Raw genomic sequence first — 144,179 nt, forward strand, 5'->3', positions numbered from 1 at the left:
ACTCATATACATTTAGTTCACAATTTATAGTTTAAGTCCATCTTCAAACAAAATAGTGGCTTATAGTTATAGGCGTTATTTCCTGCCATTTTAATGTGTTTTGGTTGGAGCATAAAATGGGCATTTATGACTATGATGAGGTCCACGAGCCTTTAGAACATAACTCTTTTTCTACCTCAATTCATGGAAGCAGTAATAGCTAATGTGTAATGTGACCCTCCTCCCTCAATCTTATTCCTACAGGAAGCACCACACTTCCCAAAACATAATCTTCATCTATGCAGAGGTCACTTAACAGCTAAATTCACAAAGCAGGTTCAAAAGAAATCAAGACAAATAAAATAAATGGTGATTCTCATCTACGAAAACTATACTTGCTGATTCCAAACTATCAAGGTTACGTTGTATTCAGAAAAAAAAATTATTTAAGGTAATAAAGTATCTAATATACTTTAGAAATATTTCTATACAAAACAATTAGTGTTTAAAAAGGTATGCTTTTGTTAGCTGAATGATTTCCTCATAGGTCTTGCTGAGTCTCATTCTTAGGAGCACAGAATAAGCCGCTTCTACAGAAAATGCAGAAACACAAATAACTTTAATGATTTATGGTAAATAAAAAGGAAGTTTGAATCTATGATTGAAAAATGAAAATAATTACAAGTATATTAATGCAGAAAATACAAGTTTCAAGAGCTTAACATCAATCAACTGCTGTCAAAATAAATATTTAAAGAAACCAAAAATAAAACTGCTTAATAGTAGGAGAAAAATACCACAGAGAAGAGGTGGATAGACCAAGAAAGGGAATAAAGAAAAGTGAGCAACAATCCCAAACGCGTTTTTATAAACAGGAATGTGCAACAGAAGAGGAGACACAAACCTGTCTAGGATTGTGACCAATGAGCTCACAGAAAGAGATGAAAAGTTAGTTATAAATCAAAAATGACTACCCAAATCCCAGAGAGTCTTAAATTCTTTCATCCAGACATTATCTAACCCCTCAGATTTGTTTGGTGCTATAGTGCTCATCATTCTCCATTAGAATGAAATGTGGGACAAACACATTACTGGTTGGCGAGAGTGTTTCAGAGCTAATTCGCCCTGAAGGTCAGGGTCAGCAGTATATCACTATGTTCACATAACAGATTTCTTGATATGGAAAAGTAACATGTCAAAGAAGAAATTAAAGTAAAATTTATTTTGAAATAATCATCAGAATCTCAAATTTTCAAATAAATGCATCTTAAAATGTGCATTAAATTCAGACTCTCAGTATTCTAGTACAGTGGTTATCAAACTGTTCTCTTTGGCCCATGAAGGACCAAAGGGGCAGATCTCACAGTGTCTTCCTTCCAAGTCTTTAATATTATAATAACATTCCATTTCTAGGCATTTATGAAAGAATGTGGCTTCTTAAAAAAATGTTTTAAAATGATGTAATCAACCTTGTCGATCACAAACAAGGACACACTCAGACTAGAGCAACCTCCCCAGGACTGCCCATTCTCAGGGGGTGTCCTGTCCACCACTGTGAAGCCTTGACCGTCTTGTTGTTGTAAGTCCTTCCTGCTCCTACCTCTAGATTGATTGTTATGGCCTTTTGTATCATCGGGATAAAATATATTCTATAATCTCCAACTTTTGCCTCCACAGCAATCTAAAAAATTAAAAAAAAAAAAAAAAAACCTTTATGAAGGAAGAAATTAAGATCCTAAAAAATTATTTTAGCAACACGTAGCAAAGTCTACCAGAAAAAGACTGCCTCCTAATTTAATTTATTAACATTTAATTGACAATTTGCTAGTCTGGTGAGACCTTCTAAGAAATAGTGACAATAAAATGTGTTAGAGAAAATGCTCGAATTATGTATACATATTTGTAGATAAATACAGTAACAATAAATTGTACAGTAACAAGCAAATTGACAGTTAACAATAAGCAAGTGTATACAATTAAAATATGTTGAATAAGCCCAATGTTGATTTTCACCAGCAAAGAACAATAATGTTAGGGTTCAAATCATGATTCTCTAATGAACAGACAAGATAAAAATAAGGGATAAAAATGTAGGTACAGACAGCCAAGTTAATTATAAGAAACTAAATAAACGCAATGAAAGATGAAAACGACTGTAGATGGGAGAAAAATTTAACACCTATGGTGACACATGTAGACCAGGTACTCTATTTTCATTAAGATAAAGCCAGAATAAATTATTTGACAATATACTTTGTTTACTAAAAGAGGACAACTATTTCTGTTGGTGGCAGGTGTGGCGTTTTCATTAAAGAACAGTGAAAGGATGAGACAGTAATGATAGCACTTGTATATTAATTAACAGTTCTGAGACCTTCTCATTAATCTTTGATAAACTGATAAATTTAAGTAGAAAGACATGATGAATCAAAATGTATGCCAGTCTTAAAAAGAAAATCCTTCAAAAAGTCTCAACATTTAAATGGTAAACACACAATAAACTCCTAATCTGGGATAAGATTTTTTTAATTCAAGGAAAAAAATGTGAATGAGTTTACCTATTTATAAAAATGTGAATGATCAACAGCTCAATGGCTGGGTTCTCACACTGTCTAATGTCTAAGTTCAATCTTAAATGTTCATCTGGTATAGTATTCAGCTGTCAAGAGGAAGCAACTCAAAGGACACCACACAATCTATAAACCAGCTAGAAGGAGCCATCCAGACTTTGCCCTGCCGAACCCTCTCTGGGCGATGATTAGACAAGTCCTCATAGATGATATACTGTGTACAGAAGCGCTGATCAGAATCTGGCTTGGCATGGTACGCGACTGTATTAATGGTTTGAGTCACGTCACTGTCTGGCTTGGGCTTTCTACTGAGGATCTGGCCCCCAGCTGCGGTGACGAGCTTAATAAGGTTGTCCTTTGGATGGTGTTTGAAGGCTCCCCCAAAATAGAAGTAGCATCCATCAAACAGCTTTGGCAACTGAAATAAGCAAAAACAAAAACAAAAAAACTTGTTAAAAGCAAAACAAAATATTTTAAAACGCTCTAAATAAATGAGAATAAAAACTAATAGTCACGAGCAGTTAAGCAGTTACTCAAGGAGGTGCTGGGACAAGCTGTATTTCAAGTAAACTCTCTGGGTCATGAAAATAATCATGCATTTATAGGTTTCCTATTTACAATTTTTTCCCCTAAGATCAGTCACCATCTCAGATAATTTTTACTCTCCTCAGATTTCAGGTAAATTTTGTAAAAAACCAAAAATGCAAACAAAAACTGTTCATTAAGCTTCCTTTATCAGAGAGTTTATTCATATTTTGTGGAACTTAATGACCCAAAAATTCCATAGGTATATGAAATACGCATCAGTGATACTGGGCTAAGCTTAATTGTAAGAGTAACATCTTATCTATGGAGTTTTATCCAATTCTGCCCATCCATATTCAGGTCCCTATATTACCAACCTAAGGTTTCCAGGGCAGCCACAGTGCTCCGGGGTGTGGCCCACAGGGTTCCAGGGATGTATTCCCTGGGGCACAAAAGATTATAAAGCCATGGCTAGGGATCCATTAGCTATGAAACGTACTTTTTATAAAGCGTACTTCTGTGTGCTTTAGAAAAAAAAAAAAGAAAAATAGTTTCACAATGCCCTTCTCTGAACATTTTTCTTCATCATTTCTAATATACTTACCTATATAGCAATAGGATAATGGAATATCATCCATTAAAACTGCAGGACACAGCAATAAAGACTTATGTAACTAAATCTGAGCAGCACCTGTAGGTTTTCTTTCAAGTTACTTCCTGTATCTGTGACTTACCTCAGGTTCTGAAAGGTTTATGGGAATGTTTAAGATGCCAAAAACCCATTAACGGTATGAAATTATTACCTTCTGGATTTTACTGCTCACCGTGACCATCTCTCAGAATCAAGTGCTTGAAATAAGTACAATTAAAATTTTAATCAGTCACCTGTACTTGTTGAAAGGACAGGAAAAGTTTTTCCTGATGGTGATAATAATATTCAGTTATAATAAGAACAATGAAAGTAGTAGCAAAAGAAAAATACCAGCTGTTCTCTGTTGAGTCTGCTTCTCTGTGGTCCTTCAGGAATTTCATATTTTTCTTCCTGTTCATATTCTTTTCTTTGTAGACATGCTTTCACCCCTGACAGAAAAAAAAAAAAAGGATAAAAGCAAAATAAATACCAACTGAACATTATTTCTTTCTCATTGAAATTAAACAATTTACCTAAGTGGGTTTTCTTCGTGATTTTGTTTCAAAATAGAAATCGAAGTTTTACTTATGCCAAAACAAAATGTAATAAAACTGGCTTTCATATAAAGAAAATATAAGAAATCTCTCCTTCAGAGGACTGAGCAATGAAGTAGTACTGAACACTAACAAATGTTAGTTTTCTTTCTGAAACACCTAAATCAATACACTATTTCATACACAAAAAAATAAAAATCTAATGTTATTTATAGCAATTATCAAAACGAAGGTGAATAAAAAGTCCCTCATTCAGTTCAGCCTACAACGATCTGAACATGAGTGCTCATCATTCCCACTGCTCATTTTCAGACATGTCTACTCTCCTGTTAGACTGTAAGTGATCTGACATTAAGGAAATTGGTTTACCACCTAGCTCAGCTGGCCACATAACAGAGACTCCACAGTAGTTGTTAAAATAAACAGTGCACAGAGACTAAGACAAGTCTGGAATTTGACAGGTACACACTGATGTCACCATTCTAGAGATGACTTACTGAATATTTCCAATGCTTTAGAGCTACTTCAATTGAAATGTTTGAAAATGCTACTTAACTTATAAAAGTCAGAAGATTTTAACAACTCAATGTTCCATCTCTTCAAAAACAGAGCTGTGTTGAAACTAAATGTTTTCTTAACTCGGGACTATCAATGCATATTCAAACTCAACACTCGATCTTGGGCTACCTATAATTCCCTATCACGTGATTCTTAATTTGTTAGTTTTGCTTGTGCTCTCCTCTCTCTTTCCCCAGTGTTTTTAATATAAAAATCATATTCAGCCAAGATTGCTACATTGAATTTCTAAATCCCACTCTTCTTACTAATTAATTGTAAATATCGTGGTTTTGCAAAATTTGTTTGCTTTCTGAATGTAATAAATTATATTTATAAATACTATAATTAATACTCAGTGAGTAAAAAACTATCTAATGAAACTAGTATTAAAACATTAACCTTACTGTGTTATTGAAAATTAGTTTCAAAATAAAATTTTTGCCTAGGTCAAAGTATCATACCAAAAACACTACCAGTGTGCCTGCTGGCTACATCATATATGTTTCCATGTGAAACACCAACCCCCACCAAAACATCAGCAGTCTAACTAAATCAGTGACTTATCTCAAACTCATTATTTTACATGTAAACTATTACTTTTACTTTTTATCTTTTAAGCAAGTAGTCCTCTTCCTAAATCTCCTTTCCTAATGATATTTGCAGAGCATTCAGGCCAGAATCTTTAGATAAATGATTATGATAGCCTGTAAATCCAAGGACTTAACACTGAATACTCCTATGAAATCTACTGTAACAAGTGAATGGCTAATGTCAATTACAGAAATAAAAAAATGGGCTTTGTCTATACTGGCTGATTATCCATTTTATGAGTTTATTTACTGCCAAAAAAACATATTAAAATGGTATCTATTGATCCTGGCAATGTGCTGATGTTAGCTAATCAACAGAGCTAAGCCTTAAAAGATACCAGAATGAGATAAACATGGCATCAAGAGAAATGAGATGGCAGACATCAAGAAGGTAGCACGGCACTTCCGCAGGAAGATGCTAGTGCTTTTATAGTATAAATACACCTCAAGTCATAAAACTTTCAGGTTTATAGCTATTGTTATAGCTACTGTAAAGTAAGGCAGAAAAATCCATGCTCTAATAACAATTACTGAGCTGAATGAAGAATACATTCCCTTGGATATTCTCCTAGTCCAAGTAACAATGTGCTAACTTTCTGTCACATAATAACAACTAAAGAAGAAGGAAAATACAGTGTTTTGTACCACTCCTCTCCCTCCCCACACACAAACTAAGGAACAGTTTCCAGGTCTATAACATGCTTGAATGGTGACAAAGTGTTCTGTTAGAGTTGCAGTCATAGCATAGAAACTATCAATTTTTTGAAAGACAGGAGTGACATCTAGTCAAAGGGTTGCAACTCGAATGCCTACGAAGGCCAGTGGATTACATAAACATGTGAGGAACCTGGTGTTAACTGGTAGAAAGTTGTGGAGAAAATGCACATTATACTTAAAAACACAAAAATTAAATGCTTATGCTGGACATAACCACATAAACTGTATCTGCTGTGCCCCTCTAACTGCCAATTTAAAATCCTGATGCTTCATCTAATCAACCTCTTCCTTTCACAGAGAAGGAAACTTTTAAGTCCTAAGATATTTAAGCAGTTTTCCCAGTGACATAACTGAAATAAGAACTGATATATCTTCCAGTTCCTAGATTAGTTCAAAATCTTTATTCTTCTTTAATCTTTATTTTATTTTTAAAAAGCATCTCAGAAAACTCCAGGCATTCTCTATTCAGATTTAATATATTGTACTTCTTTTGGCAATAAATCACATAAACAGTTAATAAATGAATAATAGGAGGATCATTCTTTTTAAAAGCTGGCCAAAGGGTATACGAATGGCAAAAACTGCTGACTACCTTGGACGTGTGGGGAGAACAATGCATCCAGCTTTGTCTTTAGCGAATCAATGAGTTTCATTAATCTCACTGCTGCCAAAGGTGCCGCTCTAATTTGTACCTTATGAGTTTCAGAATAAAGATGTACTTTTCGGTACATTTAAAATAATTACAAATTCATATTAACTTACTGGTGAACATTTTAGATAAAATGTACTGATTTACTAAAGAAGAAACAAGAATGAAATACTTTAAAATAAACTTTCAGTGATTTAAATGGTGCTACATTAACATCATCAAGGAAGTAGGAGCATCTTCCAGCCGTAACATTACCTAATTAACAAGCAAGCCTAAATAATAGATTTTTTAAAATATGAATAAAGGCATACCTCCCTTTATTGTGCTTCACTTTATAGTGCTTTGCAGATACTGTATTTTTTACTTATTTATTTTTCAATTACAGTTGACAATCAATATTATTTTATATTAGTTTCAGGTATACAGCACAGTGGTTAGACATTTATATAATTTACAAAGTGATCCCACCTGGCACCATATATAGTTCTTGCAATATTACTGAGTATATTCCTTTCGCTGTACTTTACATCCTTGTGACCAATATGAAACTACCAATCTGTAGTTTTTAATCCCTTCGCCTTTTTCACTCAGCCTTCCAACTGTCTCTACCATTTGGAAACCACTTTGTTCTCTATATAATAGATGATATGTTAAGGTTTTATTTACTCCGTAAAAGTTAAACTGCAACAAGAATTCTTAAGCCTATTTTCCGTGTTAAAAATATCAGACCGTTCACAACATTCCTAGACATAAACTCATTTAAAGTATGATATATACTGTAACACACAGTAAGATTTTAAAATAGGCCCTTGCTCACCAATTTAAAGATACTTCTTAAAATTTAACCAAAATATATTTTATATTTGTAATAATGTACTTAATAAAGTCTGTATTATTCTATCATCTGCCACTACATAGTTTAGCAGAAAGATGAACTCCTATTCTTTCAAAGAAGCATATACAAGATCACTTGTTAGCTTTCTAAGCTAATAATTTTCAGACTCAAATAACTTTACATGAGAGTCATTATTTATATAAACAGATTTCTACATATTCCAGAATGATACTTTAAAATATGTCAAGATGCTATATCCTTCTAAAAGATATGCTTTATATCCTCTTTTTTACTTTTTACATGTTTTATTATATTTTAAGATTTTGACTGAAGCTATCATTTTACAGAAATACAGGCATGAACTTCTTATCTTATTAAAACTAAGAGATTCTTTCAGTCTAGATGTATTCTTGATCACGTCTACTATTTCAAGTAAGCTTTCCTTTGGACTGGGTCATATTACTTTTTTTATATACAGGTAAGAAACCCAATTCCCAAAGTCCTGCCTAATTCAAAGTCATTAACTCCAAGTCATTAAGGTTGCTCTGGCTACCTTAGCAAAGCCTGGAATCTTTGCATACTAATGCAGCTTATGAATTCTGGGCCACAGTAATTTTTTTAAAAAAGAATCTTGTACTCTACAGAAGGTACTCCTTTATTCTAAATTTAGTAACCACTCTTACTTCCTACCTCATCAAAGAATATATATCAATAAATGTGGATTTTCATTTTAGCTGCATGAACCACTGATGATGTTCATGGATCTCTATTAAACTTAGTCACTTCCTGTCATTTTAGAAGGAAAAAAAAAAGGATCACAGAAATGAAAGGGGATAGGGAAAAAGGGGTTCCTAAATTCACAGCTACACATAAATAATTACAGAATAGAATCAACGAAGACAGAATAAAACTTCAGTATGGCGATCTGTTAAACAGCCCTCCACAGAAGGCCACAGAATTTGCTCACTCTCTTCAAAAGTTTGAGCAGTAAATAAACCCATATTTTAAAAAGTTGTTACGCTTCTGGAGCTACTGTCAAAACTAAAAGTACTAAATGCCCCACTCATGCCATCAAAAAACATCTAGATCTGTAACTGCAATAGCACTGAAAATCGGATTAAATATCACTCAGTCACCACCAAATGTCCAGAAAAAAAAATACCATCAAATATCATTTTATGTCAAAACCAAAAGTCCTAATAAATGTCATTACATCTAAACCAGGCACTTAAGTAACTCAAGATAACAGCATTATTAGCAAAATAAACATTGAAGAATTTCCCTTCTCATTCTATTAAAAATTAACACCCAGGCTGTAAAAACATAAGAATTTATTTTTAAAATGCTTTTCTATTAGGCTTTTTAGTCAAATAGGCTAAGATATTACTTTACAAAAAAAGAAAATCAATCACATGAGGAAACCTTTTAAAACAATGACAAACAAATGAAAAATCAACTTATATTCTCACTGCAATTTTTGAAAAACTGGGTGGCAAGAAAAAGAAGACATAATCCCAATATTATGAAAGTCCATAAAGATTGAAAGAACAATGAAATGAAGGCTGAAAAGGTAAAATAAAAGCTAAATGCTCCACTGATGCCATTCTAAACATTTACATTTGGGATATCATAGAAAATACTGTCATGGGTCATTAGATTTTGTGATTCCATGTAAATACCATTTAACAGCTGGTTATTTCTGGCTAGTTTATAAGCTGGTACTCTTAATTACACACATACTTACTCATACTCTCTTTTACTTAATGCATACCAAGAATCAGGTCAATTCTGTCACAAAAATATATTACCATATCATAAAATTTTCTTGGGCAAAATTTGAATATCAATTTAAAACTTCGTATTACAAATTATAATATTAAAATGATTCTCTTTATAAATATGGTTAAAGACCAAACTCAGTCTAATATTCCAAAATTTTCTTAATAATTTAAAAACTCATATGTGTTCTTTTTTAGTCATATATTTAAAGTACAAATATTGATCTAAGAATTTGTTTTGATTAAGATGATCGCCATATCAAAATGTATTTGCTTGGTCTGCATAACGGGTATAAAAGGTCTGGTGTATCAAACTAGAGAAATATAGACATAAAGGTTCTAATTTCTCTGATTAAAACTGAGGCCCTTATCCATCCAATTACTCTTTAGAAAAGACTAAAGGAAGATATACTTTCTAACTGCTATCAGAACTGAGAAGTTGAATTTCTTCCTGGAGAACTTAAATTTCATTTAACAGACACATTGTTTTTAAAACTGTTATAAACAAACAGGCCTCACTAACTTACCTACCACTGGTTTCTTTTTATGTCTCTTTGCTATATGCATTTACATATTTACATATTGTTGAAAGTAAAGATACAGCTGTTCTATGCTTTTTAAAGTTGAAAATCTTGTTTTTCATAATACGTCAGTCTTAATAATTATATAAAGATGTGATTTTCTTCAGAGAATATTTTTCAGCATTCCAGAATTCTCTTAATTCTCTCATACATAGGTTATTCTCCCTACGTTTTGCTATTAGAAATAACAATGCAAATAGTTTTATTCTTTCATCTGTATTACTTGCCGAGAGTTAATTCTCTTAAGTGAAACTATTACATCAAGGATGTTCATTTTAATTTTTTTATTCTTATAAAAGATTTCTGCAAGCATAAAGTTGCCTAATCAATCTTAGTTTATCAAAAGCTTTGACATGTTAATTTTATAATAATTAACAAAGTCTGAAATATAAAAAAATACATTTATTTTTTAAATTCCACAGCACTCTCAAGAGCCGTTTGAAGAAACAAATTTTAATAGAAAAGTATAAGCATGTTAATCTGATCATGAGGTCATTTATAAAATGATGATGTAATGATTGTCTTTTAGGTTCCATCCTCCTCAACTAAAACAAAAACCACCCTATCTGGCCCTTCCTCACCTCACAGACACAAGTCCAACGCCAAGTGTTTGGCACATTCCCACAGCAATTCCCTTAGGTGTTGAGGACTTTCAAAACTTCTACAGCAATAATTTTATTTAAACTTAGATGAGAGTGGGGAAAAAGAAGAGATTATTAAAGAAAAGATGACAGCCATCTGCTCTCCTCTTCACAATGAGATGAAAAATGAAGAGGCAGAATTCAATTTTTTATAAAAAGGTTAGGCTAGAGGAAATTCTGAAAGCAGTATACTAAAAGAACAGGTCAATAAAAGATATTTTCTCTTATTGAAGGCTAGTTTATATCTTTAGGATGCAGTTCCACCTTATTCACACTCTAAGAGCTGAATAAAATGACTTATTTGTGCATCTTCTATTTTTTCATTACCAAAGTTCAGCCTTACGCATAGATAGTTATAAATTGCCTATGAGGAATTAGCATCAAAACTAGGACTAAAACAGAACTTCAGCCACAATTTAATCTTGAAGAAAGAAATTTTCCTCTCTCTATCTCTCATTTCTGTAAAATATCTGTAAAATAAATATGATGAGACAGAATGGCTGGTATAATAGTAAAATTATGGCCTATTTTAAAAATCTTCATGCCAAGTCCATTAACTGTAACGCTGTAATACACTTTACATATACAATGTAATGAGATACTAACCAATTAAGACCAAACATTTAAACAAAAAACTTCAATAGTTAAATTTGGATAATTATCCTTTTTGTTAACTTAAATTTCTTTAACTTGTTAAATAAGTCAATTATCTATAGAGAATGTTTAGATAAAATTTCCTCTTGAATCTACGTAGTTTATGGAAAACCCCATAAAAAGATATATTAACCTATTTCCTGTTTAGGAAAAAAAAGTGCAGCTTGCTGCCAGCATTAATTTAATATCAGCCTCTTTGAGGCTGAAGCAAATCTAAATTGTCTTCAATGTGAAATTAAATATAAAAACTGTTCTTGGCGTTACTTCTAAACAGAACTTTCTTCTAATCCTAATGTAACAGAAATGTCTATGATGATCAGTGTTTAAAAACTTTTGTGTGTGCGTGGTAAATTTAAAAGTATGGAACAACACACAGCAGAATATCTATGATTTGACATTTTCAGCGATCGAGAATTACTATATTTTGTAAATGGAAATACCACTGGCAAAAACAGAATGCTATAGATAGAATGATGTCATTTATTTCCAAAGACTATCAATATACTAGAGCGATGTGAAAATAACAAAAGCAAGATATTTTGTGGCAAACTTTGGCGGTATGGTTAGGACCATCATCTGTGTGTTATCTTGGGGCAAACGCTGCAGACGCAAGCACTGCCAGTGAGTATTCTCGAGTCAAACGGGAAACGGATTAAAGTTTCTATATAGTTAAGCCAGGATATCCTCAAACATAAGATTTAGTTTTAATAAGTCATAAGTCTTTACAATTAATTTTGAAAGCTTTGGTCTACCTCATCTTTCTTTAATATAGATGGTTTTCAGATAGTTTTGAATAGCTCTGAACCTTTTTTTAAAAATCAAACTATATCTAACATGAAGAACAATATAGAAACTGTAAGACATATATATCTATATGGAAAGAAGGTATTTGAGAGTTCTTGCCTTCTTTTTATAAACCCAGTGACTATTTAAAGTAATTGTCTCAAACCTATTTCTCTTTGGATTCTGTATTAGAAAATATGAGGATATGAACTTCATAAGAGATTCTATCCATCTTTATCTTAAAAGAACTACTAAAATTAGAATATGTTATTCACTACTGTTGAGAATCACCAAAGAGCACACTATTATGTCAGCTTGAGTACATCAGTGATTTTATATAAAGATGACATGGCCAAGCCATTAAATTGACAAAAACTTCCAATTCTTAAAGAAGGCAGATTTTATGGACATGAATCATGCAGCTTACGCACGTAACCAGATGCAAGTTCGGCAAATTCACAAGAACTATACACTCAAAGTAAGTGGTAAATGCCTTAACATTACCAACTTCTCATGGATTCTTATTACCGATACCTTATTATTATGAAAATCTATTTCTTCCTATAACCACTGGCAAGATTTCTGGCACATATTCAGTACAAAAGGATCTATAATCATAGAAACATTGTAAATCAATTTTTAAACACTGAGGCCTAGTAAGACTCACCATAGATTTGAAAGAAAAAAAAAAAGGTTCAAAAATGGGAATGAAACAGAAAGAGAAACTTTACTATGTAAATGGTCAGTCCAATTGCTTATCCTACTTCTTAAACTGATTGTAACTGAGAGAGACTAGTAACACTCACTGATGGGAACAGACAGAGTGGCATTACTAGTCATAGCCACTTAGCTGGATCAGACCTTATCAGTCTAGACTAGCATCACAACAAAAGTGGTAGCTGCATAAAGGACATGCATACCAACTGCTAAAACGAAACCATTTTACACACCAAATCAACTTCAAACATATTAAATTAATAATTAAGATCTAATAAATCAAGCACTGCACTCTACCAAAAAGCTTCAAAGCACAAAACCATAAAAGTTTTTAAAACTAATTCTGATGCATCTTTAAAAAAAAGTTTCATCAAAAATACACACTATTCTTTCTTAACTTTTTAATTTTAAATAATTATAGATTCATAAGAAGTTGCAAAGAAATGTACAGGAAAGTCCCATGCACCTTCGTCCAGTGTCCAAGGTTAACATCTTACACAACTACAGCACAATATCAAAAGCAAGACTTTGACATTGATACAATCCATACAGCTTATTCAGATTTCATCAGTTATACAGCACTCGTGATGTGTTGTGTTCATGTATAAAGATCTATATTATTTAATCGCATGTGTAGCCTTATGGAAGGTAACCACCAGTAGGATCAAGAGACTCAAATGCATGATCACGGGACTCCTCCTATAACCCCTGGCTGCCACTATTCTTTCTAAACAATTAGTTAACCAAAAAGGTCAATCCATTGTCCTATTTTAGCCACTGTATCCAAAGTAGATACTTTAGCTATTAAAGAGTAGAAATAACTCTGTATGAGCTTCTTTCTTTATTTAGTTTTAAGTCCTAAGCAAAGCCAAGGCTAAGAAAGGCAAACAAGTAAGACAGGGAAGGGGAAAGGCAGCTCTCACGGTGGTGGTGTTGACCACTAACGTGTGGGTAACGGGAATACATTTTCAGCAGAGGTTTAGATAATAGCTGGTATAACTGCCCCAAATCAGGTAGTATAAGGCAGTCCGAATTGCCCAGCAGCTTCCTAAAATATACTGGATTAGTTAAGAAAGCAAAACGGTGTTTTGCATGCAAGTTTATAGAAATCATAGAGGGATAGCAATAAATCACTTACATTTCATAGCATTATATTTAAAACATACATTTATTAAGTTAAATATACTATTTAATAGTAATATGGATTGCTTGGACTTTAACATCAATGACATAATCTGTTTACTCTTTATTAAAATAGTTGGTATAGTAGGAAAAAAGAAGACTTTAAAACCAGAACATATTTGTAGACATTTACCAAGAACACTAAATGATACTATTAATATGAGAAGATTTTATAAAACGCAGTAACTAATCAGAGGTAAGAAAATTAACATAAGGTGCTTAAATAATTATTGGCAATAGTGCGATATGAAAAATGAAATTCAGTCTACTTAATTCATTTTTAAATTCTCCCAAATCCAACACTTACATTCAAACTTTAGGATCCAGCATCCACTGAGAATCCCGAGCATACATTTCAGGGTACTTTGAACTTTATCACCAGGAACAATGACATGAGTTACTACAAAGAAAAAGCAGTATGAGAAACAGAAATATAAACCAAAATAATTCTTTAACTAGTCTGCTTTTTATAACTAGTTAGTCTACATTTTATAAACTTTAATCTGAATTTTCTTCAAAGGCAACCAACATGAAAATCAGATCATAAACCACATATCTTAAAGCCACATTAGCAAATATAATTTTCCTTTTATTTTCAAATTAAAATTGAAGAAGTAAAGTATCATATGCACTATAATTTATCAGTCATTAAAAAACCCATAAATTTGCTCTTCTGATATACTGTTCTGTCCTAAACTAACGACAAAGTTTTAAACTTTGTCGTTAGTTTAGGACAGAACAGTATATTTCTTAAACAAATTCAGTTTATAAGTAGTTTACAACTATAAAAATATTTTAGATTTATTATGAGATTCAAAGTATATAGCCATATCTCAATGGAGTCACACAAAGGAATTACTTACTTAAATTTTTTTCTACCAAAAATAAATAAATAATCCTCACCTGTACTGTCAAACTCAGTGCATTTTTTAGCCTTGAGAATTGCTGCAAGTTCACTGAGCATTTTCTGTTGTTCTGAAGAAAGCCCACTGCCTATAAGTACAAGAGGCCCATCTCTACGCTGACCAGTGTGCATCTGTTAATGAAAAGGGAGATGCCACAGTGTTAAAAACATTTAAAGACTAGAAAAGAATTAAACTGATCTTCTCTTGGTTTAAGCTTGAAATTTCACTACTTAGCTCACTCTACCTGGTCATTCCCAATGATTTCTGAATCATCACTCAAAACCTCAATACATTTGAACAATTATTTTTCTATTTATTTTCCCAATAAAAGTCAAACATAATACTGTAATTTACAAATACAAGACATGGGGTCCTCTTACATATGTGAATGTATATGTACAGTAGACATCTGGGCTCTCAAAGGTCCAAAGAACATGAGTGAAACACTGACGGTATGATCACAGGTATAGCTCAGAAACTAGATTAGAGAAAACTGGTATTTAAATATTCACTTCACATATTGAAGTGATCATTTATCCAGTCTGATGCCCTACAAAATTACACCTAAATTCCTGGCAATACCTATGAACAGATCAATCTTAATAATTCACTCACTTGAAATACATTAAATAAGTCTATGATGTGTTAAGTATGTAAACAAAACATTTTTTAAAAGACTTTCATAAAAAGTCTTTTTAAATGGTAATATTCAGCACTTAAAAGTTTAGCTTCCTGAATTACTTATTCCTCTCAGGCTCAACTTGCAAAGTTTATTTTTACTTGACATGTCATGCACATCACACGCATATTTACATCACATTTCTGACTATGTATCTTTTTTATTCACTAAATTATAAGATCATGTAACCATTTCTATCCTAAACATTGTAAACACTCCATAACATAAAAACAGTTCAGTGTACTTTATGTATTGTTCAATTACTATATGATAGTAATATTAAGAAAACAGTATTTCAAAATTCTTGTCAGTTATACGCGCGAGTGCCATAAAATAGCTCTCAATGGAACACCTTACGTTCTAATTTATGTAATCCACTTCAGCTAAATTAGTTCTGTACACAAAATACAAGAATGAAAAGATATCAATTCTAAATATAGGATATGATACTATTTCTACCAACACAAGGAAAGAACCAAAGTGGGTCATTTTCCCATCAAAGTTTTTAAAATTGAATAAAAAATAGAAACTAGCACTAATTTCTCATAGTTAAGGAATGCTATTAAAAAAAAAAACATAAAGCAAACAGCTGCTAAAGCCACATGTCTGACTAAAGGGTCAGGGGGTTGGGGGGGTGTGCTGAGAGTGAGTGTGTGCAGGGGTGGGGTGGGGTGCATTTGCTTTAAATAACCAGAGGTCTCAAACCATGAGATTCAAAAGACATTCAAAAAACATCCCAAGGGTTCAATATCCTGATTTTATAGAATTAGATATTATGTACATTAGCATTAAACAAACTTATTTAAAGAATAATTTGATATGAAACGTTTTCTTAGATAAACCAGTTATTCTTAATTAATGAGTTTTTCAAAAATAAGGTTTAAAAAATTATGTAAAGAAAAAGGATAAACATGCTGCTCAGACAGATCATGGGCAGAGAAATCACAAAATGAATATGGCAAGCAGCTTTTTAAGACTTTAAGCTTAGAGATTGCATCTTAAATTTAAAGAAGTGCTTTCCAACAGCCATTCATCTTTACCTGAAACAAAACTTCTAAATGAGAAGTAGAACCCCACCCCTTCCCTTCTGCATGATGATCCTTGAAAGCAGCTTCCAGAATAACTTAGAAATCACTGATATGAAGGATTTTAGACTCAGATACCCAAGCACTTGTGCTTGTGTTTCAGGGGCAAGCATATAACATGACTGGTCCTCTATATTCATTCATGCATTCCATACACACTTATTAAGCACCCGCTATTTGCCAGACACTGTTCTCAGTGCTGGGGCTACTATAGTAAACAAAAGAGGCAAATGCCTGCCCTCACATACTTTATATTCTAGTTGAGGGAGAAAAATCAATACAATAATGTCAGGTGATAAAGCAGGATCGGGGGGTAAGAATGCATTGGCAGGTTGCTATCTAATATACAGCAGTCCAGAGAGCTCTGGTAGGAAGATGCTGGAGTCGGGTCTGAAGGGAGTAAGAAGCACGCCATATGGGCACCTGGTTCCCTACATTTGTTCCTTGCAAAGACAAGAGCTAGTGCTAAGGATCTGAAATGGGACATGTTTGGTGGATTCAGAAAACAGCAGGATGGCCCAAGTAGCTGAAAAAGAATGAGGAAAAGGGAATCTAGTAGTAGCTGGAGGAAGGCAAATCCCAGAGCTGAGATTTTAAGGATTGCACATAAAGAAAAATCCCTTTCAGTTTTGGACTTGTTGTCATCATCTTTTCCTTAGCCAAGTATCTACGATTAAGATAGTAAATAATTATATTTACAGGCCATGTCCATGTGACATGAAGAAAGTATAGGTTTCCTACATTTAATGAAAACACAACAGTAACTGGATAGTTGAATTGAGAGGATAATCACTTTCCTCTTTTCTGAAGGGAATTGCTATCCTCAGACTCCAAGAATACCATAAGGATATCTTTATTTTTGACACATTTAAAATAGTCTTTCTCCAGCTTTTACATAAAAGGAACATTGGCAAATGACAACTTAGTTATGCTATGTTCTGCCAGGAGAGCTCAAGTTCAAATGAATAAAATAAGTGCCAATTTATAGTTGTTAAGTATGTTGAGACTGAATGCCTGCTGACCTAAGATTTAAATAACGTGTGTTCTAACTGATCCATTCAAAAACAATTTTTTATGGCTGGTTAACCCTGGGCAAATCACAACCTTTCTAAGTCTCAATTTTCTCATTTGTAAAATGAGGAAATTAACCTGATTTCTAGGTTCTCTTCCAGTTCATTCTCTTCCACTTCTGCCCTTACTAGAAAAGTCGTCTCTGAACGATCCTAGATGTCAACATATCCCGTTCTCTTATCTTCCTCCATCTGAGTAGTTGCTAAATATAGCGAGTCTACCATCCATCTCTCTCTAAACTCCTCTTATTCTCTCCATCCCACATCGCTACATACCACCTGCAGTTCCAGTCCTGTCCATTTCACGCGTGGACTCTACGACAACAGCCTCTTACCCAGTCTTCAGTCTTGTCCCACTGCCACACATGGAAGCTGCCCCATTAACTAGAGAAATAAAATCTGAACCCCTTTTCAGGGAATTCAAGGCCTTTCACAATATGATCCCAACCTGGCTCTTTACCTTCAATATCTCTAACACACCTTATGCCTCTCACACAAAGCTCAATTTTCTCAGATTTCTAAGGTCCTTTATGATAGCTTCCTTGTCTCTGAGCAGCTGATCCTTACATTGGGACTGCCATCCTTACTTTGTATACCTGACTGCAGTGAGCAATGTTGGTTGTCCACTCAAAATCTATTCCTCACTACCTACATGTAAAAGGAATGCAATTTTGTTCAGATACCACTCTGCAAGGAATGACCCTATCCTTCAACCATGAAGTATGTCAAAACCAACTGTGTACCAGTTCTGACCAATGAGACATAAAGGAAGTCCACTAGAAGGCTCTGGGGAAGGTTTTAGTCTTTCTTTTTAATGCTGGACCCTGTCACACCTGGAATTGTGGCAATCATCTGATAACCACTACAGGGGAGATTAGTGAGGACAAAGCCACCAAGCTGAGAATGGCAAAGGAGACAGACAGTGAGAATTTCAGTCACTGGTGCAGCCACTTAACTGCTGAACTAACCAAGTGGAAAGCTATCCTACATTGGGATAATCTTTATATAATACACTGTCTTTAAGCATTTGGAAGTTTTGTTATTTGAAGCTAATAACATTATTTTTTTAATCAAGATATAATTGACATATAACATTATTAGTTTCAGGTTTACATAATTGGACGTTTTGTATGTATTACAAAATGATCACCACAATAAGTCTAATTAACATCCATCACCATATACAGTTGCAAATTTTTTTCCTGTGATGAGAACTTTTAAGATCTATTCCCTCAGCAACTTTCAAATATACAATACAGTACTGTTAACTACAATAACCATGTCATACATTATATCCCGTGATTTATTTCATAGCTGGAAGTTGGTACTTTTTAACCCCCTTCACCCGTTTCGCACTGCCCCTCCATTTCAAACCCCCTCCCAGCACCCACCCTCTGGCAACCATCAATCTGTTCTCTATCCCTGAGCTCACGTTTTTTGGGAGTTTTGTTTGTTTTTAGATTCCATTATAAGTGGGATCATAGAATATTTGTCATTTTCTAACTTATTCACTTAGCATAATGCCATCAAGGGCCATCCATGTTGTCACAAATGGCAAATTTCCTGTTTTTATAGCTAAAAAATTATTCCACTGTATGTATGTACGCGTGTGTGTGTATATGTACACACACACAATGATGAGTCAGGGTACCACATTTTCTTTATCCATTCATCCATCAACAGATATTTATGTTCCTTCCATATCTTGGCTGTCATATATAATGCTGTAATGAGCAGGGCGGGGAGAGGGTGGTACATATATCTTTCTGAGTTAGTGTTTTCGTTTTCTTCAGATAAATACCCAGAAGTGAAACTGCTGGGTCATAAGGTAGCTCTATTTTTAATTTTTTGAGGAATCACCATACTGGCTTTCATAGAGGCCATATTAATTTACATTCCCAGCCAACAGTGCATAAGGGATTCCTTTTTCTCTACATCTTCATCAAAATTTGTTATTTCTTGTCCTTTTGATAACAGTCGTTCTAACAGGTGTGATTCTCGTTGTAGTTTTTATTTGCATATCCCCAATGATTATTGATGGTGAGCATCTTTTCATGTGCCTATTGGCCATGCGTATATCTTCTCTAGAAAAATGTCTGCTCAGATTCTCTGCCCATTTTTTAATTTGTTTTTTTTTTTTTTGCTATTGAGCTATAGTTTATACCAATAGCACTCTATTGAATCCCTCACTAAAGCTTTTACCTTTAAAAGCTTATATGTTTTTCGTCACCTTCTTTGTGAAGCTCTCCCTGATCCCTCCGATGTTAGATTCTTCCTTCTATATGATTCTACTGTACATTTTTATGGCTTTCATTATAAGTTTATGACATGTGCAATACATTTTTTACATCTATATTCTCCATAAACTACAAGTTCCTAAGAAACAGGCACTATCCCCTTTATCTCAAGCTTGTACTTCTCTCCTAAGCGACAGACTCACATATTCAACTGTCTATTCAATATCTCCATTTGATGTCTTACAAAATTGGCAATTTCCCTCTACATGACAGCAAATGGTACTACCATCTATCTACTCCACTGCTACAGTCATAGTGCTACTCTTTCCCCACACCTCATCGATATTCCAACAGAAAATTCTGTTAGCATTAACTCAAAAATATATATTAAATCCCATTACTTCTCATAATCTCCACTGCTATTACCTTAATCCATGTCATAATGGTCTCTCTATTCTGTCAAAATGAAACAGACCCAAGTAATCTCCCTACTTCTACTCTTGCCCCTACCCTACAGCCTCTTTATTACGGAGCAGCTGGAGTAGTAAACTTTCTAAAGCATAAATTAAATCACGTCATTCTCTTGCTTTAAATTCTTTCAATGTTTCCCAGTACTCTTAGACACTCACTAGTCACTACCAATAATGATCTAACCTTCGAGTATGACAAGCTCATCCACTGAGGGGCTTATACACTTGCTGTTCCTTCTGCTTGGAACACCTGTCTTCCAGATATCCACCTGACTACCTCCTCTCACCATTCAGGTTTCAAATCAAGTATCAGTTCTTTAAATGCTGTCCTCAGTGAACCAGCTAAAGCAGTGCCTCTTCTGGAGCCCATCACCCTCCATTTGATTACATTCTACAAAATCTGCATCAAAGCACTCATTTATAAGTTCCTGGAATTGTTTTAGTTATATTAGTTTACATATTTACAGTTGGTTTCTTGCCCGTCTTTCACTAAATGTAAGCTCCTTGAGAATGAGAGTCTCGTCAGTCAAATTTATTGTGCACAAATACCACCTAAAGTATGGGGGAGGGTCAATAAATATTTGTTGATACATTTTTTCTGATTATGTCTTCAAATTCACAAAACCTAATACACAGGAAGTGCTCAATAATTGTTTAGCGAATGAAAGCAATTTGCTAACTGGAAAATTTTCCATTATGCTCCTTTCATAACCAATTTCAATGAGAAATATAAATTCCCCAAAGCTAAATTCATACTTACTACTGAGCAATGGCTAGTTGATGATGATTCATTCTTCTCTGGTAGCAGCAATAGTGATTTCATATTTTCACTGTCTGTACAATCCACAGGTCGCAGACCAAATATGTTACTGGTAAAATAAGTACAGATGGGTGTAAGTAAATAAAATGTGTGACTCGATTCTTAACTAAATGGATGCACTAGCAAAACATTTTTTTTTTAATTCTTTAATAATACACAATTTTTACTAAAACAAATGACTCAATTCACACAAACCAAAAGGATCAAGTATCACAAGCTGCTGAATTCAATGGAAAAAAAAGAGGTAGAATTTTAATTTGAAACCAGACTGTGTAACCAGGGGGACATTTAGTTGAATATATTGATACCTACACATGAATTTTTTCACAACTCTGTACGCTTCTGTATTCACATTCGTATATTAAAATATAGCTTCATAATTATTAATCACTACGTGTGAGGTGCTTTCAAATGCAAATAAAAATCATTTACTGTAGCAATTATAGGCTCTATCATTTATATAAACAGATACAAAAATTAGATAAAATTCACAGGATAGGCATTTAGATCCACTGGAAGGAAAACTAATGCCACATGACAAACAATTTAATAAAGTAGTGATCAGGGCAATTTTAAATTAATTTTAATATGTATGTACACTATAATCTATCATAGTCACAGTCATCACACAGCAGTTCGGAGAACAAGTTGATGCAGATTTCTCGCCATGCACTAATTCACAAGACAGAATATTACACAGAAACTTTAGAGACACAGTATCACTCTGTTATTTCCTAGATGGGAAAACAGACAGAAAGGTTCCAATGACTAGATTTAATGTCATGTTTTCTTTGTTCGTTACAGTAATATTCAATATTGCCTATTATTACTCTTTTAATTATAAATTGCTAAAACCATACAACTTTTGCTAACAATTCTACTTCTTTGCATGTGGTTTCAAAATGATTTTAATATACTGTATTATGGCACAAAGTTTTCTAAAATGAGCATTCCTTTTACAGTTTCTAAGATTATGGTATATTTATATAATTAATGGCCATTAAAGTTTTAGTGAAAATGCAAGGTGTTAAACAGGATATAAAATTTTAGGTAAACATGGTATATTACCAGTTTTTCAAATTGTATGTATAGAAAAATATCTGGAAAAAAACCTAGTGAAACACTGGGGAAGAGAAAGGAGGAAGGGACCAACTCAGTCTTATGCTCAATGAAGGGCACAGAGATAAGAGACACATAGATGAGAGATAGAAGCACCTAATGAGTTTAGAGATAAGGTTATTAATAACCTTGGAGAAGGCTGTTTTGATGACATAGTAAGAAAAGAAAGCTAGCAGATTAAGAAAATAAATGAAACACAGCAAATGTTTCTCTAAATGACCGATTTTACTACTATCAGGTTCAGGCACTCTTTCTTCTTGAGACAGTGCTGGGTAAACACTGATAAACTTGCATTCCCAGATATCCCTTTATGCCCAGGTCCGATAATGTATAACTTTCCCCTGGCAACAGTCTTTCTCCAGCCCAGGTATAATTATAACCAATTATATTTCAGCTTCCTGATTTACAACAAAGTGACACAAGTCATTGTGCTGGAATTTAGATCTTGCCAAATTCCCATATATTTAAAGCAAACAATTTCAGCTTATTTCAAAAGGTAGCTGACCTCATCAATATACTTAATATTTCTTCATTTCATTCTCTAAATTATTATGCCCACGTAAAAATACACAATCTCCTCAAACGTACTCTATAAGTATGAAAATCAAAAAAACGAATGAGTTAAAGAACCAAAATTCTAAGCCTTAAACCACCAAATGCAAAATAAACAGCAAAAAAAAATGTCACAATGTACGTCATCAAAGATCACTGCACACATAAGGACTTTTTAACAAAGACTAACGTAGATTTTTACACTTCAAAGAAATAAAATTTAAGGGCTCAATTGCATGCACTTTAAGGCACAGTAACTGTAGCATACTTATTTTACACAAATAAAGTCCACTATAACATGACAAAAATAGTAATGAAAGTACCATGCCCATCAGCTAGTGAGGACTTTAAACCAAAAAATAATAAGACAATGGTCTTGTAAGATGTTTTTACTTTCTAAAGAACTACATCATAAAACGATTAGTAGGATTCTAATTTACATTTAAAGTCTTTATTACACAAAGCTTACTATCTCATATGGTCTTTAAACATGTGGTTTCTCCACTTAGAATAGAGACAGCTTCTGCTTATACGCAATTCACTAAACCCTTAGTCCTCCTGCATTGCTAATGAACTGGAGAATGGCACATAACTAATGCTAGGTTGAAAGATAATCAGTTAAACCTCAGCCCGGCATCAAGGGAGATGGAGCCTATTAAATCCTGTCATTTAAATTCGCTTTGTCATGGACCACCGAAATTAAGAATTATATACAAGACTGTATGTGACTTCTTCGGAAAAATATAGCAAGAGAAGATAGGGTATGTAAGATTTCTTCTTTATTATGAGAGCACAAAAAAGTCATATAACTATTTTTCCCATAATGATATATTTGAATGGACTAACAATTTGCTTACAGACCTTATGTAAAAAATCAGTTTAAATGCACGTAATTAGATTCTTTTTTTAAAAAATAGGGAATATATGGAAGAAAGTCACATGTTGTCACATGCATAAAGGACTATCATTTATTAACTGAAGAACTGATAAATCGGTTATTCTCTATCACTACACAGGGAAATAGTTTTTTTTTTTTTTAGAATAACCAACACCACGGACTCAGGATAAACATAAATAATTTCATTCTCTACTTTATTAGAATGAGTTACCAAGGGAACTTATAGAATGATTTTTTTCTAAATGTTTTTAAATATAGCACATATTGTTATTTTCTGACATACTTTAACCTAAAGTCTTAACACTTACACTAGGTATTTTGTAGAGATATGTAAGACTTCGAAAATATTATCCTTGCCTATAATCTTACCGAGGACAAATACTCAATGGATAAGTATAAAACTGATGAAATATAAACCAAAGCACAAAATAATGAGGTGAAATGGGAGATGGAGTCCAAACAAAGTAAAGGATACACAATAGCAAACAAAATAACCTTGAACCCAGGATTAGAAACCAGAATTTGGCAAATGAGTGTGAAAGGTCTGTGGAGGGAATAAAAAACATGATTGTTGAAATGGGTGTTAATAATGGAAGAAAGCCTTCTAGCAAGGCTGAAGAGTCTAATCACTGTATGCTCAGGTGTAGGAGCCAAATACAATATGGAAAATTAATGAAGTAAGCAGGCATAAAGCAAAGGATGTTAGAGACAAAGTATGTAGCTGTGAAAATGGAAAGGCACAAGTGTCTACCAGTTAAACTACATAGGTTAATTTAACACCAATATAACTAAGGCTATTTTCAGAATGCAGAAAAACATTAACATTGTCACTGAATTTACATGTAGCGTCTGATAGGATATTAATACCTTTCATATATACCACTTTTGACAGTTCAGTTCTCTTAATGTCCTATTGAAAAAGTCTCTTGTAATTCAGTGAATTTCAAATGATCACATATAGATAACATTTTATACTAAATCCTAAAAACAGTATTTTTCTGATTATTAAAACATTTTACATGATCACTAACCAATAAGATACCTTTTTGATTCTAAAAGTTATTTTCTGTTCCTTCACAACATAGTATATCGGCAAATTTTACCAGTATTTTCCCTCTCTTATTACTGCTCTATTCCTTTAGTTGTGATTTTAAATCATAATTTTTGAAAATATGTTTCATATAAAACTTTTAATGATATGACTGAAGATTTTAAGTTAACTTTAAAACCTTGACAGGATCTAAGTGTTCATAAGTTAATGCATTTTCACCATTGAAAGCTATTAAGAAATGCTTGGAAAATCACTGCAAAATAGATTTTGTGTAAAAATAGATGTATGCATTAATATACATTTATGTAACATACATACACCAGAACTAGCAATAATCATTTAATTTTTATTTAACACACAGAATGAGTACATGTGTATATACATGTCGAGGGAAGTTACAAACATTATTTGGTAATCGGCTTGGCAAAAATTCATTCAACAAGTACCTCTAAGAACCCTTTTAGTTACTGAAGAACAAATGAGATAAAAGGTAGTTTCTGTTCTCACAGAACTCAGTGGGACAAAGCAGAGGGAAACAAATAGGAAGGACTTAAGTCTAGTAAAACTTTCCAGATGTGAAAGGAGAAGGAAAAGAAGGGGTACAGAGGTAGAATAAGGGTCTCTCAGAGAGAGGAGAGGATGTGCAAAGGCCTTGGAGCAAGCTAGTGTGGCAAATTAGAATCACCAAAAAAAAAAAAAATCAAAGAAAGAGAAGAGCAAGAAAGAAACAGGGAAAAAGAGGGAGGGTGGGAAGGAGAGAGAGGGAGGGAGCGGGAATGTGGAGGGGAAGGGGAGAGAGGGAGAAACAGAGAGAAGGAGGGGAGGGAGAGAGAAGGCACAGGAATGTAGGCTGTGGCCAGATCACGTATGAACAAAAGGGTGGTGTTAAAGAGTTGGACTTTATTCTAAGGATGAGAACCTTGAACAGCCAGCTCCCTGAATGGTTGTAAGCAGGAGAGATGGCACCAATATACCAATGGTAATTAAGAGCTGGAGTTACAGAATCAAACTGCCTAAATTTAGATTCCAGCTCTGCCACTCAATAGTTGTGCGGCTTTAGAAGATCTACTTAACCTCTTGAGCCTGTTTCTTCATCTGTAAAATAGAGATAACAATACAACTATTAACATTCTTAGATTCGCATTTTTGAAAGAGAGATACAGAATGAAAACAAGGGAACATAAGTTACATCTGTAATATTAACCTTTACGTTTATTTCCCCCAATTTTATCATATATTTCATGCATGTTTACTAAGAAAAATTATAGAAGCCTGTTTTCTTAACGACATTAAAATAGGAAGAAATTTTCATTTTCCTGTATGGTACAATCTAAAGATAAAGAAGACTCTAAAAATCCTTTTCCTCACTAGGATTCTTTTTGATCACTAAGATTGATGAAAGTAAGTACTTATTGAATAGTCAAACTACAGTAGTTAACATTTCAGCATCAGGCAGAGTTCAGAAAACAGTGTAATCCATTAATGCCCTTTTCTCCTTAAGAATGATATAATAGACACCTGCCTACAAATGTGCCTGTGATGAGTTGCACCACTATTGAAAGAGAGTAGGAGAGACGGGAAAATTTAAACTTATACTTGCATAGACAGATCACTCAATCTCGAACACATGAGCAAAAGGCATTTTTACTAATGCTAAACTTATCACGACTGACAGGAGACAGTCCATGAATGAAATCCTTTATGAACAACCATGAAATTGCAGAATATAGATTTTAATTTTTCAAGTCATTTGGCTTGCTGTGAAGCAGGAAAGCACAGAAATTCAAGAGCAACTTGTTTTTTTTTTAAGTGATAAAACACAAATTAGCTCTGTTGTAGGAGATTAATTCTTTTAAAAAATTAAGTAGGGCAACAGGGCAATTAATAGGTCCAACGGTCTATACGATATTTTCTAATTTAGAATTCTACATCCTACCAAGAAAACTTGTCAATAGCAGACCTAGTACCAAATCCTAAACTCTATATACGTTAAAAAAAAAAAAAAAGCATATGATTTTCTCCCATACACTCAAAATAAAATGGTTATAATATAACTGGAAGAGCTTTTCTTAAGTCCACGCTGGGGTGTACAAAAGGCAGTGGGGAAGAAGGACCGCCAATGAAGTTTTGAACAGCTATCAACACAAATATTCTCAGGCAACAAGGAAGTATAGAAGATATAAACCTTATTCTCATTATCTGAAGTTAAAATAGAACTAATTTTCCCTCTTGGATCATGGACTCTTATTTGAGCTCACTAGAGGTAAATCCTCATGCAAAACACAAATCAAAGTTAAATGAATTAAAACTATATTCAAATGCAAGATGCACTTAAAAAATGCCAGTTTGCACAGCAAAGTTCAAAGAACATAATAAAGTATTCGAAGTAAAATGTGACTTGAAAAAAACCGGGAAGGCATTAGAATGTTAAAATTACACCAAAATAAAAGATAAATTCTCAAGTAGATATATGACTCTCTAGTGTATGCATATTCCCTCCATAATCATAAACATTTAGGGTCCAAACCCCATGCGGCAGAGAAATTCATCACTGTAGATGACATATAGATTCTATGGGAAAAAGCAGAGTTAGAAGACTTCACTGATGAACCTATGAAAGGTCCCTATGTTTTTTAAACTAAATAATGAAGATGGCAAATAAAGAGTATCACTATTTCAAATTAGTACTGTTTGTGGTTAATTCCTAGTTATCATGCCTTGCCTTATAAGGTTTCAAGATTTCTCTCCACGGGTATTCAATTAGATGTTTTTAAATTCACTTGGCTTTGCAATAGATAATATTCCATTCTTTCCTTTCCTTTCACACACCTAGTCTTCCATAATCATTCAATGCCTAATTAGGTTACTGAGTCGTTGACCTTCCCTACTCCCTGGGCTACAAAATGGCTCTCCGTTATCTTTACACTTTATAAATTATTACTGAAAAGATAGTTCTTGAGCCTTCTCTCTAATATTTTAAGTTATGTGGTCTTAGCAACATTCATGACATCTTAATAACAAAACATATCTGAATACAGAACTTTCAACGTGGATCCCTTAGCCTTCATTTACATGCTTTCCTCTCTTCTAAAGACATCCAAGAATAACTCAAAGGATGTATTTTCTTTGTCCCAGGTTTTCTTCTCTCATCCGAGGCTAAGTTACAAAAATCTTTATTCCTATCTGTAAGTTTGCTTTACCCCCAATTAACATAATTCAAACTAAAATTCTACAGTAGCAGAAGAAGTGTAAAGTCAATCAAAATATATCAAATGTTGAGTGAGGAGAATGTCTTACATTTCACATGAGGACATAGATCTTTCATCAAACACAGTTTAATAGGAACTCCATTAACCATCACTTCCTTATACTACAGTACAACTAAAATCAATTGATATGATGCTGGCCTACAGGACTACTTTAGCTTAGGAGCCCTGAAGCATGTGGAAACAGAGTATTTTTTAGCATTCAATACAAAGAAACTATCATAACATTTAACTAAAAAATATATATGTATATTTTTAACAACAACAACAACAACAATATATATACGTATATACATATATATATATAAAGGAAGGCCTGAAGCTTTATGCATTTAAGATACTCTGACACACATGTGGACAATATGCTAGGAACGGTGTTTCCTCACAGACCCTGCCCCACTGGTGCGCCCTATGCTAAGCAGCGGTGAGCGGATCTTCCTGCGCATCCTCCTAAAACTCACAGCCTCAGATAAAACTGCAAAACAGATACACTGTTTCTATAGTCCATAGGGGCTATGTAAGAATAAACTTAATGACATAACAAAAAGTCCCCCCAGCTCTTAGAACATGTATTCTACTATTAATACATTAGTATTTCCGAATGCTAACTACTATTAACAAAATTGAAGAGATCACCAAATATTTAATATGCAACTATCAAAACAGATCAATGTTCTACCAGGTGAGGGGGAGATGTTTATTTCTGAAAGATAGATACTCCATTTGTGTTCCAGGACCAGAGAAGGTGGAAAGTATCCTGATTACCTTAAAAAAGCTATGAGTATAATTTTAATATCAAAATCCGAGGGCAAAAAATTAAAGATAAAACCACATTCTAACTCTAACATAATTATAGCTGCAAAAGTCTTAAATAGAGTTCTAGTAAGCTAATGTAAAGTATTCCTTTTAAGAATAACATACTACACGAAGTCAGGTCCACCCTAGGAATGCAATAAGGTTTGGTATTTAAAAATTCATCAGTGACATCAACAGGCAAAAAGTTTAAGATCATCTCAGTATAAAATGAAAATCATTAATAAAAGAAAATATAGTCTTGTTATAAAATAGTAAAATAACTGGGAGAAAGATCTTTATTTTTAACATTGATTTTAATATTAACTGTAGGTTTACAGTCAATGAGAATAAATAATGAGAATAAAACAAACATGCCAACTATCACCATTAATTTATAATATTGTTCTGGAAAGTATGACAAATGCAGTAATAAATGATAATTAGATCCTCAGAATTAGGGGTTGGCTAGATACAAGAGATATGTACTAAAATTAACAGATTTCCTATACATCAAGAATAACAAGTTGTATTTATGAACAGAACATCCAGTTCATCCGGACAAAACAAGAATCACTTGCCTAAAATAACCTCAGTAAATAGTCTGGTGCATGTATATACACATATATAAAATAGATTTAAAACTATACTAAGCTATATAACAGGACTTAATGGAGAAACATACCATGGTCCTTAGTGAGAAATCAATTTTATTAATCCACTACAACCTATACACTTACCGATTTCAATTGAAACTCTAACAAGATATTTTTGAAACTTAACAAAGTAAATCAAACTTCATGTGAAGAAATAAATTGATAAAAACAGCTAATTCCCCTCTCTACACACCACTGCTATGTTACTACTTTAATTCAGACTCTCATTCTTCCCCTTGATTATTGGACACACCTGTTCACAGAGCTCCCTGCCCGGGATGGAGGAGGAAGTTTACAATTTAAAATTTGAACACAAGGTCTTTCGCTGTCTCTGCCTACCTTCTCTGGCCTTATCTCATCATCCTCCTCCCTTTCATTCCAGGTTTATATCACTAACAAAAGCTCCTAGAACTGAATGAACAAGCAGTCTGGCCTTAGTGTACCTTAGTACCCATCATCATCTCTTTCTGTAAAGCCCATCCTTTCCTCCTACCCTTCTTCAAAATTCAGCTTGAGTGTGTCTTCTTCCAGAAAGCCTTTCATGACCTCCTCTAGTCGTAATTATAGCCCCTACTCTAAACTTCCACAGAATCTTGGGCACTGAACTATGAAAGCATATATCACCCTGTTCTATCATCAGTAATATAACTGGCTGTTCACTCCTACCAAAATATAAGCAGCAGATAAAACAACTGGGGAGATAATGAAGTAAAGGGAGTAATGGAATGTAGAGATTATGAGAAAACATAACAGGATTTTATTGGAGACCAGAAAAGGAAGGCATCTACGTTAAAAAAAAAAAAAAAAAAAAAAAAAAAGGACCTCAACCTTGAAGTGATAAAGAAGGGTGCCAAAATGTCTGTTCTAGAGCTAAAGGACACCATTCAGAAGCAGAACAAGCAAAAGGACCCTACTTATCTACAACTTCAATTAGTCAAAGTACCAAGCCCTAAAGAAGGAAAGACAATAAGTTTTGCCCTTTCTGGTTCTTACCTTCTTCTAGGGATGGGAAGAATCTAGTCCTGGTTAGTGAGAAGAGTTCCATCAAAAGTAAAAGAGATATAATAAGCAGAGAAAAAAAGAAAGAAAAAAATATGCTTGCCAACTCAGATTCCAGAGCCTGATATATTAATGGCTTAAAAAAAAAAAAATTTTTCAGGCAAAAAAAGAATAGTAAGAACCCCATGTAGTCCCCACACTCCGCTTCCCATGCTTCCCTTAAGAAATGGAGGAAGGCACAGGAATGAATTTTATCTACTCTCACCTCTCAGTACTTCTCTCTAGAAAGACAATATATAGAACAATGGCAGAAAGACGGTAAAAGTGTCAAGGCTCTAGGAATTACTTTGAGTAGCCACGATCCCACAGAAGGTAACATACTATGGATGATCAATTGGGCAAGAGACTAAATTTTGCCAGGGAGCACACGTCATTTACTCTCACATCTACCAGGAGCCAGTTCTACCACCTTAGAAAACGTGCCACTTACGGACACTTGGTTTTAGACATTCTCTTCACACCTACAACGAGACTGGGAGTACAAGAAACAAATTCCTATTTTCATCTCATCTGACCCTTTATCAAAAAAGAGGAAAAAAATGAACCATCCTTCCATGCACTCAAACACCTACTAATTCACTCTACAAATGAAATGTGGGCACAGACTGTTAGGCACGTGGCAGGGCCTAGGAGAGCAGGCGTGATCCCTGGTACATAGGCTGTACAATCGAATGAGAAGATAATAAGAAACAGAAATACTACTACTTAAGTTCTGTGATTGGGAGGAAGCACCAACTACACACAAAGGAATCAGGACAGGTCGCCAAAAGGAAATGGTATCGAAGATAAAACTTCAAAAATGAGAAACTGGCCACCAAAAATGAGTATGGAAATAAAAATTGAGAAAGGCTGGTGCAAAAGATGTGTGAAGGAAAGGCAGACAACAAGAACTGTGGAAAGACAAGGCTGAAGAGGTAAGTAGAGCCAGACTGTTCAGAGCCTACAAATCATGTTTTGAAATTTGACTTTTATTTTCAAAACCTTAAGAGATGCCAATGAAGTGTTTTAAGCAAATAAGTGCTCTGGCCAGACTTGTAATTTTTGAAAGCCCTTGGGCTGCAACATGAAAAGTAACCTGAAAAGAAGACCAGTTAGGAAATGGTGAAGCCAATCAGGTGAACGAACAACTATTATAAAAGAAAACAGAAAGCAAAAGATACAGAAAATACTTAAGCATCATGACCAATAGTCTGGAAAAGGAATAACGATGTTTAAAATTAAAAACACAATTATACCCTAGATTAAATCAACCCCTGCCATTGCCCTGTAATTGCCTTACTATCCTTTATCCAACATCATTCCCAACTTCTTAACCAAATAAACCCTCCTTCCCCACTGTTCTAACTATATCAACCAGCTGTCCAGAATGGTAGCCACCTGACATATACGGTTATTTAAAGTAAAATAAAATATATGTTAAACGTTAGTTCCTCAATAGCAACAGATAGCTAGTGGCTACTGAGAAACCAGCACTCAGTAGACTTCCCTTACTGCAAAAAGGCCTGTGGAACAGTGTTGGGCTTTAGATATACCTGAGTCTGCCATGTTACTAGGTAAGCCTATTTAAAACAACACATCTATCTGAGAAGGCACCTGTGAAGGCAGACTCACTCACTGTCTCATGCCCACATCTTATATATTAATAACCTTCGGTGTAGTGAAGAATTATGGTTACAAACCACAAGACAGGCTCTATGTTTTGGCTCATTAATCCTCACTACGCTCCAAAGAAATAGAAAAGCAGCAGGCATCACCCATGTTTTATAGGTGAGGACACCAAGGCACAGAAATTAACCTGCCTGAGGCTATAAAGTCAATAATGGAGTCACAAATAAAAGTTGGATTCCCTAACGCCCTGACCAGTGCCCTATTCATTAAAGTAGTCATGGCTGATTTAAGGACCTAAGAATAGAAACTATTCAGTTTCACCTGACCCTTGGAACAATTTACTTTATCAAATGGCTTGCTATACCCACAGCAGGGACATATTTGTTAGGTCCGTAGATATACATGGACCTAATGTAATGTGTGTGATGTAAAAAAGCAGAAAAATTAAAAAAAAATATATATATATATATATATATATATATATGTATCCCCTGAGTTTGCCTCAATTATCTTATCACATATGATAGGAAATAAAGGATATTAAACACACTTACTAAAACTAACAGCATCAAGGTATAGTACATTCCTCCATTATTAATCTGTTTTTCAATTGTGTTATAGGGTTACCTATAAAAAATTACAACCTAAAAAAAAAAAAAATTATTACCTAGAAGCTCTGCATTTTGTAATTCTTATTTGCCTCTGTAATCAGAGTAAGGCTGACTTTTTGTGTGGCTCTTTCCAAATCTACAGAAGCAATAGGGATGCAGAGAGGCAATTCTTGCGTTTTTATTTCAACTACCTTATTAACTGAAAAGAGTAAGATCATATATAAGGAGACATGAACTAAGTTACAGATTAAAGCTATAAAATCCACTATAGCATTTGCTTGACACTCTTCACAATAACAATTTTAAAATTCAGCCACCAGCATTCACTAATGCTTCTCTGTGCCCTGATATTGCAAAATAATTTACCCAGAGCTTCATTTGAATGATGTGAAAAATCTAAGAAATAATTTGACTGCCCTAACATTTGAATTCTTATATATTTTAACTGCTGTTATACTAAATATGCAGAAAAACACAGAAAAGGAATGGCATATTTAAGAATCCTCAAGTATTGGAAAGCACATAAGTTATTTCTACATTTCTAGTTCTTTTCTTAATAAGTATGAATTAATCTACAGAAAATAAAAATTAACTGGATTTGTCCAGAAAGTCAAAGCTTTCAAAATAAATCTGACAAGTATGTATGAATTAAAAGAGCATATCTCCCTCAAATATGTGAGTATCATAAAGGAAAAGGGCATCAATGCTGATGTTAAATCCAGAACGGTCACATCTAACTCCAGTTGTGAAAAAGGAGAGAGCCATCAACTTGAATAATAAAGTCTCTGCTTCATCATAGACCTTGATTCAGGAGTACAAGTCAATGAAAAAGTTTCTACACTGAACTACTTACACAGCGTTCCTGGAGGCTCCATAGGAAAGTAACAACTTGACTATATCCATGTGCCCATTCTTGGCTGCATCGTGGAGTGGTGAGTCGTTCTGATACCCAGTGGTGTTCACCAATGCCTTGTGCTGGAGCAGCAATTCCACTACCTTCAGGTGCCCATGACTGCAGGCCTCATGCTAATTAAGTAAAAAGAAAAGGAGTAAGAAGCGTGATGAGGAAGAACAATAGATAATATCATAAAATCATCCTTTAGAAAAATAAATGTGAACGTTAGTAATTGGTTCTTACCTAAAAGTCATACAGACCGTAAGTTGTTGACAGAGTAAAAGCCACTATTATAATCTTTGTGATATGATACATGGTGATCAAGATCAATGAAATTCACGGATTCATCTGAGCCTTGCATCAAGTGCTCTTTGTTTAGGAGAAAATATAGCTTAAAGCAATTATAGCTATTAAATTGTTCTATAATAAGAAATTTAAAAGAAGAAAAAAAATTTAGAAAGTATTTAACCAGATTGTGCATAAAATTCGGAATTCTCCAAGGCTGAATAGAATTCACTAAATCAGGTGCTTAGCCATAAGCTAAGTAGTTCACTAGCATATATATATAACCACTCAATAAAGCAAATATCCCAGAATGAGTATGTATAAGACAAGTCTTTCTTATTTGCTGAAGCTACAGATTACTGTATGGCTGGTGTCAATGATAACTGAAATAACACAGAGTAGGTGTTCAAAAAGAACTTACTGAATGAATGTCATAACTGGTAATAATGAAATATTCAAAGATGTCTCACGTGCAAATCTTTCCTTATGTCTAATGAGCTGCTGACAATGCCACCCTGCTGTATTCTAAAGTCTCTGGTATGTTGTATTTTTTAAATGCATCTACTCAACTCATAATAGGTAATACCACACTTTACATTTGTAGGTTTATTTCAAGGAGAAAGGAATCCAAATTAGACATCAGGTCCTCAAAATCACTCACCAACTTTTACTACAATTTGCCTTAGTGGCTTAAAAAAAAGTTAACCTTTCTTTGAAAAGGTTAGCCAGGCCTGTATGTAGAGTCCAAACAAAAAAGACTCTGATCCAGACCAAATCCTCCCCGCTTAAAATTTGGCAAGAAGTTATTATTTACAACTTTAAACCTTTTTAATACCTGGCCTAATGAGCATCTCCCAATTCCTGTGAATTTCCAGTCCACAGGATAAGGGAATCCACCTCATCTGCTGACATGTCCTTGGCTGCATTCAAATCATATACTTACTAAAATAATAAGTCTATATGGCATGTGTTCCCATGTATTTGTGCCATTGTTTTCCCAGACTATTCTTCATACTGCATTTTAGTAATAATAAGCAAAAACTTTTAAAAATGATTAATGAAGCAAAGACTTCTACCACCTCTATATATTTGGACAGGGGACATAAGTGAGGCTGTGAGAGATCCTCAGGTAGAATCACTGACTTGTGATACATCCCTAACCAGTTCCTCTGACCTCTCTTTGCTCCACTAAATGTTTCCAATGACACGCAGTGCTGCAGAATGAAGTCATTTGCCGGTTGTGGCAGTTAACCTCTCTGTATATTTGCTAAATTCAGCAATATGGTATAACTGGTTTCCTAATTCTAAAGGTTGTCAGTCAAAAGGTAGCTCACTTCATACCTGTCACAATTGAAAAACTATATGAAAAAATAACCATATTCTCTTATTTGGTGAAAAATATAAATTCTTCAGATTAAGAAGAGTGTATATATGGCAGAGGATGATATATAGACAACTACATAACTATAAACTATAGTAACTATAAAACATAAAGAGAATGGAATGGGAATAAAAAAACAAAGAGAAAACTACCAATGGTGTCCATCCAGCATGGTCTTTAACGTTTGGGTCGCTTCCATTTTGTAAAAGGTATTCAACAGAAGGTACGTCGCCCTAGTACAACAAAATAAAAAAATAAAAAGAAATTAAAAATCATCAAGGAAAAAAATTATTGAGATTTTTAAAAGATTCTGCTTCAAGTTAAAATAAAACTTAAATTCTTTCTCTTATGCCTATTGCTCATGAATTAATAAATAAGATATATATGTATGAACTGTTCTGAGGTCATGGAAATCATATGGTCCATCCTTGAATACAGAGTACAAAATCTCTGCTATTAGCAACCCATACCAATATTCATTTCAAAATACCAAATAAAGGACACTAGCCAAAGAGCATTTGATCATAATAAAGTTTTTAGAGTCATCATTTTATTTGTGAAAAATATCCTTTTGAACATACATGAAAATGATTTCTGAGTACTGTTTAAAACAAAATTAAAGCTAAGAGAGCTGCTCAGTGAAACCAACGTTAAAACTGCCAAAAACTGCTGTCTTATGGGCTGTTACTCTATTTATCCTTAATATACTTAGTTTATATTTATCTTATTTGCTCAAAGATATTTTTTCCAGGCAGAAGCAAGGCTTATTTTCTCCAAAAATAACTAACGGAGCTTTCTCTGAAAAAGGCTGAATAAAAAATAAATTATCTTTGACAAGTTACTTATGACCATGTCGTGTTTTGTGAAGCACTTCTTTAGGGAGAATGAAATCTCTTTCCTACTCCCAGCCCTGACACTCTTTTGAAATGACTTTTTTTCCTACTGGTTGATAATGTAGAAGTCCCCTCAATACAGTAATATCTGCTTTTGTTTGTTTGTTTGTTTGGGGCTACCTTTCAAATCCAGCATATCTTATGATGGCAGCTTACCTAGTGTTCTAAAAACCAAATCCACATGCAACATATATTTTTTATGTTCCTAAATTAACAAAATCACTTTAAATATCCCATGGACCTAAAAAATAAGCATTATGTGTTTCAAATCAAAAGCTCTAGTTTAAATAAAAAACACTTTCCACAGTTCCTGAGGGGTGCAAATTCTAGACCTCTAGTACGAGTTAACATGCATTTAGCAGCTTTTGCTCTATATTCAAGCCAGTTCCAAATGAGCTCAGGAACATCTGTCAAGACATAATTTTGAATTTTTAAAAACAATCCCATGAATATTGGGGCAGATGAACTACCAGAACCACACACATTCCCAACCTTCAACATGAAAATAAACATAAAATGTATCCAAAAACACTTCTTGAAAATTTCTTCATTCTAATTCTACATGGTAATCACAAAATCATATTCACCTCAAGAAGCCCATAAAATAATATGAACACCATTGTGGAATGGAAGAGTCGCATGGGAACAGTCGTCATATAGGAACAGAGTGACAATTTAGAGACTGAAAGCAGAATCTCATAAGGTTGCTAGACTGGTATTCTTTCATATCATCTCTTCATATAATCAAAGATGTCTTCTGTTAACATTCTACTCCTAGACTTCTCTGAAATGTATAGTTGATTTGCAAACTGCTTACTTTTTATACCCAATCTGCTTTCCCTTTCCTAGTACTTAAAAGTTTGTCATATTTTCATCCTACTTTATGTAAATTTAATGGCATGCACATAAATAAAATTATGATAATTAGATAGAATCCATAGTAACTGAGCTTGAACCAATATAAGATTTCCAAAAAATAAATTAACTTCTGCTTCTGATTTCTTTAAATTACTTTCTTCTGTAATAGAATATTTTCTAAGTAATAAGCACTCACGTTTAGATTCCTCACAACTTAAAAAAAATTGAGATATTTTTAAACCGCAGCAAGAAACAAAAATTATCTAAGGAAAGCATTTACCAAGGCTTATAAGAAATTTTAAATGGATTTGGTTATTTTGAAGTAAATAAGGAAGCAAGTACATCACACTGAATTTTCTTATTGCTAAGCTTTCATTTAAAGGAAAGATTCTTCACACATTTGTATATACTATAACAATATAAATTAACTTTCCAAAAACACACACACACACCTTTTTCCTTATTATAAAGGTTAACATTTCCAAAATTTTAACAAACATCTTTATAAAAATAGTACAAAACATTTCAATTAGCACAATAATGACTAGTTACCCCAAATGGTTAAGCTTTTCCACACAAATGAACTGACCAAGTATCTTAAACTTCTCCTTTTAGCAACTAGGTGTCATTAAAAAATATATATCATCTCGAATGGAGTTCTAAAATATATTAAATACTTCCTTGGCTTCTTAGTCAGTTTACTGAATAAACTAATTTCACAGATGATTCTGACAACTTAGTCACTGTGACAATAAATTACTGGTATTCCGAAGGTGGTGGGTGACAGAAGGAAAAAGGAATACTGATTCTGAGAGGCATTCTAGAAATTAAAATCTTGAAAATATCACTGATGCCAGTTTGTTTTTGAGTCCTTTGTTTCTTTCTCAGGAAGCTAGTATGAAGGACACGTAATAATGTGACTTTACACACAATATAACAAGACTGCCTTAAAGATAATGACTTACAAAGTCAAACTCTGAAGGAGAATCCTCATGAGGGATTTTCTCTCTACCCAGAAGATCCTCGTTACCTTTGTTATGTTAAGCACATCATGCCCTGTACGGTGCCCTCTAAATATTATCTATTATGTCTGCATAACAAATATATCATATGACATGCCAACTTCGAGCCATTCTTGGTATTTCATAATATGTTTGCTACTGTAGCATAAATTATGAGTAATCATTACCACTTTAAGAATCTGTACTAGAGAACTTTGGGGAGGTTTTTCCCACCCCCAACAAATTATCCAACATAGGTGACATTATAGAGTAATAAATCAAAATTTTCTCTATGTCTAGAGGAATGTCAAATACTAACGTATGTTTTTTCCATTAAATCAGAAAAATAAACAATATAAGTGTTTACCCTAGCTTCTACTTAGGCATAAGGCTTTTTCATAAAATCTCTCATTAATAACAATGTTCTCAGCAGCAATTTATCCACAGGTGACATATATGTTCAAATAGAAACACAGGGAATAAAGAGCCTAATGGATCTCAACTTATGTTCTGGTTAAATAAGAATATTCACAACATCCCAAACATTGTATGCATGAATATTCTGTTTGAAATTCTATAATGTAATATAAGTATAAATAAGGTATTCAGGAATAATCCTGTGTAGAATTTGCATTTAAAAGGTGTTGAATGTCCAAAAACTAGTTGGCTGACCAATACGTCCATGCTCCTGAGGGAAAGAGGATTTGAGAATTGACAGTCCAAACAGTATCTGCTGATGATACAGTAACTGTCTACATTCAGGCAGCCTGAATATTTAGGTAGTTTGAATATTTAATAAGAATCTTCTACTGCCAAGATAAATAACAGATACTTTATTTTACATTAACCTAGAATTCCCACTTCTAGGAATTTATCCTAAAGATATACCTGCTTACAATGAAACAAAGATTGCTTACTGTCATACTGTTTATAAAAGCAAAAGAGTGGAAAACAGGTATTCATCAGTAAGAAACTAGTTAAATAAAAAAAAAATTCATGGAAACTATGCCACTATAAAAATGTACAAAATAGGGGTAAAGAGGGTTAAATATTTGGAGGCAGAAACAAATTTAACTTTGGGTGGTGAACACACAATGCAATATACAGATGACATACTATTGAACTGTACACTTGAAACATTTGATTTTATTAATCAGTGTTACCTCAATAAGTTTAATTAAAAAAATAAAGGAACTTCATAGAAAAAAATGTACAGACTGTACAGAAAGTTGTGTACTAATATGGAAAACATTTGCTTATATTTGCATAAAGAAATTAACAAAAAATACATAAGAAAATTTAAAAAGTGGGAAGGGCTTGTCAGCAATAGAGTAGTTGGGACAGAAATGGGAGTGAGGCTTTCAATTTTAATTTTTATTTGTGAAATGTAAAGTTATTACTCATATTTTGAAATTAAATTTTAAAGAAGGAACATACTCTGGATAACCACAAAATCTAATTGAGGAGTCATATAATAAACAGAAAGCTAAATAATCTAAGTGCAAACAAAATAATGTCCACCGCAGAGAAGAAACTAAATCTGGGAATTCTTAAAAAGACTTATTAAGAAGGTAGGATATGAGCTATATTTTGAAAGTTAGGTACAAAGGACCAGAAGGGAAAAGGGAAGGAAAGGAAAGAATATGAGGCAGAAAAAACAACACGTGAAAGTATTGGTAGCAATGACTATATCTGAATAATTCAGAAGGTGAAAGTTCCTGTCTTAGGATTCTACTGTGGCTTTTCTCCATGGCCTACGCCAAGGGTAGGTAGACAATGGCCAGATATCTGACTTTGAATGTAAAGTTTTAATGGTTTACATAGTGTCTATGGATGCTTTTGCACTAGGACGGCAGAACTGAATAGTTGTTATAGAGGCTATTTGGTCTGCAAAGCTGAAAATACTTACTCTAATTGCCCCTTTAAGAGTTTGCCAAACCATGACCTAGACTCTAGGTCCTAGACAGCCTCATTAATAAAGATAAATTAGTTGTATTGTTAAAAGAAAAATTCTCTATCAATGTAAGCAGATGCTTACCTGGTAGTCTGAAAATAATTCCCAGAAAGCAAAATGTAGAAACTAAAGCAGCTTACATTCTTACGTATATTCAGAAAAATTAACAAAAAATAATTATTATGCTAGCTACTTATGTCAATAAAGCATTAATAACATGTTAAGATTTATAACAGCTGATGTGTATATATATTATATATATGTTATATATAACAAAGAGACAAAAATACAATCTGATTTTTAAATCATGCTTTGCAAAAATCAAACTAAAATGTAACTAGAGCCAACTCTGAAAATTTAAATTGTCCAAAGTATATGCAATCCCTAGCTGCAGGTTCCCTCCACTTGCATCAGATATAGAGTATTTTACATTCATCATTTACTGGACGATAAAGCAAGGGAAAAAATAAAAATAAAACACTAACAGCTGGGAGAAATTCTCTTTCCCAACGCAAATATAAAGGAGTCCCTAAACTCAGTGTCTACTTTGTGTTCTTCCTGGATGCTTTATGTTGCTCACCAGCCTCATGTTCAGGGGCATCCATGAGGTTTTTTCCAGACCTCCCAAAGTCCTTTATCCATGCAAAGGACCTAAGGATTTCCCAATGAATTTACTGAAAAATCATAAAAGCTATCCTAATTTAGTACTAAGCTCTCCCATATCATATCTTCCTAACACTTGCATGAAATCACAGATCTCAGTCTATAAAGCTGTGGTGCTGACGATTCCTCTTTATGTGCAGTAGCTGGGTCAATTTCAAACATTAACCACTGCAAGCACACCCCATGCTCCACAAACTAGCCAGATTCCAGAAACAAACACTGCCACACCCCAAGTGTTGAGGCAATAAATAAAGAGAATCAAGCTGGCTGTAGGTCACAAAGAAGCTCCTTTTGCAGTGAACCATAGGAAGTCATTTCTCACAGTCAATTTCCAGGTCACTGGAGAAACATACAGATCACATCTTTCAAACTTCCAAATTCTGGCAGTGCCCCTAGGAGTGTCATACATACAGAAGCTCGCCGCCTGTCACGTTGCCCCTACCTCTTTTGCAAGGTAAAGACATGTTGCCAGCAGTAACTTGGCAACTGTCTATATTCATAGAGCATGAGAAGAATGGGTTAAAAAAAAAGGTGAAAACTAAACAAAACCATTATGGAATAGACAAAAACAAAAGCACTTCCTTAAGTACAAGCAAAAAAAGTGAAATACTGGTTTTCTCCTGCAAGATCATGTTCCTCAGGCCCAGTGGCTATAGCTTCGAGGCGGGGATGCGGTCCCCATGCATTTTACTTCTCTGGTTCAATCTTTAAAAGTATCTCATCTGTGGCACACTAATTATCCTAGTAATCTCATTCTTCACAAAGCCTAAAGAAATTGTTTTAGACTTGATACCATTTGGAAATTATATTTCAAAGTAAGCTTCATACCTTAATTGAAGCAATATGGAGCAAGGTCTCTCCTCTATGATTTCTTTTCATGGCCATAAGGCTATTGGGCAACAGTTTCACAGCTGAGGGGCTGGACATCATTCGCCTGTAACTTGGACTATTCAGTGTAGAAGGTGGTATACCTGGTGAAGGGCTAATGGAGTCATCTAATATATCACTGGTTTTCCTCCTTAATGGGCCACCAACTTCAACTTTGCTTGAAGGTGGCAAAGAACAGCCAGGCAATGATGTGTTTTCCGATAGCACTGTTTGCTTAACAAAATGTCCACTGGTGCTGGGAATGCTGCTTCTGCATCTCTTAGAACTGGGATTGGGGAGTCTCCTGCGAAGCCCACGTTTTCCTTTACGACCTAAGGGCACGGATTTCTTAGATGGAAGACAATTTTCACAGCGATTCTTCTCAGGAGTCACTACTTTGTTCTTGCTCTTAATTTCTGGAGACTCTATTTGCTCAGCCAATGGTAAAGAGATTTCAGTTACGCTTCCAAAACATTCAGAATCTGCTACAGAACCACTTGCTAGCAAGTCTATTTCACCATTTATCTGAGGACTAGCAATAACAGATGGCTGGCTACAGAAAGATACCAGCTTTTCCTTAAATTCCTCTTTGGAGTCAAGTTCACCATCTTTTTTGTCTGCCTCTAAATTCCATTCTTGGTTGACTTGAGCTAAAGTTTTCTTTTTGTGCTTTTTCCCAGATCTCGTGGAAGCCTTTTTACCTCGCGCAGAGACATCTACTGGAGGACTTGTAGAAACATATTCGTACATTGAGGCCTGCTGAGCATTTTGTTCATTTACAATTTGAGGCTGGGTTTGCACTGAAATTTTACTCACAACATATCTGACCTTCTTACTTCGAGGACTAAACCACATTTTTATTGAATTCTTCTTATTTTCTGCATCATTAAATGAACTTTTCCTAGATGTATCTTCTTTTAAATCTGAAAGAAAAAAGGAAAAGAAATATGTTACATGAACTTAATCTTTCCCATCTTGAGCTCCCAAAGAATTCTGTTTACAGTTCTCCTAAAATGTATCAACTTTTATTTGTGTACCTCCTCTCCCTTCCTAGACTATGAACTCCGTGAGCATGGGTATTCTCTTATCCAAAAAATATTTACAGAACCCTACTTCAGTCCCGACAGAGTTCTAGGGACTAGAGATATAGCAGAGATCAAACCAGGGAACTTATATTTCTGGGTATAGACAGAATATACAAATAAATAAGTAGAACTTACAGTATGCTGGTGGTGATAAGCACCATGGAGAAAATACACATTAACGAACTAAATTAACTAATAGGCAGATATAGATTTAAATGCAGTAGTCAAAAAATTAAGACTTGTTAACTGATGCTTAATTTTTTTTAAAAAACTTTTGAAAATCAATCAATATAATTCACTATACCAACAAATTAAAGGAAAACCATGTGATTTTCTCAACAGATACAGAAAGAAACATTTGACAAAATCCAATATCCATTCATGATTTTAAAAAAGAATCAGCAAATTAAGGACAGAAGAGAACTTGTTCAACCTGATGAAGTACCATCTACAAAAATACACACAGCTTGTAAAATGTTTAAAGCAGAAAGACTGGAACTACTTAGTTGATTGACTATATAGACTATCCCAAAAAATATTTTTTAAAAAAGTGACTTTAACAGGGTCATAAAATACAAGGTTGATATATCAAGTTCAACTGTATTCTTATATACTAACCAGGAATAAATGTAAACTAAAATTTTTTTTTTAATTCAGTACCATTTATAATAGTACCAAAAATACATAAAATAATTAAATATAAATCTAGCCAAATATGTACAAGTGGTTTGCTAAAAATTACAAAACCTTTATGAAAAAAATGCTATACAAATGGAAAGACATACCATGTTAATGAATAAGAATACTGTTAAGATGTCAGTTCTCCCCACTAGATCTACAGACCATAACATAATCCCAGTGAAAATTCCGGCAGGTTTTTTGGTAAAAACAGACAAGATAATTCTGAAATTTACATAGACAAACAAAGGAACTATAATGTGGAAAGACTAAAGACTTAGAACAGCAACAAAATACTGAACAACAAAGTTGGAGAACTCACACTACCTGATTTCAATTTACTTCAGACAAAATAAATCTACGGGACTAAAGATAATAGTTACAACTCCTTAGGTGCTATCTAATATAACCTCAAGCTATGTAAACCAAAAACTAATGAGAATGAATGAACTATATAACTACATACTCAAATATACTCTGGAGCAAAAGAAGCCCAATACAAAAAGAGGGCATAAAAACAGCTAAAATGTATATAATGTGTTAAGTCAGAATAGTGATGATCCCAATGGGGACAGAAGGCAGTGACTGGAAATGGGCAACAAGAGGGGCTTCTAGTGTACTGTTTATTCTTCAGAATGAGTTCGATTTGTGAAAATTCATTGCGCTATACAGTTATGAAATCTACATTATATTTTAAAAAGAACTTTCTAGAAAAAATATTTGTAATTTGGAATTAAAATACGAAGATTCAGTAGAGTTTAAACAAAGAAAATAATAATTGTCCCTAAGTAGACAGGTATACCATTTTGTGGGTGAATATTCTTGTATGAACCACCTTTAAGCTTTAGCTAAGATTACCAAGAAAAGCATCTCTGAGGAGCTTGCTTTGAGTTGAGATCTAAGTGACAAAAGGAAAGCAGCCATGTAAAGATCTAGGAAAGCATTCCCCAAGTAGAAGGAAGAGCAAAGTGTCAAGGTCCTAGGATGGGAAGGAGTTTAGCATATTCAATGGATAGAAAGCCAGTGTGGCTTTGAAGAAGAGGCAGAAAATAGAAATGAAGTCAGACAGGTGAGCAGAAGCATTCTGTAAAGAGCCCAGTCTCAGGGTTTTTTTTGCCAGTATTCCTCATTTCACCAACCTCTGAAGTGGAAGGGCTTGAGACTTCTCTATTTGCAGTCACTCTCTTGGTAATTGTATAATATATAGAGGCCCCCAGCTTTTTTGACAACCAGGGACAGGTGCTCCTATGAGAATCTAATGCCTGATGATCTCAGGTGGAGCTCAAGTGGTGACGCTAGCGCTGGGGAGCAGCTGCAAATACAGATGAAGTTTCCCTCTAGCCCGCAACTCACCTCCTGTTGTGCTGCCCCGTTCTTAATAGGCCAGGGTCCAGTTCGCAGCCCAGGGGTTGGGGATCCCCGATATATACTGCTATCTATATATCTACCGACAGCTCCAAATGTATATGTGCAGCCCAGACCTCTACCCTGAACTGCAAACTCCTACTTAACAGCTCTACCTGCACATCTACTCCTAATAACCATCTCACATGAACATGACCCAAACTGAGCTCCTGATTTACATCTTCCCAAATCTGCTTCTCCAACAGTTCTTCCCATCTAGGTAAATGAAACACCTATCAGTCCATTTGCTTAGGAAATAAACCTTAAGGTCAAACTTGCTCTGCTATCTCACAAAATGCAAGTCCTATCAGTTCTACTTGCAAATACATCCAAAATCTGACCACTCTTTACTACCTCCACTTCTGCTGCCATGGTGTAAGACACCATTGTTTCTCGCTATGTTATTAGGAAAGCCTCCAAAGTCATCTCCCTGATTCCTTGCCTCATCACCCATGTCTATTCTCAACACTGCAGTGATTCTTTTATGGTTGTTCAGATCATGTCACTAAAACCCTCCAGTCACTAAAAATGTTCCAACTTGAATAAATAAAAACCGAATTCTTAGTAGTTGTCTGCAAGGCCAGAAAGAACCTGATCCTCCATGACCTTCCCGATCTCATCTCCTGTTCTCTCCTTACTCACCATTCCAGCCACTGGGCCTCCTTGTTGTTTCTCAAACACACCAAGCATGCTTCTGCCCCTGAACTTTCACCCTTGCTGACCTTTGCCTGGAGAACTCTCCCCCCAAAACCTGTATGCTTCACTCACTCACCAACTTCAGGTCATAGTTCAAATGTACATTTCCCTGACACTCTATTTAAACTTACAAACCCTCATCCCCCTACTCATTTTACTTATGTTTTTGTATCTTGTCTGAATCTTCCCATCAGAATATAAGCTCTATAAGGGCAAAATTTGTGTCTCTACCCTGCCATACTCCAGTGCCTACACAGTGTCTAGCACATAGCAAATGCTCAATTAATATTTACTGAAAGAATGAATGGGATATTATAATCCAGGTGAAGGAAGCTAGATCTCACCGAGACTCAATTCATGGAAGGGAAATAATGTTATGCTTTAAATTAATCAACCTGGCTGCTATGTAGAAGAACTTTAGAAAGAAAAAAGGGGACACAGTGATCAACAATGTGGCTATCATCCAAGATTAAGATCATAGTGGCTTTTGCAAGGATTGTAGCAGAATAAATGGTAACAAAGTATCATATATGAAATCTAAACAGTTAACTAAACCAAGAGACATGGGAAGACAATAAAATGTTTAAAGATCCATAGCAGTACGGTATATGTTTATATATTTAAGGAACTAAAAGAATGCCAGTATACCTGCCTTGCAGAGATCAAGGAAGAAAGTTGTGTACAGATGAGACTATAAAAAACACCCTTAGCTGGAGTGTGGGAAAATAAATTGGAATAAGGCAGAAGTGGATGCAAGAATAATAGTTAAAAGGCCAAAGTAGGAGTATTACTAGAAGACAACAGACTGGGGAGGTGGTGGTAGAAAAAGTAGTAGAATTATTTGAAAAACATTTAGGAGATAAAATCCACAGGATTTTGTGATGAAATGAGTACAAGAAGGAGGTGACAAGGATAATTCACATGTTTCTGACTTACACCACTGAATGTACCTAGAGAATAAACACTGATTCTGGGAGAGGCCATGTGCCAGGGGTGCTGAGCATCCCTGCAGAATTTTGCATGGTGTACCAAGAAGGCAAGGAGGACCTGGCTGCTCTTTACCCAGGCCACTTTTCAGGACTGTGTTTGTAGCAAGCAACTCTGATAGTGTCTCCCTGTAGGAGGCTTATTTCTGCTTTCTACAAAAACAGTTAATCCCCTAAGCTCGAAGTACATTTTCTGTATTGCAACCCAGAGTGTGTGCAGGAATCCACGACAGGCCTTTGTCGAGTATGTTCAAAGATGCAAAACTACTAAAAAAAAATTAGCAAATCAAATTTAGGTATGTCAAAGACAATAGAAAATATTTGCAAATTTTAAATATATATACCCTTTCACAAAGTAATTGTACCTCTAGTAATCTATCTTACAAAATATTCATGCATGTGCCTGCAAAAATAGATGTAAAAGAATGTTAATCGCAGCAATGTTTATAATAACATAAATCAGGAAAAAGTTAGTGTTCCTCAACTGGGAATCAATTAACTATGGAGAATTTATATCACAAAATCTTACGTAGCAATTATATGCAAAGCAGCTAACATACAAAGATTTTCAAGACACTAAGTGTAGCACAATCCCATTTGTTTTTTAAATTCTATTATGTTTATGTCCAAATATTTTCATAAATTCATAAAAGGAAGATGAGACAGTTAAACGAGACAGGGATCCTGTGCTTTTCGGTTAAGAGAAAAGGGTAAAGGAAGACTTTCATGTTTTACTCTGCACACTTTTATACTGCTTTATCAGTTGCAAAAAAGAATGTTCTCTTATATTTATGTGAATTAAACAAAAAGAAAACAAAACGTGAGGTTATATATATTGTTGCTGCTAGAGCTGGCATTTGAACTCATATCTATTTTCACTAAGTAAACATTAAACTTTTAATTAAGTACAGACTATATGTGATATTGTGACTGATGACAGAAAATATATATTTGGTCTTCGTCCATTATCCCTGGCACATAATTCCCCAAACCCTTGTAATTTCCTATATGAGAACCATAAGGGCATCTTTTGTTATATATGTGTTCCTACTTCCTGAAATAGCTCCAGAGTGATAAAGGTGAAATGGGTGCCTTTTGTTCTTGACCATAAGCCTCTTTCAATCACATCTGAGTTTATGTTAATAAAGTGACTTTTGGAGAGCCCTTAAGGATGGGAACTGGTTGCCAGAGGAAGCAAACGTGATTAGAGTGTTGAAACTTTCAGTCTCATCTCCTGATCTCTAAGGATGAAGAGCTACTAGAGGTTGAATCAATCATCGGTAGTCACTGATTTAATCAATCAGGCCCATGTCATGAAGCCTCTACAAAAATCCAAAAGAACAGAGCTCAGAGAGCCTCTGAGCTGGTGAACACAAGGAGATGCTGGGAGAGCAGCACGACCAGAGAGGGTATGGAAGTTCCACGCCCCTTCCCATATACCTGGCCCTAGGCATTGCTTCCATCTCTCTGTTCCTAAATTATATCTTTTTATAATGAACCAATAATCTAATAAGTAAAATGTTTTCCTGAGTTCTGTGAGCCACTCTAGCAAATTAATCAAACCCGAGAACATCTTGGGACCCTCCAATGTCTAGCCAAGCACAATCTGGAGCTGAGACTGGCATCTGGGAGAGAGTAGGGCGTTTTGTGGTACCGAGCCCTTAACCTGTGGGATCTGATGCTATCTCCTGATAGGATCAGAACTGAGTTAAATTGTAGGACACCCACCTGGTGTCACGGAATAGCCTGATGTATGGAAAACCCACACATCTGGTGTCAGAAGTGAAGTATTGCTGTAATTGGATGAGAGTAGAGGAGACACACAGCTGAAATGAGTTTCTTTCTTTGTACTGTATGTATTATAATCTCTATATGTATTGTATTTTTAGACCCACCAATCTTGCCCATTAACATATGCTCACGAAATAGTCAGTAAATGAATTGTACAGCTATCCACTTTCTGATTCTGGCAATAACCCTCATTCGAGTTGTTTTACTTTGTTTTGCCTTTAAGCCCATTCATTTTTCTTTAAAAAATATTCCTTAAACTTCTCTCCTCCCCTCCCACCTCATACAGATAGGTAAAACCAACCCAAGCTGGCCCACCATAGTGGTGAGTACATAAATGGTGCTCAGAAAATGCTAATGAATAAATTATTTGATGCCCTCCCTCACATCCTGACAAACACATAAACAAGGAAGGTCAGAATTCAAGTTAATCCTATAAGAAAACTTAAGTCTCATTCATCCAATTCTTTCAGTTTAAAGATGAGGAGTTAAAGTTTAAAGGAAAAGAGAGGGATGGAGTCTCCTGACTCCCAGTCCAGTGCCCTTCTTTCCACACAAACTAGATTACCAAGAGGCCATTTCGGTATACACTGCCTGCCACTTTTGCCTGCCTGCTGCGCCTTGCCATGCCTGCCACACCCACACACACACACACACACACACACAGAAAAGCTGGGGCTTCAAACCCACCACCACCTCGCAGGTTTAACAATGCTAACAAATGATCTCACACCACCTGATGTTCACTCTCCAAATTAACACAGATTTAATAATCCCCTTTGACCAACTGGGATACTTGGAATATGTTTTCTTTGTCCTGTTTTTAAAAAGAAAAAAAAAAAAAAAGGAAACTATCTGAATTATGTTTTTCCCCTGAGAAGTCATTCCTCATTTAAGCTCAAGAGAACTCTGTATAAAATTTTTCTCATAGATTTTCTCATTACAGAATCTAAAGAAAAATTTTAATGAACCAAGTTCTAAAACTAAGTCACTTTAAGAAAACCATTCTTACTCCTAAGGACTGGTAACATCCACTGTGTGTAGGAAATAAACATGTCTGATATGACTAAAGTGTCATATAAAATTGTCGAGTATGCTTATTCTTGAGAAGTTTTAACACTTAAGAGATACGACAATTTTAACTTCATTTTTCTTATTGTTTCTGGGATGAATTTCTTTTCAATACTCTCATGTCTTTAAATATTAACAAGAGAAAAGAAAATTATGAAATATTATTTTAAAATTCCTTTTAGATATTTTTTCTTCACACAGGACACTTTATCAGTTCAAAATTATTAATACACAACTCTAAAGTTCAAAATTGATTCTTCCGTCTCTTCTTCTTTAAACTCATGTTTCTAGAGGATAAAAATGCAGTCTTTATAAAAAGATCTGCCAAGTAAAAGACAGCACTTTAAACAGCTAAGAAAAAATATAGTGGATTTTTAAAAACAAATAATTAGTATTTATCTCAAACAGAAATTTCAGAGATATAATCCCTGCCTAGCAAAGGAATATGAACACCACTCCACTCTGAAAAAGCATCCCTTCAACCTGGTGGAAATGGAAGCACTACACTTGAAAGACAGTACACTGATAAACTCAGCTTACTGGACTGCATATCTAATTAAGAGCAGACCCTCTGACCCTCTTATGTCCTAGCAGAATGTCATCTGGTCAACAAAGTAGAAATTAAAACAAACAGAATGAGGTATCTATTCACATAGAGACTTTATATCTAAATTCAACAAGGTCTTTCCTCTGCAGTGATAAGCAGATTTCAAATCTAAGTCATTTCTGATATAATCTCAAGTCTAGAGGAAAGGTCAAAATGAGATGTTACCAGGATTACTTCTTAAGCAAGACTCAGGATTACAAAGACTAAAGGTTAATCTTCTGGTAAAAACTTGTATTTGATTTTTTTAAATTTATTTTAAACATAGATGATCACATTTTCAACTAAAAACAAGTCAAATTCTGAAGTCCTCAATGCTTATAAAGTTTACAAAATGTAGAATTAGATGTTTAAAAGAAAATTAAGGCTTATAAGTAGTGGCAACACATTCAATCAATTAAAAAATCTACATCTAAAAAGGCAACAAATTTCACACTCAGGTGTACGTATTTCTTAACCTATAATGAAGCACATATTCATGTAATTTAAATGTACACAATAATTTCAATAGTCATCCAGTAATACTAAATTTACTAAAGAATATTTTAGTTGTGTATCTTGTCCTGACTAAGCAAGGACCACAACAACAAACGTGAAGGTAAATTCTGCATTTCTAAGTTAAAATTATAAAAAGCAAAATCACCAACCACTTCTGGAACATAAATCAAACTGTTAGCAGCTACAACCGTTTTCATGGGTGAATGCTTCTAAGCATGATAAATTATCATATTCATTTCTGAAGAAAAATACTGGTCCTTCCCCTACATAGTAAATTTCTTAATGATGACATTTAAAAGAATTCTATTCTCTGAATTTAAATATTTCTGAGTACACCACAAACTATCCAGGAACAGAGATGTGCCTGTTGCCAAGGAGCTGCTTAGCTAAGTTTTTCTTAAAATTTAATAATGAACTATAGAAAAGGGAGGTAATTAGGAAATGCGATTTAGCTATCATTAATCTATATCAAAGGATTATAATGATGTACATTGTGTGCCTTTCAAATTATCCTCTATTATAGGTTTCACAACAGAAGTTGAGAAATCTCTTTGACAAACTTGTCCCTTATTAAAAATCAAAGGAAAGTACTTTGCTACCATCTGTGCAACATTAACGCCTTCACTGAAGAATGATTATTTTGTAAGTTAAGAAGTATTCAGTACTATCTAAGAAAAAGGCAACACAGCTATTCAAATGCTCATCTTCATCTATTATAAAAAAGTCACAGCATATATGAAACACTATGTAATTCACCACAGAAAGACCAGCATCTCTCCTGAAACCAGAAAACAGAAAAGGGAATTGTGATCTTTGAAAGCATAATCAAAATACTTTTTAAATGTCATCAACACCAGCATGTTTCACAGAACCTGACCAGCACCTGTAAGGTCTGATTTAATATGATGAGGGGCAAGAGAAAATAAAAAATTTTAAATTTGATTCCATTAGTATAAAGCAGAGTATGTTATAAAGAATAAAGTAAAATTATCCATAAATCGTTGTCAGAAAAATTTATGACAATCTTTTCTCTTTAAAGTACACTGAACCAAGGAAAATCTGTTCAAGTATTTAGAAGCTCGATGTAGAAAGTATGACTATAAATCTGGCTTCTTTATCTCCAGTATTTACAATATACTACGTCCATGACTTGATTAAGTTCTTCCTAATTACCCACCTTAATTACAGTAATTATACATTTTAGAGTAAATGCAAGTAACCAGGTTCATTTGGAAGATAAATTGTGCACTACAGGTTTAAAAAAAAAAAAATAGAGAAAATGTGGAAGATAGCCAACCATTCCACTTAATTCATCATCTTCAACACCTGACCATCTAACCATGTGATTGTGGAGCAAGACCTTGGGAATCATTAAATCTTATGCCTTTATTTTATAATGAGATCATTTTCCAATTTCCTCATTATAAAAAGGATCAACTATTATTTGTCTCAACTATAGTTCCCTCTACCTACTCACCTCACTCACCTTATACTACTTTAGTTTTAGAAGTACTTGCTATATAAACATAAAGGTACTACATAAAATATATTAAATAAACTACAAAGAAACACAGGGAAATACTCTAAAAAAAAAAACCTGAAATGCTCTTCAAAGCTAGTTTGTTTTAGAGGACATAGGGAGGAAAAGTTGAAGACAATGCAACTTACATTATAATAAATAGAAAAAATTCCACAAATGGTAATTACAAATCTGGACAGAAATTTATATTTCAGAATTTTTATTTCAGATAAAATTTCTATTTATCATCTTTTATAAAACTAGAAAGGGTGTCACTATTGTAAAATGAACTGTTGAAACAAAAAATCTGAAGATTTGTTTTACAATTGTTTTAATTGCTTTAATTAGGTTTAGTCTCTGGGATATGAATTAAATCTTAGCAATTCAATTTTTCTCCAATTCAATTAAACAAACATAATGAATACCTATCTATACTTTTAACAAATGTGACATGCTAAATGATAAAACAAAAAGAAACTTACAATACGACTGCCTTGCTTAACCTAGGTCCTCAATTTCCTCATCTACAGAATAAAGAGATTAAAGATGACCTTCCAGTTTCTAAAAGTCTGATTATATTTTATCTGAACTGTGAAATTTCAATTTATCTTAAAATAAGTAATGTTAAAGCCAGAACTGCTGAAGTCTGGTAAGGACTAAAGTAATTATTACTCATTATAATAAGGAAAACGAACACAAAATGGCCTTCAGAAAATTAATCACCACAATTCTCTCCCCAAACTCCATCTCTACTCTTAGATGAAAAAGACAGCATTCTAAAAGGCCTCAGGTCTCACACAAAAAAACTTGTTCTAAACTCAATAATTTTCCTAAATCTTTTTAATGTAGAAATATTAAGGCATTTCATAATCACGAACCACAAAATATGAAAACCATACTGATGATTCAAACATCACTAATCACAGTAAAATTTCTTGACAAGTCATCTATCTTCTTTGCATCCCATGGTACCTACCTAGCACCTCAGTATGCCACAACTAACTATGCATTAAGGGTTACTCTCCTCCTCTTTCATCACCATTAAAAAATGTCACGTATCTTGTTATGGGTTAAGCCGTGGCACTCCTACAATTCATATATTGAATGAAGTCTGACACCCAGGATGTGACCTTATTTGGAAACAGAATCATTACAGATGTAATTAGTAAAAACAAGTAGGATGGGACTCTAATGCAATATGCCCAAGCAATTTTCCCTTATAAAAAGGGAAAATTTGACACAAACACACCTACAGGGAGAATAGCACGTGAACATGAAGACCACCATCTATAAGTCAAGGAGAGAGACCTGAAATAGATTCTTCCCTCACAGACCCTTTAGGAACCAACCTTAGCATCACCTTGATTTAGGACTTCTCACCTCCAGAACAGGGAGACAATAAATTTGTAATTTAAGGCACCAGTTTGTGGTAGGTATTTTGTTACAGGAGCCTAGCAAGCTAATATGTTACAATACAGCAACTGGAGAATCAAATCAAAACATCATAAAAGACACAAATCTCAGAGTCGCACCCCAAATTTCAGTGCATGGACAACCAACATTCCTAATATATCATACATCTTTAACCCATTTCCCATTTTTTCAAAAAGTGCAGCTCACTGCCAGCATTAATTCAATTTTACATAAACCCGCTCTTTGAGGCTGAAGCAAATCTGATTGGTTTTCAATGTGAAATTAAATATAAAAACTGTTCTTGGAGTTATTTCTAAACAGAACTTGTCTCTAATCTTAATTTAACAGAAATGTATATATAAATCAGATTCATCAAATGAATCTCCAGCTAACAACTGTTTGAGAACAATGTTAACATCACACGTAGGAACGCTACATTTTCTAGAATTTGACAAAATTACTGTATTTTGTAAATGGAATACCACTATTAAAAACAGAATGCTATAAATAAAGTGATGTCATTTGTTTCCAAAGACTATCGACATACTAGAGCGATGAAAAGGTAATAATAAAAGCGAGATATTTCATGGCAAACTTTGGGGGTAAGGTTAGAACTGTAAACCGTGAGTTATCTCGGGGTAAACGCTGCAGCCAAAAGTGCCGCCAGCGAGAATTCTCGGGGCAAATGGGAAATGGGTTAAGAATCTGATGAAAGCCACTTTCACATGGACATGAACATGTTTTATACTGTACTTAATTCAAGATGCTCATAACCCTCCCCCTCCAACCCCAACACTGCCAAAGATGAACTCTTGATTAACAACTCCTGCTTTAATCAAAGGCATCTGGGGGGAGGGAGGTGGGAGAAGGGAGGAGAGGAGCCAAATCATATACTAATCTAATTAGAAAATAAACACTATCAGCACTGTCTCTGAATAAGGAAAACACAGATGAACTAATCATAAAACTTTTCCTCATTGTGCTCTAAAGAGATTTACAACAAAATATTATATTTTTCAAAACGGTAACACTTTTTTAAATGTGTATGTTGTATAATAATTACATCTGAAAGTAAAATTTTATCACTATAGCACATTTTATAATAAAAGAATGGAGTCTAGTATCATAATCCAATAACAAGATGAAGAAAATTTTCATAGGTAACTATGATTTAAATCCTTAAAATATAGACCTGGTCGATAAGAATTGAAGTGTTTGCCTTGTTTCTTTATTTTGTCTAATCATTTCACCTTTAATAGTTGACAATGACACAACATGTTGGAAAACTAAGTGTTGGAAAACTAAGATCAAAAAGTTTAAAAACAGAAATTCAACCATTTTATATCAGCATTATCAATCATCATTACATCTTGCCAGTTAAGGAAAGGTTCTCCTATAAAGAAATACAAGCTAAAATGACGTGATTTGGTCAATAAAAAGGCAACTCCAATATCTAATTAAGAAGATTCAAAACACTTTCTTTCCACAGCTAATTAGTTCTCAGCAGAAAGCAGAAGAGGAAATTACATAGTTAATACACAGAGTCCAAGAACAATTTGAAAAACATTAACCCCATTTAAATAGAAAAAATGAATATTAGATTTTTGCTCTTTCAAAATGTGTTCATCTAATTAATTCAGTGTAGAAAAGTGATCCATGGAAGAAAGTTGTATTCTTTCTTGTAAATGTATATTTAAGTGAGTTTAAAGACAAAAATCACTAATATTAAAGACAAAATTACTATTCTGTATATATCAAATGGAAATTATCATAACTAAAAAGCAGGCAGTGAAGGTGGTGAAAAGTGTCTGGATTGACAATCAGAAGAAATGGGCTCTATTTCTCCTGCTTCTGGTACTAACTACAAGTGTGAATTTAGGCAACACCATTTAACCTCTCTGGACCTTGGTTTCTCATTTATAAAAAAAAAAAAATGGGATCAGACTTAATGATCTCCAAGTTATCTGTCACTCAAAATGATTCTATAAATCTTAAAATCTAAAATACGCCATTCAAAATTCCTGATAGATTTTTTTACATACTTTGTGATCAATATGAATTCCTCAGTTATTTAACTAAGAGAAACAGTGATATTTCTTACCTGAAAGCTCATTTTCATGTAGCAAATTTTGAAGCTTGCTACAAAGCTGGATCATGCTGTCCAATTGTCTATTTATTTTCACATCTTGTAGCCAGGCTGGAGTATAACACACTGGACATCCAGTTCCAATGCAGTCACTTACACAGTTACTTTAAAAGGATCAAAAATACATAATTATCAACACATTCAACAGAATCTGAATTCCAAAAAATAAACATAAACAGAGTTAAAACAGAAGTAAATGAGGAAAAGGTTTTCTGACAAACAGTAGGTAATTATAAAATATTTGTTAAAACAATGTTTTATGAAAGAGTGTGATACAAGTACACACAGAATCTAAATCTAAAGTTGCTTAGGTAATTTGCATCAAAGAGACTTAACTTGGCCAGATATGAGTCTGCAAATAAATCTATAGCTTCTAAAGCAAGAGTACGGAGGGAGACATAAACAAACATATTTAGTACCTAATGCATAGCAGATATGCATCTCAACCTTTCCTATCCTAAACCTTAACACGGCTTCATAGGAAAACTTAGACTTACGGCAAAGAGACTGAAAAAATATTTTTGTTGTTTTTGGACAAGTGTCTAGAGGCTTTAAAGTAGTTTTTGAGAAAAGATCTTTGGTTCTTTCAGACACTTTTATAATCTGTAGATTCAATTAAATTATCTTGGGTTATTTGTCCAGGATTTACAGTCTTATAGTAAGAAGGGTTTTCTTAACTTTGGAGGTTGGGATTACAAATCCTTTGCAAAGCTGATAAAGACATACATGAGCTCTTGTAGAAAAGGGGGTTCAGAATCTCCCCTGAAATCTCTGTGTGAATTCCAAAATAAGAAACCTATAAATCTATTCCTTTCTTAGCCTCACTAGATGGGCTATATAGCAGGACTGGGTAAAGTAACAGTCATAAAAGCCACGTCTGCCCTCAACACTTCATCTCTTTTCATGTGACGCACTCATTTGTAGGCACAGAGAATTCTTACAATATGAGCTCCCTTCAGAAGAAGTCTGTGGCACTTCTAATCTTTGTATCCTTAGATCCTAGCATGAGTCCTGAATCAAAGCAACTCAGTAAATGTAAAATGAATCTATAAACCATACTGGAGCTGGAAGCAGATCGCTAGATTCGATACATGTAAAATTTCTTTAGCAGAGAAAGGAACTTCTTTGAATTTGTTTGTTTATAGTTAACTTGGAACCCCAATATATAAGTAGGTAAACTGATTCCTCAGGGGATTTAAATCAATGCTGTGCAACACTTAATTATTTGAGAAACACTAGTGAAATGTAATAAAAATCCATTCATCAAAAACGACTGCCTCATTTTCAGATGAAGAAAATGAGACCCAGTCAGTTTAAGACACTTACGCAGCACCATACCAGTACTCAGATCAGCCTACTTTATATATTCCATAATGTTTGTCTTATAATTGTTCACAAATTATTTTGTATACATTAATCCAGAATTCTGGGGAAATACATAATTCCCCAATACATCTGCATAACTCAGTGAGCCAATATTTCTCAAATGACTAATGCATGATGTCATAAAATCATGTTGGGTAAAATATCCATTCAAAGTACAGGATTAAATCAATGGAATTTAATGTAACAGAGTACAAAATGTTCATTGGCATGGTTTTAGATTTCACACTAACAAATTTAAGAAACTATCATTTGCCAAGAAGTGATATAGTATCAAAAAAGAATATCCATAATTATCTAAAATACTCTTCCTTTCTCCAACTACAGATATATGTAAGACCAGATTTTCTTCACGTACTTCAAACAATATATTACAACAGACTGAATACATAGGCAGATATGAGAATTTAGACATCTGCTATTCAGCAAGACAATAAAGTGATTTATAATAATATAAAACAGTGCCTTTCCTCTATTTCTTTGGTCTATAAAATAGTTACTTTTCCCTCCTAAAAAAAAAAAAAAAAGTGTCATTTAAAGTTAGTATCGAATAATATTATTAAGTTTAACTGAATTAGTATTTTTTAAAAGTGTCTTTTATATGGTAAATACACACACACACACACACAGGCTCTATGGGGTTCTCAATTTTTAAAAGTATAAAGTGGTCTGAGACCAAAACTTTTGAATCTCCTTGTCATACGTCTTAAATGACTTATATCTTAAAGTGAGTATCTGGACTACTTTTATCTGGGATTAGCATGAAAGTATCTTGAAACTACACACAAGCAATGATATAAAAGCCTGTGCTCCTACAACCTCCCCCAACTTCTACATTTCAATTAGACTGGATATCAAAACCATCTATTAAAACTGTATTTACAGCGCTGCTCAGCAGTTTTACATAATTCCAAATCTGCAAAGAATACAAATAGCTACCTTAATTCTTAGCAGTTTATGATCAAAATGAACCAAAATTGCACTGAATCGATTCTTTCTTATGTTTATGTCATATACAGATGACCATTTTCTCTTTATAGATGTTCTCATGACTCTCTTAATCTTTCATTGGCTATTTTAAGTCCCAGACCCCTTTAGAATCCAATTAAAGGTCTGGGTCTTGGTCTCTGTCTCTCTCCCTCACACACACTTTACATATAATTTCATGGCGTTTGTTCTGATCCGTCAGCACTCATCTGTTATAAACAATGAGTGCATCAGGGGAAATAAATGAAATCTGCTTGCTACAGAGTGGGAATAGGGAATGGTATCATTTCGTAAGGGGATCACGGGAGGCCTTTTGGAGGAGGTGACATTTGAGCTGATATACAGCCTCAGAAAAATTCAGTAGAAATACATTCCAGAGGAAAGGAACAGCGAATGCCAAGGCCCTGGGGCAGGAGTGAGTCTGACATGTGTCATGTACTGAAAGGAGAAGGTGGCTAGAACGGTGTGCGCCAGGGGAGCGTGGTCTGGCTGGGAGGCAAGAACTTGATCCTGTGCAGAGTCTGGTGGACCTCAGTGCAGAGTTTGGATTCTATTCTCATTATAATAAGAAGCCGCCAAAGGATTTTAAGGAAGGTAATGATATGAATGTGATTTACATTTGTAAGACCACTAACAAGAACGTAGAAAATGGGAAAGGGGACCAGTTATAAACTTATTACGATAGTCTGAGGAGAGATAATATGACAGTAGCTTGGACTAAAGTATAACGATTGTAAACACAGAGAAGAGTGGGAAAATTCAAGATTCAGGGCACATTTTGAGGTAGAAGTCACAGAACTTAATGATGTGAGAAAAGGAAGAAAAGGGGAAGCAGGTATGACTTGTGGTCTCCGCCATGAGCCACACTGCAGTCGGTGGTACACTAATCGCTATGAAGATCACCGAGGCAGAAACAGGTTGAAAGGAATGATGATCAACAGATGTGCCCTGAACATACTAAGTCTGAAATTCCTTTTCATCGTCTGAATAGAGTTAACAGGTACGATTTCCTACCCCCACCCTCCTGCCAGATATGCCCTATATAACAGATCTATATTTCTAGGAACAAAATTGGGACCCCAAGCACAGCTGCCTCCCACACATCCCCTGCCCACTGAAGTCACACAGTAAATTATTTTCATAAGAACTTAAATTTCATATTGCAGTTTATTTAAGCCAGACAGTTTCATAGTCATAACTTGAAATAATTAAAGGATTAATTCAAAGGAGGTTATATTAACCCCGTCTCACAGACAATTAAACTAAGACATTCAATCCTCAAATTGATTTGGCCGGAATAAGAAAGAGGATGATATGAAAATCTAATATTCTAATCTATAAGCTAGGGCATTGATATTATAACATGTATAATTTCATTATAACTGTTATGGCTTGAATCGTGTCCCCCCAAAAAGATGTTGCAGTCTTAACCTCTAGTACCTGTGAATGTGATCTTATTTGAAAATAAAGTCTTTGCAGATAATCAAGTTAAATGAGACCATCAGGGTGAGCCCTAATACAATACAACTGGTATTCTTATAAAAACGGGAAATTTGGACATAGAGGCAGACATGCACTCAAGGGAGAACACTATGTGAACATGAAGCTAGACCAGAGTGATGTATCTACAAGCCGAGGAATGTCAAAGATTGCCAGAAGCCGAAGATTCTCCACCGGAAGGTGGGAAAGAAGCATGAACAGATTCTCCCTCACAGCCCCCAGAAGGAACCAAACCTGCTGATGATATCTGGCTCTCAGACTTCTAGTCTCTAGAACTGAGACAATAAATTTCTATTGCTCTAAGCCACCCAGTTGTTGCTACTCGTTATCGCAGCCCTAGGAAACTAATATAGTATGAACTAGACTTTCGTAATTTGGACAATCTAGATTCAAAACTAACTGGGAAAAAAGACATATTTGAATTATATAATAGATATTAAGTTTTTGCTCCAAGCTTAGGAAAACTATTTATTGAATAAGCTTTATAACTTTGGACAAGTCATCTTCTGAGCTTTGATTTTATATGTAAATTAAGACTGTTATAAAGGTCAAAATGAGATAATGTATAGTAAGTTACTTTGCAGCCTGAGAGTTATACAAACATAAGGAAATCTTATCAATATGATTACATAACTGTTATTACAAAAAAAAAAACATAGTTAATAGGAACTCTATATATGTAGTAACTATATATGCATGATATATGTAATATATCATGTATATCAAGCCAAAACAACTTACCTACAGAAGATGTGCTCACATCCTCCTAAACACACAGGCTCCCTCAGAATATTAGCGCTGTTTGAAGAAAGGAAAACAATCAAGACTTAGTCACTGATAAACAATCTATACCCAACATTTCATAAATCCAAGGTCCAACACTACCATATTTCCCTTTCTCAAAGCAGAAGATATTAAGGATGTATTTGTCTTGGTTCAGCAACATATCTGCTGAACTCAAACAGCAACTACCAAACTCAGTACAAATTATAACATTTTTTATAACATATATACTGAGAAGTCACGGAAAGGAACAGCTCCGTTCAAGCATCTCTGAACCCCTTACAACAGGCAAAATCAACCACTGGCTGCTTCTTTCAACTACTAAGATACATCTTCACCTAACAATCCAAAGTGTAGATCATAAATCTCAAAATTAGACCCACAAGTAGAATGACCATACAGTATACCATCCAAATGAGAGCATTTCTGAGAGCGAAGAGAAGTGATAACTGGGGCAGCAGGTCTAATCCTAAGAAAATTATGGTCCTTACTAATTAAATATACATCAAGTCATTATATTTAAAAGGCATAATGTAGCAAGAGCAAACAGAAGTTTCTAAAGGATTAACATTTTTCTTGTGCTTGGTTTATTACACTAATCCTAGGACCTTCAGCTGTTTACAATATTATTATCCATATACCTCTGTACACATACCCCATATCAATAGTTTTCCACATTTCTTAAAAGATCAAAGGTATCACACTGCACATTTTAACAAATATGAACTTAGAGTAAAAATGAGCTTTTAAAAGAGTGTTAAAAACAGAGTGTGACCCATGTTATTCCAAAGTTACCGAAATGGTGCTGACATTATAAAACCCATTAATTTTTTAAAATTCCCAATATCTGATTTCTCTATCATACCATGTAGGACACAGTGATAAAAATATGACTTGGGATTGCTAGTCACTTTTGTGATTCTGGCAATTAAGATCTCTGTTACAATGTTCATGCTGCTTCTATAATTTTTGTTCATTGTTTGACCTACCAAAACTAATCTCTCCTCTCTCAATCATATTGAATTCTACTTCATTACGAGCTCTACCTCTGAGATCTCAAAAGTGGTGTTACCTCACCTTCTCCCATCACAACATCCTCTGTTTCTTTTATTGCATCACCTTGACCAAACCTCCTCCTTCCGGCTGCTCTCCACCATGAGAGAACTCCATGCAGTCCATTAGCTCCTTGATTCCCAGCCCAGCCCAGGCCACAGAGCTAACTACTTTGGAGCCATCTTTACCACCATCCTGCTTCCTCTGACTTCTCAGACACTCATAGATGCAAATCTATAATGCTAGATAGGCCCCGCAGTCCACTCCTTCCTCACCTGCTGTCAGGCTATTAATAACTATTATAAAAAGGCTTCAAAAGATATAAAAATATGTCTCTATAAATTTATTTGGTAGCTTTTTTAGCTTTGTACCTCTATCAAATTGATGTATTATATGTTCTGTGAGTAAACAAAGAAATGAATAGACAGCTGTTCAAAACAACCTCCATGTTCCTAAATCCCATTAAACTTACTGGAGCCAAATGGTGTGAACTTTTCACAACTTAGGCTCATTCCTACCTCTTCACCCATAATCTTCCCCCTCCCTCCAGGTGCAGAGGAAAAGTTCTCCTTCAGTCACCCTGCTTCTTAAAATGTGCTTCTCTATTTGTCTCTAGATCTCACATCCTCTGTCTCCTAAAGTATTCTATTCTCATCATTATAGCTACCTTTTTCCATCTGCATCTAAACATGCACAGATAATCTCTTTCATTCAACCTAAAAAAATTCTTTAGATCATGCCTCCCACTCTACCTTCTGCCCCAGCTCTCCCCTTCCTTGCAGATATCAGTTCTTAAATAAGTACTCTATACTAGCTAAAAACATCTCCTTACCTTGCTGGCTTTACCTTCCCACTGCTGAAACTGTTCTCCAAAGCATTTTTGGTCCTCATTCTCTCTGACCTCCCTGTCAAATAACACTGACATCACCTTCTTTCCTGAAACCTTTCCTTCCACTGTTTTTTTTTGTTTGTTTGTTTGTTTGTTTGTTTGAATCTACCTATTTCAGCATTTCCTAAGCTGCTTCTTTTCTTATCTATCAATGTAGCCTACCCCCAGGATGCAGTCCACAACAATTTGGCTTTCTCTGAAAATACTCAACTCAATGCCTTAATTCTTCTTTTTCCAAACTTACACTTCCTTCCTAAGATGACTCTGAACCCTTTATCTATAGTTTGTACCCTTTATCCTAGCAATAAGATGCTATAGCATATTTAGTAATAAACCTAATGTCTATGAATAATCGAGCAGTTGCACTAATTCTTCTAATTATTGAGCAAGAATATATTTTTTATTACTCCTAAGACATAAGACCTTAGAAGAGTGAATGGAAAGTATGTGCATGTGTGTGTATTGGGGGAAGGAGTAGGGAGAGGGAAGTGTCAACTTCAAAGGAAGGGCCTGAAGGAAACCAAAGTTTTGCCACTCTAAAATATGCCTCTTAGGGTATTGTTTTTAAGCTAGTTATTAAGAAACAAAAGACCCAGAAAGAACCTTTGACACTCCCCCTTACCTGCCTAAAGGAATTTAGATAGAAAAACCTGCTTCAGGAAGGGAACAATACTTTAGCATCATAATATAAACTAAAGATGACAGACAGACAAAGAGGAATGTAGCAACAAAGCCCGTTTGTAGAACCTTCTTCTGTGTCCCATCGTTTCTGGGTGGTCCAGCAAGAATTTGATTACATGTTTGCTCTCTCTCAGCTACCTGTAAATTGCCTACCTCCCCTTTGAAACCCCTGACCCCTTCTTTCTTCTCCTTTGTCCAAAATGGCAAATAAACCTCAACTGTCCAAGGTGTCTTTTTGAGTCTTATGTCTCATGGCTCACTCACATGTACATCTGTAATAAATTTTGGACACTTTCTCTTGTTAATCTGTTTTATGTTAATTTGATTTATTAGCCCAGCTAGAAAATTGGGAAGGAATTGGGGGGGGGTTATTGATATTTTTTTACACCTGCAAAAGCTCAAAGGAGATACACTACACAAAGGGTGGCACTGATCTGTGTAAAAGCCAAGCTTTCTGACAATGCCTAGAGCTTAGATGAGAAGATATACTGAAGTGAAAGAATTTTATTACAGTCAGGTAATATTTATCAAAATTGTAAATGCATCCAACTTTACCTCAACTATTCCACTGCCAGGAATTTATCCTGGAGATCCACGTGAATGCCTGCAAAACTGAAAATTCAAAATGCCAAAGGTATCTAAACAAGATACCAAAGCTTCCATCAATTAAGATATAGTAAGATTGTCATATATTTTTAAAGAAATCAGAATAGCATAAGAATGTCAAGGGTAACAAGGGATGCCTGGCCATCAAAATAATAATTGAACATTTTATACTTTTAACTCTATATCCAGTCATTTTCAAAGTTAATATATAATAGGTAATAAGAAAACTCATCTTTCAGAGTGGAAAGTTAGGAAGCTAATAAATGATGTCTAAAATGGAAAAATATCAAGAACTAGCAATAAGAACATTATTTGGAAATGCAGAATGCTTGAACTAAAAAAGACGAAAGAGGTTGTGTCTAGAGTATAGAACTCAAGGGTGATAAGGAATGAGGCAAAAGAATATTTTCATTATAGTCTGTCCTACTGACCTTACAACTGTGTTCATGTATAATTTTAATTAAAATATTTTAAATGTAAAGGCACTTGGACAAGAATATTCACTCCAGCCTTGCTTATTACAGCAAAAGTCAGGGAACAATCTGAATTTCTACAAACAAGGAAATGGTTAAATAAGTCACGACACATCACCTAATGTACGATATCCTCTCATCTGAGGTATATAATACTTATATAGAGAATTCCTTAAAAGATACATAAGAAATAGTGAGTTCTTAAAGAAGGGGACTCAGACCTACTTGTCATTCATTTATGAATATTTAATGACTATATACCATATTCTTTTAATTTTTTGGCATGTGTATATTACTTTCAATTTTCTTAAAACTCAATACTAGAAAGTTCTTCACAATCTGGTAACTCACAAGCCAGACAACCGTGGGGGTACAAAAATAACTTTTCCCCCACCTAAGTTCTTCTAGCTGGGCAAATAATCAAATTAACATGAGACAGATAAATAGAGAAAATGCCCAATGTTTATTAGGGATGTACACGTGGAGGCCGGATGAGACATGAGATCCAAAAAAGATACACTGGGCAGGAGAGGTTTATATGCCATTTTGGACAAAGGAGAAGGGGGCAGGAGTCTGGGATTTCAAAAAGAAAGTAGGCAATTTACAGGTAGCTGAGGAAGAGCAACCATGTGGTAAACAAATTCTTGTTTACCCAGAAACAATGGGACAAAGAAGTAAGTTCAACAAACAGGCTTTGCTAGACTTCTTCCTGTCTGCCATACTTAATTCATGTGCATTAAGGCAGCGGTCTCCAACCTTTTTGGTACCAGAGATCAGTGCTCTTATGAGAATCCAATGCCTGATGATCTGAGGTGGAGCTGAGGCGCTGATGCTAGTGCTGGAGAGCAGCTGCAAATACAGATGAAGCTTCGCTCCCTCACCCGCTGCTCACCTCCTGCTGTGCGGCCCGGTTCCTAACAGTCAGACCAGTATGGGTTGTGGCCCAGGACTGGGGACCCTGGACCCCTGTGCTGAGGTGAATATGCTACGGTTCCCTCCCTTAAGCAGGTTTTTCTATCTGAATTCCTTTAGGCAGGTACGAGAAGAAGGTGAAAGGTTCTTTCTGAATCTTATGTTTCTAAATAACCAGCTTAAAATCAATACCCCAAAAGGCATATTTGGGGGTGGCAAAACTTCAGTCCTCCTCACAACCTCACTGTTCCTCAACAAAAACTCCGTGTCGGGAACATTTCTCTAATATCCTATGTCCAACAAGCCCATAACTGCTCAGACTTTTCTTTCCCCCGATCCAAAATATACTTCTGCCATCCCCAAAACTATTTAAACCCAACACATTATCCAAAAACTGACACTAATAAAAGTGACACTAACCAAGGAAGCACAGGAATTCTTGGCTTTTAGTTCCCATGCCATCGCTTACAGAAAATCTGTATCCTGCACCAGACACGAAAAGAACACAAAAATCTTAACTTCCACAGCTGAAAGTCTTTTTCAAAAGAAAGGGTTTATTAAGCCATTGCTAACAAAAAAGAAGACAGGTCTCGGAGCATGAAATCTAAAACACCAGCAGTGTGGCCAGGTAGAAAAGACAGTCCTGTCTCTCGTCCTGAGTTTTGCAAGTGTTTTCACACATCGAGTAGGGGGTAAAAAGATGTAAACCATTCTAAGAGAATGTACTTTAGCTACAGACAGAAAAGAGGGGAGAAGGTGAAGCAGAGTCTGCAGCAGAGTCCGCAGAGCTCACATGTAAAGAAAAAGCAGAGGCTCCCGGGGGCCACAGTGCCTGGCTATTCCCTCTTTTCGATAATCTTGGAAACAGCCGCCTGAATTTATATAATTTCAACTTACACTAAAAAGTGTGAGCAGTCTGACGTTGGTTTTGCACTGCAGTTGTTAACTGACTCTTTTTTGTCTCTTCCTTCCACCCTCTGGCCCGCTATAATCTGGGAAATCTCAGAATTTTCTCCTTGTTGACACAAAGCTGACTGAGTCATATTCTTTCCTAAGGAGTTTATAATCTAGCTAGGTAGTTTTATAAGTTATTATATGACCTAAAAGAGTTACAAAATGCTCTGAAGTTCCAGAGAGATGGCACCTTAGTTGAGACTCTGGAAATCAGTGATGAAAACAAAATATTTTATATTTTTATCTGCCCAATTTTCCCCCTCCCCCCTTTTTTTGTCTTAAAATATATTGTAGCCCTACAGACAAGACACTTTCATTTTTTTTTTGAGCTCCCCAACCCACTATTACCTACCTAATATGGTGCTTTACAAAGAGCAGGATTGCACACAAAAATGCATTTATACAATTCTATTTGATCCTTCTCCTATTTTTTGTTTGATATACATACATATTAGAAAGAAAAAAAAACTGAAAGAATAAGAAAAGGTATTTGCATGGTAACAGGATTTTTGTACCTTGAAAATTCAGCTACTCTTACTTCTTCCCACCTTCATTCTTCTGTTACTTTATGTGCAGTTGATTTGGAAAGCTCAGTGTGGTCAAAGGATTATAACTTAGGGAAGAACTAAGTAGTGAGAACAAAACATTTTTTTTTAAACAGGGTCCTACTGATAAAAAAAAAATGCTTTGCAAAGAAAAAAAAGAAAGTAAATTCAGTTGAGAATACAAGGCGGACCTATTTCTTAACTGAATGGCTCCCTAAGCTTCCATAAGACATCAACAGCTATTTAATATTAGGCAAGATAACTACCACAGTGCTCTTATATTCTAGAAAATCTCCAAGGTATTTTTAAGTGTAGAGCGACATATTTAACACTAAAATACACAGGTTCTCCAAGCCAATTAAACAACTTGTGTTTATCTTTAGGAGAATGAACAAAATTGTTAACAAGTAAGGGATCTGGATAATGACACAGAGCATCTTATTTTGTATAGTTATTTTATATGCCAGATTCAAGCACATCACGTGAGAACAATAAGAATCATGTCTAATTATTCAGTGTCAATAACTACTGAATAAATCAATGAGTCAAATATCTCAAAGTCAAATGGACAACAGAATTCTATTAATGACTGTAATAGAATCTACCATGAGAAAGATAAGCCACAGAGAAAATCATGTACATTCAATTCAAATAGTTTGTTATTCTATCTTCTATTCCCTTTCCTCTAAAGCAAAATAGTAACTGCAGATATTCCTCTGTCCTTAAGGTTTCACCTCTGCCACCTGATGCTCACATACTGAGTTGATTTTAAGGCTCAACAGTGACATTTGTCTTTATACTCTTGTCCCTGTTCACTTCCAAAAGTATGCTTTCAATTACCATCTATATGCAGATGACTCGAATTTCCATTACCAGTCTAAAATCTCTCCTCTGAGCCCCAAACCTGTAGAACAGTAACTTCACTTGTAAGACCATTCCCCATGCTATGGGGGACAGTATTAAAGGGTGCTCAATATGTCTGGTAAGTTTCTCTAGTGGTTACAAGCCATAAATAACACCAAGTATGTGTAGGCCTGTAATGGGACTGTTCCTGTCCTGGTTCTAGCTCTAATTCTCAGAGGGTAAGACCTGTACCTTCTACATAAGCCCTGAGACCTCAGTCACTGTTTGCTATGTGATATTAACCCAGGAACCTATGGAACATTCTTGGTGACTCAAGTGAATTAACCAGGTCCTTCTAGTATTTCCACCTGCAAAGGCCCCTTAAATTGGATCCTAACTTAACCTAAATAAATTCTTCCATGTGCTAATTTAACAAACACTAAGAAACATGGCTAGTACTGTGGCTACAAATGTGAACCTGTCTTTGTGAAATGTGTAGTATAAATAACACTGACATCAATCAAAGAATCGAAATTCCATGTAAGTAAATAAATCCCACAATTTGAAGGGATATGATACATACTGAACACCAGTGATTTGTGCCCTTTTCTGTGTATTAAACTTCAGAAAAAAAGTTTTGAACAGAATTTTGCATCCAGTGACACTAATAATTTTGGAATCCACAAAGCAGTGGGAGCCTTAAAAATCAATTAGTCTATTTTCGTCATTTTATAGATGAGGACACCCGAGCCTCAGGAAAGTTACACAAATTGCTCTCTTTAGGAAGTAACTACAGGCACACCTTGGAGATACTTCAGATTTGGTTCCAGACTACCACAGTAAACCATCACAATAAAACAAATCAGAATCTTTTTGCTGGTAAAGGGTCTTGCCTTCAATTTGTTAAAAAATGCAACATCTGTGGAGTGCAATAAAGCAAGGTATGCCTGTATCTGAACCAACCGTATGCCTGTATCTGAACCAAATCACTCTATGATTTGATCTCTTCTTAATTCTCTGCCCACCCGACTGACTCTACTTTTATTCTACAATACTTTTTAGTATACTTGCTAATAATCCCTTATCTGGCCTCATCTATAAAAATCCATCCAAAGCCAAATTCAAAAGCCCATGAAGCTTTCCTCCACTGGCTCCATGCAAGTACTCTTCTCTGCATCCCTTTGGCCTTCATCATAATTTACTCTGAACTGAGTGTACATTTCATCCCTTATAATTAAGCATATGCTCCTTAAGGGTAGAAAATGTCTCACCAGTACCCCAGCGATTGCTTGTTAAATAATGAATGAATAAGCATCGCCAGAGCAAATCAAAGGCAGCAATCCCATTTAAGGATCAATGGCTAAACCAATGCCTCTCAATATTTGAAACTCCTGAAGAAAGGCAAAAGCTGAATGCTGGAGTCAGGATCTATCCTTTTTTTTTTTACACTCATATAGCACTTAGAACCTAACAGGCACTGTTCTAACTACCTCATAAATATTAACTCATGAAATACATACAACAACCTTATACACTAGAAACTAATTCATTTTGCAGATGAAGAAAAAGGAGCATGCGAAAATGAAATAATTTGTCCCAAATCCCTGAGTCAGGATTTGAAGCTTAGGTCCAAAATCCATGCTCTTAACCACTAAGCTATACTCACTCTGCCTCAAAACCTGATTGCCTATCAAATGACAAGAGATAATTCAGAAAAATAAAATCATCTATCCTAAAAATCACAAGCTTACTTTTTGACATTTTACTAAAAGCTGATTTAAAAGGTGCTTAGAATTCCAAGTTACAATTGTCATAGATGCTAACCCCCACCCCAAAAAAATGTCAAGGTACCCAATTATTTTAATTCACCAAACAATATCCAATATCACGACACTTAGGCTTTTACACTGCAACTCCTATTATCGTTTCCTGCTTCCTTTTGGAACACATTATTACTATGCTTTCTGATAACCTCTCAAATGATAGCCTTCCTGTCTCATTTTCCCAAATTTTTAAATAGCTTCTATCTGGTTGTAAGGCTTGGACCTTACACAAATGTCACGTCTGGCCTCTTGAACAATTTTAGCAGCTTCACCTAGGAGCCATACTAATGTTAAAGGTCAAAAAAAGATGCCCTATAATGTACCAATCCACCCTCACCAGCAAGTAATGCATGCTGCAAGACAGATTCAACATGCTACACAAGACAGGTGACAGCTGGGGAACATGGGATAGATGACAGCTGCAAACTGAACGTGAGAGTAATCCAGGTAATCACTAGTCCACTGGGTAGAACTCTGAAACTCTGTAAAAGGACATACTGACACATAATTCCTAATACTATGACATTGCTCTGAATGGTGGGTAGCAAAAGCAAGAAGCAGGCCATGCTGAGTTGCTCCTTTCCACAATGATGTCAGACAGTTGCTAGGCAAAGGCAGAGGTGAAAAGAATGTTGCTTTATCATCCTATGGGTAAGGAGCAACTGGCTATGCTTTATTCACTACAGATAGTGCCAAACGTGCAGAGGTAACAAGAGAGGAACACAAAATCATTTCTAAATATCAAATCTCATGTGATAAAAATTTTATACCAAAAAGGATTTTTAAACTTAAGACATTTACCTATTAAAACAGAGTTTAGCTAACTATTGCCTAAGTTTCAAATCAAGCCAGTAGGCTGTTTTCGTACAGCTCTTGAGCTAAAAAATGTTTTTTTGCATTTTTAAGAGCTGTAAAACAAAAATATTAAGAACAGAGACCGTAGCCAGCAAAGCCTAAAATATTTACTTATGACCTTCTACAGAAAGTTTGCAGAGCCTTATGTTAAAATATGCATTCAAAGAAACAGTTGATTTAGTTAATCTATCAGTAGTTCATATATTTATTTTTCAAAAAATCGCTGCAGTTCAACATCACTCTCCAGCCAAATTGTATTAGAAGTCAGGACCTAGCTATTGATGTCTACTTTCAGTCCTGTGGCTCTTATTGTCTGATCACTTCAGAAACATACTTGATAGGGAATAAAAAGTGAAACTTTTTATTCAATCTATAGATTATTCATGTCACCTATATATTGTCTCCCCCAAACCATTCAGCAGACTATGCCATCTTGTATTTTTATAAGACACCTAATACTTATCACTTATTCTATGACAACCACATTTAACACTTTACATATATAATTTCAATTAGTTTCTTCCCTCCCATTGAATTTTACATTCGTAAGGGTTGGAATTTTTTTTTGTTTCTTGTTTTTTCCTCGCTTTGTTCACTAATAAATTCCAAATGCCTGGAACATTGTCTGGCACTTTGCAAGTGCTCAATATATATATATTTTTAATTTATGAGCACTATCATAACTCAGATAGGAAAAGTGAGGCACAGAGAGGTTGAATGACTTGGGCCATTCAATAATGTCAAAGCTGGAACCTGAAATTAGGCAGCTTGACTGTACAGTCTAAGTGAAGCACAATACGGCTGCCCTTCCATACAGAAATGTCTCATCTAAATGTCTAACTTTTGTTGAATGGACTATTCAGGCATGACGATTGCTCCTACATAACAACGAGCAGAGTTAGTTTTAAATTTCTTATTCTCATATGGATGATCTCTGTCCTATGAGAAACACACAACTCTGAATGTCTTCATGTACTCATCCTAGCGAAAGTTCCACTTTTCTAAGGAGTGCAACGATGTTATTTCGTCATAGGTTTTAAAGTTTTTGTAAAATGAAATGTAAGTGCAAAACTCTGATAGTTAAGTCCTTTTTTACTTCTAGAGAAAAAGCTGCTATGTTACTTATACTTTATGTATAACTAAGTTCTGCAAGTTGGAAATTAAGAGGGAAAAAAGCAAAATGAAATCTAAAAAAGAAATATGGTCGGGACAGCTACAAGAGGAGAGAAAACCTGCCAGAGTGATAATGATGCAGAAATCCTGAGTTGTGCACAGAGCAAGTGTCAATAAATGCTTTTGGAAGAAATGAAAAGTGAGACAAGCCCTTGTTGGATTTTATAAAACTTCTGGGTTTCTACACTAGGAAGAGCTACTGGAAAAGGAGAAGTAAAAAGTACAGTCATGAAAATAATGTTTTCAGATGGAATGAAAACCTTAGAACTCACATGGTGTTACAGCATGGGGAAAATAAGAAGCGAAAACTGATAATAAGTGCATTTCTAAGAGCTGGAACCCCAAGCCATACAATCTTTTGACCAATCCAAGGAAATGAGAAACTGAATGGCTGTCTTCAATCTACCTCCAGTTAGGGTCCCCAAAACTCTCTTTCCCCCCCGCAAAAAAAAAGCTGCCACGGAGAAAAGGTCAAAGAGGCCAGCTAAGCAAAGGTAAGAGCTACTTCAAACTTAGCATCCCACAGTTTAAGATTCTGGAATTGTCACAAGAATCCGGGATCCTGTGAAAAGTGCAGTCTCTTAGCTCCGCCCCGGCGCTACAGATTCAAACTCTGGAGGCGGGGCCGGGGATCCGAATTTTTAACCACACCTTCAGACGATTCTCAAGCGCGTTAAAGTTCGAGAACTACCATCTCTGTTGGGTTTGGTGCCAGAAAAGGCTAGAAAGCCACCCGGGGGGATAATTCACACCAGATCCCTAGGCAGGTACTGACTCTGCTGCCCGCCCGATTGCAGGACCGCAACAGAAAGAGACCGGAGGTTTGAAAAGATCTCCCGCCCCCCGGGAGCGAGGGAACCCCTGCCTCCGCTGCCGCCCTCGCGGCAAACCCCCCGAAGGTCCATCTTTACCAACGCGAGCAGCGCAGCAGCTTCTCCAGCCGGTCAAGCGCGGCGCGGCTGTGGGCCCAGGCCCCGCCACTCGCCGGCTCCATGGCGGGCGCGGGTCGCGGCTGGTTCCCCGAGCGGACCCTCGGCCGGCGGTTCCCCAGCATCGCCCCGCCTTCGCGGGAAAGGCTCCTCGGAGAACGGGCGACAGGGCGAACTCGGAAAACGACCGAGACGCCGCAGGCCTGCGACAGGACCCCCAAAGCCGGGTCCCAGCGATTCCCGCCTCTCAGCCCGCAGGACGCCTGAGGGACGGGACCAATGAAACGCGCCAGAAGTCCCGGCGCGCGGGACCGGGAGGGGTGGGGCCGCGAGCGCACGCCTAAGGGCTGGTGGGCGGGGCCTCAGGGAGGGGCGGGGCTGCGGTAGTACGCCTGAGTTTGGCGGGAAGGGGGCGGGTCCAGGGAACGTCCCCTCTTGTAGGAATAAAGGCAAGAATGAAAAGTCCTCGCTTTCCTGGGACCCTCAGCCGAACTTAACCGATGAAAAATCACAAACCGAGGAACGTTTAGTTGAGCGTTATCTGTAAGGAGTGCTGTCTTGATTACTGTCGAACTTGGAAACGCTTCGCTCATGACACCAAAAGTGGTACTCTTTTATTTATAAGAAAGTAACATTTTTCTCCTCTCTACCCTAGCTTTTTGTCTTTAAGAATGTGTCTACCCTCCTCATTAGGCTCTTTCACTGACCACCATATTTTACAGATAACATCTATTGAGCTCCCCTCCACTCTCCACATCAATCCATTGTTAAATCCATGTATTTTCCCCCATAATCTCAAATCTGCCTACGTCTTTCCATCTTCACAACAGGCCCAGTTGTCTCATCCTCACCTGGCTTGTTCCCATAGCGTTCCAGCTGGCATCCCTGTGTCCACCCAATTCCTCTCCGATCTTTAGACTACACTGTAGCCATCTAAAACATTTTTAGATGTTTTATAAATAGAAGCAGAATTATTCAAATTACATAATATCTTACGGCGCTTTGACTGAACAATGATAGCACACTAAGCTAACCAAATATATATATTTTTTAACTCAGAGATAGCCAAGAATTAATTAAATTAATACTTGATTATTAACCTTGTTGAGCCATTGCTTACATTTTGCAGGGCCTCAGAGGAATCAAACTCTAGCAAACTTAAAATATTAAACTTGGAGAGATGCTATTATGTGTTAAGGAGTAAATTAGGGATTTCGGGAACCAGATATATAACACCCACTTATAATCCCACTTCCTCCACTAAACAATTGTGTGATTTAAGGGCTGATGCTTGGTTTTAATGGAGATAGGATATATGTTTTTGAACCAACTCTTCCTCTCAGCCCTGGATCCTGAATTTAAAGAGCCATTTCTTCTTACCATGTACATACATGTGTGCAGGTAAAAGATGAGCAACCTATCCAGGATGTGACAGACCACCAGTGTTAAATCCTGGAACTCTGGCCCCAGGGAAAAACTTCCCCCAGGGAAATCCAGTCCATCTACAGGGTCTCAGTAAAGCCATAGCTTGGAGTATTAACAATGTCCTCCCTCTATTTTAAAAAGGGCTTGATGGTATTTTATTTCACTTTTCGTTTCTTTGTAAGGATCTCCTGAGTTAATCAAAGTTTAGTTTTGTTGTTCTATTTCGTGCCTAGTCTAGTCTCCTCCTCTTCCAATTAAGGCAGTATTCCCCCAGTACCTTAGAATTTCAAAATTATTCATCCTACTCCAGTGTAACACTATGGTCCTGGGGGGATTCTGAGGCTTACAAATTGGTTTGCTTGAGCCTGTTTACACATCCTTCTCTCTATGCCCTCTACCTCGCTGTTTTTATTACAATACTACAAAGGCATCTCTGACCTGGATCTCTTTACTAATCTTCAGGCTCAATGTAATGGTTTACTGAAAACAGACTAAATTTTCTTCTTCTGTCGTGAAGTGTTTTACAAAGTAGTAAATCTCATATTCAGTTGGATAAGCATATATAACAAGCAAATGGGACAGATATAATACCTAGACTCTCCTACCATGAATGTAGAACTCTCTCACAAATTCAACATGTACACGAATTTTTCTCTGGCTTTTAATTATAATGTAATAGAGTGGGATTGACCTCTTGGATTCTTTTGAATACATTGTTTTTGTCAGATGTAAACTCTGCAAGGATCTCTTAGAAACCTAGAATTCCCTTCCCCCAAAAAAATGTATCTTGAAAATAATTGATAAAGAGCAATCAAATGTGGCAATTGATGTAGTAGAACAAACCTCCACAGCATCTAGAAGTGTAGTGTCTGCACTCTACATGTGACTGAGCTAGTCATTCTATGTGAAAATGCCATTAACCTAAGTTAAAGTCAAGCTCTGTGCTATTTTTTTCTGGAATCCAATGTGGCACAATGATTAAGTACATAGAGCTCTGGAGTCAAGCAGAACTGGGTTGAAAACCAAGCCCTGCCATTTCCTAGGATTTCATCCATAGAAACATGTTTAACCTACCTTGGAACTCAGTTTCATCTTTTGTAAATTTAGGATTAATTAATAACCTCATAATCGTAGGGTTGTTGTGAAAGGAATTACAGATGATGAAACTGTTCTAAACCAGTAGTACAACACAACCAATAAAATCTCTTTACAATGGATCATACTGAAGTGTAAAACATATATTAAAGCTTGACTCACAATGCTTAATCAATTTTTTTTCCTTTTTAGTACTGGTTTTAGCTCTGTCGAGTTGCACTAAGCCAGTTATATTTGCTTTAAAATTGTTTTATGGAAGACCACAATTTCTGAACAAGAAGGAGCCACTCATTCTGTGACTATTGGAGCAGAGATACTTGCTGTAGCAATTCCTTTGCAAATATGATGCAGTAACTCTGAAAGGAAGCTTGACTTCTGATTAACAGTCATAATCTGTTTTAGTATCATCGCAAATAAAATATCCATTGGATTCCTAATAGCATCCTTAGCATGATATAAGGACCTGATAATGCAAATCTTTATAGTTTTTTGTTCAATTAACTTGGAGAATTTTTATCTACAATATTTTATTCCTCCTTTAAGAGCAAAAAACTTCAGCAACTAAAAACAGTAATTTTATCCTGTGTACTATAAACAACTTACATGGAATAAAACAGTAGGGCTAAAACTAATCAGTACCCACCACCCATGGATGCCATAGTGATTAATGTGGACCCCTTCTTGATCAGTACAATTGTACATATATGTATTGAGCAAGTTATTAGCTGGAATGGACTATACTGAACTGTTTTGACAGACTGAACTCTCTTTGGCTTACACATGTAGACAGTCTCAAAGTCGCGTAGACCTTGACCTTTACTGAAAAATTACCCAAGTTTTAGAAGCATCTAGATATTTTGAGATAATTTTTGAAAAGATGTTAATTCCATTCTTATGGCCACCTGACAAATTTCTGTCGCAAGATTAAAAGTAACCAGTCATGGATATAGTTGCATTAACATGTCCCTACAGCAATGGCTTGAAAAGTTTTGGTATCTTCTGTATTTCCTGATCATTTATCAAATTCAGTCTGACACGGATATTTCACTGGTCATTGTTTTGTTCACTAGACTTCAAAGTTCAGCCCATTCCACTGCCTTTTATTGCTTGCTATTTTTAAGGAGACACCTCAGTAGAAACCCCCTTTTTTTTCTGTACAGTGTAATTACTGAAGCACATAAAGTGGTTATAGCTGGAATTTATCACTTTCAGGTGGAAATACTCCCAGCCAAATAAAAGATAGAGTAAGAATGCCAGAAGCAATTTATAACAGGTTCACTGACATTTTGTGTTGAGAAACTACCACTGAATAAGCATTAAGTCATAAATCTCTGGAAACGTGATTAAAGCAAGCAAGTTCTTCTTTGAGGGGACACGGTAATAAAAGAATGCAGGAAAATTCTGTTGACAAAAATCACCAAAAACAGCTGTCAGTAAAATTTACAAACAGCTTGTTTTAAACTCTGTTGAATTCTAGCAGCTGTTTGTTTGCACATAAAATGTTCATTTAGGAAATGAGCATTGGCCCTAGTTTGAGTTCCATTGTGCTTCAAAATTTTGTAATCAGTTTAATCAAAATTCATGCAATAATTTAAATTTCTTTCAAAGGACAAGTGAGGTAACCAGTCTACAGTCATGTGCCGTAGAGCGACATTTCGGTCAAGGATAGACCCCACATACAACAGTGGTTTATAAGATTGTAATGGAGCTGAAACATTCCTATCACCTAGTCATGTCAGTCATTGTAAAGTCAGAATGTAACACGTTACTCACATGTTTGTGACGATGCTAGTGTAAACAAACCTACTGTACTTCCGGCCATATATAATTATAGCATGTAGCATTACGTATAGTACGTAATGCTTGATAATAAGAAACAACTGTTACAGTTTTTGCATTTTTCTATACTATCCTTTTTATCATTATTTTAGAGTGTATGCTTTCTACTTATTAAAAAATGTTGTAAAATAGTATGTCTGCTATGTTGGCAACAGCCTCATACATCTTTTGTTTACCGCATCTATTGATTGCATCAGTTTCTCTTGTGCTTGATTTAATTTCATGTTTTAGAAATTTAGTATAGCCTAAGTATACTGTGTTTATAAAGTCTACAGTAATATCCTAGGCCTTCACATTCACTCACCACTTACTCGCAGAGTTGCCCAGAGCAACTTCCAGTTCTGCAAGCTCCATTCATAATAGTTGTCCTATCAGGTATACCATTTTTTATCTTTATATCATATTTTCACTCTACCTTTTCTATGTTTACATATGTTTAGATACAGAAATACCATTGTGTTACAATGCCTATAACATTCAGTACAGCAGCATGCTATACAGGCTTGTAGGCTAGGAGCAATAGGATATACCATATAGCCTAGTTGCCTAGTAGGTCAGCAGTCCCCAACATTTTTGGCACCAGGGACAGGTGCTCCTATGAGAATCCAATGCCTGTTGATCTGAGGTGGAGCTGAGGTGATGATGCTAGTGCTGAGGAGCAACCGCAAATACAGATGAAGCTTCACTCACTTGCCTGCCACTCACCGCCTGCTGTATGGTCCAGTTCCTAATTGGCCATGGACTGGTACCAGTCCACAGCCCAGGGATTGGGGACCCCTATAGTAGGTTATGCCATCTAGGTTTTTGTAAGTGCACTTCATGATGTTTGTACAATGATAAAATTGCCTAATGATACATTTCTTAGAACCTATTTCCATCATTAAGTGGTTCATGACTGTATTTAATTATGCTTTGTACACCATATGTGTTCAGTAAACAGGAACGAATAAGAAAAATATATTCTATTGTTTTAAATTTCCAGAAAAGGGTCTATAAAATTCAATTTTCTCACATAATCCTAACGATCACCTAATGATAGAGAACCATTATCTCTTCATTTGAAAGAAGAGGAAAAGAGCTTTATGTTGTTTAATAACTATCTCAAAGACACACAATTTATAAATGTAGAACAAAGAAATAGATCCAGTTCTGCCTGACTTCAAAGCCCAAGTTTTAAGCATCTACATAACCAAATTTAACTCAGTTCAACACCAAAGGACATTATTTAAGGCCAAATCAGTTGAAATACCAAAGTGTGCACTGATTTTCAACACAATTATACGTTGTAAGATTACAGAAGTTTAAGTTTAGGTCTCTCCCCTCAGAGAATTTACTGTCTGGTTGTAGACAAAACTAATGAAAGAAACAATACAAATAATATGAGACAGATTATAATCAAGTATTCAACTGTATCGTGCACATATAAGTAACATAAGATACCAGAAGAGAGAATGCTTAAAATTGCTTAATGAAGATTAGAGTGATCGTGGATATCTCTAAAGTCACCTTCTGAGGGGGAAGCTAACAGAAATCAACACATAATGGCTGAAATAATTATCTGCTCATTTATGCTCCCTAAGAGAGATTTGAAAATGTATTGCTTAAATTTTCAAAGAAAAGCCCCAGATGAGTCAAAGCAAAAGGAGTAAATTAAAGAACTAAATTATTTTTTTAACTTGCTTTTTTCAGGGCAATTTGATCCTAAGAATAAAAATTAAGCCGTATCATTAATAGTAAAAACACACATTTACATAGCTTTGGCACTTACCAGTGGTGTATAGTAGCTGGCTTGTATAGGCTCACAAGAGCCAAAATTAAACTTTTAGGAATTTTACTAGCTGTTTGTAAAACATAACTATTATTAAAAACCATATTATTTTAACTTAGAAATAAATAAATTATTTCTTAAAGCAAAGGTAATTAATATTCAAAACTCATCACTTCCAAGATATTGTATTGCATTTTCTTATCTATCCTCTTGGTGTGATTTACATTTTGTTTCTCTCTCTGCGGTGGACATGCTATAGTATATACTGGTGTGCTCTTGAACATTTCTTGCCAATGCCACATTCAGTAACATCACCCAGGTAGGTAGCTTGAAACCAGCCATGGTAAGAGCATTTACACAATGGATATTGGCCAAAGCTATACCTTAGGGCCTGATATATTCTCTGGTTGGTTGTTTATTCTAGACTTAGATGGCGATGTGAATAATTCAGATAAATACATCATGTCTGTAGCTCTTATATTGCAAATAGGCATCAAAAAATGATTTATTCTTCCTGTATTCAAAATTGACATCATTGAACAAGTTTCACTTTTGTCTTACTCATTAACATGAATATCAACATACGTGTCAGAATTACATTCAGAAAGCCAGTTGTTTAACATTTACCAGCCCATCACTGCATCTACTCATTGTATCAGATCAGGTATCTCCCCCGCCTGCCCACTGTGGAAGTCTTTTAGGCTGTATTTCACATATTCACAAATGTAGTGCTGTAGGCTACAATATGGCATCCAGATTTTCCCTCTTCTCAGGCTCCGATTCTGAGCCTCTCAGTAATTCCTGCTGTCTTGGTCAGAAGCCTGGCATGTCCTAGGTCTGGAGATCTACACCTCTTCAGGCCCCACAACCTCTCATCCAAAATCATCTCTAGCTGCTGCCTTTGGAAGTTATTTCATGTCAACACTGCTCTATTCAAATGGGGAGAATTTCATTCCCCAATTTCGTACCCATTCTGAACTAATTGAGTGTTGCCTTGTGCCTTCAGTGTCTCTCAGAATCGTTGTATGAGACTGGCTCTTTAGGTCTTGTGCTTTTTACATTCATATTACAAGTTCGTGACGGGCTGATTTGGAGAAACACTTCCTATCCTGCTTTATCTTCTTTGTTTTTCTAACAGGTATCCCTGGCTAACACATTATATATTTAACCTTTTCATCTAATTCATTAGATATATTTATGGAACGCATGTTCGAAGAGAGCAAGGATTTTTGTCTATTTGTTGCTCTATCTCAAGCACCCAGAACAGCAGCAGGGGTATAGTAGGTATTCACACGAATGAATGAGTGAATGATGACAAAGTGACAGACATACTGTAGTCAGAATCAGCTTGGCCCTTTGATGCTAGGGACATTATTTCTGCCCTAAACTTGCTCTATATTCTCTTTACTTAGAATAAGTAATTTTCCTGGTGATTTCTAAACCATTTATACCCTACGAGTTATCTAGCTATGACTACAATCTTATCCTTGGTGAGTACTGCCTAGATTCCCCTCCCACATCATCTCCCAAAGCTATGTAACTGAGTGTAAAGGTGAAGATATTTCAGGTCTGAACAGGTCTCTTTTGTGCAAGTGAAGTAACTGCACACATTATTGCTTACTGATCAGGGCCACGGCACATCATTATGTGGCAAAAAAAAAAAAAAAAAAAAAAAGGGGCGGGGCTGTCAATCTGGGACCTTGAACTGATTAGAAAAGTATGAAAGTGTCAGCAAAGATGATAAATGCTCAGATTTGTGAGAATCTGGTTTGAAATCTAGTCTTTTGTTTGACCTCGGTTGGTCCAGGTAAGAAAGGCTGCTGGGTTTTTTTGTTTTGTTTTGTTCTAATGTCATATACTTCCTGCTCCAGGGGAAAGGTTTTGCTACCAGGACAAGATGAGCAAAGGCTGTGGTGCTAGAAGGCTTTCAGGTTTCTATAGTCTCACTCTCAAACTGTCCAAACGGCCCATGAAATACAGGCTTATCTTTCTAGAGACAAGAAATGACAGTCCTTGTGGGTAAAATATATCACCTGAATTTTTTTCCGATCATATTATCTTCTCAATAGAGTTCTATTTTCACACTCAGTGACTTGATGTCAAAGATTTTCACATCTCTCTGGTTTATTGCTTTAGGTGAACATGGATTCTGTGATAGCAGTAATTATCAAAACCTGGAAAGAACAGGAAAAGGAAATATACCCTTTGTTTTCCAGTTATTTTTAATGGTTAAGAGTATTTAAAACAAAAAGGAGAAATATACTTTAAATTTATACATAAGTTAAAAGAATTTATTAGCATCTATTTTTGGGAAAAAGCAGAAAGGGGAAAATAGGAAGGATGGCATAACTACTAATAAATAGGCAAAAAAAAAGTAAAAAGAAAAAAAAACAGGGCTATAAGATATTTATTCAAACCCTGAACCACAGGGTGTGCTGGTTTTTGACCCTAGTTAAGCTGTTTAATGCATATCCTTCTAGTTACTCTCATGTATCCAATTGTTCTTGAGAGCTTATCATATGCCAGTCATTATCTTAAGTGCTGGAATGAATAAGACCTACCCAAGCCTTTCCTCATAGAATTTACAATCTGTACTTCCCTTTTGTTAACTCTAAAATGGAGGAAATGATAATTGCCTTCTCATAGCATTGCTGTGAGGATCAAGTGAGAATAACTTATGTTAAAGCAATTTATAAACCATATATGTGAGAAATGATTATTATACTTCTCTTTGTTCAAACTCAAAATAGGAGGTACTCAGCCAACCCCACATTTGTTAAAATTAAAACAAAATTATAAACTTCAATTGTCAATGCACAATTGCCCTTGTAGAAGAAAATATCTTCTTTTAAAAACCTTTCAAGGTTTTGTGCAATTCCTATTATGATCAATAGACAATGTGACTTGTTTTGAAATTTCTCCTCTACATTTCATTTCCAAGTATGAATTAAATTTCCTTTCTTGAATTATAGGGTGCCAAAATAAAGGGTTGATGCATCGGGTAAGAATCATAAAATCTAACTCATTCTGTCCTGGTACCTGAATCACAGACAAAAAAAAAAAAAAAGTCTGTAATTTTAAATAGAGATATCCTTAGACTCCAGTAATTTTTATCATACAACATCAGTACAACATAGTAAAAAAAAATCCATACTAAAGATAATGTTTAAAAATATTGAATCTGCTCACTCAGAGAATAAATTTAGTATTAAATCAAGCAAAACCATAGCACTAGTTCACCTCTTATTCTCATTTATATACTGTATCTTTAAAAAGTTACAGAATTAACATGTTCGCAGATCAGGCAATCTTGACAAGTTTAGCTCTGTTATGTGTTTTATAATAATTCAAAAATTGTTAGGTATTACTTGATATGAGTATTTCTTGTATTTCAAGTATTACTTGTTGACAAGTATACCAGTTTTGAAATAGTGGCAATGCCTATTTTAAACAGTATTTTATCCATTGGTCTTCTACATAAAGTTGCCATTAACCTTTGAAAACAAAGGATAATAATATAGAACTCATAAGACAATAAAATAGAAAAATTTGGCATCTTTTTCTCATAAACTGAAATATGTGTGCAGTCTTTGTCAATAAATCAGTATGCATTTCTCTGTGTGTTTTACTTAAATTTACAACCATGTCTGCATAAATGACTACACATTTCAATTAAGATCAAATGTATGCAAACATAATAGTATATAATACAAAAATATTATAGTAGGATATAAGATTGAACTCAGTCACTCAAATTCATAAGGTTAAAGAGTTACAGATTCTAGAAGTATAGGAAAGAGTTTTTTTCTGCAGTAAATTATAATAAACAATTGGATATTCTAAAGTGCAAACAACTTGGTCCATGCAAGCATGAAGAATAAACAGATCACTAAATTTGTTTTATGCAGTGGTTAAGCACAGGCAAGGCAGTTGTTGCCTTTATAAGGCAAATGTATTTTAAAACCAATTTGTAATGTGACAGAAAGCTAGTAAAATGGTTTCAGTAGTGATGTGATATACTGTGATAGTTTAGTTCTATGTAAGCATGAATCAGGACCTCCATATCTTGTAAAGACAGCAAAGACTCCAATCATGCTAAGAGAGTAATATGAATTGCAAACAATGTGCTTCTTAAAAGAAAAACTTAGGGTGAAAAATGACACTAAGCTTTTAAGAAGAGAAATACAATCATACTCTATGTAGATTATACTGCAGCCTCTATATTTTAAAGCTTTGAATGTAATCTTCATGTACTACTTAGTACAAATGGTTTATTTATTAAAATGCCTAGAAAAAAGTTTGAATAAAAATATGGTACTCAGTATTATACAAGGCTTGGTATGCTTTTTAATATAGTAAAGGTTAAAAAATATTCATGTTTGTGAAAATTAATATTTTAACTCACTGAAATAAAGTATAGGAAGAACAACTTTAAAATTGTGAATTTGTTTTTTCAAATAATAAAACTATGATTATTTTCCAATATAATTTTAGAGGGGATAATGGCTCCTTTCCACAATATATTACTGATATTCTGCATAAATGATATAAAGAATATCATGAAATAATTTATGAGTCTATAATGCCATTTTACTTAATAGCTATTTAAATAAAATATAATAAAATTTATATAAAGCATGTTTTGTAAAAGTGATCATTTCAAATTTTGTATTTGGAGCTATATCACTGATGAAATTTTTTAAAAGTAATCTATTAAGATCAAATGTAGGGTATCTGAAGAATATAATTTGCAAATGTGGATAGGCCCTTATCAACCTCAATCTAAATTTATTTTCTACACTAGAACTGAAGGAAACCAAAAAATCAAGTACTAATTACCAATAATTTATTAGGATGTACTGGAAGTTTAGGTACCAATATTTATTATTTCTCACTTTTTAAAAATTAATTAGTCATTTTTTTATATGGTAACATTGGTTAACAAAATCCAATGTTTCAACTGTACACTTTAACAGTAAGTATATATATATAATTACACTGTGTGTTCACCTCCCATAGTTAGATTTCTTTCTGTCACCACATATTTACCCCCCTTATTCCTCACTTTGTATGGATGGTCCTGGCTAGATCATACTAAACAAGGCAGTTTAGTCATATCCCCTTTTTTCAATTACTCAAGCTGGGAAGAATTTGAAATTTTATTCTGGTGATGGTATTCTCTCATATTTAGAATTAACAAAAGAATCCATTGAATAGGAAGAGAATCAATCTTAAGTCCAGAATAAAAGGGGAGAATATGAGACATTTGTTTCCACACACTACAGAATAACAATACAACAAGAATGGCCTCCTGAAATTTTGCATTTTGTACCTGCTCATTTGTTAGAACTTGATTTTCATGCAGAAAAATAAAATTTGGTCAGAAAAGTATTTAGAAAAATCTCTAAAGAGTAGCCGTTTACCATTGATACATAAAGCAATTCAAAAACATGATTTCTGATTTTCAGTACATTCAAGGAGAAAGTATTGAGGAAAAGACAGACAAATGCCTTAGGGAATGCCAACAGGAGGCAGGAGAAGTAAGATGATCTAGGAGATTAGAAGAAAAAAAAGGCATAAAGGGAACAATATGTAAGCTTGATAAACTTTATTTTGAAGAAAAGATTTTTTGAGATTCTAAATGAATAAGGAGAGAAAAAGGCTAAAAAATTTAACTGAGTGCATCTTTATTTTTAAAAGACTACTCCAGTGCTTGGAAAAGACAAGCATTGAAAACTGGGAAAGGACCACAGAATTTGGATATTTGATCCCAAAAAGATAATGGCATTCCAGAACAATTGTTACTATCCCTGTCCCAAAGGTGGCTGCCCTTTCATCTTTTGCAGAATATTGAGATTTGAAACGGCTCAAGCTTATTCCTTTTTCAGTTTTTCCTCAGAAGGTCCTTACAATCTGACATTATTTGGTTTTAGGAAAAGTCCACTTAAAGTGGATCCTCAAGCCTGGAGCCAAAATTTCGTAATATTTACTGAAGAAAGAGAATGAAAAAAAAAAAAAGAAGAGAGAAGGAGGAGAGGAAGATGAAAGAGATCTGATGGATATTTAACTTGAGAAATGAAGTAAAAATTGTGAAAATAAATGATCATATTTAACGTTTGGGTCATAACTGAAATTATGTGTTCCTTTTTAGAATGAATAAAGGATGAGCCAAAAATATACTGGTTTGTGGTATAACATGGAAAAGAAATGTTTTTGACAGTAAATCAATATCCCTAATCCACATTTTCCCAAGGGCCTCTTAATCCTTTGATAGTCAGTCCTTTTAAAAGCTCCATCCTTGTCATCAAGCCTGTTGTTTTTCTCTTCTCCAGTGGTTGAGTGAATTAATTCTCATTTGCCTATGATTCTAGCAGTCCTCCATTATCACGTTGGGTAACTTCAAGGAAGTTTTCATCTTGTGTAATATTTGTATTTTCACTGTGAATTTGATTGCATTGTATTTTATGTCATTATTGTCCAGATACTGTTACTTTAAGAATGACGAGTTCAGAGGCTAGTATTAGACATAGAGAATTCTGTGTTATTTGTGTGGGGATTAATTTTATAAATGGCCAGTTTTGTATTATGTATTTAGAAGTATTTTGTACTTTGCTTTCCTATACGATTTCTATAAATCCAGGAATTTGATTATGAAAATTCAGAAGAAAGACCTCTCTGATATCTGAATAATCAAGAATGGTTTGTCTAAATGTCCTATAAGTGACTACAATTTTATATAAAGGAAATAATAATCATTGAGAAGTACATTTTTATTTCACCATCAGCAATCTTCTTTTTCTATTCTTAAGTGATAGTAGTATATTTTGGGAATATATGCTTAGTCTTTAGAATGTCAATTGTTCATCTTAAAATTTAACTACAAAAAAATAAAGCAGAAAAAATAATTGTTTACTCATTGTCTAAGTACGGCTGGTGAGCTGTAAACAAAGAAAACATTCTCTATTTAAGTTATTTTTCTCTATGGTAGCTTAAATTGTAGAAATTATTCAGTTTGTTAAGTTTAATTTTGTTGTTTGTGTATATAAAAAAACAATAAAACAAAAATTTGAAATGCAATTATAATCTTATAATACAATGCCTATTCACAGTCAGAAACAATAGCATTGGCATGAGACTTGTTGCTATAATTACAGATACCTCTACCAATTAGTATGTCTAGAAATTTTCTATTAAAGGAATGTGTTGATTCATTTTGAAAGATTCTCTGTATTAATTTGACTTTTCAAATAATGTTGATACAATGAATTAAGATGATAAAAAATGTAAGCCAAACTTAAGTCTATCCAAGTATAAAAAATAATAATTATGAATGGGCAATATGGCAAAATTCCACTTATAATTTTAAATCTCCATGTTCTATCTTTGCTATGATGTAGGAAAAATCATTCTAATGCATCATGAAATTCATCTGTTTGGCTTTACAAAAAAAATGGTTTGTTTTTGGAAGAAGCATCTTCATTGCCCAAATGCTTTGCATTTGTTTGCATTAGAAGCCAAGCCATTGTTAGCCAACAGGTAATCAGTAAATGAAAAGAAACAGAGATGCACCTCCTTTCTGCCATCTTTAATGCTTATCTTAATCTAACAATTTGGTCTATATCATGCCCTTTTGGATGCATCCATTTTTTAAAATCATTTCTTTGTTTAGAATTCTATGGACCTTCTCATTACATTGCTTTAAACAGCAGGGACCACTTCTGACAATTTATTCCTACACCCCAAGTATTTTCCCCTTGCTTTCTTCCAAAGAGAAGAAACTTTCCACAAGGAAAACAGTAAAGTATTTTAACAACTCATGGACAGTTTTCTCAAATTCAACCCATCTTCCTCTTTACCCTAAGCACTTAGCCTTCCTTTTAGCCTTATATATAGCTGTAACTTATAATGGAAAAGATTTAATGAATTTTGGCATTCTCTGTTGAATTTATCTTCTCAATGGTAGCTTTTTAGTGACCCATAATATTCCATAGGCTCAAAGACTCATAGAATCTGTTCTCCTTTTATTAAAGAAATTAGACTGCTCACCTCTGAGAAACTGCCTACTAAGTCCAGAGCCTCCTTTTGAAAGAAGCTTCTGAAGGAAGTGCTTTACACATAACTGGACCTGCTGATGCTTACCCCATAACTGCTAGACTAGGGTCAGCAAAGCTCTCTCAAAAGGAGAGGACCTACAGGCTTCTGAGCCAGACAATCAGATCCTTACTATGGGAGAAGTCAAAACTCAGCTGGGAGGAGCTAAATCACCATGATGGTGGATAGCCCAGACTGATACTGTGCTGAGCAATGTGATAGCTGCCCACCCCCCCAAAAAAGATACATGTATGAATCACTGTGTTGTTTTTGGCCGCCAAGTTTGTGGTAAATTGCATTAGCCATAAAAAGCTAGTATGGAGATGGATGTGCATATTCCATCTCTGTATGAAGTAAATAGAGTAGGAGATATACATTAAAGATTTTTTTTCTTTTATTCACCAATTACTGGGGTTATATACCTATTTAGTGTACTTTTTATAAATTGTCAATCAAGAGATGCTCCTGGCAAAATTTTGATTAAGGAAGAGCTCTGATTATTTTCAACTAGCAAGCAAATTCTTGAAATTATTAGTACTAACGTGAATTGGTATTCCCTGTATTAGTATTACTGAGGTTAAAAAAAATGTATACATAAATAAAACCTGAGTTTATAGCTTCAAACCATTCTATTATTTAGTTTTACCGGAATCATAGCATGTATCATGTTAAGTTAATGTTTTTAATTTAAATGGCTTTCATTTTATACTTCATGTTATATTTAATCTGAAAATTTGTTGATTTTATTTTTTATTTATGTATTTATTTTAGTTTATAAGAGCTATTAGCCTATGAAGTTCAGGCTTAGTTTTACCTTTGTACATATTTAAGTCAACATCAGAATCTGAAACTATTTTTTCCTTTAAAGGTGCTATTTTGAAGCATTTTAAAAGCTACTGGATTGAGAGACATTATTTAAAGTCTTTGTGAGGCTTAGCTAGGCAATGGCTTTCTATTCCTCCATACTGTTAAAAGATTAATGGAGGCATATTTAAATTTTTAAGAGTTTATTTGAGCAAAAATTGATTCTAATTAGGCAGTGCCAAACCAGAATGGTTTAGAGTGTTTCACTGACAGGATCCAGAGGAAAGACGTATAGAGAAGGTGAGGAAGCAAAGAAAGGAAATTATTTGATTGGCTATAGCTTAAAGATTAGTTGGCTGTTTTTGATTGGTTGTCCTTAGTGTTTAGATTCCACAAATTTGAGGCATTTACAGGATTAGCTTTTGGTTTGCTTACATAGGCTGCCACAGCATTAGAGCCACTTCAGTCCAGTGGCTTCCTTGTTTAATTAATTTAACAATACTTTCCCAATAAACTTCCATCAATAGAATATCTCTTAAAGCCTAAGAAACCTTATGACACTCATATCTATGTACACCCTGTTGTTAAAGGTGTTCCCAGATACCTTTGCTCTGGGATGTAATTTGATAAGTGCAATCTTTACAACAAATTCACCAATTGGATGAGTTAAGCATAGTTTTCAGAGTAACGGCATACCCTCTCGGGTCAGAACTCTAGTAGTCTGAATATACAAAGTTTCCATTAAGATGATGTTGGTCCTTAGATGACAATTTATACAATATAAATTTAATAAGAAATAATGGACAGTTAATAGAAGATGGTGATAAATGTCAGAAATGTAAACTCTTTAAGTCTTACTCATCTCTGAAAACTCAGTTGCTTTGTCATTTCCTCCAGAACAGTTTTCTACTCACCCTCCTTCCTCCCGCCTGCCCCCAGGGATCGCTAGTTGGGGTCGCTAGTTGGCATAATGCTGATCCTTTACACTCTCAGAAGGCCTACCTTTGATGTATTGTCTCTCTGCTATCCAGTGGGGAGAGGCTGGGGGTAGGCGTTTGTTTTTATTTAATCTCTGTATCTCCGCTGTCTCAAAGGCAGGGACTCCTTTTCCCTTACACCAGCACGCCTAGTATATAGAGGACACTCAATCAATGTTTCTAGAATGAGTCTAGCTCCTGCAAATGCTATGTTTCAGGAGGAGGAGCACTTGTAATAAGAGGATATTTCTCATGGGCTACTCAGTAAATGTCAAGCCTTTTAAACCGTTGCCTGAAAAAATTTGACACTGGCAACATTAACCTTTAGAAGCCATATTAGCATTTACTTGAAGGCTATGCCTTGCAATGAATAACAGGCTACATCTAAAGTCTGGTAGCTTGTATTCTAATAACACAGGTTTAATAAAAATGTAAAATGGATCGGGAAATGATCAAAAACCATAACTCTCATCTTAATACTCTATAGCAAAGAACATATTCTCTAGTTAATTCTATTTCTCAGTGATCTCTGGCCACTTAATCATCCCCAGAATCCAGTCAAATCAATTATAGCATTATTTCTTACAGCATCCAGACAGAAATATTCACCAGCCCAAATCCTCATGTTTCCCTGTGAATCCAGGTTTCATTGCATCACTAGGTGAAAGCTTATTTTTAAAATGATATGTTCTTTGAGTGATTTCTCCTATTTGAAAAAAAATGGAAAAATAGGGGCTTTGAAATTAGCAGCAGTACAATCAAACTTGATCTGTGTCTACTAAGGCTTTATCTATATGTTCACCACTCTGCCGTGGGGCTTATAAAAGAGGACAAAACACCACACTTTATGCAGCCCAATGGCACTGTCATGTGCAATATTGAATAACATTAAAAAGCAGTGTATGATTAAGAGTCAAGATGAGATACAGTCGAGAAGTGCTTTTGAAGTTCTGCTGAAGGAGGAAGACATCAACAGGGGTCTAAGAGAGTCAGCCCAAAGCAGGTTGAGGGCATAGATTTATACCTTGGACAAGAGACTTGGTTAAGGAGCAGCTGTGGAGAACTCTTAGCAACCAATGAGGCATAAACACAATCAGGAAGAGAAGGAGAGGAATAACCAACAAGGAGAAAATGAGAAGGGAAAAAAAAGAAATAAAGACATTGAAGATAAACTGTCTCCAGTTCAAAGTTACTCTTACTTTTTACTTGGTACAGAATTATATGTATAAATTAGTATTTCTCATGTGTCAGCTTACTCTCATTTATGGATAGCTTTATTTCTCAAAGAGTTTTAGGGAGATGGCAAAATATGTTGGCAATAAAATGGAGAACTAAAATTAAAATATAAATAAAGAATCTATAATTTCAAAAAAATAGAAGGAATTTAGAAGATCAGGGCCCAGGAGAAAAATCAAATAGAAACATAGGCATTTTAAGGTTTTACATAATCATTACATTTGAGCTACAGATCTGGATTTGAGCTTCCTGGTAGATAAAGGAGAAAGAGACATCAACGTAATATTTTAACTTTTTTGAATTTATTTAAGGCTGGGATTCTCAAATGGAGTCTATGAAATTCTTAATCATTCATGAACATCCTAAAATTTTATGTGAAATATCGTTTATATGGAAATATTTCTGATAGTGTAACCATAATTTTACTAGATTCTTAAAGGGGATTGTTACCTTAAAATATTAAGAACCATTGAAAAAATGGTGTTATTAAATACAAAGTCAAAATTTAGAGTCCGAGAGCCAAATTTGGGCTATTGATACATTTTGTTAGACTCACACAAAATTTTCCAGAAAAATGAAATTGCCAATGTTTAAAATTCTTAAAAAATTGAAAGATCTGGCAATATAGGACTCGCATTACAGCATGATAGAACTATCTATAATAGCTGAGAAATGGCTTCCCCTTGGAACCAAGCAAATTTCCTCCAGTTTTTCACATGCTCATCATTCCCAATAGTTCTGGACCCCTTTTTCACTTATTTCCTTCCTAGATGCTGTAGATGTTGGTGTTTGAGAGTCCTGAATTAAATATTTGTGCAGAAGCTGATAACTGGATCCAGTTTGGGCTTCTATTCAGAAAGGAGTCTACTATCCCATTGGTTCTCAAACTATATGCCTGCTGTTATGTATTCACCTTTGCCTTTTGATATCATTTGTCTAACAAGCAAGTGTCAATAGACTTATCTATAAATAGTTTATGATGTTTAGTCACTTTTTTCATGAGTACATGCGCTCATAATTATTTTATATTTTATACATGTTTGCATTCAATTCAACAAATATTTATTGAGCCTATGCTATATAGCACTTTTTTTAGTGCTATACACATGCATATTTCTGCTAGTATAATACTTTCTAACGTATATGGTGACATAAAATACAGCACTGTTTAATAATGTTCTGTAAAAAGTGTGGTGAATCCATGGGTTCTGCGCCTAAACACAATCAATGCTCTCCCCAAACTACAACCTGTTAATATTTGTGTCTATACATTGGTCATCAAAGCATAAAGAAGATAAGTCTTTAAGAACCATGTTCCTTTCCTCCTTACTTGCATTGCAGTCAAGCCAACACTGATTGATATATTTTTCTTCTGACCTGGTAAGTATATTATTCTGGTATACTACTTTCTCCTACCTGGGTTTTGTCCTCTTCATAGAACTCTTGATTTTTCCATCAAAAACGTATCTTCCCCTTGCTTTCCTATTCAGTAAGTGGCGTCGCCATCAACGCAGTGCCTCAGTTCAAAAATTTAGGAGATATCCTTGATTTTGCTCTTTCGCTCATCTCCTCCTCAATATCTAATCTAATATTTTGATGACTGTTGGCTTTACCTTCAAATCTATCACAAAACCATTAACTTACCTCCATGGCCTCTGCTCTTACCCTTGTCCACACCGTCTCTCACCCAATTCACTAAAAATAACTTTGCTATCATTTTTTATTTCTATGCATGTAATTCTACAATTCATTCTCCACACAGCAGCCAGAGTGATGCTGCAAATGTAAACAGACCCTGTGACTCCACTGCTTAAAACTCTCCTATAGCTTTTCTTCCACTCAGAGTAAAACTCAAACCCTTGACTTTGGTCTTCATGAACTTCATTATGTTGTCCTTACTTTACTGTAATGTCATGTCCTACTACTCTCCCCTCTGCTCACTAAACTGCAGCCACACTGGCTTCTTGCAAAAATACTGAGAAGGCCAAGTCTATTTCTGCTTTAGGACCTTTGCATCCCGGGGCCAGGAACAGTCTTCCCTTAGTTCTTTGTATGCTTGGCTCTCTTTTATTTTTAGATCTTCAAACAAATTTCATGTCCTCAGAGAGGCCTTCCTGGCCATCTAATCTAAATGCCCTTCCTATGCCCATCAGACTCCCTCATTAACTGGATTCGTGACTTGTTTTATATATATATATTTGTTAATTGTCTGTTTCTACCTACTTGATCATAATCTCCCTGAAAGCAAGGAATGGTGTCTCTTTTATTTATCTGAATGCCTGAATAAGGCAGTTGTTCACTAAATGGTACCTAGCACATAGGTGGCCAAAAATATTTGTTGAATGAATAAATAAATAAAAACAAATTAAAAAAACGTACATCCCTCTCAGAGTCTAAATGTGCTGACTCATGACATGCAGTTCACGTTTCTGACACATGATATACTTATGATATATCACTTTAACAGAAAAAAAAACTAACACGTTATTTTATTTTATTTTTTTCCCAGCATAATTCACTATTTGCTTTCAAAAACTATATTCTGGCTTCAGGGAAAAACGGGTTCACAAAACCACCAACCAGGAACCCTTAAACTGCTTAGAATCTTTAAACTAACTTCTAATATAGGTAGACAATGATCATTTTTAATCATGTAAATTCATAACATTTGGTCAAAGGAAAATATAATGCCTCAGGGATATGCAAGAGATATGAAATATATGCTAATGTTTAAATTGCACGTGTCGGTTATGGTAGAAAAAAGTCATTATTTAAAAGGCAAGTTTCTGTGTAATTCACCTGTAAGAAATAATCAATAAAATATACTTTTTCTAATTAACTAGGAGGTAATGGAGGATGAAATAAATTTTTATCAAATATGAAGAAATGAGTTATTTCAATAAATATCAAAATTTAGCTCTTGGGTCAGAGAAAAATATTTCAAGTCATATAGAAAAATAAAATGCTCTTCTAGGACAAGAACAAGGAAGTCTCAAAAAATTCCCACTGAGGCAACAGAGAAAATTCAAAGAGATTAAAAAAAAATCATTGTGAGACACATGTATCATTCATTATATTCTTAAAGAAAAATGCTCTCTTGCTTTATAAAAATATTCAGAACCTGTCCCTATATCTACATGGAATTCCAACCTCTACCAAGTGCAGAACAGAATACAGCAACTTTGAGAGATCTGGGAGTCATGAATAAGGGATTTCCAGTTTTGCCTTGAATGCCAATGAATGTGAAGTTTGTAAAACTTACTAATAATAGCACTAACATTTGTGTAATACTTTATAGTTTATGGACACTTTCAAATACGGTATCTCATTTGGTTTTCAAAATAGTCCTTGGGCACATCTAAATACATTTGGTGTTATTTTACTGATAGGGAGAGGTGAGGACAGGCCCAAAGTCACTTAGTGCTGCATTGAAAAAAAGTACAGTCCCTGCCACTTCACATTACTTTACTTGGGAACAAAGCCTGTCATTCCACAGAGCACCTAGTTTAAACTGCAAATGTCCTGGGAGACTTAACACATCAATTTACATTTCCACTAAGATGCAAATGACCGATTACAGATCCTTTTCTGTGGGAAGACTTTGGGAGGGGTGAAGGAAAAAAATCTAGGAGCAGCAGCTCTTAAAAAGATGGATGTCCTTTGCAGGAGGTTGCAGGAAGAATTAGGAGCCCTTGGAGGAAAACCTGGCCTGGTCGCAGGTCATCTGGAGCCGCACCATCCTCACTTTAAGTTATGCTAGTGAACATTATATATGAAAGTATACTTATGTTCTTGAAATTTTTAATCTGTGTTGATTATTTACAATAATGAATCAAGGCATAGTTTAAATTTGCTAAGTGATTTTTAAACTAGATAGGAAGAGTAAGAGTTAGCCTGGTAAAGAAGGAAAAGCAGCATATTTCAGGCAAAGGAAGCAGCATGTGTGAAGGTCAGAGCCAAGGGATGATGTGGCCCATCTTATTACTACATGCCAAAATAATTCATTGAGGTATTAATTTGAGTTTGTTTACACAGCTGTAGGTGGATCAGAGACACAAGAACTATTGTTTTCCCTCCTTTATACTTTTCTCAGTCCCAGCAAGTCTTTCAGTTGAAATGAAACCTGGGCTTGACTTGAAGAGTTAAGAAAACTTTGTTTTGTAAAAGTGTATAGAGCATAAATAAATGAGGCCTTACTGGACTTTAGAAAATGGATTCCATGGGAACGATGACAGCAATGTCAACTGGTGCATGATGAGAACACACTTAGGGTGTGACTAGAACGCCCCTTGGGTGTAAGTAGACTGTTCTAAACCACAGAAACATCAGCCCGTTTGCCCTGGATAAATATCCATCTGCAAGAGCCGATAAGCATAAGGATCCCACCTTGTAAGGTCCAGACAAGCTGAACACCTTAGACAGATGATACTGGAGCCTAACCCAATAGCATCACAGACTGTACGCAAGAGCAGGCCACTCTGACCTTTTGACCCACTGTAGTCACTGGCTTCTGTGCCAACAGAGCTCTTTTGGGAGACGCTGTGGACTTGCATCCTTGGGCTTTGTCACATAAGACTCTGTACTTCCCCTCTCTGTGTGTTGTGTATTAACATGCATGGGTACTTGATTGGTTTATCTGAGAAAGTTTCACTCAATAACCCTGACATTATGGAAAGACATAAATATGTTCAAGGGTGTTACTTCAGTAGTCACCTTCCTTGCTCACAACAAAAAGATAGTCCAAAAAAAGAGATGAGCTCTAAGTCTCTAAAATTGGGAACTAGACATGACAAAAACTGAGAGGCTCCCAGGAGGGTTGGTGATAAGAGGTTCTAGAAGTATCGAACCTGCACTACACCCCATCACTGCATCCCAGGCAGGTGTTAACTCCGAGAATAGTTGGATCCAATCACCAAAGTCCCTGGCTTCTGCAGGATCTCAGTGTTCATGTTACCAAGGAAGCTTCCTTACAAAGAAAATTCAGGCTTGAACAATAAGCAGTGACTGACTTCTGTGGGCCAAAGATAAGACCTGCTGAATCTGAGATGGGATGGGGTGGGCAGAGGGACATGTGTTTCCTCAGAAGTGTGCCAGTGCTATAAATATTCATTTAGAGTATGTCAGTTGCTTATCTTAGACTCAGAGATCTTAAAACTAATCCAGGCCTTTGGTGCATGAGTGGCTCATAATTACCTTTGTCTCCAGAAATTGTAGAATTTCTGAATGTCTCCAGATCATTTCCTACACATTTATACATTTAAAATTAGAAGTATTCATTCTCACATTGATTTGGTAAGTTCTATATTTTACAATTGTCATGGTCACAGAGAACAGAAACTCATATAAAGGTAAGCCATGCAAAGATGGAACTTTACCACAAAGGTAAAAATAAGAGAGAATACTCACACATATAGCACAAGCTCTTTCCCAAGTACTGTTCTAAGTGATCGAGCTAGATTAAGTCACATGATCCTATTAAGAAATGTGTAGGTAGATACTATTTTTATCCCAAGTGTGACTATTGCTGAGAGAAAGATGGTGAATGAAGAAATTCAAATACCAAGCAGGCAGCCTTTTTCATCAGGAAAGAAGATGACATTGAGCACTGATGAAGTAAGCCAAAGGTAATTCCTGGACCAAATTCAAATGATATCATAAGAGAAAAAAATTTATTATTTATACCAAAGTTAAAACTAGACACAGAACAACTTTTTATCATATAGAGAATGAATAAAATGATTGCATGGGCTTATTTTGACCCTTCTTTCTGCGAGTCAGTTGCTTCGCGTATACAAAGCTTTTGGGCATTATCCCTCTTGGATTCTCATTGAACATCCAGCTTACTTCCAGATGACTTTCAGCATTATTATCAGGTAGCTGCATCATCCTGAATCCAGTCATTATTTCCAGGGCATCTAGGGGTCTTGCATTGATTGTAACAAGCCAAACATTTTGCAGTTGGAAACTTAGGTACTGTTGTTCAATAGAATCTACTATTCAATTTATTTTAGAGCAAAATCTATCATAAAGCATTCGGTAAATTAATCTGGCTTGACTATCAGGAGATTCTAGTGTATTCCAAACCCTAGCCCTCTTTCCCCAGGGCACCAAACAGAGTCCTTCTGCCATTATTCCCAATATTTCATTGTCACTGACATGGCTGACCTGAGGCAAAATTGCAAGGGAGCCAATTCATTTTAAAAGTTCTTTCTTCTTTCACTGTCTACCATCCTATTTTCTTGAGAAAGTCTGGATTGTCTTTAGCCCCAGAAATGCTCAGATAACCATTGAAACTCTGGACTCATGAAGAGTTTTGGATACCAAAAATTTGTTATCAGGCTTGAACTGATTTTCCATTGTGAAACCCACTCATATGTGCTTAGTCCTTATTTGACCTGACTTATCAGCAGCATTTGATACAGCCGATCACTCCTTCTTTCTTGATATATCATTTTTTGGCCCTGTTGGCCTGTTCAACATCCCTTTTCCTGTTTTTGTTTTTGTTTTTTTCCTATCTCACTGACAGCTTCTCTTTGATCTCTTTTGTCTATTCCTTCTCTTCCTCCAAGCCTTTTAACATTGAAGGGATCCTCTTCTCAAGCCTTGGTCCCCTTCTCTTTCTCTCTATAGTCACTCTCTTGGTGATCTCATTGCTTGAAATAGTATCTATATATCAATCGCTCTCATTATATCCCTTCTGTGAACCTTCCCCTGGAAGGCCACATGTGTCCAACTGCCTTCCTGAAAGCCTCTCTTTAATATTTACAAGGCATCTCAAAGTTAAGCTGACCAAAACTGAGTGCTGTGCACTCCTCAGAAAATCTGCTCTTCCTAAAGTTATTCCCCTCTCCCTTGAAAGAAACTCGATCATTCTAGTGAATCCAGGCAAAATCATTGGAGACATCCTGGAGTCCTTCCTTACCTCATGTCACACATCCAACTTCACACAGAATGTAGTCAGAATCTAATCACTCTTGATCACATCCAATTACTTCCAGTGCTACCACCCTGATTGAACGAACACTATCTCTTGTCTAGATCATTGAAATAATTCTCTAACTTCTTTTCCTGTCTCTACGTTTATGGACTGTCTGGGTTTAGGCCCCTCCAGTAGCAGATCTTGAGCAAAGATTTGAGTATAATTTATTTAAGTGGTGTTCCTGGGAAGTGAAGTATGGCGTGGTGTAGAGAGAAGGGTAAGGAGAAAAGGCAGTAAAAGATTTAGAGTTAGTGAGTAGGTCACCATTGTGGACAACTGGGACTCAATCCTGCTGGTGATCTTCAGAGAGAGTAGATGAAACATGTTTCTTAAATTTGCCTCCAAAGAACAAAGAACCTGAGATTGTTAACACAGTTGATAGAATCTCTCCCAAATGCGAGGACTAAATCGCCAGGCCTCTTTCTTTGTGGTAAAAAATATAATAACTTGTCCTTTAGCATTAAAGGAATGTCCTGGCATTCCTCAAAACCTTGGACCATAAAAATATCACTGATGTGCCATGAATTTTTCTAGGGCTTATCAAATTTCCAGTTCACATTTGACTTATCATATCATCCAGAGCATTTCCTACAGCACACACGAGACGTACGAGGCTGCTACTTGCATAACATGGCATAGTGTTTTTTTTTATAAGTTGAAAGAGTACACTCTAAAATAATGGAACTAACTACAGTATAGTAAATACACAAACTAGTAACAGTCGTTTATCATCATCAAGGATTATGTACTGTATGAAATGTACTTTCATATGACTGGCAGCACAGTAGGTTTGTTTACTCCAGCATCTCCAAAACATGTGAGCAATGCATCGAGCTATTACATTATGATGGTGACAACGTCACTAGGTGGTAGGAATTTTTCAGCTTCATTATAATCTATGGTACCACTATCGTATATGTGGTCTATTGTTGACAGAAATGTCATTATGTGGCACATGACTGTACTAGGTTTATATCAGCCTCTCCCTCAGTTTCCTTGTCTCCAGTAAGATGAAAGTGGGCGAGAAGATAGGTGAGTCCAACAAGCTGGAATATTGATAAATACCTTCATGAATACTTATGAATACCTAACAAGGTAAAATACCTTCCTGCCTTATTTCCTGGCCTCAATTTCTGGAGGACCAGAGTAGAGTTTGCCTCACAAATATACTCTACTTCAAAATGTTTATCTCTCCTATAATAAGGAAAACAAACAAACAAACAAACAAACAAACAAAACCAAAACCTGATTGTTTCTCTAGACAGAGTCCCCCGCATCCCTTTGTTTTCCAGGGTATTGGTGCTCAGGTGGTCGATCACACCTATTCTGTCAGTGAGTAGGTAACCCGCTCTACCTGTACATTAGTGGGTGAAGTCTAACTGGGCCTGGGGCTTTTTTGGTCATCATTCTGTGGGATCTGGGTTTTCCTTTCTTTGGGAATTCTTTCTGTGGGGACTTTGACTGGAGCTGGGGAACCAAATCATAAGTAACTCTTATTTACCCCATTTCAACTGGTACTTCCCTATACAAACTCTCTTTTTAGTTTATTTGTAACCTCAAAGCAGCTAAATCTCTCCCTTTCTTCCTCCTAAATTATCTTCACCAGTAGCAAAATCTGGGCGAATTTTTTTCCCACCTTGCTTCTGTCTCAGCTATCTGAGCTTCTTCAGAAAAATCTTACTGTAAATTGCTTCTGTAACTACACACAAGCAATCAGATTTTCTCTCTGACTTTGTCTTAGATGACTTCATGTGAATCCATCTTGGCACAATCTCTTCAGTCCTGGCACATGGGCCAAGGCCTTGTCTCCCTGTAACTATGTGGTCAGAACTTATCAATTTGACAGCTCTGACAAATTCCTATATTCCTGGATATCCATATTCCCAGGTACCTGTTTGAAGCACAGAAGACATTTTAAGCCTTAAAACCTTGGATAATTCTGAATGTCAGACATTGGCACTTTTATTTTAATCTCAAAACCTTCCCCTCCAGTCCGTAGCTTTGGGAGCCTTAAAATGCTTATATTTTCTAGTAATGTGTAGCTTTCATTTGATAGGCACTTGCTGCATGTCCTATTTTAGCTGCTAAAGGACAGAAACAGCTCTGAGTTAACCTGTTTCTCTCTGCCTCAGACCTCTGATCTTTTTCCAAGAGCACCCCTCTTTCTAAAAAATATCCATGGAGACTGGGTTAACCATCAATTTCTAGCTTGCTGTTTCATGAGGTTGTATTTTGAACATAACCCTGACACAATCACTTGATGCCACATTTATGTGATTTTCAGTTGGACAGGTATAATCTTGAACCTTCATCATTCTCCCAAAGATTGCCAATCTCATTATAGTTTCCAAAATCTCTTGCAGAATTTGGAAGAGTGTTCCAAGAATGGACAATCTTCTTGAACTCTGCACTGAAGAGCTTAGAGTTTATCTGGTAAGGGTATACTCTTGACTCAGTTCCATGAAAATATCAAGACTCATGGACTAATCAGAGAACAAAAGCACTATATAAGAGACACAGAAACAGCTCAGTGCCAGCCTTAGCTATATCACTATTATATCATTATATTACTAATTAAATGGTCTAACTAAAAACAAGTCACTTAACCTTTTGGTGCCTCATTTTCCACATATATACAAGGGAAATGATAATAACTAGATTTGTTGCAAGAGAAAATTCAATAATGGGAAAGTGCTTTGAAAAATATGAAACTGTAGCAGTGTAAGGTAATTTTATTATTATATAGCCTAAGTTGCTTTGGTCTTCCAATTTCAGTTGAAATTAAACAATTGAACATGAAACATCGATTTTGTAAAGAGACTATAGTACAATGAACAGTGGTAAAAAGATCAATTTAATCTAGACTTCATATTTTTATTATGTGAACTCATTTAAAAGGAAATGGTATTTTTACTCAGAATTTTGGTTTAAGAAAGGAAATATATTGGAGCAATTGGAAAGAATTGGGCCATTAAATTTGTTAGATTTCGACATCATTTAAATATGCTTCAAGTAAAGGTTATATGTTTGTTTCATGCTATTGAAATGGTAAACTCAAATGATAACACCATAAAACCAAGATTAAAAGGACCTTTACCTAATGTGTAAAAAAAAAAAGGAGGGAGCCTCTTTTAGAAAATATCAGTACTTTAAATATATCTTAATAAATTTTGTATGTGAATTATCACAAGCCACAAGAACAGCAAGTAATAATTCTGCACTTATAATTCATTATAATTACTGATTTAAAATTCAACTTTGCATTTTTATAATTAGAAATTTCAACAGAGTGTTTAACTTTTTGCCCTTCCTAGTTACTGCCGCAGGTTTGCAAGCAAACAGTCAAGGTGATTCAGCAACTCCTCCGGTTGTTTAAAATGATTTGAATTCTGTTCACAGTCACCAGGGTGAACAATCACTGTACAAAGAAATCCCCAAACAATCTTGTTTTCAGGCAGCCTTCCCATCTTAATGCCTTGTATTGCTGGGATCAGAACACCTCCTTGGAGCAGAGTGGGCATATTGTGCTATGCTTGGGCTTTTTTATCAGGCAGGTCTGTTTTTCTAAATGGAATTTCAAGTTGTTTTCAAATCTGGTGTCAAGAGCCCTGGTCTCTAGAGTGAGGTGAATTAAAAAAAAATATTGAGATATTTATATTTATTTTGCATCTTAAAAATACAGAAGAAATTAAGCTTTATCAGTAGAAAAACGCCATTGATGTCCTTACATAATATCCCATAACACCATTCATGTATGTATTTATAAACGAAAAACACACATATATGAAAGATATGGGCTCATACATTTTAGATAGGGTCACATGTTGCTCACATATTTGGAATTCACTTGTTCAGAGCAGCAGAAAACATATATTTGAAGAATAAAAGTACTTAGCGATCTACACTTCTAATCTCTCCCTTTTCCTTTCTTGTCTTCCTGCTTCTCAAAATTCTGAACAATTCAGTTCCGTGTATGACATTCAGTAAAACAAAAATCCTGCAGATAACTTACTCTACCCACATAAGGAAATAGTTCAGGGACCATCTCATTCTTGAGTCTTTGGACTTCTCATAATCTCCAAATGTCAAAGCAAACTATTTAGTCCCATTTTGGGGGGGCTATGGGTTGGGTACTTGGCATCCTATCGCTGATAAGATTTTCCTCATATGTTTATATTTATTATTACCCTTGATTTGTAAACATGTGTTTGAATTTATACTTTTCTATTATCAAAGTAGAAAAACTGTTTCTCTATACTCTTGGATTCAGTCCTGGGGAAGTGCAAATTTAACAGACAGGGTGGGGGGAAAAAGCCAGATTAACAAGAGAGAAGGAAAAAAAATATTTATACTTTTACAGGCATGGGAGCTCACAGGAAAGAAGTAAAACTCAAAGAAATAGTTATACTCAAGATCTTACATACCCTTCTTAATAAAGGAAAGAAAGTTTGGACTCCCCAAAGATGATAAATTGTTTGAAATATAAGGGGGAACTAATGGAAGATAAGGGTTATTATAGTAAGCTTTATGTACACAGGCTCATCTTGATGCTACCTCTCCGCCCCTGGTGATAAAGGTCATTCTTCTCATCCTGGTACAGGCCAGGGGAAAATTTACATCACCTTCACAAAGGCAAATTTATGTTCTGCTTTAGCTGAAAATAATGCTTATGCAAAAATGGCATATTTTGGGGTGGCGTATCCTGATTCCCTTCACTATCAACATCTGTAGAGAATCAGCACCTTTAGCCTCTGTGTTGGGCACTCAGGTTGATGATCCTCTGTCATTCTCAATCCATTCTCCTTTGCCTTCTTTCATATAGACATGGTAAAAGCTAAATACTCTTTTTCTAGGTTCCTTTCCAGCTAGGGTGGCCCTATGGCATGAGTTGTGGCCAATAATACATACTAGATATCTTCTCTGGTTTCTTAATAAGAGAGACAGAGATGATGTGCCATCTGCTTTGCTTGCTAGTACTACAAGCAGGTCTCTGCCATCAGAATCTGTAGCAGGCATCCTTGTAACCATGAGGTGCTAAGCCTGAAAGAACCGCTAAGAGAATTGCACAGGCAACTATCCTGACGTACCATCAAGCTTCTGGACAAACATTCAGCAGCTTCTTTCCTCCAGAATTGTTATGAGAAAAAGATATCCCTCTGTGAGTTGGATTTCTCCATTACTTGAAGGCAAATGCATTTCTTAACTATACAGCCTCCCATTGAACAAGACAACAATACTTTTGTTTCATTTATGCCTTACATTCCTTTTTCATCACTAGCCATGGTCAAATGAGCTTATGTTTAATATTGTACATCAACCACTCAGATGTCTTTATTTATTTCTATTAATTGATTTTTTTTTTCCTCTTGCTGGAATTCAGGAATTCTTTCAGAAAGGAATTATAGATGGTAATCTTTTGATCCTTGCATGTCTGAAAAATGTCTTTATTTCGTTCTCACAATAAATTGACTGGACATAGCATTTTAGATTTGAGCTAATTTTCTCACAGAACTTTGAAGTGGTCGCCTCTCCATTTTCTAGCTTTCATCGTTAACAATGACAGGTTTGACCAGGGCACTGTATTGAACACCTACCTGTGGGAATATCATCTATGTTTCAGTCTTCCAAGACTGGCCCCTCAGGAGCACAGTGTGGGCTGTTCCCTCTGGGAATATAAAATCATGGGAGTCTAGAGCCAGTTTGATTTTTTTTCTTTCATCAATACATGTTTGCTGGTTTTCTTTCTGAGTCTTTACACATTTTCTCTTTATTCTTAGGGCCTGAACGATTTGTAGGATGTGTCTATAAGTGGTCTTTTTACATCAGACCTCAGGCACGGGGTGGGCCTTTCAGCCCTGGTAGGTTACCTTTTCCTCTACTTTTCTTCTTCCTTTCCTCTTCCTCCTTCATTTCCCTTCTTCTTTTTTAAATATAATTTTCTCCCCTTCATTTCCTCTACTCTTTCTGGAATGTTTGTGAGAACACCTGCATGTATCCTCCAGTCTTAACATTTGTTATATTTTCTGCCTTTTTTTTTACTCCTGAGCTACATTCTCAGAGAGTTTACTTACCTCTGTTGGCCCCCTCGCTAACTCAACTTTTGGATTTTTTTCCAGCCTGCCTATCAGCTGAATGTTTTATTGCAGGTGTCATATTTTTTATTTCTATGATCTTCACTTGCTTTTGCATAGTTGCTGAGTCTTGTTTCCTTTGTTAACTGTTTCCTTTAATATGAGCTTTCTGTTGAGTTTGGTGCCTCTATTTCATAGTTTTTTAAAATAAGTGTTCACTGATTTTATTTTTATGTTAATATTTGAAAATTCTTATTTCTCTAGACACACGTATCCTCCACCACAGTTTCACCAGCATTTCTACCTTAGTTCATGCCTATGACGCATACTGGTTCCCTTATGACCAGCCGATGGAAGAAAAAAAAAATCAATCTTGGTTCATGGATGGGTTGAGTTGATATGTAGGTCCAAGCTGATGTGGATAGCAGCTACCCTAGGGTCCCATTTAGGCATAGTCAGGAAAGAGAATAGTGAGTGCAAATGCTTCTAATGAGTGGAATTTTGGATGGTGTACTTAGTCATTACTTTGTGTGAAAGGAGACATACCCTGAAGCTAGAACATATACTGGGCATGTCATATTCTACACCAACTGGAAAATTGTCAATCCAGCTGAAATACCAGCACAGAAGCAATATCTTGCAATGATGGAATACCATACCATCCTCCATATATGCTTTATTCAGTGCTTCTCAACCAAGGACAATTTTGCCCCCTGCTGGGGAACATTTGGAAAAGTCTATAGACATTTTTGTTTTTCAAAACTAGGAGATTGCTACTGGCATCTAGTGAGTGGAGGCTAGGGATACTGCTAAATATCTTGCATTATACAAGGCATCTCTCAAAACAAGGAATTATTCAGCCCAAAATGTTAATAGTACTAAGGTTGCAAAACCTTGCTTTAAATCTATAAACTTTATAGGGTGCTATTTCCTTGTAATTGAAATACATTGGCCTGGGACTTATGAGTTAGAAGCAGAAGTGACCCACTTACCATTACTACCATCTCTTCTCTCTGACATGTGGCAATCTCACAAACACTCCCTAATATGTCTCTTGTATATAATCCCTATCTCACTCTGCTTCTGAGGGAGCCCCGTCTGTGATAGATTATAAATGGAGCCAAGGCAGTAGCAGCAACAATAGATTCTGCATAGAAATTTCAGAAAATTTAAAGAAAAAATATTGTTCATGACCAATTGGATATAAAAGGAAGGAAAGATGGAAGACTTAATTATATCTTCCAGGTTTACTTGGACAACTGGGTAGTCAATGGTGCATCTGTCAAGATAAGTAATCTAGAAATAGAAACAGAGTTTGAGGGAGAAAATGACTGATTTTTTCTTGCACATTTTCATCATGCATATAAAGGAAAATACAACAACATAATATATATAAAGTTATTATCCTGAATCATATGAAATTGCCATTTTTATAGGTCGAAAAATTTCAAATACTGGCAATTTCAAATAGATCAACCTAATAACTATGAATTAGCTTCTACATGGAAAATTTTACTATTTTTATTAAAACTTATATAGGCAATATGAGATTTTAGAAAGGTAATATCTGTCAGATTCAAAAGATAATCTTTTGGATAATGATATGTCATTTACATTTAAGCTTCCGAAATAAGAATATAAGTCACGTATTATTGCTTTAAGGCACATTAGGGGATCTTGATGAGATTGTGAACTCCATTTTATATCAATTTTCTTGTGGAAGTTGAAACATAACTACCATAACTAGAGCCAGTCAATGTCACAGATAACTTAACTTCTATGCCAAAACTTTCAAAAACATGCTATCGTTTTTCAGAAAAAAAGGAATCTAAGATAAATGTGGTATGCTATGGCATTTGTTGACTATCAAGAGGCTTATATGCAAAACCCTAAATGACTACATCCAGTTTTAGGTGAAACCAAAACTGTGAACTCACAGACAAGCTCGTATCACCTTTATGGGCTGGAAAATATACTCTTAATATACTATTTACTACCAAGGTTGTAGCACATAATGTTTATTGAATACGGGCATCCAGATATTACTGATATAACGGATTCAAAGTAGTAGTTGAAGGGGTAGTGTGAGAAAGACTCTGTGTTGCTTCTTACTGTACTGAGCCCGGGAATCTAGTTTCTACTCCTTGAAATAGAAAGTAATCTACTGAATCTATATTAATCCGAGCAAAGAAATTATGACTAATAGTACATTAAATCACAAACCCAGAGAGATATAAAATTAAAATAGGTACACACAGAGGAAAAAAAACAACCTTCCTTTAAAATATAAGGCAGTGGTTCAAGGACAGAGGCAGTAACATGACCCCTTTGGGGAGGTTAGAGAATATAAGTGAGAGATGTGAATACTATCAATATACATATCATTCAGAATAGACTAGGTTATTGTGAAGTAAAAAGAAAAAAAAAAACCCTCAAAATCAATGCCTTAAAACCACTACGTTTATTTCTGGCTCACATTATAGATTCATTGCAGGCTGTCTGTGGGCTCTGCTCCCTATTGTCCTGACCCCAGGACTCAAGCTGAATAAGAAACCACTACCTGGAACATTGAAAGTTACTCAAAATGAAAGATAGTATGATGAATTGCACACTGGATTTTAAAGCTTTGTCCAGAGTAATACACATCCCTTCACTTATTTTCCACTTATACTTTATTTTCCAAAACAAGTCCAAAGCCACAAATAACTTCAAGGGGGATGAGAAAGGACAATACTACAATACACTTAGGAGAAAACAATGAAAATGTTTAGCAAGCAGCACAAATGACGTACTACAACTGCTACTTTCCCAGTCTGTATTGGAGACCAAAGAATTGCAGTGTTGGGAGATGTAGTAGAAGTGATAGAAATCTTGGATAGGGCAGACTAAGGACATAGAGTAATGATAAAGGTATGGGGCGAGAACCTGGTGTACTGCATAAGGCTTGGAAGTTTCAGATGCACAACAGCCTTTTCTAGAGATGTGAGAACTATTTCTCCTGCGTAAGTGCATAACTCCTAGATCTTGTTATCATCAGAGAGGGGAAAAAGAAGCTAATATAGGGAAATTAGAGATTTAAAAGGAGTTATTATGGGTGGTGAACACACAATGCAATATAAATATGCCTTACTGTTGAATTGTGTGCCTGAAACTTACTGGATTTCGGTAACCAATGTCACCAAAATAAAAAATAATAATAAAATAATAAAACAAAAGTTGTTTTCTGAAAAGAGTGTGACTTATGAAATTAATTTCTCCTTTCAGTAACATTTAGTGGCTTAAGTATAACAGTTTTCATTCATCTCCCAACACCCTATATTCTTCTTTCTATCCATCTATTATTCATCCTTCTCTCTCTCTTTCTATCTACCTACCTACCTATGTCTGTCTGTCTGTCTGTCTGTCTGTCTGTCTATCTATCTATCTATCTACCTACCTACCTTCCTATCTATCTATCATCTATCTATCTATCCTTACATCCATATCTATACAGTTATTATTTATTTCTATGTATGTCTAGAAATGAATTATTGACACTTTAATGCCTTTTATTTGCTCCAAACTCCTTATGGTTGCAAGACTGAGGCCTCAGTTTTTAGAGGTCACCTTTTAGTTTCCTGCCATGTGACCTATTCCATGGGCAGTTCACATCATAGTAGCCTACTTCTTCAAGATGTTCAGAAATGTCTTTTTTCAGTCTGCTAAAACAGAATCATATAAGGTAACATAATCCTGTGAGTAATATATCATTATCTTTGCCACAAAACAGAATTGAATCAAGGGAATGCCATTTCATCACCTTTGCCATATTCTTTTGGTCAAAAACAAGTCACAGATTCTCCTTGTACTCAAAGGAGGTGATTAAACAAGGACATGATTCACTGGAGTATATCCACTACAGTAAAATTATCACAATGCCTATCCAACATTCCTGGAGGCAAAGAGAGATGAGCAACCAAGAAGGATATTGCTCAAACTATAAAATTAGTATAAACAAAGAGTAGATGATCAGGAGACTAAAGACAATAAACTTAATAAAAAGTTATAGACTCACATCCAGTTTCTTTACCTGAGTTAGTTCCTGACATTAAACTTATCAACTGAAGAAGGTGGGATCTTGTATCACAATGGGAAGTCATTTCGGAACAAGAATGAAACTCATTTACTTATATAACCAAATTCTAGGGAAAGGGAAATATACAAACATTTTGAGGAATGTTAGATGTCAGATCTGAGTTGACATTGATAACTAGACAAAAAGCATCATCACTGTCCCTATGTTAAAGTGAAGGCACAAGTCCAGCTCATAGTAATTGGTTCACTGGGTTCACTTACTCAAAGTAATTGTTTCTTTGGTCCCAGATCTATCATTAGAATGGAGATATTTGGTAGTTAGTGGTTCATTAGACTGCAGAATAAGAGTAAATTTGGTATAAAGGTCAAATAGAAATTTCTAAAACTCCACTCTAACCCCACCCCCTGTATCTGTACAACATAGAAAGTAAAAAATATATTTTGCATCCCAGGGGGAACAGCATAAAAGATACAGAGGTCATGGTTCCATCATATCTTCATTTAATTCACTGGTTCAGTCCCTGAAAAACTGAGATGGATCTTGGCTTGAAAGTAGACTATTGTAAACTCAGACAAATAGTAACGCTAATTGCATTATTCTTATAGGTGAGGTTATCTTTTTTATGGAAGATTAATATAGTTTCAGTTACATGGTATGCAGTCATTAATATGGCAAATATATCCTTTTTTTCCTTATCTGAAGATAAACATTTATGATCTTGTCTCATTATTAGGTTAATTTTCAAACTCTCTGTCATAATATTATCTAGAGGGACCTGGATAGTTCAAACATCTACATAACATCATAGTATCTCATTATATTGATGCTATCATATTAATTGGATTAGATGAGCAAAAAGTGGCAAGGTAAGTATATAGACAGCCTAGATAAGGCATATGCTTCAGAGGGTAAGAGATAGAAACTATGAAGGTTCAAGGACCTGCCATATCAATTGAATTTTTAGAGTGTCATTGGTCAGAGGCATCCTAGAACATTCCCTTCAAAAAGGATAAATTATTGTTCCTTCACATTTTCTATCCACAATGCCTGATAGCTTTTGGGGTCACTTAAGGTATTATTGCACACTTAGAAAATTTCTGTGTCAGCTTTGAATGAAACTCAGAGCAAGTAAATTTTGTACAGTAAGTCCAGATGCAGCAGACCCTGAGGTACAGAGGTACCTGTAATAGAATAGCTATGAAATTCATGACAATAGGATAATCACAATTCCAGAGCTACTAGGGTTCTGGAGCGTGGGCAGGACAAATACATGGAGAATTACACACATTTTTTAAAAGTTTCTTGCTGTGCGATTGGCACTGATAGATATGGAGTGCCTGGTCATAGGACACCTAAAATAGATGTATTAGTGATGTGACTATACAACACTTTAAAAAGACTTAAAAAGACCAAAAGATCAATCAGAATTTTATTCAGTTGTACAAAGTACTCTTAAAAAGATTAAGAGTGTGTCTCATAGATCTTTAAATTGTACAATAGGGCCTACAGGAAGCTAAGGGCTTCACTCTTCAGCCATCTCAGTGGAAGTCCAAGGCAGAGAAGAGCTTTTCTCGAAGAGATTTATGGCTGTGGCTTTTTTCTCATAAAGGAAATACCAGTGAGATTCATAGAAGACCTGCAAAGTTTTTGAGAAAACTATATCAGCAAAAACATTGCTACCATGGACTTAAATGGACAGGGGCAGTACACAGTGTACGTGTCATCCATTTTCTCCCTTTCTGAGCAAGAATGTCTATATCTGTTATTTTATGTCACTCTCACCATTGCTTGTTGGATTTGTGGGGGTGGGGGGTGGAGATAACTCATCTTTCTGGTTTCATGAGTCCACAGCTATAAAAAAAAACTGTACTCCTGAAAGTATGCTTGAGGAATTATACTCAAAAAGACTTAGCCACACTTGAACATGATTTAGATGAGGTGATCCAAGACTTCGATCTGATGCTGTAATGGGTTGAGTTCATAGGGACCCAAGAGATGATGAGTATATTTTTCATATGGAATGGATAGAATCATTGGAGTTCAGAGGAAATAAAGTGAAAAGCTACTTGTAAGAGGGCTCCCTGTCATCTCCACCTCTGGTATTTTTTATCCTTGTGTAATCCCTTCTTTTAAGTATGGACCGGACTTAATCACTTCTAGAGAACAGAATATTGTAAAGTGATGGGATGTTGCTTCTGAGATTAGGTTATAAAGACCATGACATCTATCTTGCTCATACTCTCTTTCTGTGGCTCCTATAACTTGCTTGTTAGATAAAACAAGTTTCCATGCTATGAGGTGCCTTATAACTAAGTCCATGTGGGAAGGAATTGAGAGTAGACTTCGACCAAGAGCTGACAAAGACTGGGGCCCATGAAAAACTGAATAGTGCCAATAATCATTCCCAAGTTGGTCCTTGGGGTGACTGCAACCTGGATGAAACTTTAATTGTAGCCTATGAGAAATCCTGAAGCAGAGGATGCAGAAAAACCACATCCATATTCTTGGCTTACAGGAACTATGAAATAATAATTCTTATTTTAAGACACTAAATTTTGGAGTAATTTGTTGTAAAACAATAGATAACAATTTATTGTAAAACAATAAATATCATTGTACAATTGGAGGGTTATCTATTCCAGACTCTCCCTTATTTTACAGCAGAGAAAAATTAATCGCAATGTAATTAAGTACATAAAATATGTTATTTTAATGCATCTTTTTTAAGATAAAAATATTTTAAATCATGTTGAGATTTTTTTATTGTTCCTTAAATCTTTCACGATGTTTAAATAAACAAATAACGAAATCACAGAATCATAAATCTAGAAGGGAGTTTAGCCAGCAGTATCCACTAATTTTGAGAGAGAAAACTAAAAATCTCCTTTTAAAAATTCCCTTTTGTAATTGCCTTCTAAAATGTTTTATGAGCTACATGAGAAAACTAGGCTCATAACTTTAGCTCACCTTATACCCCAAACAGTATAATTTAATTTAACCAGCCACTTTATTCACTATTCTTGACTTTTGGCAATCTCTAAAAAATCAAATCTCCTGTCAAAGAATGAAGATTTGCCACTACTGAAGATAATAAAAAAAAATTAGCTTAAGGCTCTGAAAGCAATTTCAAAAGGAGTTCTAAAACTCTTTTAAGCAATGGTAGTATGGGCTGGAATAACTGTCTATCCTGTTAGGGCAGCTACTTTGAATGGGATATAGTAACTTGGACTTCCAATTTCCGCTTTGTTTTTTGAAGAGTAGTTAAATTATATATCAAGTGTGCAGAAAATAATAGCTGTGCATCTCATAACGACTACAACAACAAAAATATTAAATAAAAGCTTTCAAACAGTAGTTCAATATTTGTTCAACAATCTACACCTATGATCCTGAATATAAACTCTTTGTATTTTATAGTTTTCAGCTAAAAAATGATACTTTTATCATGGGTTCTGTCATTAACTATTGGTTTCACTAATATTTTCCTTCAATATCATATGTAATAGAAGGAATAGATTTATAATGACTATCATCTCTCAGTCCCAATCCTTTTATCCTTCCATACAGTTCAGATGTTCTCCATATTCATACATCTTGACTAATACTTAAAATGTAACCATTAGAGTTTTATGCATAAATCTTGAATTATAAATGTTTTTACATGCTTGTTCACTTAAGTTGTTTGTAGCTACCTTGAACACTAATGTTGAGAATGGTTCAGTGGCCTTATCTGATCTCAGAGGGAGAGAATCTTATGTTTTATTAAGTCTGCCATGATCAAAGAGAAAAAGTAGCCACATATATATTGATGACCCTTCTTTGGATTACTGCTTTGATTCCTATTGCAATGAAAGTATCCACAGGGTGAATAAATGCTTTAGTAGATTGTCCCCTGATTATACCTTAGAAGAAATAAAAGGTTTCCACTGTGTGGAATGAGAGAGCACATACAGCTAGTACGCATTGGGAATATGGGATGTTACCATGAGAGAATGAACAGAATTGTTGCCAAGATGGTCTGGACTTCCACGGTTCATGATTTTATCCTGGTTCAGTCCTAATTGTTTTAAATTGCTTCTTCAATTTGGTATAATTTCACTTTTTCATCATTCATCATTCAGGAATATTGTAGAAAACTAGAATATTCATATTATCACATGTATTCTTAGGACATTATTTAATCTCAGCTCCACTGTGCTGAGACAGGTTGATTTCCCAAGGTATCATTTGCTTGGAGGGAGGTACAATTTATCATGATCATGAACATGTTGGAAAAACCCTTGGTAGAAGAAGATTGTGCTATTCCTGGATATTAAATCAGAAAGAAATCTTATATGTAGTCCTTTATTTCATTCATATCACCTCTATCTCATCATCAAGACCCAGTGTTAGATGCCTAGTTGATGTCCAGTTTTTGAATGTCACTATCCTTTCATCTATATCTAGAGTTCAGAGACTGTAAATTTGATAAGTTAAACTTCTTTTTCTGCCTGTAGTAATAACTAAGTACAAGAAGGTGAACAATCAGAAGAGTGTGAGAACAACTCACACAGGTAACTGTGAGGGAGGAAAATAATTTTTCTTCCACCCTTCTAAGTTCTTCTGTCTGGACTAATAATTAAATTGACATGAGACAAATTAACAGGGGAGAAAGACCACATTTATTATGTGTGTACATATAGGGGTTCCATAAGAATATGCGAGACAAATTGGGTAGTTAAGTTTTATATTCAATTTGGAGCTAAGGAGAAAGGAGGATTGTGGTTTGGGAACTCAAAGGGCAGGAAGGCAATGCATATGGAGATAGAAAAGCAAATGTTTGTTAAATAAGTGTTTGTTGAGCTATCTTTAGCAATAGAAAATAGAGAAGACTTTGATTAAAGGGGCTTTGCTAGCAGTCTCCTTGTTTATCATACTTACTCAGATGAAACTAGTTTTCTATGCCAATAGCTCCCTTCCTGGAGCAGGTCCACTATCTGAATTCTTCTAAGCAGTTAGAAAGAAGATCAAAGTTTCTTTATGAGTCTTCTGTTTCTTAAAAATAACCAGCTTAAAATAATCAATATCCAAAAAAGTATATTTTGGTGTGGCTAACTCTGCTTCCCCTCGTAACATTGATCCTAATAACCTGAATCAGTTCACAATACTCTAGTTTTACCTGGTATTGCCCCTATAACTTCTTCCCCATGTTCCTCTTTCCTTTGTCCTCTTACTGGTCTTTCTCTCCATCTCTAAATCTCCTACTGATGCTCTTTTCTTTTTCTTATTTTTCTACCTCACTTTGTTGTAGTCATTCAAAACTAAATAGAGTGTCAACCTCTGAACCAATCTATAGTATATTGCTGTGACTAGAATCCCATTTTCTCAAGTTACCAATAAATTGCAATTCATTTCTCACACCTTCCTGACATAACCTCTGACTGGTTCACACTAAATCTCTAGTGTATTCCAGAAACCTATACTCGATTTCACTTTTATGATTACTCAATGTGTCTTTCTGGGAGGAGAGTTAGCCTAGTTACCATCATCTAACTTTTTCCTTAAAGTTTAAGACAATATTCTAAAATTTGAGAGAAACTATATTACTAATTATGGACAAATACTTAATAAAAATCCCTTATTCCAATGTCATTCCAGCTGGAAGAAACATAATACTTTATTACAGAATGGCTGACCTTTACTTTTTCAAAATTTTATTAAGAAAGGAGTTGAAAAACACTGAAGTATGCATATTTTCTGAAGTCAAAACTTCCTTTGGTGGTTTGGGAACTTTTCTGAACATTTTCTATGAGAAGTAATTGGATGTGTGCATAAGATGAATTACAATTCAAACTAGACACCACAAGCATATAAATTGGCTCCCCTGAAAATATAGCAAATTTACTACTGGTAAATTCTCAAAAATCAGTTTGGCAAAGTGAGGTAAAAAAAAATAATAATAATTGCAACTTCTCATGCCACTGGTTATTTAAGTTATAGTTTATATAATTGAGTATTTATCAGTGGTTCAACTCAATTATGCTTTATTTAATAGATTGGAAATCTCACATGACTAAACACTACTTCACTGCACCACAGCCACTGCCCTGCCACTGCCAATGAGAAACAACACAGACCACCACCATCTTCTTTAAAAATCCTTTAAGAGCCTTAACTTAAGCCTACTCTTTGTTTTATATAATAACGATCTTGTCTCCAGTGTCTGATATGGATCCCAGATAGAAGATACACCATGAATTTTCTGGCTTGAGAATGAAAAATAAATACATATTGTGTTTTATTTGTATGACATTGAAAGAGAATCTTCATCTCTCTATTAAAAGGAATGAAGCAAGGTACAGAGAAGCAAATTTGTAGCCATGCATATCTAGGCTTCCAGCAGTAGGTTCTTAATGAGTTTACCATGATAGCTATATAAGTTCATTGTAAACTCTTGTTAGCCAGCTACTTGTTTCTGGTTAGTCTCAATTAATATGCATTTAAAAATAATTGCATGGTCAGGAAAAGCTTTTAAAAATCTCCAAAATGGTGTTTTTCCTGAAAAGGCAAGGTAAGGCAGATAGAAAGCAGGTCTCTTTGAGCAAGTCAGTCTATTCCTGCCTAAGTGATCACATTTCCTAGAGGGCATATAAATATCTCTTTGCATTATATCAAGAGTTAGAACTATTCGAAGAAAGAAACAAAGACAAAACATAAAAGGTGTAGCCTGAGGACAAATATCAGTAACAAGAGGAAAAGTTTGCAGGGAAAATCAGAAACAACATGGAAGGTATAGACTACAAGAAATAATAAAATAAAAACAAACAAGTCAGAGAAGTAAAAACATTAAGGCAATAAGTGGCATAAAAATTTTTAAAAAGGAAGAGAAACTAAAAAGTAAAGTAAACATGTAAAGATTTGCACTAAAGTTAGCAAGGATCTAGTAAAAGTGGTTATACTTATATATTGAGATAGTTTCGGGAGGCATAATCTATGTTAGAACAGGAATACAAATATAGATAGAAGCTGTCCTGGAAATGATGGACAGCTCAAGTGGTAGAATGAAATTGGATGTTGTGAGAGAGGTAAGGAGAAAAGTTGATGCAGAAGAAAGAAAAAAAAAAGACTTAATCGAGATCCTTGTGAAAATCTCCAATTCAAGTCTGAGAACCTTGTCACTGACACATAAGATGAATTTTTCCTCTTAGGAGAGATAAAACTAACAGGTATTCAACTATTCTTGTAAGTAAATCTGCTTTTCTGAAATATACGTTGAATATTTGCCCCAAGAGAACATGAATAACAGTTCCTTTGCTAGGGACTCCCTTTTCTCCCTCTTATATGCATGTCTCATAGATGAATTCGAAATATGTACTTTCTTATTCCCAAATAAGACAATAGGAACTTGTAATTGGACCTTACCAAACTCACATATTCTGTATTGAGGGAACTAGTGAAAACAGGAAAGAACTCCCTCTGTGTGGAATGATTTCAGAAAATCTTGCGAAAAGAATTGGATGGAGCTTCTAAGTAGAAGATTTATTGTGAGGTCGATGATGATCAAGCTTAGGGCCACCTTACGTGTATGGACCTCAAAACAGAAGTTAATGCTTTGGGTATGATCTGACTTTTTTGTTGTTGTTGTTGTTTTAATTTTCTTTTTGCTATCAGGATGATTTCTATTAATTTCATCATTCTTTATCTCTTTTATTTCATATTCCATTATTTTTATCTGAATTGCCTCAATCATTAATGTATAAATTTATGTATGACAAAGATGGGATCATAGTTCAGATTAGTGTCAATAATGTCTTATTTGTGTCATTGAAACATCTTTAAAATGTTTATAGAATGGGCCTGTGAACAACTGCAATGAGACCATTTTATTCTGTTTCTCATAACTAATTTTATGTGTGAACTTAATTATTAAGTCCTAATGCAAGCAGTCAATATCCCTGGGGGCCCAGCCACTGACAATCTCTGATTCATAGTTCCTGGTTTTACCACTTGAGAGGGATCAAGGGATCCCTCTAACTGCAGTTCTATTAAAAAAGAAAATCTCAGGCAAGTTGAATGTAATGTTTAGAGCATTTTGGACATGTTTGTTTTGGTAATTTTATGCTTGTTCGTTTTTTTCTTTGTAAAAGCTTCAGGATCATAAAGCCTACACCAGCTTCTGAGTGAGTAAAACCTCTTATTGTTCACTCTTGAAGGTTAAGCAGTGCTAGATTGAAATCGGAGCAGTTCAAATGATTCAAGAACCTGATGGCTGAACGCACTGTGGCATCATCTGGACATATATTAATGTTACAATTGATAGGTAATATGGTTATGCATTCTTGTTGACCCCCCCTTTTCATATCATTGTGATCCAGAGACTCAAAGTGCTGTCTAGACCAGAATAGGGGATCTCCAATATTGACAGCTCTTAGAACATTATGTCATCTCAATGTAAGGAATTATTGCCAGGAGTGTTTGGGGGGAAAAAGAGGTGGTAGAAATTCAATGTAGGATTTATTAACTTATTACAGAATAAAAGTAATTATTTTTATACTTATCTTAATTATTAACACATTAAATATCATTTACCTTTGGATGTTCATTAAATTATTTTCTATTTAAATCTCATTTTCAAAGATTTAACCAAGCACTACAGCAGAGATACCTAGTATAGGGACCAATGGCTACCTGGTGAACACAATATTGCTTAAGAAAGGATAAAAGGAAGTCGAGTTTCAGAATTAACACGTCAGTAGTGAAGGTCTCATCTCTAAGCCTTTAAAACTTTTGAACAGAAAAGAATTGGCAAACACTCTCCATACTAGAGGGGGATGACTAAAGTTGAGGAATTAATCATATGTGGGAGTCACTCTTTGAGAAAAAAAAGTGAGTCAATATTAAAGGCTCACATAATTAATCATTCAGGTAGAACCTCCAGGCACAGCAATGCTCTAAATGCTACTTGATACAATTATGGGGTCCAGTGAGAGCTGTCTTGATAATTAAGGAAATTACTTTCTCAAAATTATTTTTATCTGGTGCACCAAATTTAATGGATAGACATGTATTTTGTTTGGCCTCCTTAGTGTTTTAAAAATTGGACATTTCCCATGTAAATCTAGATCTCTGAAGAGAGAGAGGAAAGTGAGGAAAGAGGGAGGGTAAGAGAAGGTGGGGGGCGGGGGTGAGAGAGAAAGAGAGACAACACTGTCGATATTCCTGAAAAACAAGAATTGTGCCTTTTGAAAAGGGATGCAAACTCATTCTACTTAGCCTTAATTCCCATCTTTGCCCATTAACAACTCCATGCTAGTTTCATTCATTTGTATTATCTGCTTGAAGTGTGAATGACTCCATTTGTGATTCTTGGTTTAGAATGCTGTATTCCCCCCAACAATAATGACTTTTATTGGAAATATGTTTAATTTAAATGTTCTTTGATTATGGGGATCCACTCAATCAACAGCAGCGTATACGGGTACAAATATTGAAAAAAAAAAAAATCTAACAATGAGGCCTCAGCTTCAGAATTACCAATGACCTAAAGCCACTTATCCCTCACCTGTTCTGTGAGGCTTGGGTTATCTACCTGCTTCACTGACCATCTTGCCAAACACTGAAGCTGCTACCCCATTTCAAGATCAGACTTGGGTGCTTATTTTAAGTGAGAATGGAGGGTGGATTCAGGGAGAGTGGGGTGTTCTGTGGAGGTAGGTGGAAATTCAGGCAGATGACTAGAAGATGGAGGAGGGGATGTGTACCTGAGGGAATGAGAGCCAAATGAGGCATGAAGAAATCCATGAGGAGGGCCTCCTTTGCAGCATCCAGTTCTTAGGTGTCTTCTTTTTTAGTATTCAAGTACAACCTTTCGCAGTCTTTGTTGTACTTCTCTTCTGAAATTGCCCTAATCTTTTAGTAATGAACTTTGCGTTTGGCTAAACATCTGGTGTAGTTGTCTGTAAGAGAGTCAAGTGATGGATTAATATATAGAAAGTAGGCTTTCTTATTCCATGAATCTCTGGCACCAGGGAAGAGTGGCAGCTATGGTTATCTACAGCTGTGTAACAAGTACCTTCGTATTTTAAGCCATAAAATAACATATTATTATGTTCACAAATCTGCAAATTGGGCAGGATGTCTGCAGAGATACTTGCATGGCTGAGGCCTGCAGCAGCCAGCCAATGTATGTCTTTCTCTTTGTGCGGCCTCAGGGCCTCTTTATACATGGTCTTTTTATGTAGTTTGTCCAGCAAGGTAACCTCAGGAAGGTCAGAGTTTTTACGTACCAGCTGAGAACCCTAAGCGCATGTGCAAAGCTTCTTATACTTTTACCTTAGAAAATTTTAAGTGTCACTTCTGCCACATTCATTGCTCAAGTAAGTCTCCAGAACCAGAATGGATTTGAGAGGAGCAAGAATCTGTGGTCATATTAAATCTACCACTGTGGCCTTATAAGTTTACTGGGTACACTATGACACAGATTTCAAGCAGTCATTAGCATGACAGAAGAGAAACTTTATGGCAGAGCTGAGAATTAAGAGAGATGATCTGCGACACTACAGGAGAACTATGTAGGGGAACCCACTCAGCAGAGACAGCAAGATCAAACCTCTACATTGCTCCTAGAAGAGAAGAATGCTGCCATTGGAAAGGGGAATGGAGGCAGACAGAATCTTTTTGGAGACTGTTGAATACAAAGTAGTGAATCAGTTAAAATAATGTCAACATCTCACTTATTCTGATGATGCTTATCTGGTTATCTCAAACATATGCAATGCAGAAGAAAACCTAAAAAATTTTAGAGCAGCCAAAAAGTATAAAGTCTAGATGTTAAAGTGCGTTTACTTATTTATAAGGGGGCCATTCTAGGCTTGACAGAGAGAGTTCATTTCCTCTTACTTAACACACAATTAGAATAAATGCAGTTTGGGGTATTTTAGCTGATAAATTCTGAGTGGCTTAGTAGATTGGTGGGAACACATATGAGAGATACTGCTAGACGTAAGTTCGCTGACAGCAACAAGAAATAACTCAGCTGTCAAGCTTTAACAGCTTCCTAATTCCAGTCTCTTTCTCCCTTTCTCATGCTCCATTTCCCACCACACAAAATCCTGGGGCCAGCTGGTCTTTCTTTACAAGCTCATCTTTATTCCCAATTCCCAAGGTCAATAAAAACTTAAACATTTAATAACCACTTTCTAAGTTTAATAACTTAAGGCTTCGCATTAAGTTATCTTTGGCATGGATTTGACCTTGAAGTTTTGTCTCTCTTCTAATAATTGGGAATCCTCTCATTCCTGAGTTTCTCAATTCTCCTAATTCTTTTAACTAAACTTCAGTCTAGGTCCTTGTTTTCAGAGTGCTATTTTGATAGCCAGTGTCCAAATCTCTCCTGTATTGGGGTTCTGCCCTCGTAGGGGTTACCCGCAGCCTATTAATTCCTGTTTGGTCAGTAGTGCTGTTCCACCCTGTGATTGGCATTTCCAGTGCCAACTTCCTGTCTGCTGAACTACTAAGTGTTCCTAATCCAAGCCCCCAATGTCAGATTCTTCTCATGTTAGGATGTCCTGATTCTTCATGTGAAACTCTGTTGCTGACTGTACAGGCCACAGCTGAAGAACTGAGGGATTGATCAACTGTTGACTATATGTTTGTCACTTGCCCTGAATCTCTGTAGTCAGCACTATCTGCTGTCTGAGTGTACTTTTCTCCCTCTAGTGTTAGGTCCAGTGCGAGATGATGTAGATGTTATTTTCCCTTGCCTGCCTCATCATGCTGTGCTCCAAATGGTTAGGCAATGGCATGCCCTCTTGATGTCCTAGATATGTCCTTAACATCCTCCATATTAAAGGAGCAGAAGGAAAAAAATGAATGTAAAAGAAGAATAAAATCAAAAGAAAGAGTGTGGGATTATTTTGTGAACAAATAAACACCTCAAGAATAAAGATAACATTAACTTACATTTATTGGGCACTTCCCATGTGCCAGAAACTCTTTTAAGCCCTTTACATGTGTGAATTCATTTTATTCTCATGATAACTTGGTGTGATACTAAAGTGTCAAAAGATGTCAATGTGTCCTAGCCCAGTGTCATAACCCAAGCCCGTAATGATGGTCCCGAGTCATCAAATCATCAACAGAGCTATTTGGTTCTATTCTATAGGGTAGAAAATTGTGTAAGACACTTCCAAGAATTATCTCAAAATTTATTAAAAGTAATGACACTTCAAAAGATCAGCTTCTATTCTCTGGAAAAGTAACTTAGAGAGCACTGTAAAAATGAGTTGTTACTATTGTATGGCCATTCACTTTTTTATCAGATTTATGTAATGCTTGAGTCACACCACATATTTAATTTAGACCTAATTCTTTATAGAACATAGTTAAATATACTAATATATTTCTGGAGTTAAACTAGAAATACTTATTTTTTAAAATAATGTAACATATTTTGATGCATCTGAATTTTTGGATTACATAGCTCTTTTCAGAGTTAAGACTGAACATAATTAAAGTGGTACATTTAAAAGACAATAGAGCCCAAATTGAAAATAATTTGCCATTGTTTTCTCCTGTAACACATTTGTAGAACTTTCATAATAAACATCAATTCCATTTTTCTAAAAGTTTGGCCAGATGACTAAATAAACTTTGTTCTCTATGCTATATTTCTTAAAAAATGAATTCCACTGGACAGATACATGGGGAAAAAAAAGTGGACCACTCTCTTATACTGTATACAAAAATAAACAAAATAGATTAAAGACTTAAATGTAAGACGTGAAAACATAAAACTCCCAGAAGGAAATATAAGTTTTGACGTCTTTGATATTAGTCTTAGTTATATCTTTTTGGATATGTCCCCTCAAGCAAGGGCAACAAAAGCAAAAATGAACAAATGAGACAACATCAAAAAATTCCATAGCGAAGGAAACCCACCCCTTCCCCCAAAAGACGACATGCTGAATGGGAAAAGATAGTCTCAAATGGTATACCCAATAAGGGATTAATATCCAAAATATATAAAGAACTCATACAATTCAATAAAGAAATTCAATTAAAAATGGGCTGAGGACATGGAGAGACATTTCTCCAAAGAAGACATAGAGATGGCCAACAGACATATAAAAGATACTCAACATCACTAATCACTGAGGAAAAGCAAATCAAAACCACAATGAGATATCACTTCACACCTGTCAGGATGGTTATTATCAAGAAGTCAACAAATAGCAAGTGTCGGTGAGGATAAGGAGAAAAGGGAACCCTCATGCCCTGTTGATAGGACTGTACATTGATGCAGCCACTATGGAAAACAATATGGAGATTCCTCAAAAAACTAAAACTACAACTACCATATGACTCAGAGATTCTACTTCCGGGTATTTATCCAGAGAAAACAAAAACACTAATTTGAAAAGATATATGAACCCTTATGTTCATTGCAGCATTATTTATAATAGTCAATGTATGGAAGCAACCTAGGTGTCCATCAACAAATGGATGAATAAAGAAGATATGGTATATATGTACAATGGAATATTATTCAGCAATAAAAAGAGTGAAAGCTTACCATCTGCAACAATATGGATAGACCTAGAGGGTATTATGCAAAGTGAAATAAATCAGACAGAGAAAGACAAATACCGTATGATTTTGCTTCTATGTGGAATCTAAGAAAACAAAACAAATGAACAAAGAAAACAAAACAAAAACAGACTTATGGAAAAAGAGAGTAAGCTGACGGTTGCCCGAAGGGAGAGGGATGAAGAGATGGGTGAAAAAGATTAAGGAAATATGGTCAACAATATTGTGATGTCTTTGCACGGTGACAGTTACTAGACTTTGTGTGGTGATCACATTACTTGTGTCTATTAAATTTGTCCCCCACACTTAAGTACCCTGTTCTTGGGACAAACTTTCTAAAGCACAAACCTGGTCATGTCAATGCCCCTTTAAAATATCTTTCCATGATTCCTCATGCTCCCTTTTGCCTTTCAGGGTCAAATCCAGGGCTACATAATCTGTGGAACCCATTTTCTGTGGAAAATGTGGAGCCCCTTGTTGAAAAAAGCAGGGAAAATAGTGACATAAAGGTAATGAAATATAATTTCCTCTCTTCTGCATAGTGTCTTTTAACTTGCCATGGTGTTTTTACTTGCTATTTAATGTCATTCTAAATAAAGAAAAATTATAATTTTAAATTATTAGAACAAATTTTACTATTTATCCTTATATACTTCAATGCTAATTTTAAATGTAAAAGTAAGAGGATTTAACTCAAACATAGATTTACCAAACTTATACAGTTTTTATTTTATAGCTTGTATGTGCATAGCGGAAATACTGTGCAAAACCAACTCAACTGTTTGTATTTCATTTGTTGATTCCTTTACTTTTAGTTTTGGCAAAAGTTCCTCCAACCTGCCTCATAGCACCTCCCTCATAGCAGTTGTAAATACCCTGAATATGTATATGGTTTATTTCTTCTTGCAGCTAAACCGTGAGTACTTTGAAGTCAACAAAGATGTTATCTACCTTTGTTTCTCTATTACCTAGCAAATAGTAGATAACCAATATCTGTTAGTGAATAAATATGTAAATGACTAATAAATTAGGGCCCCACTCTAACAACCTCAATTTAACTTAATCACCTTTTTGAAGGTGCTATCTCCAAATATAGTCACATGGATTAGGGCCCACCCATATAACCTCATTTAATCTTATTACCTCTTTAAAGGCCCTATCTCCGAATACTTTTACATTCTGAGATACTGGGGATTAGGGACATTCATATACACATTTGGGGTGAGGTATAGAGTGGTAAGGAGACGCTCAATACTCCCCTGGTAACCAACCTCCTAGTTAAAATCTTGTTTTAACTAGAACCTGACTCACTCCAGTAAAATACATAGCATATTCTTTTCTCCCAACTTGGAAATATGTTTCATTTTATTTTTCATTTAGTTAACTATTATTTATTCTTTAGGTCTCAGCCTAAATATCCTAAATATCATTTCTTTAGGGAGCCCATTTCTTAACACTTGGGTTAGTTCTCCTGTTTCATGCTCAAAACAGTACCCTATAATTCCAGATTATATGATCTGGAAGGTTTTTTTTTTTTTTTAAATCAGCTTTACTGTTGTATAATTTATATGCAATAAAGCTCACTAATTTTGTGTATAATTCAATGAGTTTTGACAAATAACCATCACAATCATGTAATTTAATAGTTTTTTAACCCTAAAAAGATCACAGGTACATTTGCAATCAATTCTCTCTATCTACAAGCAATTACTCATCTATTTTCCGTCAGAATAGTGATGCCTTTTCTAGAATTTCATATAAATTGAATCATATAGGGTGTAGTCTTTCATGATTACTCCATTTCACTTATCATAATGCTTTTGAGATTTACATATAGTATGCATATCAGTAGTTCATTCATTTTGATTGATGAGAATTCCATTGTATGTATATGCCACAAATTGTTTAATCCATTCAAGAAATGATGAATATTTGGTTTTTCGGTTTTGGGCTATTGTGAATAGCTATTATGAACATTTACATATAAGTCTTTATGTTAATATGTTTTCATTTTGAGGGGTAATTACTCAGGAATAGAATAGCTGGGTTGTATGGTAGTTGTATGTTTAACAGCCAAATGTTTTGCCAAAATACTGTAAAATTTTACATTTCTATTTGTTTAAGAATTAGCATTGCTCCATGCCTTCACCAACACTTAGTATGTTTAGCTAGTAATTTTAGTCATTCTAGTGGGTATTTAGTTGCATTAATTATAATTTTAATTTTTTTCCTAATGACTAGTGATATTGAGTTAAATTCTTTCTTAATACCTTTAAGTGCTTGCATAATGTCTATCTTTCCTCCCTGCTAGAGTGTAAACCCTACGACAGTAGAGATGGCATATTTCTTTTCTTTGTCTTTTTATTTCAGGATCTCTGTTTTTTATTCTTTAAAAAATGTTTTAATGGAACATTGCAAAATTACAGAAAAATAATGAATAACAAACCTTTGCATATTCCCCACCTATGTATAAGAATCATCTAACCAAGCTCCTCCGGTTTCATCTATTAACACCTCCCAAATCCCCCTCCACACACACACACACACACACACACACACACACACACACACACACACTGATTAATTTTAAAACGAATTCACGACTACATCTTTCTTGTTCACAGATGTATCTCTAGTATTTAGAACAGTGCCCAAACATGAAAGGCATTCAATAAGTATTTGAATAACTAAATTTTATTTTTTATATTGATATTATTTTATCTTATGGTCTTACATCAATAGCAGACCATTACTGTGAGTCAGCTAATTAATGAAGTTAGCTTTTTTAGTATAAACAGGACATATTAAGCCTCTTTCAAAACCTGCACCTGTTGTCTAACTGTTGTCAGAGGGATGGCAGAAGCTCAGAAATATTAGTTTCCTTTAATCTGATCAAAATCGCTTGATTACTTGCCGAGTTGTTTGGTTGTAAAGCAGTATCTCTGGGTAAATTAGCCATAAAAGTGAGCTGTAGCTATGTTTGATTTCTAGCTTTTAGAAGCCATTTCCTAAAGTATGTATTAGGTTGAATACTGACTAGTCCATCACAGAAATAATGGGGCTGGTGAGAGAATTACTTGACTTTGGTTTGATGCTACGTTAATACATGAATCATATACCTGATTGTCAGGATGGAATAAATAATTAGAATAGCCTGCAGCAGAAAAACGCCCATAGACTGATGATTGGGCAAAAGTAAAGCAGTTGTAAGTCAAATTTCTGGAGCCCACTTTTTTCTAAGGCATAGTTCACAATGTAAAAATTCTCCAAGAAACCTGTTCTTCTACTGCAAGGGATAAGAGAAGACAGAAAATACATCCTCTACTTTGGTCCTACAATTAATTCTGAACTAAAATACTTCTGAACCTTCTAGTGAGTTTTGAAAAAACAAATGCCTAAAAGGAAGGACATGCTTTTAAAAGCATAAGTTATGTGTGATATCCATGGCTTTGTTTTCCCAGAGAATAGCAATTGGATGACTCAAAAAGTTTAATTAAGAGGTGATATTGCCTCGTGACTTCCAGTTTGTTTCTGATTTTCCTTCTCTGTGGTAACTCAGCCAAGTTAAGGTGTGCACATTTGTTGAAACAATTCTTTTACACAGTTGGCTTTTCACGCCATGGGCTGTGGAATACATGACACAAAACATATCACATTTTTAAAGTGCCAGTTTAACAATTTCTGTTAATACTTATGTTGCGGTTAGATGCCAATAGCTCCATGAAGGCTACAGTTTAAAATAGCAATTATTTTAAAGTATGTGTCTTTTGTACACCACTAGTAAATTGGATTATGTTTTCTGAGCCTCCCAGGAGTATTAGCCAAAGCATATCTAAAGCTTTTCCAGTATTATAAATCATCTTTATAGGCTCACAGATATTTTACAATAAAGGTTGGGATTTCCCTAATCTTTTTAATGTGAAATTCATGTTTCCTTTTCTCCATTAATCCTTATCCCATTTCTGGGACTCCACTCCCACATTAAATTTATCTAGGCTATCAGCCAAAATGGAGTGCTTGTTTACTTTCTTCATAAAGCCAGTCTCGTCATTTAAATTACCCACGGTAGATTGGTTGTGAAGCAGCATCTCTGGGTAAGTTAGCCATAAAAGTGAGCTGTGGCTATGTTTGATAGATTAGAACTCTATCCCGACCTTGCTGCAAGAAATCAGGTAACTCAGTTATTCTGAATTGTGAGTAGGTGATAGGCTTAAAAATTACCTACTTGTTTTGTTGGTATTAAAAGAGGAGGTTCCCCCCACCGCCCCAGAAACATGTGAAAGGTTGTAAGAAAAATAAGGGGAGGACTTCTTTTCTTTGTGTACTCAAAATGAACCCAGCATTAGGGCACATTTTTAAAACTGCTTATTATTGGTAATTTGTAGTTTACGTTGTTGGTTGTGTGCCTACACAATTATACAATATCTTAATTTAAAAGAAATTCCCAGTTGTCAATGTATTTTAATTCTGAGCTCTATCTGACTTTGTAGAAACTCTTCTAACCCTGCCCTAAAGTAAAAACCAAAACCAAAACTAAACAAACACAAACCACTCTAGAAAGAGCTCTAGCCAATTATCGAGGGAAAATGTCATTAGAATCTGAATCTGTTTAAATGTGATTTTTAGTACAAAATCAAGAAAATAATTGTTATTGGACAGATTTGCTTTAGCTTCAGTAAGAGAATATAATAGACACCATCCAAATAAATGTAACTTAGAATTTTAGTAAAATATTATTTGATATAGATAGCTTTGCATTATATCCTAACGATCAAGTTTCTTATCAATGTGGTGCTTTTTCATGTATTCTTTTGTCTACAAGTAATAGAATATCTAACTTAAATGTCTTAACAAAATAATACAATTATCTCTCGTATCCACACACAAAATTCAAAAGCTGGATGCTTTCAGAATTGGTTCAAGAGCTTAGTAATATTGTGAAGGATTCGAGTCTTTCCATATTTCAGCTTTCCATTCTTTAAGAATTATCTTGGACCTTAAGTTTATTTAAACCTCTTGGCTTTGAGAATATAGCTGTAGTTTATGTATCACATGTAGAGATAACAACATCTGCCATAAAAAATGTGGTTTCCCTCTACATATCCTTTTTTAATAGGAAAGAAAATTTTTTCAGAAATTTCCTAGCCAACTTTCCTTTGGTTCCCTTCTGTTAGAATTGAGTCACATGCCTTTGACCTAGTTGAAAGGAAATTTAAAAAATGCTGTGTGACATTTTGAGACTCTGTAGTCTAATGTCATATGGCCCAGCAAGGAAGAAGTGGGGGAGGGGAGAGAGGAATATGACAATTGGGAAAATAACAATTATCTACTTATAGTTTTTATTACTGTTTTTGTAAAATAACATTACTAAGAATTAAGTGTAATTTTAAGGTAAACTTTTGTTTGTTTTGGCAAAGAAATTAATATCAATACATTATAGATATTTTTTGTGAGAGATTCGCAAATTAATTCTAATTAAACCTCTTGAATTTCTTTTAAGTAAATTTTAGACGCTCCATTTAAACTCGTGAGGAAAAAAAATTCTTATTGTGATGTTACTGTTCCAAATAATAAAGAAGAATAAAAAGTTATGAATTGAGAAACCAAATCACACTCTTTCAGTGGGATGGGGCAGAGACCAACTGACGAGTAAAATAGTTAGGAAACAAGGCCCTGAACCTAGACAAAGGCACAATGGAAACCAATCAGATTAAACAGACATCATTGCTATAATTATATTCCACAACAGATGTAGAACTGAAAACACCAGGGCACCTGTTTTGTTCAAATAGAAGCTAGATTTTATAAACAGAGTTTGAGAGGCAGAGGGCAACATTAATCATTTGTTTTCATTTGGCTTGATTCACTGTAGAAGCATTTAGGTTTTTCCAGGGGTGGGACAATTCCATTCAGGAAAAAAGAGACAACTAAGAAGAATCAAGAAGCAAAAACAAATCAACAAAACAAAGATGTTACCTTCTTCTGAATGTTCTTATTCTAAAAAATTTTGAAAGTATAGTTCTCTTTTCAGTTTTCTAGTTTTATTTAAAATAGATTTTCTAGTAAAAACGGCAGAGTAGGTAAAAGTTGTGATTGCCTCCTGTCATGACCACATCAAAATTACAACTAAGCTACTGAACAACCATTGTTAAACATCACCTGAAATCTAGCTGAACAGATGTCCTACAACTAAGGACATACAGAAGAAAAAACTCCGGACTAGAAGGAGGGATGGATGAAGAATGAGCTGGTCCCACACCTGCATGTGGTGGTTGTGAATTGGGAAGGATATCTCAGCTGTGGAGGTCTCCCTGGAGGAACGAGGGGTTCCAGCCCCATCATGTTCCCCAGCCCAGGGCTTCAATGCCAGGAAGAGAAGTCTCCATAGCTTCTGGTTGTAAAAACCAGCAGAGATTGTGGCTAAGTGAGGTGGAGGACTGCTGGATTTGCAGACATACCTCTTAAATAGCTGGCTCACAGACTTACCTGCTCCTGGACTCACTTGCTCTGAGCTTCCAGCATTGGGCAGCAGCTCAAAAGACATCAGAAACATAGCTTCTGGGTGAGGGCTGGAGGGTAAGCTTTCTCCAGACAGAAGTGCTGGCAGAGACCACTGTTCCTTTGTTGGGCTCTCCCCTAATCCACGTGCAAACACAGGTGGATGCCATATCTGAATCTCCATCAACTTGGCTAACACTGGTTGCCTTGCTCTGGTGATTCCCTGAGACCCTGCCCCACGCAACTTGTGGGCCCACCCAAGCCACTTGCCGTGGATTTTCAAAGAACCTGTCTTGGCTCATGCTGCAAATTTTCTAAACTCTCTCAAAGGTTTGCGAAACCCAAATAAGCAGCAGCTGGTCTCAGCATGCTCTATACCTCTTGTTGAGCAGTGCCAAGCCCAGCACTAGCAGCAGCTGGCCTCAGTTCACAGCTTGCCTTCTCAAGGTACTTTCAACACCAGCGTGGGTGATAGACATTTGCATCTCAAGGTACTTCCAATCCCAGCATGGGTGATGGACATGTGCAGATTACTTGGTGGCTCATGCCAGGTGACCTTGAGCAAGGCATGGGTTGAAGATGAACTTGGCCTGAGGCGGGGCACCTCCCAGGAGATCCCACGGCTGGCATACCACTGGCCGGTTTTAGACTGACCTGGAGCACCATACGGGGCCACATTTGAAGACAACACCCAAAGGGCAGACTGGGCAGGCACTAGAGCCTTCCTATAGAGAATCCTGCTCCATAGGGTCAGCTCCTGCACAACACCTCCTTCACAGTAATCACGGGCCAGTCCTCACAACCAATCAGCCCAAGCATTCCATTGATGTGCAAATGGCAACAAAAGCTCAGCTATGACAGAACACACACAACTCACACAAGGGACACACCTGGAGCACCCAGCTCGGATGACCAGGGAAACTGTGCCATTGGGTTCCAGAGGACACCTGCTATATAAGGCCACTCTACTAAGAATGAGAGAAAAAGCAGCTCTACTTAATACATAGGAACAAACACAGGGAGGCAGCCAAAGTGGGGAGACAGAGAAACATGTCCTGAATTAAAGAACAGAACAAAGCTCTAGAAAAGAAACTAAACAAAATGGAGACAATCTCTCAGATGCAGAGTTCAAAACACTGGCTATAAGAATGCTCGATGAACTTAGCAGAAGAGTAGATGAACTCAGTGAGAACATTAACAAAGAGATAGAAAACATAAAAATGGAGATAGAAAAGATAAAAAAGAACTAGTCAGAAATGAAGAATATGATAAATGAAATGAAGAATACATTAGAGGGAATCAACACTACAGATGAAGGAGAAGGTCAGATCAGCAATTTAGAAGATAAGGGAGCAGAAAACACCCAATCGAAACAGCAACAAGAAAAAAGAATCCAAAAAAATGAGGATAGTTTAAGGGGCCTCTGGGACAACATCAAGTGTACTAACAGCTGCATCATAGAGCTACTAGAAGGAGAAGAGAGAGGGTAAGGAATTGAAAACCTATTTGAAAAAATAATAAGAAGAAACTTCCCTAACTTGGTGAAGGAAATAGACATACAAGCCCTGGAAGCACAGAGAGTCCCAAACAAAATGAACTCAAAGAGGCCCAGACCAAGACACATCATAATTAAAATGCCAAAGGTTAAAGACAAAAAGAGAATCTTAAAAGCAGCAAGAGAAAAGCGATTAGTTACTTACAGAGGAGCTCCTATGAGACTGTTGCTGATTACTCAATAGAAATTTTGCCTGCGAGAAGGAACTGGCATGAAATATTCCAAGTGATGAAAAATAAAGATGTACAACTAAGATTACCCTACCCAGCAAAACCATCATTTAAAATTGAAGGAAAGATGAAGAGCTTCCTAGATAAAAAAAAAGCTTAAGGAGTTCATTATCATCAAACCAGTATTACAAGAAATATTAAAGAGACTTCTTTAAGAAGAAGGGGAAAAAAGATAATAAATATGAATAATAAAATGGCAATAACTACATATCTATCAATAATTACTTTAAATGTAAATGGACTAAATACTCCAATAAAAAAACAGGGTAACTAAATGGATAGGAAAATAAGACCATACAGATACTGCCTACAAGAAATTCACTTTGGATCAAAAGACACACCCAGATTGAAAATAAAGGAATGGAAGAAGATACCTTATAAAAATGGAAAGAAAGAAAAACAAAAAGCAATACTTATACCAGACAAAATAGACTTTAAAACAAAGGCTATAGCAAGAGAAGAAGAAGGACCCAGTAATCCCACTTCTAGGTATTTATCTGAAGAAACACAAACACTACTTCAAAGGAACATGTGAATCTATATGTTCATTGCAGCATTATTTACAATAGCCAAAATATAGAGGAAACTTGGGTGTCCATCAATGGATAAAAGGATAAAGAAGGGGTGGTACATATATAGCTGAATATTACTCAGCCATAAAAAAAAGAGTGAAGTCTTGCCATCTCAAATAACATGGAGGAACCTAGAGAGTATTTTGCTGAGTGGAGTAAGTTAGACAAAGAAAGACAAATGCCATATGAATTCACTTACGTGGGGAATCTAAAGAACAACACAAACAAACAAATAGCAGAAACAAACTCATAGATACAGAGAACATTTTGCTGGTTGTCAGATGGGAGGCCTGGGGGGGTGGGTGAAAAAGGTGAAGAGATTAAGAAGTTCAAATTAGTGCAAAACAGTCACAGGGATGTAAACTATAGCATAAAGAATATAGTCAAAAATATTGTAATAACCCTGTATGGTGTCAAATAGATACTAGATTCATTGGGGTGATGACTTTGTAAGTTATATAAATGTTGAATCACTATGTTGTACACCTAAAACTAATATAATATTGTATGCCAACTTTAATTGAAAAATTAAAAAAATATTTTAAAAAATGAGTACAGTTTCTCTCCCCCAAACAAATAAGCTTTAATGCAACATATTGCTCAACAACACTGTGAAAACAGGGATTTATGAATCCTCACAATGACCTTCTTTATTGTTTTATTCTTTTACTATTCTTTTGATAGAAAGGAAAGCAACTCAAAAATACCAGGACTTTACATGGCTTGTTTAGTAAGTCTATAACTAAAGGAGCAGAGCCCAAGGCCTGCTATATTTGAACCAAAGACAAAGAAGACCTTCAAAGTTTTCACTAAGCTCCAATATGAATATAATTCTGGCTGTGTTTAATTGAGGATTTATAGAGAATACAGAAATTACAGTACAGTATTTAGAAGCTATTTTTCACCTCCTGAAAGATAAGATGCTTTTCTGACAAAAACAAGCATAGTACATTGAAATTTCCTTTTTTTTTTTTGGAAAAAAAAAAAGAAAACTCATCCTAAAGAAAATAAAGAAATACCATTTTATTAATCTATTAATTTTTCAAGAATAAAGGCTTTTCATAGTCTTCATTATTTTAAAAGTCAAAATCTCCATTTCAATAGAGTGTTTTTTAAGGGGAGGTTAATGGAAGTTCTAATGAATATTTATGTCTAATTCTATCTGGATTTATCTGGTGACAGGACACAGAACCTTTTTATATGCTTTCAAAAATGTGTAGGCAACCTAACATGAAAAACAGAATTGGCATCACATTTAGATTGCTGGAGCTGAATCTACTCCAATAGAACATTTCAAAGGTCTTAAAATGATTATTATTTTTCGTGGTGACAAATGGTTTTCTCTCCAAGACACAATATAGCAAAATCAGTATTTATTTCATTACAGTCTAATTGAGCCTAAGATATTAGGTTTAAGCCTGTGGAGTATCTGAACCAGCAGTAGCCATTAAGAACCCAGCATCAGATTACTCCTCCTGTCAGCCAGTAAGTCAATAAATACCTATTGAACACCTATGTACACTGTGATGGATTCTGGGACACAACAGTGAACAAATCACGGATTCTGCTCTCAACTTCCAGTCTTCTTTCTCTCTTTGTCTTTTTCTTTAGGATCTAGGGGAGAATTCTGAAACCTGTTTTTGAGAGATTCTCCAGTGATCCTAATGTACTCAGAAAAAGATAAACACCCACATAGATGACAGACATAACTTTCAGGTTTCAGCCTAAGCATTGCTTTATACAGAGAACCTTTCTGACCGTCCTTCCTTCCAACAATACACACCTTAATCAAATTAGGTCAGACTTTCATGGACATCAACATTATGTTAATAAATACTTTCTTCCATTTATTTTAATTTAAACGAAAGGAGAGACAATGACTGAGAAATGAATACAGTTGGAAATATGTCTACAGTGGTTCATATTACAACCTCCGAATGATCTTAACAATCACACTAATGACCGTCAGTTTAATTCCCAATGTTTTTGTATGCAAGCAGCCAACTGACTAGATGCCAACAGACCCCGAAGTCTGTTAGAATTTTCATTTCTTAAAATGTAGTTCCTTACCTCAGGGCCTTTAGCTAATGGCATGAGTATGGAGAAATATTTCTCTGCTCTATGAGGAACAACAATGCAGGCATGATGATAAATTTGTCCACTTATCCAACAAATATTTATTGAGTGTCTGCAATACATTAGGCAGTGTTCCAGGCACTGGGGATACCGTGATATCTGCTAGGTTGAAATTTCCATTTGAGTACAGGTGGAATCAGAGAATAAACAAGTAAGCAAGTGTGCAGGTACGATTATTTCAGAGAATGCAAGTATTGTCAAGAAAATAAAAGAGGGTAAAATGGTGTAGAGAGTTACAGGTTTAGGGAATGGGGAGTTCTTCAGTTTGAATGGTCAGGTGTGTATCACTAGTCTCAGGGTTAGGAGAAACTCTGAGGTGGAGGCAACTGTGACAAACTGGAGAAGTGATTTGTCAGCTGAAATGAGCTGTGGTATTGATCTGTAGACTATTTCCACTTGGCAATGGGTGGGGAACTCAGAAGAGGTCGGGGAGACCATAATGATAAATGTGGCTTTTTAAGAGAAGCCAGAAATTTAGATTTCAAAAGGAAATTGCTTTTTTAAATGTCGGCAAATAATTAAAATTTAAAATATTTTGCCAATCAGCACTGTACCATTGGGAACCAAGTACATGGTTAGGGCTAGATTGGGGTAGAAGGCTGCCAGTGCTTTGAATCTTTGCCATAGGCCTTTCTTCAGATGTGGATTATTTAGGACTAATATAATAAAATAGTCTGACCTAAAATATTAATGGTAGATGGTGATATATCTTCCATGGATGATAGTTACAATTTACCCAGGACTTTTCATGAAATATGAACGATAAGGCATGGTTAGAAAGAGAGAGTGCTGAGCCAGAGTGGTCTGGCTCACTCTCTCTCAAGTCACAGCTATAGGCCTTCATCCATAATCCCTTTTATAATGTTCCTCTTACTTGTGGACACAAAAACAATGGGAACAAAATGAAAGGTAATTAGCATGATGATTAAGATCATTCAGAGATTCTTTTATGGAATACTGTAGGCATATTTCTAACTGTATTTATTCTCCAATTATCTCTTCTCTTTTGGTTTAAGTAGAATAAATGGAAGGAAAGAAAATGAAAATTGGGCATATAGGTTCTTTGCTTTAATAAAGAAATAGTATATAGATATTTTCAGTAATGCTTTATAAAATTAAATAAAAACAAATGCTTTAAAGCAGGAAGCAAATAATATTTGGCTATAGCATTTTTAGATCTGATCCTTTTTAGGTTTACTTGGGATCACTTTTCATTGCCTCTTTAGCTAACTCCTTCATCACTTCTCAGCATAAATGTCAGTACTTGGGTATGATTCTTGGAAAAATCATGACACATGGTGTTAATACCTCATCTTTTCTAAGTAGAAGCTTTATTCTTTCCACCTTGAAATGCAGAAAGTATTGTAAGCAATACTCTGGTTTTTTTTTTAAGACTTTATTTTCTTAGAGAAGTTTTAGATTTACAACAAAATTGAGAGGGAGGTACAGAGATTTCTCATTTGTCCTTGTCCCCACATATGCACAGTCTTTTCTATTATCAACATCACTCACCAGAGCGGTACCTTTTTCACTAACAATGAACCTACATTGACACATCATTATCACCCAAAGTCCATAGTTTACCATAGAGTTCACTCTTGGTGTTGTATATTCTATGGGTTTAGACAAAAGTATAATGACATATATTCATCATTATATCATACAGAACATTGTCACTGCCCTAAAAATCCTCTGTGCTCTGCCTATTCAACTCTCCTCTCCCACCCTACCCTGGCAACCACTGACCTTTTTACTCTCTATAGTTTTGCCTTTTCCAAAACGTTATATAATTGGAATTACAGTATGTAGCCTTATTAGATTGGCTAATTTCACTTAGTAATACACATTTAAGCTTCCTCCATGTTTTTTCATAGATTAACAGTTTGTTTCTTTTCAGCAGTAAATATTGCATTGTCTGTAAGTACCACAGTTTATTCATTTACTAACTGAAGGATATCTTGGTTGCTTCCAAGTTATGGCAATTGTAAATAAAGCTGCTATAAAGATCTATGTGCAGGTTTTTGTGTGGATATAAGTTTTCAACTCTTTGAGGTAAATTTTAAGGAGTGAAATTGATGAATTTTGTGGTAAGAATATGTATAGTTTTGTATTTATTAGTCCTCAAAGAAAAAAATTGACAGTCTTTCATTTGTTTATATGATTAAATGAACATTTTCTTCCATTATGTTTGTTTTACAGACAGGTGGTGATTTCTGATACACTCAACCAAGTTTTATTTTTCTTTCAATTCTTAAACATTTCAGATCTGCTAAAACTGATGTCCAACTATGGTTTTATTTTATCTTTTATGTTTTATCTACCATTATTCTGTTTGTTCGTTTGTTTTTTTCAGTAAAGGTGGGTTCAGCAGAGCTCAGACTGAGAGCCAGCTCCTCTATTTTCCCTTGGCATGTTCACATACACACACCTTTGTGAGGTTATTTAAAACTCTAAGAAGTGTTGGAGTGAAACACATGAAATTCCTTATGGTGGTTATCTATGGGGAGATGAGGAAGTTCAAATTGGGAGTGGTGTCAAATCATCTTAATCTTCTGTAGTATTTTTAGTTTTAAGGGAGACTGTAAAAATGTAAAATTTACTTAAACATTAGTGAAATAAAACTTCATGATTATGAAGAATGAGGACAAGTATTTTATAAACACATGCTGCTTTATTCTTTTTAGTTTTTAAGTTGGAAGCATGATTTTACCTTTATTAAATCTTAATCCATCTGTTGATGTGCTATTACTTTAATGGAGCTCTAAAATATTAAAAATATATATTATATTGTTTTGCTTCTTGCTTTTTCAAAAGATGAAAAATTATTAAAAATTGAAAAATTATTCACAAAGTTTAATTTGCTGAAATATCTCAATAAGCCAGTTACTTTTCTAAAGATAAAGTCTACAGAGTTAAAAGTTTACTTCTGTGTCACCATTTTTTTTTAAAGTAATCAATTTATGAAAAAAACTCATTTCTCTGTGGTAGTTCTTACTGATACATCACATAATGATTTAATGCCTTAATTGGATTGTTAGGTAGGATTTAAATGATTCATATATAATGCTGAGAAAAAGCTTCCTCTTTAAGAACAGCTCAACATGATTCATCTTCTCCACTATATTTTAAGAAAACAAGAAAGAATAGAGCAACGACTACAAAAGCAGATGGGACAAATACTTTAGAAGCTGTTTTGGTACCTATAAGTGTTATAGAACCACCTGCTATAAAAGCAAAGGAATGTTCATCATGATGGTCTTATACAGCTTAGCTGTTGGAAAAAGCTTCTTTTGGAAAGTAATGACTCTAAACAGGCTTAGCCACTTTTTCCTCTTGTATATGGCAGTTGAGTGAATACCACTTTTAAAAAATTGCATTAGTTTTTAAATATAAGTTTAAAAGAAAAAAGCTAGGGTATAACATAATTTTTACATCATTTAAAACCATTACTTGATATCTCAAAAAAACCCTTTTTTCCAATTCTAATTTTAGTGGCATAATTATAATACATGTTTTCAAGGGTTTTAGTAGTTGGGATCTATAGTCCAATTTATAATTCTACCTATGGAAACAAAGACTGATATAAGTTTAATAAGACTCCGAGGAGTTATATATTGTTTTCAGACTTTTTCAGTGAGATATCAATTATCCACAGCAGATAGAACCATTGATCTCAACCTTGGCAGAACATTAGAAACACTTGGAGACCTTTTAAGACTCCCAGGGGCCACACCACACCCTGACCAATTACATCAGATTTTCTAGGGAAGGGTGGAACTCTGGAATCAGTATAATTTCCCCAGGAAATTTTGATGAGCAGATCTCTAAAACAATGGTTCCCAGCCTCCTTAAAGATAAAAATTACCTAGGTGCTTGTTAACAATACAAATTATTCCCTAATTACTGACCTACCAAATCAAAATCTCCAGGAAAAGGGTCTGGAAAGCTGTATTATTACTATTATTATTATTATTTTAACAAAAGGCCTTAATTGATTCTTATTATTAAGGAAGTTTAGAAATATTTCTCTGAGTTAAGCTTTACACTCCATAAATAATAATGACACAAAATCACTACATTTAAAAAATTGTATCATGATTGAAAGTGCTATATTATCATGTTTAAAGAAATAAGGATCCATTAAAGGACATTGGTTGGCCACAGAAGCACTGAAAAGAGCCTCTGAGAAAGTATAGCAGAGCTCAGGGCTCATTCAGCTCTGATGAGAGAAGAAAGTTTCCAGAATCAAGGATGTGTCTTTTGAAGGTATATCCTACTATGGAAATGGATGCTTTAGGCTCAAGAGAAGCCTGATGATTTTAAACATCAGAATCACGTAATTAACTCAACTTGCCCCTAGTCTCTGCTCAGCAAGCAACCTTTTGATTCAAGTTTGACTTCCTATGTAGTGTACTTGTGGAGACAGAAAATGCACTGGCTTGAGGGTAGAAATGTTCAGTTAAAGTTCTCATTATAACTTGGCGCTCAGATTTTACCCATCAGTGTTCTGGACTTTCACGTGAATCCACCCATGGGAGATATAGCCTCTTTATGCTGTTAAGGTATAACTCAGCCTGCAGAGCTGAGGTGCGGTGAAAGGTAATGCCTGCCATTCTGTGTGGGAAAGACCTGCCTAGATAGATCTGCTATAGTCCCTTTCCTTTGAACTTTTTATCATTTACTTTCCTGATTATTGTGCTTTTTCTCTATTGCCCAAGGCATTAATCTACTGGCGGTTGCGAGGGGTGGTGGTGGTGGTGGTGGGAATTATAGGTGAGGGACTTTAGGGGATTAGAAAAGTTTCAGAAAAGATATAGAGGAAAAGACCAAGGTAACATTCAGTTTATGACAAGCAAAATAAGACTATGCAGCAGGACTGAAACTCTGATGGACAGGATATTATTTTAAGAATGAATCTGCTAAATTTCTTTGACTTTTCTTCCTTCTTATTTAGCAGATTAAAAATGTAGCCTAGAAAACTAGGCAATAAGTTCAAGATCACAGAGTTTTCTTGTAGTGTAAAGAAAATACACAAATTATTAGAGAATAATTTGTCTTAAGATTTGTTCTTCTCTGTAGGAAGGGGATCTGATGCAGAGAAATCTTGCCCACTTTCCACCCTGGGTAATTAAGAAAAGAAGGAAGGAGAGAGAGAAGGTAAGAGGAGAGAAGAATACGTTTAGTGCTAATTTTCTGCTCTTTGGGCTTTGACACGGGAGTGTGTGTGTCGCTGTGTGTTAAATATTCATTAAATGAGGTTAATGTGGAAAGTGAGCTGCTGTAGATTACTCTGGGACATGCCACATCAAAGTAAACTAGACTACACAGAATGATACAATGAAGGAGACATTAGGTCCAGGCTTAGCCACCTTCATTTGAGTGTGGCATAGTCACTGACTTGAGAGCAGTGTTCTTGTCTCGGTATCCCCTCTAACAAGACTAGATGACCTCTGAGCGAGGGGCGATCTGCAGTGTCTGTGGGAGATATGGAAGCTGTAACAAACACTCAAGGGTGAGAATGAGTCAGCCAGGAAGAGCTACCAGACTTTGACCAAGCCAAAAAAGATCAGATCACAAATTATCTCAGCCCAGGCTTTAATCATTAATCCTAATGAGAAAAATAGTACCTAAGGACAGGGAACACTGCTCATCCTGGAGACTAACAGAAGCACTACCCCTGGCAATCTTGATTCTTTCCTGCCCCCATTAGGACATGTAAGCTCCCTCTTCTTATAACTGGTAATTCTCTTCCAATTACTGCCTGTTTTTCTGTTCCCCTTTACTTACTCACTTGAAAAAGTTAATCATATACTTCATCTCCACTTTTCTTTTCTTTTTTTTAATTGAACTCATTCCTCAGATTTTCTTTCCTATCATTTCACAGAAACTTCTCTTGTCAAGGTCACCCATGAACATGTCAAATCCAGTGGTCAATTTTCAGTTAATTTAATCAACCCAGCAGCTGTCTATACAAGGTCAGTCACTTCCTCTTTTTAAAAAATACTTTCTTTTCTTGGCTTGCAAGTTACACATTATTTCTGGATATTCCTTCTCTACTTGAAAAAAATAGTGTAATGCTCCAGGATGCTCTCCTTGGACTGTTCTTCTGCTTAAGGCACACTCATCTCCTTGAATAATCCCATCCAGACTTGTGGCTTGAATTTCCCTCTATATGCCAATGACTTCTACAGTTTTTTTTCTCTAGAATGGACCTTTTCCTCAACTCCAGATGTACAGATCTATCATCTCACTCAACATTTCCTCTAGAATATCTAACAAGCATCTCAAACTTAATGTACCATAAAACCAGCTCTTATTTTTTCCTTCTACACCTGCCTTTGTCTCTCCAGTTTCACCCTTCTCCAATAAATGACAATTCCATTTGTCAGTTGCTTGGATTCATTTCTGGCTTCCCTTTTTCTTACATCTTCTTCATTATCCTGGCAGCAAATACTGTCAGTTTTGCCTTCAAAATATATCTAGAATCTGACTATTTCTTATCATCTCTACAGCTACCACCTTATTCTGCTGCACAGTTTCCTAGATTGCCCTGACTTCCACTTTGTTTCCCTACAGTGTGTCTTCCATAGCTTTCAGGGTGGTCCCTCAGGCTTGTCTAGATCTTGTGGTTAAAAAAAAAAAAGAAAAATGTCACCAGGACTTGATCTATTATTCCATTTGTCAGTTCTATTTGTCTTTGCTTGACTTTATTTAGCATGGGAGCTCTTTCTACATTATGGACATGATGGCAGCTGGGAGCCCTAGACTTATCTCCACTCAGTTTGGCAATTCCAGGAAAAGGAAATATTTCTCCCTAAATTTAAATGTTAATTCAAGGATGATTGACTAACTTTGCTGGAATCATGTGTCATTCTCTGAACTAATCAAAGTGGCCAAGGGAATAAGGTACTCTGGCCATCCCGGGTCATGTGCCTACTCTACTTTCTGGGCTGGATTGGGGGCACCATCATTCACAGCCTCATTGAGACAAACTTGAACAGGAGCAAGAAAACCACAGAAATCACAAAAAATTTAGGACAGACAAAAACTATAGTTAGATGCTATACTTTAATATATTATATTTGTTTGCTTGAACTGAGTTATTTAATTCCTTTGATCCTATTTCTCCATTTAGGGACAATAACACTTCACAGGGTTGCTGCAAGGTTCAAATGATTTTACACATATGAAATTGCTTTGTAAAAACTGAAATTATAGACCTTATGATGTAAATGTTAGCTATTATTAAATTGAGATTAGACCATCAGAGGCAGATAAAATAGGGATAGATACAGAGGATGACCTTCTGTAACTTATAAAAATGGCATAGATGTGGACAAGTCAACCAAAGGATTAACACATCGAACAGAGAGAGAAGAATAAAAATCATCTCAAAGACCAAGCTGAATAGGATTGTAATGAGAATTGAAAATCTGTTTTTAGGTGTTGAAAGAGCCACTTTGGATATAACTTGTTTAGGGTATATACTATTTTGTAGTACTAGCTCCCTTAAATTGGAATTTTTTTTTTGCTTCCGTATGAATTGAACAATAAAACATAAAAATAGAAATGATATAAAATGGGGAAATAAATCAAATAAATAACAGAACTATGTTATATTGAAAACAACCATAATACAATTCCAGTAAGTACTAAGCAAACTCTTTTGAATTAAAATAAATGTAAATGATTAGTAAATCTTTATATGTCTAGTTGACATGGTTGGATTTCCTTCAGAAAGGGCAGGATGGAAAGCTGGAGTCCTTTCTGAGGGTTTCTGGTAGAAGAGGGCAATCAAGGATAGAGTCTTCTCATTTGTACCAGAGATCTGTGCTTCAATATTCAATATTCAAGGGGCCACCAGGGCCAGTGGCTCCCTTACTGGGTTAACAGAGACATAAATATAGCTCATACAAAACAAACAAATAAAAACTAATAGACACAGACAACATCATGGTGGTTACCAGAAAGGGGGCTAGGGGTGGGAAGTAGGTAGAAGAGGGTAAAGGGGGACAAATATACGGTGACAAAAAGATACTTGACTGGGTGATGAACACACAATGTAATATACAGATGATGTATTATAGAATCATACACTTGAAACTCGTATAATTTTATTACCCAATGCCACTCACTCTAATAAATTTAATAAAATTAAAAAAAGAATACACTGAAAAAATATAGCTTATACAGCTCACCCCTATGTTATTAATAAAATTATGTATCCAAGCCAACCTATTCAAGTCTTTTTTTGCAGGGGCGGGGTGCTTTATGTCAAAAAATAGTCGCTGATCAAATTGTTTACTATATGATTCTGGGCAAGATAATGACCTTTTTCTAGAGATGATTTATAATGCAACATGGAAATGTTCTGCTGAGGCATGCACGAAATGCTTTAGCAATAGAGAATAGAACAATGAACTCTGCCTGAGGTTCTCTGGGAGGGTTTCCTTAAAGACAAGAACAGGAGAGGGGTGGTGATTAAGACGAAGAGGAGATTCTAGATAAAAGATAAGTGGGGATAGGGAAGAGGTCTTTCAAGAGAAAATAGTGTGAACTAAGGGGCACAGAACTGAAAAAAGATCTGACATAATAGTAAATAGCAAGAAATTCACTGAAGTTGAAGCATAGACTGCATGAAGAAGAGAGGTGGAAGCTTTGGGGGCTGAATTAGTGAAGGAGTTTGCATTTCATTCTGCAGATTATGGAAAACCAGTCTGTGTTTACAAGCAAAGGGTGATAAGATTAACATTGTAACAAATGATGGCAAAGGAAATAACATCATTCCCTTTTAGCTTGTTGTCATTATATTTAAAAATTTATGTTGAGAAGCTTACCTTAATAAAGCAAGCAGGTTCTCAGGATCCCTTGGGGTAAGAGGACATTAGCCTTCTGCATCACCCCGACCCTTGCCTAGGAGGGCACGGGCAGTTCATCTAGGAGCTCATTGTCCCAGAGGAGAAGAATGGATCATTCAGGCAGAGGCATACTTGGAGAAGGTAGTTATACATATCGCTTTTCTACTCTTCTGATTTTGCACCAAATATTTTAATATTATGAAAATCACAGGTGAAGTATAGATTGCCACTTATACTGCCAAGTATAGATCCTCAGAGGTAATTCAGGTACTTCATGTAAAAAAGCAGATTCCATACGTGTTGTCCAGATTGTCCAAGAACTGAGAATTCTCAAAACATATTCTCTGTTGCAAAGAAGCCCAAAGGGATGTGGGTTCAAATAGTTTTTCATGTGTGTTCCTTACCTATATGTAAAATGTACTGCGAAACTCGAATACAATAGTACATCCTTATAGGCAAAAAGACAAATAAAAATAAATGTGCAAGAATGTACAAAAACAAAGCACTAGAATTCTGATTCCAAGGAAGATATAATCCGTCCACCCAAGTGGATTCACTGTAATCTCCTTTTCTTCTCTATGAATAAACTACCTCATGAGACACTTCACTGCATTTCAGAGATTTAAACAGAACCAAGATACTCTGTTTTCATACCAGCCGGGCCATTCTCTGTTGTTTCTCATTCATTTATTTACTCATCCATTTTACCAACGAATACTTATTGAATGACATAAATATTTGTTGTGTGTGTAGATACTGGTGAGAAGATAAAGTAGATCTGTTTTCATAGAACTTCTTGTCAAGTGAGGGAGAAAAAAAATCTTAAATAAGCATTGAAATGAAAGTGCAGTTACTGCCATCTGGAGGCCAGCTTAGGCATCCCTGCCACCTGAGAGGTAGATAAGATGGATGGAATGCCCTAGACTCTTGTCCTGTGGGGTCGGACGCTCCATTCTACACACATCTGGGGCCGTCTCATGATCTCGGCTGCTGGCTTCTCCTTCTCAGTGGCAAAGCAGTCATTGCTTTGTGTCCTTTTTAAAGAAGATATTATCACATTCCTTCCGCAATCTCCATAGACACTCATTCACATAAAGCCTTTGTACATATGGCTGGCTTTAATAAAGACTATAGGTAATGAGGACAGCCCAGGGCATGGCTGCCCAGCAAATGGATATGAAAACGTATTTGGATATTCATGGTTTTGAAAGTTCATTCAACCACTCCATTTTCTCACTTCAATACTCTCTCTTCAACACTCAGCCTTCTACCCTCTAACTGATTCCTCCTTCCTCCGCTTTCTTTCTCTCCTTTCTCTTCACTTCTGTTTCGACCACTGCTCAGAAGCAAGCAAGAAACCAATCACCACAAAAAACAAACACAATGACTGATAAACAAGTCCAAACACCTTTATTCTTTCATGAAGTCTAATTTTTTTTTCTTTTATCATTAGGGCCCCCGAAGATACTCATTCTCTCTGAGTTATACCTTCTACTCCAAAGTTGTATCTATGTATTCTATTCAACATAGACTTTCTCTATTCTAAGAGAAATTCTGTTCCCATCTCTTAAGATATATATTGCTAGTCGAGGATGCATGCTCTGACAGAAAAGTAGGAGGTACAGTAAGTACAGTACTAGAATAGAGGACTGGATTTCAACTGAGAACATAGGGAAGGACAGCTTCTTAGAGAAAGAATAACATTTCTGAAGACCGCTAGCTAGACACAAAGTGGGGGAAGAGCATTTCAAGCAGGGGAATGACATATGCAAAGGTCTATAGATGGGAAGGAGCTTGTTACACTGAAAAAATTGTAAAGAGAAGAGAATGGCTAGACACTGAAGAGAAGGAGAAGATGAAAGGGATGAGAATGGAGAGGTTAGCGGGAGCCAGATCTGATGGGACCATGTAGGCCACGTGGCTCCAGTTCTTAAGTTCCTGGCCCTTTTCTAACCAATAAAATGACTTCATGAATTGTTTTTTTCTGAACCTCGAGTTTATTGATTTTCGAAACAGAAACAGTTGTGCCTAAGCAGGCAAACTTGTCTGCGCGCCGCAGCGTGTGTTAAATGCGTCTTATCGTCAGCCTTTACCACACACACACACACACACACACACACGTGAATGTTACATAAAGCACCTTCCCTGAGGGCCATATAACTTGGCATTATTATGAAGTCAATCCTATAGCTGTAGACATGATTCTGGGTCAGCTGGGTAATTAACTGAAAATTATCTTCATATTTATTTTCTCTCTACAGGAGTGTTTCCAGCACAGAAACCCAGAATATGAGACTTTTTGTAAGAGCTTAAAAAAAAAAACATTGCCTGCCAGCAGCACATGAATTCTCTATCACTTTTCAGGATTTGTATCTGTCCAGCTGACACACCCATTTTCCCCTGAAGAGCAAGTAGCTTCTTACTCTGCTGTGTGCCTTATTACTGTCAAGGCATGGCAGGAATAAATCTAAGTTCTGTTTACCACCAGGGTAAACTGCCCGCCTATGGCATACTTTAGAAAGCCATTTTTAGGGGTTCAGTATGTCCCTAAGTATTTACAGGTATTGAAAGTGACATGTACATTGTAGACATTATGCCCACTGCTTACTGCTGATGTTAATCTGGCTCATAGCACTTTGTACATCACAGTGTATTCATGTATTCATGATAATGTTTATTCTGTTATTTTCTGGAAATAAATTATTTTGTTTGCTCTCCCAATTCTATCTACACAGAGATACCTTACTTTCCTTTTTTACTCTTAGTTTTCAACTACTAATAACCATGCCTTTTAAGCTGTCTTTTTATTGAAAGTAATAAATTATGACATTCATCTGCAGGTGGCTCATCTTTGCATGAGAATCACCAGCTTACACAGTAGTACGCTCACAGTGTTGAGTATATAGGAATTCATTTTAGTAGCAATAACATTCGTTGACTTTAGAAAGAAAACTTTCCATTTATAGTTACTTGCTAGTCTTGCACAATCGTAGCTTTCTATGTGGTATAATACTTTAAAATTAAGATATGTTAAAGTATCTTCAAGGAAGTAGTATCTTCTGTGGTTTTTCCTCAAAATGAAACCATTCACTTTGCTAAGATTGAGTTTGTTGGAGGTACTAAGATTCCATTCGGTCATCCTGTGAGTCAACGCTTATGGTAGAATTTTGGCTACTGGTATCAGCGGTTTCATAGGATTTTTGGTCTTTGGCGAAGTTGATGAAAACCTGATTTTTCAAGGGAAATAAAGCCATTAGTGCTTGGTAAACCAAAAGAAGAAATAAGGTTAATTCACCATGCATGCACACACACATACACATACAAAATAGGAGAGTAAATAAGAAAACTAGATTTTATAGGGGCATGCTCATACATATATGCATATACATCTACAACTATAATTACATTTATAATCACAAGAGAAATATAAAGCTGTAATTGAATATCTACAGCCACATATCGATATCTTATATGATCTATATCAATATCTCTATCAAGTATAAACAAGGAGCTCAACCCAAGCTCTTATCAAATGCTTGTATGATGATGTGGAGAGAAATTTCACTAGTTTCAAGAATTAATGCACTAAAATAAAATTTGGATAGAAAGCCCATATTAACATTATGTTCAGTAAGCCAATTATTTAATAGACAGATCTTTTGTTTTTAAAAAATTATTAAAATTCATTAGTCATAGATTTATCTAGAAATATTGAGAACCTATTTTGTGTCAGATATGGTGCTGGTAGCTGGTTACAAGTCAAAGGCTAAATATTTAGTGTTGGAAAGCCATGCTTGCTTAAAAGCCCCCATAGAAAATTATCCGTAAATTGCAGCACCATATATTGACTCAGAGGTCCCTAAGGCCTCACCTTCAGACCCACTTCAGGGGCAGAGGCAATCAAATATTTTATACATCAGGTTGGTTGAGCTATGCAAAATTAATACACTGCAAAGATGATGAAGGATGCCCCGTGAAGCCTCGAGTTATTGAGTATAAATGTAATTAAGACATAATGTGAGTAAAACAAAAGAATTCTGCATTTGCCACTTTGGTTGCCTGAATCTAGTGGATCTAAAAGTCTGACACCAAATTCTCCCTAGAAACTCCCATTGTATTCTAATCCAGAAAGCTAATCAATAGAAATATTATTCAAGAAACACATCAAGATCTACATAACTCACAAAGCGTCATCCCACTAAATCTAGTACTCCTATGCTATACAACTGACATTAGTATATTATTGCATACCAATTATAATTGAAAAAAAAACTCATTGAATTGTACAATGTAAATACAAACAACTAATTGTCGATTATATTTTAATAAAGCCAGAAAACAAAACTAAACTAAACTAAACTAAACAAACAAATAAACAAGGAAACACACCAATGAAAAAGTAAGAAAAGTGTTAAAAGCTATTTGTTTTACAGGTGAAAATAATGTTTTGTTGCTTTACATAGACATATAACTTGATGGATATAGATACCTTGTAGATATGAAAATTT

At 35.3% G+C, this 144,179-nt stretch overlaps 2 protein-coding genes across 3 annotated transcripts in view; both read right to left on the bottom strand.

Moving 5' to 3' along the window:
• Positions 1-579: 579 nt before the first annotated feature.
• BARD1 (BRCA1 associated RING domain 1) lies at positions 580-72,098 on the bottom strand. Of its 2 annotated transcripts, none has more exons than XM_039844710.1 (11): positions 71,879-72,098; positions 60,119-60,175; positions 55,463-55,611; positions 41,581-42,542; positions 35,536-35,616; positions 33,676-33,848; positions 21,151-21,259; positions 14,848-14,980; positions 14,252-14,344; positions 4,057-4,154; positions 580-2,967 (listed from the first exon to the last, which is right to left on the bottom strand). In XM_039844710.1, exons 1-11 carry the CDS (start codon positions 72,019-72,021, stop codon positions 2,635-2,637), a joined length of 2,331 nt encoding a protein of 776 aa, XP_039700644.1. In that variant the 5' UTR covers positions 72,022-72,098; the 3' UTR covers positions 580-2,634. The 2 variants fall into 2 exon arrangements, with proteins under 2 accessions (XP_039700644.1, XP_039700645.1); XM_039844711.1 differs by having other exon boundaries at positions 2,510-2,967; positions 71,883-72,001.
• A 70,452-nt stretch (positions 72,099-142,550) lies between these two features.
• ABCA12 (ATP binding cassette subfamily A member 12) overlaps positions 142,551-144,179 on the bottom strand; it is a 162,883-nt gene continuing 161,254 nt past the window's right edge. The window contains 1 exon segment of the mRNA XM_039844712.1: positions 142,551-142,898. Coding sequence (XP_039700646.1) covers positions 142,791-142,898 — 108 coding nt within the window. The 3' untranslated portion in view covers positions 142,551-142,790.

The sequence above is a fragment of the Pteropus medius genome, unplaced genomic scaffold, assembly GCF_902729225.1.
Source record: "Pteropus medius unplaced genomic scaffold, Ma_sr-lr_union100, whole genome shotgun sequence".
Lineage (NCBI taxonomy): Eukaryota > Metazoa > Chordata > Mammalia > Chiroptera > Pteropodidae > Pteropus > Pteropus medius.

What these genes read in the sequence shown, in the direction of transcription:
- BARD1 (XM_039844710.1), bottom strand. Translation starts at nt 72,021, where the DNA reads ATGCTGGGGAACCGCCGGCCGAGGGTCCGCTCGGGGAACCAGCCGCGA. An exon ending in TCCATATTGCTTCAATTAAG is followed by an intron (nt 35,617 to 41,580) that starts GTATGAAGCTTA and finishes TTGTTGTACTAG; the next exon opens with GGCGACGTACCTTCTGTTGA. An exon ending in GACTCAACAGAGAACAGCTG is followed by an intron (nt 2,968 to 4,056) that starts GTATTTTTCTTT and finishes TGCTTATTTCAG; the next exon opens with TTGCCAAAGCTGTTTGATGG.